The 105,212-nt window shown below is 45.7% G+C and overlaps 1 protein-coding gene across 1 annotated transcript; it reads left to right on the forward strand.

Moving 5' to 3' along the window:
• The first annotated feature begins 36,530 nt into the window (after positions 1–36,530).
• Positions 36,531–94,946, forward strand: LOC138662998 (zinc finger protein 665-like). Its single transcript, XM_069749037.1, has 11 exons — positions 36,531–36,570; positions 45,597–45,746; positions 45,876–46,055; positions 46,138–46,243; positions 48,677–48,789; positions 49,743–49,892; positions 50,022–50,201; positions 50,285–50,408; positions 50,492–50,589; positions 50,788–50,878; positions 93,014–94,946. The coding sequence occupies exons 1-11, from the start codon at positions 36,544–36,546 to the stop codon at positions 94,705–94,707; spliced, it is 2,913 nt and encodes a 970-aa protein (XP_069605138.1). The 5' UTR covers positions 36,531–36,543; the 3' UTR covers positions 94,708–94,946.
• Positions 94,947–105,212: the final 10,266 nt, after the last annotated feature.

The following is a 105,212-nucleotide window of genomic DNA, read 5'->3' on the forward strand; positions in this document are numbered from 1 at the left end:
TTAGAATCGGACCACCATCTAGTATTTTATAATTACCTACATCTTTATATACCTTTGTAAACACTGCCTTAATCTTTTGGAGTAAAATATTTAATACTAGTTTCGTTCTCCTGCTCTAAAACGTACCCTAAGTCTTCTGAAGGGAATTACGCTACTGTTTTGGGTTAGCTTCGGACCTGTTTAATCGAAGCTGGTGGCAGCATTCCTTGTTCTGGGTAGTTGGGAGTCGTTGTAGCGACGGCGGCGTTGATAATTATTGTTCCTGCCTGAGTGGGAGTAGTTATATCGCCTCGCTGCAGCGTGCCCAATAGCCAGTACATAGCAGGCAGCCTTTCTGGTGACTAATTACCCTAAATGCAGTACCTAATCTGACCTGAGGATAAGGCCAGGTTCACATTGCATTAATAGCAGCTCGTTAAACGCAATTGCCGTTATTGCAGCCCGCTAGTGTAGATAGAGCATCTGCTAGCTCTATCTGCGCTAGCGGTGATGGACCCGGAAACGCTGCAGCCCGCATCTCGGGGTCCATCACTCAATGATGGCTCATCGCTAGCGCACGCCCATTGTGGGCGTGCACTAGCGATGCGTCCGACATTGCTTTCAATGGCGGCATTATGCTGCGGTGTAACGTAGTCCATTTAACGGACCACCATAACGCAATGTGAACCTGGCCTAAGGGGGGTGCGAAAGAGCTGAAAGTTCAAGCGGAACTGTAAAGCGGGATATACATCAATATACCAGGAACTGCAGGGATTTAAGAGCAGTGGGATAACTAAAATAAGCCTCTGCTGTAAAATAAGAGGTCAATAGCCTTGTGTATGTTTTTTCATCACATTGTTAGCAGTGGAGGTATAACTAAGATAAGCCCCCCTGCACATGCGATAACCGTCTGTTGGCCTAAAATCACCCCGATCCGTGACGTAGGGGTGATGGTCACGGTGTGAATCGTGACAGATAGTATTTCCAAAGGAGATGATTACCAGTCAAGGGACCCAATTCATGTCTCGTCTAATGGAGGCTCTCTGTAAGAGAATGCAGGTAAAGCGTCTGGTATCAAGTTCGTATCACCCACAGACCAATGGCTTGTGTGAGCGCTTCAACGGTACCCTCAAACATGCTACGTATGCTGGTTGAGACCCAAGGACGCCACTGGGAATGGTATCTCCCACACCTGCTATTCGTTTACCGACAAATTCAGCAGGCCTCAACAGGGTTCTCCCCTTTCGAGCTCCTGTGCGACAGGCACATCCAGGGACCCCTTGGGTTGGTAAAGGAATCCTGGGAAGAGGAGCCAAACCCTTCTGAAGTGTCCATAGTGGAGTATGTCATGTGCTTCCTTGACAAAATGCAGACCTTAACGCAGTTGTTGCATGATAACATGATGCAGGCTCAGGCTAACCAGAAGCACTGGTACGACTAGAACGCCTGGGACCGGACCTACCAGGTGGGTCAAAAGGTGTGGGTTCTGGTCCCCGTACCAAAGGATAAGCTTCGGGCAGCCTGGGTAGGCCTGTACGTCGTCCACCAACAACTCAACCCAGTCACCTACGTGGTCATGCTTAGGGTAGGCAAAAGGCCTTTCACGTCAACATGATGAAGGTTCATCATGAAAGTGAAGCCTATGTCCTACCGGTCTGCAGCATGCCCAAAGATGGGGAGGAAGACCCCCTCCTGGACATGCTGGCCCAAGGCCGGTGGGTCCATAGAGGATGTGGAGTAAGCACCTTGTTAACTGAACCCCAGCGGTTGCAGTTGTGAATCAGGCTGGAATCCTGTCATGGGGTCCTTCACACAATCAACAGAGCTAGAGTATAGTAAACAATGCTATGACCTTTATTTAGGCAAAAATACGAAAGTTCCATATACGATCCACCACACAAAGGATAAAATAGTCCAGAACACGAATGCAGTTTAATAACAGGATAAAAGTCAAACAATCCGGCAGACAGGATAGCATAGTCCATATACTCTTCTTTTTCTCTGAGATGCTGTGAACACATCATCATTCCACACAGGACTCATCTGTGTCTCACCTCCCTGATATTTACAAGTCCCTCTCCTCATTCACAGGTATGGCGGGTGGGTCTCAGGAACTCATTGTTTCAACAAGCTAGGTCAGTCAATATGTCACTAGCATATTTAGCAAACAATACTGTGGGGGCTGATATCAGATGGCAGCAACAGCCATTCATCAATTAGCAAATAACTCCTACAAGAGAACACCATGAAAATAAGTAAAATAGAAATATACACAAAAATGATACCCACATAGCATATCACACCATCACACCTTTGGAGCCATGTTCTCCAACCGACCTGGAAGAACTGAGTTAGCGGTCAATGAGGGGGACACCGGGAATCATGCCCCACTACAGCGAACACCCTATCGGATCACCGGCAAGGTGCAGCAAGTTATGCACCAGGAGATCGATGAGATGTTACAGCTGGGGGTGATTCAATGGTCAAAGAGTGCGTGGGCCTCACCTGTAGTTCTTCCAAAGAATGATCGGACCACCCGGTTCTGTGTGGTCTACAGGGGGCTCAACACCATCACAGCCTCTGCCGCGCATCGAGGAGCTGCTTGAGCAGTTAACTGGTGCCAAATATCTGTCTATAACGGATCTGAATCGGGGATACTGGCAGATTCCCCTGAGCCCCGAGGCGCAGGAGATGTCCGCCTTTATCACCCCCTTCAGACTATATGAGTCCACGGTCATGCCCTTCGGCATGAAGAATGCCCCTGCCACTTTCCAGCGGATGGTCAACCACCTGCCTCAGGGACTGGAGAAGTACGTGGTGGCATACCTGGATGACATTGCATCTTCATTCTCTCCTGGGGGGGGGAACACCTGCAGCATCTCCATGAGGTGCTCAGGGGAATTCACTAAGCAGGTCTGACCATCAAGCCGGGAAAGTGCCAGATGGGCATGAGAGAGGTCCACTACCTGAGGCACCGAGTAGGCAGGGGCTCCATGAAGCCAGAGCCTGGGAAAGTGGACACGATTGCATCCTGGCCCACACCCAGGACCAAGAAACAGGTGATGTCCTTCTTGGGCACTGCAGGCGCTTCGTACAGAACTATAGTAGCCTGGCAAAACCGTTGACGGACCTCACCAGAAAGAAGCTACCCCAGTCGACTGGATGGATGGCTGTGAAGTGGCTTTCTGGGCTTTGAAAAACAGCCCTGTGTAACTCCCATGTTAAAAGCAGTCAACAGCAGTTGACCGTTCCTGGTGCAGACCGATGTCAGCGAGTTTGGCCTCGGTGCTGTGCTCAGCCATGTCAACTCAGGGAACCAAGAGAACCCCGTGTTGTACCTGAGCCGGAAGCTTCTGCCGAGGGAAGTGGCCTATTCCACCATCGAGAAGGAGTGCCTGGTCATGGTCAGGGCCCTGCAACATTTGCAGCCCTATGTGCACAGTCACACCTTCACTGTGGTGACTGACCACAACCCTCTGCGCTGGCTACAATGCATGCCTGGAGCCAACTGAAGGCTGCTACGCCGGAGCCTTGTGTTGTGAATTCCGCTCTTGGGCTCCCTCCGGTGGTTGTAAGAGGCACTTTTGTGAGTTCTGCTCTTGGGCTCCCTCTGGTGGTTTTAAGTGGAATGGCTGCTCATTGGATTTAGTAGTCAGCAGCTGCTTCCACTAATTGTCTTTCTGCTCGGCTTTTATTCCTGGCTCTTCCCTTCAGCCAGTGCCACTTGTCAATGTTTCCTGGCTGGATTCACATCTCTGCTTGGATTTCCCTGGTTTCCTGACTAGTTCAGCAAAGATAAGTCCTGGCTTTGCTCATTTCAGTCCACATGTTGTGGACTTATTGTTCTGTGCATTCTATATTTTGTCCAGCTTGTCAGTATGGATTTTTTCTGTTAGCTGGAAGCTCTGGGAAGCAGATTTACCCTCCACACCTTTAGTCAGGTGTGGAGATTTTTGTAAACTCTGTGGATTTTTTTGTAGTTTTTATACTGACAGAACAGGAAAGGATACTGTGCAATCTATCTAGCTAGTATGGCCTCCTATGCTAAAATCTGATTTCATTTCTGCGTATGTTATTTTCCCTCCTCTCACCGTTAATATTTGTGGGGGGATATCTTTCCTTTGGGGATTTTTTCTGAGGCAAGATAGGTTTCCTGTTTTCATCTTTAGGGGAAGTTAGATCTTAGGCTGTGCCGAGGGGTCTAGGGAGCGTCAGGTACCCCCCACGGCTATTTTTAGTTGCGCTGCTAGGTTCAGGGTTTGCGGTCAGTATAGATACCACCTCCTTCAGAGCTTGTCCCATGTTGTTCCTAAACCACCAGATCATAACAGTACAAGTGGCCCAAAATGAATTAAACGCATCTCAAAAGAAGGAAAAGAAAGTTCTGAACCATTTTTTTTTCTGTGCTCTGTTTTGTCTTTTTTTTCCTCTTGATTTCTGGGTGGATCAGGATATATGCTCTGGCATGGATGTTCAGGGTTTGTTTTCTCGTGTGGATCAACTTGCTGCAAGAGCACATAGTATCCAAGATTATGTTGTCCAGACTCCGGCTTTAGAGCCTGGAATTCCTACTCCTGATTTGCTTTTTGGGGACAGATCCAAGTTTTTGAACTTTAAAAATAACTGCAAATTGTTTTTTACTTTGAAACCCCGTTCTTCTGGTGATCCCATTCAGCAAGTAAAAATCATCATATCCTTGCTGCGTGGTGACCCTCAAGACTGGGCTTTTTCTCTTGAAACAGGGGATCCGGCATTATTGAATGTAGATGCATTTTTTCAAGCGCTCGGATTATTGTATGACGAACCTAATTCTGTGGATCATGCAGAAAAAACCCTGTTGGCCCTGTGTCAAGCTCAGGAAGCGGCAGAATTATACTGCCAGAAATTTAGAAAATGGTCTGTGCTCACTAAACGGAATGAGGAGGCTTTGGCTGCAATTTTCAGAAAATTTCTTTCTGAAGCCCTTAAAGATGTTATGGTGGGCTTCCCTACGCCTGTCAGTTTGAGCGAATCTATGTCTCTAGCCATTCAGATTGATCGGCGTCTGCGCGAGCGCAAAGCTGTGCACCATATGGCAGTGTCCTCTGAGCAAAGTCCTGAACTTATGCAATGTGATAGGATTTTGACTAGAACAGAACGTCAGGAATTCAGACGTCAGAATAAGCTGTGTTTTTACTGTGGTGATTCTGCTCATGTTATCTCTGATTGCCCTAAGCGTACTAAGAGAGTCGCTAGGTCTGTTACCATTAGTACTATACAGCCTAAATTTCTCTTATCTGTGACCCTGATTTGCTCATTGTTGTCCTTTTCTGTCATGGCATTTGTGGATTCAGGCGCTGCCTGAACTTAATGGACTTAGAATTCGCCAGGCGCTGTGGTTTTTCCTTGCAGCCTTTGCAGAGCCCTATTACTTTGAGGGGCATTGATGCTACACCATTGGCCAAGGATAAACCTCAGTACTGGACGCAGATGACTATGTACATGGCTCCAGCACATCAGGAAGATTGCCGTTTTCTGGTGTTGCATTACCTGCATGATGTTGTTGTACTGGGTTTTCCATGGTTACAGGAACATAATCCGGTGCTGGATTGGAAAACTATGTCAGGGGTACATAGTGACGTTCCTTTGATGTCAATTTCCTTTTCCCCCTCTTCTGAGGTCCCTGAGTTTTTGTCGGATTTCCAGGATGTATTTGATGAGCCCAAGTCCAGTTCCCTTCCACCGCACAGGGACTGTGATTGTCCTATTAACTTGATTCCTGGCTGCAAGTTCCCTAAGGGCCGACTTTTCAATCTGTCTGTGCCAGAGCATGCCGCCATGCGGAGTTATGTTAAGGAGTCTTTGGAGAAGGGGCATATTCGGCCCTCTTCGTCACCATTGGGAGCGGGTTTCTTTTTTGTTGCCAAGAAGGATGGCTCCTTGAGACCCTGTATAGATTATCGTCTTCTTAATAAGATCACGGTCAAATTCCAATACCCCTTGCCTTTGCTTTCTGATTTGTTTGCTCGGATTAAGGGGGCTAGTTGGTTTACTAAGATTGACCTTCGAGGGGCATATAATCTTGTTCGTATTAAACAGGGTGACGAATGGAAAACTGCATTTAATACGCCCGAAGGCCATTTTGAATACCTTGTGATGCCATTCAGGCACTCTAATGCTCCATCTGTGTTCCAATCTTTCATGCATGATATTTTCCACAATTATCTTGATAAATTCATGGTTGTATATTTGGATGATATTTTGATTTTTTTCCGAGGATTGGGAGTCTCATGTGAAGCAGGTCAGGATCCTTCGTGATAATGCTTTATTTGTGAAGGGGTCTAAGTGCCTATTCGGAGTTCAGAAGGTCTCTTTTTTGGGTTTTATTTTTTCTCCCTCGTCTATGGAAATGGATCCTGTGAAGGTCCAAGCCATTCATGACTGGATTCAACCCACATCTGTGAAGAGCCTTCAGAAATTTTTGGGCTTTGCTAATTTCTATCGCCGTTTCATTGCCAACTTTTCCAGTGTGGTTTAGCCCCTTACTGATTTGACGAAAAAAGGCGCTGATGTGACGAATTGGTCCTCTGCGGCTGTTGAGGCCTTTCGGGAGCTTAAACACCGATTTACTTCTGCCCCTGTGTTGCATCAGCCGGATGTTTCTCTTCCTTTTCAGGTTGAGGTTGACGCTTCTGAGATTGGGGCAGGGGCCGTTTTGTCTCAGAGGAATTCTGATGGTTCTTTGATGAAACTGTGTGCTTTTTTTTCCAGAAAGTTTTCGCCTGCGGAGCGCAATTATGACGTCGGCAATCGTGAGTTGTTGGCTATGAAGTGGGCATTTGAGGAGTGGCGACATTGGCTTGAGGGAGCCAAACACCGCATCGTGGTCTTGACTGATCATAAAGAATCTGATTTACTTCGAGTCAGCCAAGCGGGACAGGCTAGATGGTCCCTGTTTTTCTCCAGTTTTCATTTTGTGGTCTCGTATCTTCCGGGATCTAAGAATGTTAAGGCTGATGCCCTCTCTAGGAGTTTTTTGCCTGATTCTCCTGGAGTCCTTGAGCCGGTTGGCATTCTTAAGGAAGGGGTGATTCTTTCTGCCATCTCCCCTGATTTGCGGCGGGTGCTTCAGGAATTTCAGGCTGATAAACCTGATCGCTGTCCTGTAGGGAAGCTGTTTGTTCCTGATAGATGGACAAGTAGGGTAATTTCTGAGGTTCATTGTTCAGTGTTGGCTGGTCATCCTGGGATTTTTAGTACCAGAGATTTGGTTGCTAGGTCCTTTTGGTGGCCTTCCTTGTCGCGGGATGTGCGTGCTTTTGTGCAGTCCTGTGGGACTTGCGCCCGGGCCAAGCCTTGCTGTTCCCGCGCTAGTGGGTTGCTTTTGCCTTTGCCGATCCCTGAGAGGCCCTGGACGCATATTTCCATGGATTTTATTTCGGATCTTCCTGTTTCCCAGAAGATGTCTGTTATCTGGGTGGTTTGTGACCGGTTCTCTAAAATGGTCCATTTGGTACCTTTGCCTAAGTTGCCTTCCTCCTCTGATTTGGTTCCATTGTTTTTTCAGCATGTGGTTCGTTTGCATGGCATTCCTGAGAATATTGTGTCTGACAGAGGTTCTCAGTTTGTCTCTAGATTTTGGCGGGCCTTTTGTGCTAGGATGGGCATTGATTTGTCTTTTTCTTCAACATTTCATCCTCAGACTAATGGCCAAACTGAGCAAACTAATCAGACCTTGGAAACCTATTTGAGATGCTTTGTGTCTGCTGCTCAGGATGATTGGGTGGCTTTCTTGCCGTTGCCCGAGTTTACCCTTAATAATAGGGCTAGTTTGGCTACTTTGGTTTCACCTTTCTTTTGTAATTTTGGTTTTCATCCTCGTTTTTCATCGGGGCAGATTGAGCCTTCTGATTGTCCTGGTGTGGATTCTGTGGTGGACAGGCTGCAGCAGATTTGCACTCATGTGGTGGACAATTTGACTTTGTCTCAGGAAAAGGCTCAGCGTTTTGCTAACCGCCGTCGGTGTGTTGGTCCCCGGCTTCGTGTGGGGGATTTGGTTTGGTTGTCTTCTCGTCATGTTCCTATGAAGGTTTCTTCCCCTAAGTTTAAGCCTCGGTTTATTGGTCCTTATAAGATTTCTGAAATTATCAATCCGGTGTCCTTTCGTTTGGCCCTTCCAGCCTCTTTTGCCATTCATAATGTTTTCCATAGATCTTTGTTGCGGAGATATGTGGTGCCCGTTGTTCCTTCGGTTGATCCTCCTAGCCTGGTGTTGGTTGAGGGAGAGTTGGAATATGAGGTTGAGAAAATTTTGGATTCTCGTTTTTCGAGGCGGAGGCTTCAGTATCTTGTCAAGTGGAAGGGTTATGGCCAGGAGGATAATTCTTGGGTTGTTGCCTCCGATGTCCATGCCGCCGATTTGGTTTGTGCTTTTCATTTGGCTCGTCCTGATCAGCCTGGGGGCTCTGGTGAGGGTTCGGTGACCCCTCCTCAAGGGAGGGGGTACTGTTGTGAATTCCGCTCTTGGGCTCCCTCTGGTGGTTGTAAGTGACACTTTTGTGAGTTCTGCTCTTGGGCTCCCTCCGGTGGTTTTAAGTGGAATGGCTGCTCCTTGGATTTAGTAGTCAGCAGCTGCTTCCACTAATTGTCTTTCTGCTCGGCTTTTATTCCTGGCTCTTCCCTTCAGCCAGTGCCACTTGTCAATGTTTCCTGGCTGGATTCACATCTCTGCTTGGATTTCCCTGGTTTCCTGACTAGTTCAGCAAAGATAAGTCCTGGCTTTGCTCATTTCAGTCCACATGTTGTGGACTTATTGTTCTGTGCATTCTATATTTTGTCCAGCTTGTCAGTATGGATTTTTTCTGTTAGCTGGAAGCTCTGGGAAGCAGATTTACCCTCCACACCTTTAGTCAGGTGTGGAGATTTTTGTAAACTCTGGATTTTTTTGTAGTTTTTATACTGACAGAACAGGAAAGGATACTGTGCAATCTATCTAGCTAGTATGGCCTCCTATGCTAAAATCTGATTTCATTTCTGCATATGTTATTTTTCCCTCCTCTCACCGTCAATATTTGTGGGGGGCTATCTTTCCTTTGGGGATTTTCTCTGAAGCAAGATAGGTTTCCTGTTTTCATCTTTAGGGGAAGTTAGATCTTAGGCTGTGCCGAGGGGTCTAGGGAGCGTCAGGTACCCCCCACGGCTATTTTTAGTTGTGCTGCTAGGTTCAGGGTTTGCGGTCAGTATAGATACCACCTCCTTCAGAGCTTGTCCCATGTTGTTCCTAAACCACCAGATCATAACAGCCTTGACCTCCAACAGTATGACTTTACCGTGAAACACAAAATGGGCAGCGAGCATGGCAATGCAGATGGGTTGTCCTGCCAGGGTGAACCTGCCGAGGTATGCATGAAGGAGTACCGAGAGGTCCTGCCTCCGTAGTGCCAGCCAAAAAGGGGAGGTGTCATAATGTAACAATGCCATGTTCTGAGCAATTTTCTAGAAAGTTCCATGGTTCCAGACACGCTGCAGATTCGACCCCCCTCCTTTTTTCCCCCACTGCATTCGCTGATACAAGAGCAAAGCCCTATGGCAGACACACACTGTGGGCTCATCCCCCTCTTACCTGATACCAGCTACAACTGGTATAGCAGCTTCAAGCCACATGGGGACTCCTTTGTTCTTTTAAAGTTACATATAATGACCCTGAGTAGGGATAGAGACCTAAAAGTTACATATTCCGGATGTCCACCTAGAGATCTATACCCCACTTAAATCTCTGTTTAAAACCCGATAAAACTCAAGGAACGGATTTCTCTTGAAGCAGGTCATGTATCCTTTGCATGTTTATACTTAAACGAACCCCCATGTCATGGTGAGCATAATAATAACTTTATCATCTATGAGGTTCATACGCCGAGATATGTGGGATGATGTTTTTTCATATACTCAAGAAAGATGAGTGCATTCCATAGCTCTGCCCACCCCATGAGGTCATCTGGGTGTGGGGGGGGGGGAGGAGACCCTTGATTTTGGGCAAAGGTATAAAATTCAAGAGGCCCAGACAAAGGAGGGTCTTTTGACGGGGGATTCAGCTACGACAGGCTGTGCAATTTGACCTGATGATTTTGGGAAGGTCCTCATCCCATCACCACATGGCGTATTATGAAATGATATGAAAGAACTGCAAGTCTATTTTCTTCCGTTAATCCCTTTTTATTTGCAATCGTTCTATATATATATATATATGACTCATTTTATAATATCTTTTTACACTTTTGTAAACACTGCCTAGCTTTTGGAGTAAAATATATAAAATTACTAGCTCCATTTCTCCTTGCTCTATAACAGTGTCACGTCCTCTGAAGTGAATTACGCTACTAATTGGTTTGGCTCCAGACCCATTATTAATTAAGAAATCGGAGCTGGTGGCAGCGGACTTGTCTTGCGCCTTAGGGAAACCTGGTAGCTACGGATGGCGTTGATAATTATTGTTCCCGCCTGAGTTGGAGTAGTTATATCGCTCTTGCTGCAGTGTGCCCATTAGCCAGTACAAAGTAAGGCAGCCTTTCTGGCGACTTCCCTAGGTGCAGTATGCTGACTGACCTGAGGATAAGTGGGGTGCCAGAGAGCTGCAATTTCAAAACCAGAACTTGGAGATGGGATATGGAGAAATCCCCTTCAGAAAAGAACCAGGGTCAAACACCCCGGGTCATGACATATTGGTGTGAACGGTGGGGATGATAAAAATATCCTCCAGCGATTCGTGAAAGCGATTAATTGGGCCTTGGAGTCCCTACGCTATTTTTTGCTCAAGGGAAGGATCACCACTCAAAGATCATATAATAGGCCAGTGGTGATCCTTCCCTTGTGCTCTGGTTTCTTTTATCTGTGGAGTCCTACAAGTGATCTTTTGAACTTTTTGTATCTAAGCATTTTTTCCTATGTCTTGTTTCCAGCATATTTAGTCTTATATGACCATAATGGTCTGTTTTTCCTTTGTTTGTATATTATTTATTATATATTATTATATATTATAACAGTATCTTATTTCTCTGTTTTTCAGAAAACAGACATAACTTGAAAAAGTGTAGTTACTCACCGATAACGGTGTTTCTCAGAGCCCATGACAGCACTACCAGAGAGAGGGGATCCGCCCTTCAGGGACAGGAAACCTACAGGATAAAAGGGCGGTACCTCTCCCCTGCATCAGTTTTGTTTACAGAGCATCGGAGGTCCTCCAGGTTAGTCACAACAACATAAAAAATATGCAATTTAATCATAATGCTTAACAAGTGAACACCGTGTCTATATGGAAAAACCACTTCACACAAATAATGTGCTCACCGCACACGTGATGAGGGGGGGGGGGGAATAAGCATGTGCCGACATGGGCTCTGAGAAACACCGTTATCGGTGAGTAACTACACTTTTCTCAGTCGCCCATGACAGCACTACCAGAGAGAATTACAGAGATCATTGCTTAGGGAGGGACCACAGCCTGCAGAACCCTTCTCCCCAAGGTTAGGTCAGACGAAGAGGCTAGGTCTAAGCGGTAGTGTCTGAAAAAGGTTGAAGGTGATGACCAGGTGGCCGCCTTACAAATCTGATCTAATGGTACCTCTGACCTTTCGGCCCAGGAGGTCGCCATAGCCCTTGTAGAATGTGCCTTCAGTCCTTGCGGAACGGCGTTCCCGAAGGATGAGTACGCCAAGGCTATTGCGTCTGTGACCCATCGAGCTATAGTGCCCTTAGAAGCTTTGAGTCCTTTTCTGGGCCCCTGGAAGCAGATAAAAAGAGACCCTTCCTTCCTATACTGCTGGGTGATTTTAATGTATTGGACCAGGCACCTTTTAACGTCTAGTGTATGGAATTTCTCTTCCTTCTTATTTTTAGGGTTTTGACAGAAGGAAGGAAGGATTATTTCCTGAGATCTATGGAATGTTGACGCAACTTTTGGTAGATAGGCAGGGTCTGTTTTTAGTATAACCTTATCATCCAGAATTTGTGTAAATGGAGGGTTTGCAGACAGGGCTTGGAGATCACTTATCCTACGGGCCGAAGTCAGGGCTATTAGGAGGGCCGTTTTAAGAGAAAGAATCCTCAGGGGTACCGATTCTATAGGCTCAAACGGGGATTCTGTTAGGGTTGACAAGACTAAGTTCAGATCCCAGGTTGGTAATCTACTTATAGTTACAGGTTTAGACCTTGCGGCTGCTCTGATAAACCGTATAACCCAAGGATTGGCCGCTATGTTTTCACAGTATAACGCTCTTAGAGCTGCTATCTGTACCTTTAATGTACTTACTGAAAGGCCTAAGTCTAAGCCCTTTTGTAGAAATTCTAGTATTTCAGACACTGGAACACCATCTTGCAATCTTACCCCAGAGGAGGACAAATTTTTTTTCCATGTTTTGCCGTACATTTTTGTGGTCACAGGTTTTCTACTTTTCATTAGTGTGGACACTAGTTTGTCAGAAAACCCTCTTTCCCTCAATAGTGACCTCTCAAATGCCACGCTGTCAGATGGAGATTCTCTGACTGAGGGTGGAACACCGGTCCCTGAGACAGGAGGTCCGGAAGATCCGGAAGCACCCAGGGATCGGTGATCGATAGCATCCTCAGCCATGAGAACCAGGCTCTCTTGGGCCAGAAGGGGGCTATTAAGATGAGTCTGGATTTGTCCTGCCTGATCTTTCTCAGAACTGCTGGAATGAGAATAGTAGGGGGAAATGCATATGCTAGGGTCTGTGTCCAGGGTATTGTGAATGCATCCATGGCCTGAGGGTTCCCCTTGGGATCTAGGGAACAGAAAGTTTCCACTTTCTTGTTGTTTATATTGGCAAAGAGGTCTATTACAGGGATTCCCCATAGATCTGTAATTTTGTTGAATATGCCCTGATTTAGAGACCACTCCCCCTGCTTTAGTTGGGTACGACTCAGGAAGTCCGCTTTCTGGTTTTCTACCCCCTTTATATGTAGGGCTGATAGGGACAGGAAGTTGTTTTGTACCAGGCTGAAAATTTCAGAGGTGGTTCCCATTAATGATTGAGACCTGGTTTCCCCCTGGTGGTTTAAGTAAGGTACTACTACTTTGTTGTCCGAGAATACTCGGACATGATGGCCTTGTAGTTGGTCTAGGAATTACAGTAGTGCATGATTTACGGCCCTCAGCTCTTTTTGATTTGAGGAGGATCTGAGCTCCTGAATTGTCCATATCCCTTGAGCGACTTTGTCGTCCAGGAGAGCCCCCCACCCTGTGGGACTTGCGTCTGTGGTGACTATCTGAGATGCCTCTATCACCCAGGGAATCCCTTTTGATAAGTTGCTGGGATTTAACCACCAGACTAGGGAATGAATAGTGGGTAAACTTAGTCATTCGACTTTCTAACCTCCCTCCTAGTATTTTTTGGTTCCTTAAAATATCCCACTGAAGTGTCCTTGTGTGGAGCTGGGCCCACTGAACCGCTGGGAGACAGGCAGAGAGGGACCCCAGTAATGACATTGCCTTCCTTAGAGTCATGGTAGGGTTTGCACGCGCTTCTGACACTAGGTGGATTATGTTTTGTTTTTTCTTGTCTGGTAGGTGACAAACCTGAGAACTTGAGTCCAGGGTGAGACCCAAGAATTCTTGAACCTTGGTTGGTTCCAGTCTTGATTTTTGGAGGTTCACCAGCCAGCCCAATTTTGTTAAGGTGTCTATCACTCTGTCGCATTGTTGACGGCAGAGTTCTGCCGAGTTGCTCACAATCAGAAAGTCGTCTAGATATGGAATAATCAAGACGTCTTCCTCTCTCAGATGTGCCATCATCTCCGCTATCAACTTCGTGAAGATGCGGGGAGCAATTGATATGCCAAAGGGAAGAGCCCTGTATTGGTATTCCCTGGTCTGTCCTTTTATGACTACTGCCAGTCTGAGGAATTTCTGAGAGGTTTTGTGGATGGGGACGTGATAATATGCGTCGCTGAGATCTAGAACTATCATAAAACAGTTGGGAAACAGATTTTTTACCGTTGACTTTATTGAATCCATTTTGAATCTGTAGTTTTTTACATAAGTATTCAACTTCCGTAAGTTTATTATAGTTCGGAAGGTTCCGTCCGGTTTGGGAACCAGGAACAATGGAGAGTAGAAACCCTTCCCTCTCTCCAGAGGGGGGACTTCTTGGATGACAGCCTTGTTTACTAGTTTTACGATTTCTAGTTCTTGAGCTTCTTGTTGATGAGGAGATGATCTCAGCGGTGTTACCACATAATTCCGTGGGGGTAGGGATAAAAATTCTATGCGAAGCCCTTCTCCTATTAATTTCAATATCCAAGGGCTGGACGAAATTTTCTCCCAGGCCGGGAGGAATTGAGACAATCTACCTCCCACCCTGGGGAAGATGTCACTTGGGGGGGGGGGTTCTATCCCGAGGGGGGTTACCAAAAAGGAAACCTCTGTCTTTCCTTATCCCGTCATCCCATCGGTTTTGCTCCCTTGGTGGTCTCCTTCTAAAAAATTTTCTGTTCCGAAAGGGCCGTTTATTATATGTTGGGGCCAGGATGGGAAAACCTTTCTTTTTATCACCTGCTTTTTGCAGGATATCCTCCAAAGTCTCTCCAAAGAGAAATTTACCTTCACAGGGGATTGAACACAGTTTTTGTTTAGTTTGTAAGTCCCCCGGCCAGCTTTTTAACCATAAGGTTCTACATGCCGCATTTGAGAGAGCTGCAGATTTAGATGTTAATTTAATGGAGTCGGACGATGAGTCTGCCAAGAATGCCGCGGCTCCTCTAATCATAGGGATGGACTCTAAAATGTTATTTCTAGGGACCCCATCTCTAAGCTGTTTCTCTAGGTTATAAACCCAGATCATTAAGGATCGTGACGTACAGGCTGCCGCTATAGTTGGCCTTAAGCATCCTCCTGCTGACTCCCAGGCCCCTTTAAGAAAAGTATCTGCTCTTTTATCAAGAGGATCTTTCAAGGTTCCCATGTCCTCGAATGGCAATGCGAACTTTTTCGAGGCCTTAGCTACTGCAACGTCTAGTTTGGGGGCTTTATCCCACGAGACCGAAGCCTCTTCTTCAAAGGGGTATTTCCTTTTAATAGAGGGAACCGATGCATTTTTCCTCTCAGGTTTATCCCACTCCTTTTTTATTAATGTTTGAATGTTTTCGTTAAGGGGAAACACCTTACGCTTTTTTTGGGATAGCCCTCCAAACATAATGTCCTGCACAGTTTTATCAGGACGAGCATCCAACACCCCCATCGTTGATCTCACAGCCTTTACGAGGCCGTCAACCTCATCTAGGGGGAAGCAATGACGACCCCCACTTTCACTGTCTGAAGAGGAGAGGGATGAATCTTGCGTATCCGAGTTTTTACTCTCGGAGCTGGAAGAGTCGGAATTCCTATCAGGAACTGATTGTTTCTTAGTAGATCTCCTTTCGCCTTTAAGGGAGTTAAACACTGTCTCAACCTCCGCTTTAATTACAGAACGTAACTCAGAGGCGAAGTTCGGGGTCTCCTCACAGAGGACTCGCTCAATACAGGAGTCGCATAATTTCTTCTCCCAGGACTGTGGTAATGCTTTCTCGCATAAGGGGCAGGTTCTATTTTTCATCTTCCCCGTTCTCTTCCTTGCCTAAGATAAGGGAGAAGGGGAACCCCAATTACAAAAAAAATGAGCTTTCACGAAGATCACTCACCAATCTGACGCAGCCACAGGTACCGGTTCTGGAGGAGGGGTAGGATCCTGAAGAGTATGATCCGTGGCCGGCCGCAGGTTTACCACACTGGAACTACGTTGTGTGGAATGGCTACTGGATCGAGAACTCCGGTTGCCTGCAGAAGTTCTCTTCCCCTGGGCATCTGGCTTATGGCGCTGACGATGGCGCTGCTGCGGTGGCGGCGGCTGGAGCTGCTGATCGCTGTCTTCCATGGCTCTTGGAACAGCATGCAGCAAGGGTTTTGCTAAGCGCACCTTCTTTTAAAGGATGTCGCTTATCCCCTCCCCCCGTGGCTGCGTTGTTGGGAGGAAGCGCTTTTTTTTTTCTCCTTCAGCCACTGCGCATGCGCACGCAGCTAGTGACCCGGAAATGAAGGATTCCGGTTCCGGGGCAGCGCCATCTTGGTGTAGTCATTCACCTCACTGCCCCCGAACCGGAAGTTCCTCCACTACTTCCGGTGCGGCGCCATCTTGGAATCCCTGGCGTCCTGCGGCAGTGTGCTGGAGCGCTCCAACTCCTATCCGGAGTGGCGGCAGTGCTTCCCCCCGCTCACGCTTCCAGACCTCTCGGTCGAAGTCGTGGCGGCTTCGGATACCGGACCAGCCGTGGCAGGGGCCTCCCCGCTGCCAGAACCCAGACTGGCCGGCTCCGGATCTTCGCCAGGTTAGTCCTTACGTTCCGGTCGGTCATGACAGGTACCGTCCGAGAAGGTTCCCCATCAGGGACAGGAAACCAAACTGATGCAGGGGAGAGGTACCGCCCTTTTATCCTGTAGGTTTCCTGTCCCTGAAGGGCGGATCCCCTCTCTCTGGTAGTGCTGTCATGGGCGACTGAGAAAAGGTATGATTAGCCAAAATGTTGTAAATTAAATAATCTGTAATCATCTTTTTTTTATATAATCACCAAGTGTGGCATTATAAACGAAAATAAAATAAAAAATATATTGCTTGAAGAATATTTTCGAGTGCCGTAGTTTATCTAATTTTATAGGACTATTTTTTTCTCCTGAGCACCGGTCTTTAATTTACTGTGAGCACCCCATAAATTTTCTGACTTTATTTTTTGCTCAGGGGTCAGTTTCGTTTGGTATTGGACCATTCATCCCTCGTCTGGATGAGAAACGCGAAATAGAGGAATGCTTGGGTGACCAGATGGTTCTTGTCCCTGCAAAACTTCAGTTTATCAGTGGAATATCGGGCGGGAAAGTCACAGGGAAATACGGATGCCCTATCCAGGGCCCTCTGTATGGTAACAAATGTTTAACCCCACAAGTTTGAACAGGGGGTATGTGAGGTAGCAACTGGTGTGATTTGCGAGGGTCGCTATGTGTCCCTTACGATGCGCTTAGAAGAGTATTAGATCCGCTGGAGTGCCTTGTGGTCACAGCAGGACGCCTGTGAGTCACAATGAAGAATAAGGGTATGTGCACACATTGCAGATTCCATTGCGGATTTTTCCACGTGGATTCTGCAGAATCCGCAGGTAAAATGACCTGAGTTTTACCTGCGGATTCCCTGCGGGTTTTCTGCAGATTTTGGGCAAATTTTGTGTGGATTTTGCTGCATTTTTACACTTGTGGATTACTATAATGGAATGGATTTCACACAAAGAATTGACATGCTGCGGAAAATAATCCGCTGCGTTTCTACATGGAGTTTTCCGCAGCATGTGTACAGCGGATTTGGTTTTCTATAGGTTTACATTTTACTGTACACCACATGGAAAAATGATGCGGTCCTGCAGGGCCAAATCCGCAACATGGGCACGTACCCTATAAGTAAGCATGAAGCTGGTCAAGATATTTCGCCAAGGAATTGTTAAGGAAAACCTGGTATGGGCTTTTATTTTTGAAACTTACTGCAGGAAAGTAGTGAGGTCAGTACATTTGCTCCACCCCGGATCTTACAAGTGGCCCATGACCACAGAGTCAAGTTGAGGAAAAGAAAACCTGCAGGAAGGGGTTTGGGTGTGTCAGTTTGGAGTTGGCATGGTGTAGAGCAGACAGCTCTGCAAAAGTTCTGCCTGTGTGAGGGAACACAAAGCCCAGTGGGGCAAACTCCTGGGACTCCGCAGCATGATACTGTAGTGCGGTCGGCCCTGGCAGCCAGACGCATTTATGGACTGTGTTGCTTCCTGGCTGCGGTCCGGAGGATACCTTTTCTTTTGTTTGTAAGTTTTTTTGGACATTAAAACCTATGTTTACTTTGAACTTTCTTGGGTCACTGCCTCATCATTGCACAGCATGGACACCGCTGCACTACATGACTTTTAGATATGGGATGGACCCCACTCCATCTTAAAACCACCATAACTACTGTAAAACTAGGTACTAAAATAAATACACAAAACACATTATTTTGGTTGTCAAAATGGCCACAGCTTTTATTGAAATCACAGGATTAAATAATCACAGTAGGAATCAGGTGGAGTGCTAGTACATTGGGATTCACAAGTACTGCGATATCCCCAGCTGTCTGACATACAGCACCAGGACAGACAGCTATAAAGGGGCGGCACGCACTGGCTTGCCATTCAAGCAGAGCCAGTAAACTTTCAGGGCACCAATGACCCTATTATCATCACTCCTGTGCTTAACTACTGTGCCCGCCCCTGATTGATGTTACCATTACAACGTCCTTGAGGCTGGCCACCAAAGCCGAGACTGCTCACCACCATGAGGTTTTACATCCTCTATTTGTTAAAATGAGTCCACGTTAACTTGTCTGCAACTTCCACCTGACTCCTAAACCGCCACCAGCGAGGCCATTTGACACCTTGAATGGACTCGACCCCCATCACCCATGTCTAATAAAGTCATCAACCAGTTCTGCATGCTATGGAAAGACTGTGCATATGAGTAACAAAATTCCAGGGCTACAACAGATTAATTTTAACAATGCAACACTACCAAATTATGATCGATAATACGGTAACTACAGCAAAATAACAGCCTCTAAACATCCTGCAATGAGGATCCTATAATGGGGAATGCAGAAACTAAACCATAATAAAGGGGTAGCCACAGTCTGACTACCTGTATAATAACATCTGTCATGCCACAAAAACTATTATACCGCATGTATTGTAGCCAGCTCTAATAACTCACCAATTCACAGATTTTAGTTCTAGAAACCACCATTACTTACAGTAGCTGGGATGCAGTAACCAATTCTTAAACCCAAAAAGTGATGAGTGTATATAAACAGAAAGATACTATAAACAAGGAGTAATTAAAAGTCATACACAATATAATATCGACAGTATAACCGATCATTAAATAATTTAAATAATTTCTGTAATATTTGGACATAGTAAATGAAATAAGCCTATAGCAGAAAAGTCAACAACGGCATTATTAATAACCTTGCCACGCCATTGTTAATTGCTATACAGGCACTTGATAACATATACCATTAACCCTCTCCAACTGGGACAAAGGCATTGGGAATAGGCACATTGCCCTTCATGTTAATGCGCTTGATTACTTCACCCTTAGTGGCTCCCACTGGCTCAAGGGCATCGGGATGCACTTTATTACTTTTACCTTAGTCACTCCCACTGACTCCAGGGCACCCATATTAGGTACATTGCTCTTCAGTTTAATGCCCCAGATTACTGCATTGCCCAAACGACAACCTTGAAAGAAACAGGAGTTGGTCAATATAAACAGTAAAAATCTGTGCCTCAGCATTCTCAAGTCACATGAAAAAAAGAGAGCGTCCTTGAAGCTACAGATTGTATTGAAATTCATGCCTACTTTTTTTTCTTGTTCCAGCTATTGTTCCTAGCTCATAGGACCCAATTTAATTTGTAGGCATGTAAAATATGATTGCCAAGACCACAGGGACTTTACCCCAACAGGGTCTTGTAAGATATAAATGCTTCTGCAGACCAGGGGGCCATACCGTGATGGTCACTTCTCCACACCAGGGGGCCATACCAAAGATGGTTACCCCTCCATACCAGGGGGTCATACTATGATGTACACCCCTCCAAACAGGGGCCATACCCGAGATGTTTACTCCTCCACACAAGGGGTCATACTATGATAAATACCCCCCTAAACAGAGGGTCCATACCTGAGATGGTTACCCCTACTGACCAAATTATAATTAGCTTCAAGGACCCACTAAAAAAGAAACAAATAAGTGCTTTTTTTTTTTTTTTTTTAAATAATACACACTCTTTTTTTTTTTTAAAAAACAAACATGCAATAACCCAACAAAGCATAAATAACCTTAGCTCGCTGGGAGGAGTCCTTGAAGCTCATAAGATCTGGCGATTACCAAACATAAAGTGAACATAAAATGTACCAGTTACTCCAAGCCGCTACCCCAATGGCTCGGGAGCACCATAACCACAGGGTTCCAATGTTCACTTGAACTTCCTGAGGATCCGACAAACCTTTGTCGAAACTCCCCTCCACATTTTACCAGATCCAGAACCATACTTAATACCAAAAGGAGGAATCCATATCCCAATGGATCCCCAGACCAATTTGTAACCAACTTCAAGGACCCCCCCAACTGCCCGGCTCCAGGTAATCCACTGTCTGCTATCCACCACCTTAGGTAATATAAAATTAAGTACTCGGTGGGTATACACCTTACCTGCAAATATCTGAAGGGGACAATATAAGAATTAAAAGAACATACAATAAAACATCAAAGCATAAAGAACATTAACATGCTGGGAGGAGTCCTTGAAGCTCATAAGATCTGGTGATTACCAAACAAAAAGTGAACATAAAATGTACCAACAATTACTCCCAGCCGTTACCCCACTAGCTCGGGAGCACCACAACCACAGGGTTCCAATGTTCACTTGAACTTCCTGAGGATTCAACAAACCCTTGCTGAAAATCCCCTCCACAATTCACCATATCAAGAACCAAATTAAATTCGAAAAAGAGGAATCCATATCCTAATGGATCCCCCAGACCAATTTATAACCAACTTCAAGGGCCCCCCCCAACTGCACAAGATGTGGGATAAGTGAAGATGAAAACACCATGTAAGTTTACAACCAAGGCATATTACAGGTTGATCCTGGAAAATGTCCCATCATAAGGTCAGATACATTCAATGATGGGCAATGCTGTGTTATATGCTGTAACAATAAAGAAGCCGCCTGCGCCTCTACAGCAGTTACAGACAGGTTCTCTAATCACCAGCTGCACATATATCATAAGAAAATATAATATGTAGGTCTAGTATAAGCTGCCTGCAGCCATAAGTGTATGTGCAGAAAATTGCAAGGTCTGTGTCCCCAGTCAGTCACGCTACCTACATACAATAGACGAGAGACAGGGCTGAAAACTGGGCCCATGATGTGTTCTCCAGAGCAAGGTGCAGCATCACACTAGGAGTGCCCACTCACTGCCCGCCATGTGCTGAGTTATTAGTGCCCACTCACTGCCCACCATGTGCTGAGTTATTAGTGCCCACTCACTGCCCGCCATGTGCTCAGCTATTAGTGCCCACTCACTGCCCGCCATGTGCTGAGTTATTAGTGCCCACTCAGTGCCCCTACCATGTGCTGAGCTATTAGTGCCCACTCAGTGCCCGCCATGTGCTGAGTTATTAGTGCCCACTCACTGCCCGCCATGTGCTGAGCTATTAGTGCCCACTCACTGCCCGCCATGTGCAGAGTTATTAGTGTCCACTCACTGCCCGCCATGTGCTGAGCAATTAGTGCCCACTCACTGCCCGCCATGTGCTGAGCCATTAGTGCCCACTCACTGCCCGCCATGTGCTGAGTTATTAGTGCCCACTCACTGCCCGCCATGTGCTGAGCTATTAGTGCCTACTCACTGCCCGCCATATGCTGCGTTATTAGTGCCCACTCACTGCCCGCCATGTGCTGAGTTATTAGTGCCCACTCACTGCCCGCCATGTGCTGAGCTATCAGTGCCCACTCACTGCCCGCCATGTGCAGTTATTAGTGCCCACTCACTGCCCGCCATGTGCTGAGCTATTAGTGCCCACTCACTGCCCGCCATGTGCTGAGTTATTAGTGCCCACTCACTGCCCGCCATGACTGCGTTAGTAGTGCCCACTCACTGCCTGCCATATGCTGCATTATTAGTGCCCCACTCACCATACCGCCATGTGCCGAATTACTCTCCGAATAATTATTGACACCTGATAAAATATATATAGTAAGGCTCCAGGTAATCCACTCAGGCTAGTGCTATCCACCATCTTAGGTAATATAAAAAAGTGCTCAGTGGGTATAACCCGATCCTGCAAACATTTGAGGGGGACAATATACAGAAAAAGGGGTGGATATATCAGGATGGACAGCATGCAACATAACAGGACTAAAGGCTGCCATATCTCCAGAAATAAAGCATAGATTTGGAAGTCAAGCACAGATTATATGTGCAACAAGGAAAAAAACCTGGAGACCCAGGATCTAGCATGTACTGTTAAAGTCTGCATACATGATAAGCATGCTGCGCAGAGATGGATCCTTTTCTCATAAATCACATATGTCACGGGTTCCTTCTCCGGTCTCACACAATCAACAGAGCAAGAGAATAGTTAACAATTCCAAGACCTTTATTTAGGCAAAACACGAAAGGTCCATATATACGATCCATCACACTGAGGAAAAAAAATGGGCCATATGCTTCCCCTTCTCTCTGATGTGCTCTGTTCACCTTATTCCACACAAGACTGATCTGTGTCTCACCTCAGGGATATTTACAAGTCTCCCTCCTTCAAAGGTCAGGAGGGGGAAGGTCTCAGGGGCTCATTGTTTCAACAAGTTAGGTCAACAGGTCATTAGCATACAATACAATACTGTGGGGGCTGATCAGGTGGCAGCAACAGCCATTCAATTAGCAAATAACTCCTTCTACAAGAGAACACCATGAAAATAAGTAAAATAGAAATATACACAAAATGATACCCACATAGCATATCACAACATATATATAGTGAGACCTGGTTATGCTGGATCTGTACACCCAGCATCATCAGACTGTGCTGTAGCAGAGATGAGGTCACATACAGGTCACCAGACTCCAAAAATGGGAAGGGAGGAATCAGCACACAGCAGCATGCAATGCACAGACATGAAGAGCAGCCTCTTACCATCATATATATATATATATATATATATATATATATATATATATGTATATATATATATATGGTGTATATATACCATCCCGTTACTGCTCCCTCTTACCAGTCCCTGTAACTGCCCAACTCCACGCTAGCAATAGCAGACACAGTATGTGTCAATGCTCTGACCCATCATACATATACCCAAAACTCATGATGAAGACTCTGTATAATATAGCAAAAATGTGATACAACAGCCATGTCTGTAAGGAGGTCACACAGGAGCTGTCTCTGCAGTGTGAGGCAACTTGTAACAGACCCATGAGGGAACATGGCAGCTACATGAATCTGAGGTAATATTACTCCCAAATAAGATATAAGAGCTGAGACTACACTAATACATGATGAATGTGGAGTAGTATGTCAGCTGTTGTGAATTCTGTGGCTGAATTCACTCCTGTGGTCACAAGTGGTACTGCAGCTTCTGAGCTTCCTTCCTCAGGTGTTCTGGTGAGCTCGTTGACTGCTTCGTTACTTAACTCCGCCTGATGCTGCTATCCCTGCTCCTTGTCAATGTTCCAGTGTTGGATCTGAGCTTCTCCTGATTGTTCCTGTGACCTGCTGCTCTGTATAGCTAAGTGCTTTTTTGCTATTTTGTTGCTTTTTTTCTGTCCAGCTTGTCTTTTGTTTTGCTGGTAGCTCTGAGAAGCAAAGGGTGTACCGCCGTGCCGTTAGTTCGGCACGGTGGGTCTTTTTTGCCCCCTTTGCGTGGTTTTTGCTTTAGGGTTTTTTGTAGACTGCAAAGTTCGCTTTTCTATCCTCGCTCTGTCTAAGATTATCGGGCCCCACTTTGCTGAATCTATTTCATCCCTACGTTTTGTCTTTTCATCTTACTCACAGTCATTATATGTGGGGGGCTGCCTTTTCCTTTGGGGTATTTCTCTGGGGGCAAGTCAGGCCTATTTTTCTATCTTCAGGCTAGCTAGTTTCTTAGGCTGTGCCGAGTTGCATAGGTAGTTGCTAGGCGCAATCCACAGCCGCTTTTAGTGTTGTTTAGGATAGGATCAGGTGTGCAGTCTACAGAGTTTCCACGTCTCAGAGCTCGTTCTTTTGTTTTTGGGTATTTGTCAGATCACTGTGTGCGCTCTTATCGCTAGGCACACTGTGTCTCTGGATTGCCTTCATTTCACCTTTCATTAGCAGACATAACAGTACAAGGAGCCAAACTAATGATTCTCAATAGAGGGAAAGAAAAAGTTCTGACATCATTTTTTTTTTTCTGCTCTGTGTTCATTTTTTTTTTTTCCCCTAGACATTTGGGTGATTCTGGACACAGGTGTGGACATGGATATTCAGGGTCTGTGCTCTTCAATGGATAATCTCGTTATAAATGTACAAAAGATTCAAGATGCTATTGATCGGAAATCTATGTTAGAACCAAGAATTCCTATTCCTGATTTGTTTTTTGGAGATAGAACTAAGTTTCTAAGTTTCAAAAATAATTGTAAGCTATTTCTGGCCTTGAAACCTCATTCCTATTCAACAGGTTTTGATTATTATTTCTTTTTTGCGCGGCGACCCTCAAGACTGGGCATTTTCTCTTGCGCCAGGAGACCCTGTATTGAGTAGTGTCGATGCGTTTTTCCTGGCGCTCGGATTACTGTACGATGAGCCTAATTCAGTGGATCAGGCTGAGAAAAATTTGCTGGCTTTGTGCCAGGGTCAGGATGATATAGAAGTATATTGTCAGAAATTTAGGAAATGGTCAGTACTCACTCAGTGGAATGAATCTGCGCTGGCAGCTTTGTTCAGAAAGGGTCTCTCTGAGGCTCTTAAGGATGTCATGGTGGGATTCCCTATGCCTGCTGGTTTGAATGAGTCTTTGTCTTTGGCCATTCAAATCGGTCGACGCTTGCGCGAGCGTAAATCTGTGCACCATTTGGCGGTATTGCCTGAGGTTAAACCTGAGCCTATGCAGTGCGATAGGACTATGACCAGAGTTGAACGGCAGGAATACAGACGTCTGAATGGGCTGTGTTTCTACTGTGGTGATTCCACTCATGCTATTTCTGATTGTCCTAAGCGCACTAAGCGGTCCGCTAGGTCTGCCGTCATTGGTACTGTACAGTCCAAATTCCTTCTGTCCATTACCCTGATATGCTCTTTGTCGTCATTTTCTGTCATGGCGTTTGTGGATTCAGGCGCTGCCCTGAATCTGATGGATTTGGATTATGCTAAACGTTGTGGGTTTTTCTTGGAGCCTTTGCGGTGTCCTATTCCATTGAGAGGAATTGATGCTACACCTTTGGCCAAGAATAAACCTCAGTACTGGGCCCAGCTGACCATGTGCATGGCTCCTGCACATCAGGAAGTTATTCGCTTTCTGGTGCTACATAATCTGCATGATGTGGTCGTGTTGGGGTTGCCATGGCTACAAACCCATAATCCAGTATTGGATTGGAATTCCATGTCGGTATCCAGCTGGGGTTGTCAGGGGGTACATGGTGATGTTCCATTTTTGTCGATTTCGTCATCCACCCCTTCTGAGGTCCCAGAGTTCTTGTCTGATTATCAGGATGTATTTGAGGAGCCCAAGTCCGATGCCCTACCTCCGCATAGGGATTGTGATTGTGCTATCAATTTGATTCCTGGTAGTAAATTCCCTAAAGGTCGATTATTTAATTTATCCGTGCCCGAACACGCCGCTATGCGCAGTTATGTGAAGGAATCCCTGGAGAAGGGACATATTCGCCCATCATCATCACCACTGGGAGCAGGGTTCTTCTTTGTAGCCAAGAAGGATGGTTCGCTGAGACCGTGTATTGATTACCGCCTTCTTAATAAGATCACTGTTAAATTTCAGTATCCCTTGCCATTGTTATCTGACTTGTTTGCTCGGATTAAGGGGGCTAGTTGGTTCACTAAGATAGATCTTCGTGGTGCGTATAATCTGGTGAGAATCAGGCAAGGAGATGAATGGAAAACTGCATTCAATACGCCCGAGGGTCATTTTGAGTATCTAGTGATGCCGTTCGGACTTGCCAATGCTCCATCTGTGTTTCAGTCTTTTATGCATGACATCTTTCGTGAGTATCTGGATAAATTCCTGATTGTTTACTTGGATGACATTTTGATCTTCTCAGATGATTGGGAGTCTCATGTGAAGCAGGTCAGAATGGTTTTTCAGGTCCTGCGTGCTAATTCTTTGTTTGTGAAGGGATCAAAGTGTCTCTTCGGTGTGCAGAAAGTTTCATTTTTGGGGTTCATCTTTACCCCTTCTACTATCGAGATGGATCCAGTTAAGGTCCAAGCCATCCAGGATTGGATTCAGCCGACATCTCTGAAAAGTCTGCAAAAGTTCCTGGGCTTTGCTAATTTTTATCGTCGCTTCATCTGTAATTTTTCTAGCATTGCCAAACCATTGACCGATTTGACCAAGAAGGGTGCTGATTTGGTTAATTGGTCTTCTGCTGCTGTGGAAGCTTTTCAGGAGTTGAAGCGTCGTTTTTGTTCTGCCCCTGTGTTGTGTCAGCCAGATGTTTCTCTTCCGTTCCAGGTCGAGGTTGATGCTTCTGAGATTGGAGCAGGGGCGGTTTTGTCACAGAGAGGTTCTGATTGCTCAGTGATGAAACCATGTGCTTTCTTTTCCAGGAAGTTTTCGCCCGCTGAGCATAATTATGATGTGGGCAACCGAGAGTTGCTGGCCATGAAGTGGGCATTCGAGGAATGGCGCCATTGGCTTGAAGGAGCCAAGCATCGCGTGGTGGTATTGACTGATCATAAGAACTTGACTTATCTCGAGTCTGCCAAGCGCTTGAATCCTAGACAGGCCCGTTGGTCGTTATTTTTTGCCCGCTTCGACTTTGTGATTTCGTACCTTCCGGGCTCTAAAAATGTGAAGGCGGATGCTCTGTCTAGGAGTTTTGTGCCCGACTCTCCGGGTTTATCTGAGCCAGCGGGTATCCTCAAGGAAGGAGTCATTGTGTCTGCCATCTCCCCTGATTTGCGGCGGGTGCTGCAAAAATTTCAGGCGAATAAACCTGATCGTTGTCCAGCGGAGAAACTGTTCGTCCCTGATAGGTGGACTAATAAACTTATCTCTGAACTTCATTGTTCGGTGTTGGCTGGTCATCCTGGAATCTTTGGTACCAGAGAGTTAGTGGCTAGATCCTTCTGGTGGCCATCTCTGTCACGGGATGTACGTACTTTTGTGCAGTCCTGTGGGATTTGTGCTAGGGCTAAGCCCTCCTGTTCTCGTGCCAGTGGGTTGCTTTTGCCCTTGCCGGTCCCAAAGACGCCTTGGACACATATTTCGATGGATTTCATTTCTGACCTTCCCGTTTCTCAAAAGATGTCAGTCATTTGGGTGGTCTGTGATCGCTTTTCTAAAATGGTCCATCTGGTGCCCTTGGCTAAATTGCCTTCCTCCTCTGATTTGGTACCTTTGTTCTTTCAGCATGTGGTTCGGTTGCATGGCATTCCTGAGAATATTGTTTCTGACAGAGGTTCCCAGTTTGTTTCAAGGTTTTGGCGAGCCTTTTGTGGTAGGATGGGCATTGACCTATCCTTTTCCTCGGCTTTCCATCCTCAGACTAATGGCCAGACCGAACGAACCAATCAGACCTTGGAAACATATCTGAGATGTTTTGTTTCTGCTGACCAGGATGATTGGGTGTCCTTTTTGCCGTTGGCTGAGTTCGCCCTTAATAATCGGGCCAGCTCGGCTACCTTGGTTTCTCCATTTTTTTGCAATTCTGGGTTCCATCCTCGTTTCTCTTCAGGACAGGTTGAGTCTTTGGACTGTCCTGGTGTGGATTCTGTGGTGGACAGGTTGCAGCAGATCTGGACTCAGGTAGTGGACAATTTGACCTTGTCCCAGGAAAAGGCTCAACTTTTCGCTAATCGCAGACGCCGTGTGGGTCCCCGACTTCGTGTTGGGGATCTGGTTTGGTTATCTTCTCGTCATATTCCTATGAAGGTTTCCTCTCCTAAATTTAAACCTCGTTTTATTGGTCCGTATAGGATTTCTGAGGTTCTCAATCCTGTGTCTTTTCGTTTGATCCTCCCAGACTCCTTTTCCATACATAATGTATTCCATAGGTCGTTGTTGCGGAGATACGTGGCACCTATGGTTCCATCTGTTGAGCCTCCTGCCCCGGTTTTGGTGGAGGGGGAATTGGAGTATATTGTGGAGAAGATTTTGGATTCTCGTGTTTCTAGACGGAAACTCCAGTATCTGGTTAAATGGAAGGGTTATGCTCAGGAAGATAATTCCTGGGTTTTTGCCTCTGATGTTCATGCTCCCGATCTTGTTCGTGCCTTTCATGCGGCTCATCCTGGTCGGCCTGGGGGCTCTGGTGAGGGTTCGGTGACCCCTCCTCAAGGGGGGGTACTGTTGTGAATTCTGTGGCTGAATTCACTCCTGTGGTCACAAGTGGTACTGCAGCTTCTGAGCTTCCTTCCTCAGGTGTTCTGGTGAGCTCGTTAACTGCTTCGTTACTTAACTCCGCCTGATGCTGCTATCCCTGCTCCTTGTCAATGTTCCAGTGTTGGATCTGAGCTTCTCCTGATTGTTCGTGTGACCTGCTGCTCTGTATAGCTAAGTGCTTTTTTGCTATTTTGTTGCTTTTTTTCTGTCCAGCTTGTCTTTTGTTTTGCTGGTAGCTCTGAGAAGCAAAGGGTGTACCGCCGTGCCGTTAGTTCGGCACGGTGGGTCTTTTTTGCCCCCTTTGCGTGGTTTTTGCTTTAGGGTTTTTTGTAGACTGCAAAGTTCGCTTTACTATCCTCGCTCTGTCTAAGATTATCGGGCCCCACTTTGCTGAATCTATTTCATCCCTACGTTTTGTCTTTTCATCTTACTCACAGTCATTATATGTGGGGGGCTGCCTTTTCCTTTGGGGTATTTCTCTGGGAGCAAGTCAGGCCTATTTTTCTATCTTCAGGCTAGCTAGTTTCTTAGGCTGTGCCGAGTTGCATAGGTAGTTGCTAGGCGCAATCCACAGCCGCTTTTAGTGTTGTTTAGGATAGGATCAGGTGTGCAGTCTACAGAGTTTCCACGTCTCAGAGCTCATTCTTTTGTTTTTGGGTATTTGTCAGATCACTGTGTGCGCTCTTATCGCTAGGCACACTGTGTCTCTGGATTGCCTTCATTTCACCTTTCATTAGCAGACATAACAGTCAGCCATGTCTGCAGGGAGGTACACACGAGGGAACATGGCAGCTACATGAATTTCTGAGGTAAAATTGATCCCATATATGATGTAGGAGCTGATACTACACTAATACATGATGTGTGAGGTGAATGTACTCCTATCAGCTATAATGTGAAGTGATAACCCCAGTGTTATACTCCCTGAAACTGCAGACATGTTTCCTCCAAAGTTTCCTCCTGTCCATCCTGTGAGAGAAAGAGGGAGAGCCAGAGTTGCCTCCCTTATATAAGCCCCACCCTCCTCACAGTAATACACCAGGCACAAACATCTAAACTCCTTCCTCTTAAAGCAACAACTCTCTTGTTTAAAATCTACACTGCAAAACAAACAAAAGCTGCAGGAGTTCTCGGTCCACCCATCCCCAAGTCATGTCCACCTCCTCTGTTATGCAGGCAATCCAGTGACACCGTGTGCCAGCAATCAGAGCACATACAGTGATCTGACAATAACCCAAAAACAATAGAACGAGCTCTGAGATGTGGAATCTCTGTAGACCGCAATACCTGAACCTATCCTAAACACAACTAAAGGCAGCTGTGGATTGCGCCTGACACTACCTATGCAACTCGGCACAGCCTGAGGAGCTGACTAGCCTGAAGATAGAAAAACAAGCCTGACTTGCCTCAGAGAAATACCCCAAAGGAAAAGGCAGCCCCCCACATATAATGACTGTTAGCAAGATGAAAAGACAAACGTAGGGATGAAGTAGATTCAGCAAAGTGAGGCCCGATATTCTAGATAGAGCGAGGAGAACTTTGCAGTCTACAAAAAACCCTAAAGCAAAAAACCACGCAAAGGGGGCAAAAAGACCCACCGTGCCGAACTAACGGCACGGCGGTACACCCTTTGCGTCTCAGAGCTTCCAGCAAAACGAATTGACAAGCTGGACAGAAAAAGTAGCAACAAAAGCAAAGAAGCACTTATCTAAGCAGAGCAGCAGGCCACAGGAAAGATCCAGAAGCTCAGATCCAACACTGGAACATTGACAAGGAGCAAAGAAGACAGAATCAGGCGGAGTTAAATAACAAAGCAGCCAACGAGCTCACCAGAACACCTGAGGGAGGAAGCTCAGAAGCTGCAGTACCACTTGTGACCACAGGAGTGAATTCAGCCACAGAATTCACAACACTCCTCTAGTCTCCGGTGGTTTCTTGCTCATTGCTCTGCAAGTGGACTTTTACAAGTGAACCGCTAACATCTGATAGTGACTGATTTTGAGTACAGTACTATTTCAGCAACCTTATCATTTATTTTGCTTATCTAAATGCTATATTTACTAATAGTTTTGAAGAAAACTGTCAGGTTTTTTTTGTAAGTAGCAAAATGTGTGCACTTTGAAGCATATTACTTTTCTGGTTAGTAAACATTTTTTTTTCCACCTGATTATGTGTATTCTCATTTATTACATTCCTATTAAGGTAACTGATCACTTTTAGAGCATTGAAATGTTTAACCCCTTCCCGACCTTTGACGCCACGTAGGCGTCATGAAAGTCGGTGCCATTCCGACCCATGACGCCTATGCGGCGTCATGGAAAGATCGCGTCCCTGCAGATCGGGTGAAAGGGTTAACTCCCATTTCACCCGATCTGCAGGGACAGGGGGAGTGGTAGTTTAGCCCAGGGGGGGTGGCTTCACCCCCTCGTGGCTACGATCGCTCTGATTGGCTGTTGAAAGTGAAACTGCCAATCAGAGCGATTTGTAATATTTCACCCATTATAACGGGTGAAATATTACAATCCAGCCATGGCCGATGCTGAAATATCATCGGCCATGGCTGGAAATACTAGTGTGCCCCCACCCCACCCCTCCGATCGCCCCCCCACCCCCCCGATCTGGCCGGTACACTGCTCCGGCTCCCCTCCGTCCAGTGCTCCGCTCCCCCCCGTGCTCGTGTCCGCTCCCCCCGTGCTCCAATCACCCCCCCGTGCTCCAATCACCCCCCCTGCACTCCGATCCACCCCCCCCCGTGCTCCGTTCCACCCCCCCGTGCTCCATTCCAGCCCCCCCGTGCTCCGTTCCACGCCCCCCGCGCTCCGTTCCACCCCTCCCGTGCTCCGATTCCCCCCCCCCCGTGCTCCGATCCCCCCCCCCGTGGTCCCCCCCCACCCTATCATACTTACCGATCCAGCCGTGGTCCCGTCCGTCTTCTCCCGGGCGCCGCCATCTTCCAAAATGGCGGGCGCATGCGCAGTGCGCCCGCCGAATCTGCCGGCCGGCAGATTCGTTCCAAAGTGCATTTTGATCACTGAGATATAATCTATCTCAGTGATCAAAATAAAAAAAATAATAAATGACCCCCCCCCCTTTGTCACCCCCATAGGTAGGGACAATAAAAAAATAAAGAAATTTTTTTTTTTCCACTAATGTTAGAATAGGGTTAGGGGTAGGGTTAGGGGTAGGGTTAGGGTTAGGGGTAGGGTTAGGGTTAGGGCTAGGGGTAGGGGTAGGGTTAGGGTTAGGGGTAGGGTTAGGGGTAGGGGTAGGGTTAGGGCTAAGGTTAGGGTTAGGAATGTGCACACGTATTCTGGTCCTCTGCGGATTTTTCCGCTGCGGATTTGATAAATCCGCAGTGCTAAACCGCTGCGGATTTATGGCGGATTTACCGCGTTTTTTTCTGCGCATTTCACTGCGGTTTTACAATTGCGATTTTCTATTGGAGCAGTTGTAAAACCGCTGCGGAATCCGCACAAAGAAGTGACATGCTGCGGAATGTAAACCGCTGCGTTTCCGTGCAGTTTTTCCGCAGCATGTGTACAGCGATTTTTGTTTCCCATAGGTTTACATTGAACTGTACACTCATGGGAAACTGCTGCGGATCCGCAGCGTGTGCACATACCTTTAGAATTAGGCTATGTGCACACGGTGCGGATTTGGCTGCGGATCCGCAGCAGTGTTCCATCAGGTTTACAGTACCATGTAAACATATGAAAAACCAAATCCGCTGTGCCCATGGTGCGGAAAATACCGCGCGGGAACGCTGCGTTGTATTTTCCGCAGCATGTCAATTCTTTGTGCGGATTCCGCAGCGTTTTACACCTGTTCCTCAATAGGAATCCGCAGGTGAAATCCGCACAAAAAACACTGGAAATCCGCGGAAAATCCGCAGGTAAAACACAGTGCCTTTTACCCGCAGATTTTTCAAAAATGGTGCGGAAATATCTCACACGAATCCGCAACGTGGGCACATAGCCTTAGGGTTAGGGTTGGAATTAGGGTTGTGGTTAGGGTTAGGGGTGTGTTGGGGTTAGTGTTGTGGTTAGGGGTGTGTTGGGGTTAGGGTTGTGATTAGGATTATGGCTACAGTTGGGATAAGGGTTAGGGGTGTGTTGGGGTTAGTGTTGGAGTTAGAATTGAGGGGTTACCACTGTTTAGGCACATCAGGGGTCTCCAAACGCAACATGGCGCCACCATTGATTCCAGCCAATCTCGTATTCAAAAAGTCAAATGGTGCTCCCTCACTTCCGAGCCCTGACGTGTGCCCAAACAGTGGTTTACCCCCACATATGGGGTACCAGCATACTCAGGACAAACTGCGCAACAATTACTGGGGTCCAATTTCTCCTGTTACCCTTGTGAATCTAAAAAAATGCTTGCTAAAACATAATTTTTGAGGAAAGAAAAATGATTTTTTATTTTCACGGCTCTGCGTTGTAAACGTCTGTGAAGCACTTGGGGGTTCAAAGTGCTCACCACATATCTAGATAAGTTCCTTGGGGGGTCTAGTTTCTAAAATGGGGTCACTTGTGGGGGGTCTCTACTGTTTAGGCACACCAGGGGCTCTGCAAACGCAACGTGACACCCGCAGACCATTCCATCAAAGTCTGCATTTCAAAAGTCACTACTTCCCTTCTGAGCCCCGACGTGTGCCCAAACAGTGGTTTACCCCCACATATGGGGTATCAGCGTACTCAGGAGAAACTGGACAACAACTTTTGGGGTCCAATTTCTCCTGTAACCCTTGGGAAAATAAAAAATTCTGGGCTAAATAATTATTTTTGAGGAAAGAAAACGTATTTATTATTTTCACGGCTCTGCATTATAAACTTCTATGAAGCACTTGGGGGTTCAAAGTGCTCACCACACATCTAGATAAGTTCCTTTCAGGGTCTAGTTTCCAAAATGGGGTCACTTGTGGGGGGTTTCTACTGTTTAGGCACATCAGGGGCTCTGCAAACGCAACGTGACGCCCGCAGAGCATTCCATCAAAGTCTGCATTTCAAAACGTCACTACTTCAATTCCAAGCCCCGGCATGTGCCCAAACAGTAGTTTACCCCCACATATGGGGTATCACCGTACTCAGGAGAAACTGGACAACAACTTTTGGGGTCAAATTTCTCCTGTTACCCTTGGGAAAATTAAAAAATTCTGGGCTAAATAATTATTTTTGAGGAAAGAAAACGTATTTATTATTTTCACGGCTCTGCATTATAAACTTCTATGAAGCACTTGGGGGTTCAAAGTGCTCACCACACATCTAGATAAGTTCCTTTGGGGGTCTAGTTTCCAAAATGGGGTCACTTGTGGGGGGTTTCTACTGTTAAGCCACATCAGGGGCTCTGCAAACGCAACGTGACGCCCACAGAGCATTCCATCAAAGTCTGCATTTCAAAACGTCACTACTTCACTTCCGAGCCCCGGCATGTGCCCAAACAGTGATTTACCCCCACATATGGGGTATCAGCGTACTCAGGAGAAACTGGACAACAACTTTTGGGGTCAAATTTCTCCTGTTACCCTTGGGAAAATAAAAAATTGCAGGCTAAAAGATCATTTTTGAGAAAATAATTTTTTTTTTTATTTTCATGGCTCTGCGTTATAAACTTCTGTGAAGCACTTGGGGGTTCAAAGTCCTCACCACACATCTAGATTAGTTCCTTTGGGGGTCTAGTTTCCAAAATGGTGTCATTTCTGGGGGATCTCCAATGTTTAAGCACACAGGGGCTCTCCAAACGTGACATGGTGTCCGCTAATGATTGGAGCTAATTTTCCATTTAAAAAGCCAAATGGCGTGCCATCCCTTCCGAGCCCTGCCGTGCGCCCAAACAGTGGTTTACCCCCACATATGGGGTATCAGCGTACTCAGGACAAACTGGACAACAATATTTGGGGTCCAATTTCTCCCATTATCCTTGGCAAAATAGGAAATTCCAGGCTAAAAAATCATTTTTGAGGAAAGAAAAATTATTTTTTATTTTCATGGCTCTGCGTTATAAACTTCTGTGAAGCACCTGGGGGTTTAAAGTGCTCAATATGCATCTAGATAAGTTCCTTGGGGGGTCTAGTTTCCAAAATGGGGTCACTTGTGGGGGAGCTCCAATGTTTAGGCACACAGGGGGCTCTCCAAACGCGACATGGTGTCCGCTAACAATTGGAGCTAATTTTCCATTCAAAAAGTCAAATGGCGCGCCTTCCCTTCCGAGCCTTGCCGTGTGCCCAAACAGTGGTTTACCCCCACATATGAGGTATCGGCGTACTCGGGAGAAATTGCCCAACAAATTTTATGATCCATTTTATCCTACTGCCCATGTGAAAATGAAAAAATTGAGGCGAAAATAATTTTTTTGTGAAAAAAAAGTACTTTTTCATTTTTACAGATCAATTTGTGAAGCACCTGAGGGTTTAAAGTGCTCACTAGGCATCTAAATAAGTTCCTTGGGGGGTCTAGTTTCCAAAATGGGGTCACTTGTGGGGGAGCGCCAATGTTTAGGCACACAGGAGCTATCCAAACGCGACATGGTGTCCGCTAACGATGGAAATAATTTTTCATTCAAAAAGTCAAATGGCGCTCCTTCCCTTCCGAGCCTTACCATGTGCCCAAACAGTGGTTTACCCCCACATGTGAGGTATTGGTGTACTCAGGAGAAATTGCCCAACTCATTTTAGGATCCATTTTATCCTGTTGCCCATGTGAAAATGAAAAAATTGAGGCTAAAAGAATTTTTTTGTGAAAAAAAAGTACTTTTTCATTTTTACGGATCAATTTGTGAAGCACCTGGGGGTTCAAAGTGCTCACTATGCATCTAGATAAGTTCCTTGGGGCGTCTAGTTTCCAAAATGGGGTCATTTGTGGGGGAGCTCCAATTTTTAGGCACACGGGGGCTCTCCAAACGTGACATGGTGTCCGCTAAAGAGTGGAGCCAATTTTTGATTCAAAAAGTCAAATGGCGCTCCTTCCCTTCCAAGCCCTGCCGTGCGCCCAAACAGTGGTTTACCCCCACATATGAGGTATCAGCGTACTCAGGACAAATTGGACAACAACTTTCGTGGTTCAGTTTCTCCTTTTACCATTGGGAAAATAAAAAAATTGTTGCTAAAAGATAATTTTTGTGACTAAAAAGTTAAATGTTCATTTTTTCCTTCCATGTTGCTTCTGCTGCTGTGAAGCACCTGAAGGGTTAATAAACTTCTTGAATGTGGTTTTGAGTACCTTGAGGGGTGCAGTTTTTAGAATGGTGTCACTTTGGGGTATTTTCAGCCATATAGACCCCTCAAACTGACTTCAAATGTGAGGTGGTCCCTAAAAAAAATGGTTTTGTAAATTTCGTTGTAAAAATGACAAATCGCTGGTCAAATTTTAACCCTTATAACTTCCTAACAAAAAAAAATTTTGTTTCCAAAATTGTGCTGATGTAAAGTAAACATGTGGGAAATGTTATTTATTAACTATTTTGTGTCACATATCTCTCTGGTTTAACAGAATAAAAATTCAAAATGTGAAAATTGCGAAATTTTCAAAATTTTCGCCAAATTTCCGTGTTTATCACAAATAAATGCAGAATTTATTGACCTAAATTTACCACTAACATGAAGCCCAATATGTCACGAAAAAACAATCTCAGAACCGCTAGGATCCGTTGAAGCGTTCCTGAGTTATTACCTCATAAAGGGACACTGGTCAGAATTGCAAAAAACGGCAAGGTCTTTAAGGTCAAAATAGGCTGGGTCTTGAAGGGGTTAAGAAAGGAAAATATAGCCAATTTTCTAGTCTGTGCCGGACAGGCGCAATGCCCCTAAACTCGTTATGGAACATATTGCCCCTGATGGAGGGTTAAATACCGGACCCGGTACCGAGTACCCAGCCGTGGGGCGCTCCATGTGCACATACCCTAAAGCATAGGCAAGGTGAGCTGTGATTTTAATACTCTCCCTGAAGTCCAAGCATGGACGCCGCCCTCCATCCTATTAACAAACCCCCACAGCGACTGGAGAGGGGCATGGCCATATATGACCCTTAGCCGGACACTGGAAGGGGGTAAATAAGCGAGATTTCGGCATTTTAGCTCCTGGTGGGGAGGCGATAGCACAATCATATGCCGCCATATACTAGACGTCCGGTAACCGGTAATAATTCCCTCATGTGTGGGGTTTATTTGTCTCCAGAGAAATCACACGTTACATTCCACACATAACATTGTGTAGAAAAGGCGGCGCGAGGTAATTGTGCCAGTAGTGAGGGCGAATAATGGCGGAAATGTCACTGACTGAGGAGAAGTCTCCATGTAGCGTCTTCACTGCGGATCACGTGACCCCTGACTCCTCCCTCCTGTGACCTCATCACAGGTCCTGTGCGCACAGAGCAGCCATATATGTGGAGTGCGGCTCTGCAGGTGGAGGTATGTGGAGATTCCCCATTACTGAGCGCGGGGACATTAACCCCTTCTGCACTAAGACTCTTTTGGGGTTGTTGTTGCCACTTTATAAGAATCATAACGTTGTTGTTCTGTTTCCTGTAATAGATACATACGAGCCAACTATGGAGGACAGGAAGTGAGGGAGCGGATTGTTCTCCTAGTACAGGGCCCCTTTCTTGGCCCCACACAGTGTAATGCCCCCATTATGCCCTGTAAGCAGGGTTCTGCCCCACACCCAGCTGCCTCGGGCACTTTACCATCAGCTGGTACCTCAGATTCTTCCCCGCACCCCTTTCCTTTGCTTGGCACCAAATCTGTTCTGCCTTTGGGGCTCCGGCCTTTATAATATCAGTAACTGTGTCATCAAGGTCTCCTGACCAGGTGCACCCTCTAGACTCTTCCCTCCGGAAACCCTCCCTCTTCCCATTGATGTCACATGGTCCCGTCTGGACGGCAGATAGCAGTCTTTTTGTACAAATGCAGCACAGCCCCGAGGAGTCTTTTTTATGACTCTCCTTTTTACACCCCTTATGTAATATATACGATGGCGCTCACACAGTATAATGTTTCCACAGTACTGGCATCTCTCGTAAAAAAGGTATTTTCACACTACCGCCATACCCCCCCCACAAAGTATAATGTTCTCATAGAACCGCTATACCCCCACACAGTATAATGTTCTCATAGTACCACCATACCCCCACACACAGTATAATGTTCCTACAGTACCGCCATATCCCCACACACAGTATAATTTTCTCATAGTACCGCCATACCCCCACACACAGTATAATCTTCTCATAGTACCGCCATAACCCCACATAGTATTATGTTCTCATAGTACCGCCATACCCCCACACACAGTATGATCTTTTCATAGTACCGCCATACCCCCACACATTATAATGTTTTCATAGTACCCATACACCCACACAGTATAATCTTCTCATAGTACCACCACCACACAGTGTAATGTTCTCATAGTACCGCCATACCCCCCCACACAGTATAATGTTCCTACAGTATTGCCATTCCACCACATACAGTATAATCTTCTCATAGTACCGCCATACCCCCACACACTATAATGTTCCTACAGTACCTCCATACCACCACACACAGTATAATGTTCTCATATTACCGCCATACCCCCACACACAGTATAATGTTCTCATAGTATCGCCATAACCCCACACACAGTATAATGTTCTCATAGTACCGTCATACCCCCACACACAGTATAATCTCATAGTACCACCATACCCCCACACACAGTATAATGTTCCTACAGTACCTCCAACCCACCACACACAGTGTAATCTTCTCATAGTACCGCCATACCCCCACGCACAGTATAATGTTCCTACAGTACCGGCTTACCCCCACACACAGTATAATGTTCTCATAGTACCGCCATACCCCCACACACAGTATAATCTTCTCATAGTACCACCATACCCCCACACACAGTATAATGTTCCTACAGTACCCCAAACCCACCACACACAGTGTAATCTTCTCATAGTACCGCCATACCCCCACGCACAGTATAATGTTCCTACAGTACCGCCATACCCCACATACAGTATTTTGTTCCCACAATAGTGGCTTCCCACAGACACGGGATAATGTTTCCACAGGACTGGCATCCCCCTCACACACAGTGTGTCCCCACAGTACTGCCGTCCCTCCACTTTTTAATGTTCCCACAGTACTGCCCCTACATGCACAATATGGTACCATCCACCTCACTGACTACCTCCGACAATTAATAAATACTCACTTAGCCTCATTCTTGGTGCAAATACTAATGAACCCAGGATCTATGAGATATTTACCATACGTTAGTTGGATAGGCAGGAGTGTATCATCCATAAAGGTAGCCCACTCAGTTGCTATGATGCCTATGAATTGACAGGGCTCGGTGGGGTGTGGTATTGGTCATCCTCTCCTTCCGATGACGGTGATACCGCTGAATAGATTAGTGAATCAGGGAGTGGAAAGCTCTTGATCCACCATTCAGCCTTCACTTCTGAGTCTGAGACTCCGTGCACTGCAGGCACAATGACGTCACTACATCACACCTGTAGTGCGGAGCCTCAGTACTCACACCGCACAAACCAGAGCAGCGCTCCTCAGGAAAAAGTTGGCTGAGCAGAGTGTGTGGGTTTTTTTTTCTAATATCAAGAATTGTGGGGGCATCATATTAAAAGAAGAGATGTTGGGACTCTCATACTGAATGTGTGGCTGGTAGGGGCTATTATACTGGGGTTGTGGTGGACTGTAAATGCCTCCATACTGAGTGGGGTTTTTTATTTTGTGTAGCAGGTTGTCTTGGTCATAATTAGAGATGAGCGAATATGTTTGGAAAACGATCGCCAAACATAAATTCGGCACAAACATGGTACATTCGGATTCATGATCGGTAACACAAGCATTTTTCTTAAGATCAGAAAAAGTCGGTAACATTTGGTAAAAGACATAATAGAGGCCAGCAATACATGTGCCACGTTTAGTAAAAAAACAGCCACCAATGTGGGAGACTGGGTTTCAAATCCTGGCTCTGCCCTGTTGGACATAATATACCAGTAGTGGTCCATAACACTATGGCGCCTACCTCAATAAACGAGAGTGTCAAGAGCAAAGAGAGTTATGGCGGCTCAGACGTCTCCTGGATTAACAAGGTCCACGTCAGATGTCGAGGAACCAGGACAATCTGATGATAAATGGGCTACTGGACCAAACCATACATGGACAAGGCAAGAGAACCTGGATCTGATGAAATGCTATTATAACAGGAGACCAAATGAGAGAGGATATATGAAGCGTATGAGGAAAAGACCTGCATGTTCACTGAGAAACAACTAGTCACCCAACGTTTCAATATCATAAAGAGAAAGCTATTATCACAACTTGAGATGGATCGAGTGCACTGCAGATCCACCCCACATGAAGACCTGGAAGAAACATGTGCAACCCCCTGAAGATCCTGATCCAACCCTGCAACTAGAGAGCACTGCAGCTCATCTGAAACAGAAGATCTTAGATAAACTAAATACCATCAATACCAGAGATCAACTGCCAAGGCTCAGCAAAGAAAGCCCAACAAACAGTATGCTAGAGGATGCCAATAGAACAGCTCTTGCATCAGTACCTACCACCACCATAACTCAGACTAATAACCTGATCTATGCTACTGCCTCAGCAATCATGGAAATGCTTGGCTGTACAACCAGCAAGAACAACAGAAGTATGTGCTCCCCTTGGAAAAGAAGACTGTAGGCAAAGATCAAAGTGACACGAAGGAAAGTCAGCCAACTATCAGAAATACAGAAGTGTGTAAAGATCAAGAATAAGACCAAGCTGGACAAGTACAAAGCCTGACCACAACTGAAGAGACTGCTAAACAAAGGCTCACAGCACTCGCTGCAAGACTAGGGAGAGATACATTTGAGAAGCTGAGGCCAAGAAGATAAATGCCCTGTTCTCCAAAGAACCATCCAAAGTGTACTCCCAACTACAGAGGAACAGCACAAAGGCAGCAACTCCACCAATAGCAGATACTGAACAATACTGGGGGAATATATGGGAGAAGGAAAAAACACAACAACAGGCAATGTGGCTGAAATATCTGAGAAAGAAACACAGCAACCACCTAGAGCAAGAACCAGTCACCATTACAGAAACAGACATCCAACAGTGGATCAAGAACATGAAGAGCTGGACAGCACCTGGCCCAGACATGATCCTCACCTACTAGCTAAAGAAATTCACAGCGGTACATGAACGCATGGCAAAGCAGATGAACCAACTGCTAGAAGCAGGCCACCACCCAGCTTGGCTAACACAAGGAAGAACAGTGCTGATCATGAAGGATCCTCACACAGGAACAGTTCCATCCAACTACTGCCCAATAACCTGCCTTACAACAACAAGGAAAGTTCTACCAGGCATCATATCCACCAAGCTACAGAACCATATAAACCAGTACATAAATCCAGCTCAGAAAGGCATTGGGACTGACACCAGAGGCTCTAAGCACCAGCTCCTAGAGCAGTTGCTTAAGACTCAAGATCCAGACAGACCAATCTCAGCACAGCCTGGATTGACTACAGGAAAGCCTATGACTCAATGCCACACACATGGATCTGTGAATGCTTGGCTCTGTACAATGTCAACAGGAAATTAAGAACCTTCTTCAGAAACTCACTGGGGCTATGGAGAACAACATTGGAAGTCAACTCAAGACAACTAGCACAAGAGACCATCAAATGCGGCATATAGAAAGGTGGTGCACTGTCCCCATTGCTGTTCTGCATAGGCTTGAACCTCCTCAGTCAGATAATTACAGAGTCTGGCTATGGATACAAGTTCAAGAGTGGAAGCCCCATCAGCCACCTCCTCTACATGGATGACATCAAGCTGTATGCGAAAAACGAATGAGACATCAATTCACTGATCCACCTGACAAGGATCTACAGTGAAGACATCGGGATGTCCTTCATACTGGAGAAGTGCGGCTGGTTTGTAATAAAGAGAGACAAGATAGTTAAGACTGATGGAGTGTAATTACCAGTAGGGCATATAGCAGATGTATAGACATGCTACAAGTATCTCGGCATTGCACAGGGATATAGTAACCATGATGAGGACGCAAGGAAAGCAGCAACATCCAAATACCATCAAAGGGTAAGACAGGTCTTGAAGAACCAGCTCAATGGGAAGAATAAAATCCATCAATACAAATGCCCTGCTAGTTATCAGATACCCTGCTGGCATAGTGTGCTGGCCAAAAGAAGAGATGGAAGCTGCAGATGTGAAAACACAAAAGCTCCTCACAATGCAGGGAGGTCTCCACCCTAAGTCTAACACCCAAAGATTGTATACCAACAGAAAGGAGGGTGGTCGAGGCTTGATAAACATCCAAGCCACCATCACGGATGAAACAAGGAGTATCCAGGAAAACATCAGAAAATGTCACCAAAATATGAGATGCTGAGAGAAAGCCTAAGGCAGCAACAACAACAGGTCTAGAAGGAAGAACAGGAACATGAACCGCCATGGCAAGAGAAGCCGCTGCATGGGCTGTACCATCGACTGATAATGGAGGTGGCTGACATAGAGAAATCCTACCAATGGCTGGAGAAAGCTGGACTCCGAGACCGCACAGAGGCACTAATCATAGTAGCACAAGAGCAAATACTAAGTACCACATCCATAGATGCAGGAATCACAAGACCCAAGGTGCAAACTATGCAAAGAAACCTCAGAAACCATCTAACTCATAGTGGCAGGATGCAAAATGCAAGCAGGAACAGCATATACTGAACGCCACAACCAAGTAGTGGGAATTCTATACAGGAACATCTGCACAGCATATGGGCTAATTCCCCCTAAGTCCAGATGGGAGACCCCAGAAAAAGTGGTGGACAATGAAAGGGCTAAAATCCTGTGGGACTTCAAGATCCAGATGGCAGGTGTTGGCTAACCAACCAGACATTGTGATAGTAGACAAGGATCAGAAAACAGCAGTGATAATAGATGTGGTAGTGCTAAGTGACAGCAACATCAGAAAGAAGGAATATGAGAAGCTGGAGAAATACCAAGGCCTCAAAGGAGAACTGGAGAAGATGTGGAAGGTGAAGGCAACAGTGATTCCAGTGGTGATAGGAGCACTTGGAGCAGTGACCGCTAAGTGGGAAGAATGGCTACAAGAGATCCCAGGAGCAACATCTGAGCTCTCTTACCAGAAAAGCGCAATCCTGGGAACAACTAAGATCCTGCGCAAGAACCCTCAGACTCCCAGGTCTCTGGTAGAGGACCCGAGAATGAGAAAGGGCAAAAAATGACCCGAGAATGAGAAAGGGCAAAAAATGCCACCCCCATTGGGGGTGAGAAGGAAGTTTTCTTTATAGATTTCAGTGACAGTGTATAAATATGTTACATAGAAAAAGAAAAGTCTGTAATTCTGAAGCCGTGGTACTGTAAAATCACTACAGGATGCGACAGGATAGAAGACATGGATTACATACAGTAAATACAAACAGAATAGATAGATATATAGATGTCAGTGACAAATACAATTAGTACAGTGTGTGCAGCTTACTGTACATGTATTTAATTAATAAGCGATAATTTTTCTGAAAAAAATGGCGTGGGCTCTGTGAGATCCCCGCTAACACCGTGAGAAAGTCGCACGGTGCAGAGGCGAGTTCACGGGAGAATTTCAATGCGGTGAATTTCAGCTCGCCTCTGCACCGTGCGACTTTCTCATGGTGCTAGCGGGGATCTCACTGAGGTCACCGCAGTTCAGCCCAGCTGGGAACGCAGCCTCAGTGATGTCACCGCTAGTCACTGACGCTGTGTTCCCAGCAGCTCATTCACCAGTGGTTCTCAGCCTGGACGGTCACATCTTGGCACCGTCCAGTTTGAAAACTATTTCTCCCCCAGACATGGATTATGGCGTGGGACAGAACGACAGACAGGTATGGTATATTGTTGTTTTTTTTATTTTAGTTTTAGTACAGTAGATCGAGGGATTTGGTGGAATTAGGCGAGGTCGTAAGTATGGTTTAATTGAGATTATTAAAGGAGTCTGTGTCATTTTTTTCAATTCACTTTATTCTTGCTGTGTCTTTATTTACCATATAACTATAGGATTAGTAATGGATAGGTGTCTTACTCTCCATTATTAAGCCGTGGGCTTGATGTCACCTGACAACACAAAGGTGACATCAACTAGACAAATTTGAACCCCTCTTGCCACCGCTACAGGGCAAATGGGAAGAGCCTGGCAAAGCACCAGAATTGGCGCATCTAATAGATGTGCCTTTTCTGGGCAGCTGCGGTCTGCTATTGTTTGGCTTGGGGGTCAATATCCATGGCCCCTTAGCAGCCTGAGAATACCAGCCCCCAGCTGTCAGCTTTAGAAAGGCTGGTGGTCACAAAATGGGTGGACCCCATGCCATTTTTTAAAATTATTTAAATAATTTAAAAAAGATCGTGGGGACCCCTTTATTCTTGATAACCAACCTTGCTGAAGCTGACAGCTGAGGTTTGCAGACCCCAGCTGTGAGTTTTGCCTGGCTGATTATCAAAAATAGGGGGGAACCCATACCTTTTTTTATTATTTATTTACAGCACAAGAGCAGCTTATGAATACCGCCCATCATCTGCTCCTGCTCTCACGGGTATGTTCACACTGGGCGTTTTTGCTGCATTTTTATATGCTAATTTTCATCTGCTTTTTCCATTACCAGCAAAGTCTATGATATTTCAGAAATCTAATACACACACATTGTTTTTTTTGTCATCAGGATTTTGTGCTTTGCAGCGTGCTTTTGACATAGAGCATGTCACTTCTTTCAGAGTTTTTGCAGCATTTTTCACCCATTGACTTGGATGGATGGTAAAAAAATGCTGAAGATTCACTTTTTTTGCAGCGCATTTCCAGCAGAAAAGTGAAGGACAGCCGGATGTGTCCTCACACTCGGCTCTGCTACCTCTAGATGGCAGGCTGCATGATGCGTCCATGCAGCCTGTCATTGAGCAGAGTGGACCCAAACCCCTTTCACTTGAATGGGGGACTCGGCAATACAGTGTTGGACATTCTGTCATATGCATGACAGCACGGCTAACACTGCTTCTTAACGGCGGTGAAACCATCCCCGCCGGTCAGAGAGCCGCAGTTCCCCCACTGTCAAAAGACAGCGGCAGCGCTCAGCTGTGATCGGAGGTATACAGGTTACCTCCGGTCACTGGTGTCAGCTGATGGGACAACTGCTCCCATCATCCGACACCTGCTAATAACAGTGAGAGCAAGAGTGGATGATAGGAGTACTCATCAGCTGCTTCTGTGCGGTAAATACATAATTTAAAAAAAAACCTGCGTGGGTTCCCCCTATTTCTGATAACAAGCCAGGCAAAACTCACAGCTGGAGGCTCCAACCCTCAACTGTCAGCTTCAGCAAGGCTAGTTATCAAGAATAGAGGGGTCCCCACACTGTATTTTTTAATAATTCTACCGGTGAACTCGCCTCTGCACTGTGCTACTTTCTCACAGTGCAAGTGGGGTTTCTCACTGAGGTCACCGCAGTTCAGCCCGGCTGGGAAAGGAAGGTCAGTGATGTCACCGCTAGACACAGACGCTGCGCTCGCAGCAGCTCATTCACCAGTGGTTCTCAGCCTGTACGGTCACATCTTGGCACCGTCCAGGTTGGAAAATATTTCTCCCCCAGACATGGATTACAGCGTGGGACAGAATGATGGAGAAGAGGAATATTGTTGTTTTTATTGTTTTTGGTTTATTACAGGAGATTGCGGGCTTCGGTGGAATTAGGCGAGGTCGTAAGTATGGTTTAACTGAGATTATTAAAGGAGTCTGTGTCATTCTTTCAATTAAAGGACTTTTTTCTGGGGGTCTTGTGTTTTCTTACAATCTGATTATGGGGTTAGTAATGGGGGCGTCTTATTGATGCCTCTCCATTACTAACCTCTGGGCTTGATGTCATTGGACAATAAAAAGGTGACACAAACCTCCCCAACCTTTGCCCACTTGCCACCGCTAAAGGGTAAGTATGAAGAGAGAGGCTAAGTGCCAGAATTGGTGCATCTTAGACATGTGCCTTTTCCGGGGTGGCTAAGAGCTAATGTTTTTAGCCTGGGGGGCCAATAACCATGGCCCCTTCCGAGGCTATTAATAGCGACCCACAGCTGTCTGCATAGCCTTTGCTGGTTATTAAATATAAGGGGACCCTATATAACGACCCTATAATGAGAATTAGCGTTATGGAAGATGAGTCTATGAGAAACGTATTCAGCTGCCGACTCCGAGGAAGAAACTGCTTGTTGTCTGTGGCCTAAATATATAGGATTTATTAGTAGATGTAAAGAAGGAAACTAAATACTGTAAATAATAAATCTCCTCATATTTTTCCCTTATTATCTCCAGTAATTGTATTATTACACAGGATTCTTATGATGTTACATTAGCTCATCTTCTCATTCAGGTCTCTACAATATCGGATCCTCTCAGTGAAGATCTTCTACAAAAGAAAATTGTCCTGATTTACCCAAAGAAGATGCATATAGAAAGAGCCAAGATGGCGGAGAGGATATTACACCTCACCCTAGAGATCCTCTTCCGGCTTAATGGAGAGGTGAGAGATTCTGATGACGTCACATTACATCATTCTTATCTATGGAAATAACAGATGGACAGAACTGGAGAGGTGAGGACTCTGGAAATGTCTGTAGTGAGATTTATTAATGTGTCTCTCCATTACCAGGATTACACAGTGGTGAAGAAGACCTCTAGCGATCGCTGTCAGGACCCTGTGTCTGAGGAATGGGGAAGACCCCTGAGCCCAATCACGAGGCCTCCACCTCACCCCCTGATCCATGAGGACATCAATGACCAGAAGATCCTAGAACTCATCTATAAGATGATTGAGCTGCTGACTGGAGAGGTGAGACTGCTGGGAATGCTGGGACATTATACAGTAACACTATGAAGGGATCGGGGGATGACGGTATCATCGTATGTGTCAGGTTCTTGTAAGGTGTCAGGATGTCGCGGTCTATTTCTCCATGGACGAGTGGGAGTATCTATACAAGAACGTCATAATGGAGGTTCCCCAGCCCCTCACATCTTCAGGTAATAGGACAGGGCTAAATACACTGCTCAAAAAAATAAAGGGAACATTTAACAGAATATAACTTCAAGTAAATCAAACTTCTGTGAAATCATACTATCCACTTAGGAAGCAACACTGTTTGACAGTCAATTTCACATGCTGTTGTGCAAATGGAATAGACATCAGATGGAAATTATTGGCAATTGGCAAGACACCCCCTATAAAGGAGTGGTTCTGAAGGTGGGGACCACAGACCACGTCTCAGTACCAATGCTTTCTGGTTGATGTTTTGGTCACTTTTGAATGTTGGTTGTGCTTTCACACTCGTGGTAGCATGAGAGGGACTCTACAATCCACACAAGTGTCTCAGGTAGTGCAGCTCATCCAGGATGGCACATCAATGCGAGTTGTGGCAAGAAGGTTTGCTTTGTCTGTAAGTGTAGTGTCCAGAGGCTGGAGGCGCTACCAGAAGACGTGGAGGGGGCCGTAGGAGGGCAACAACCCAGCAGCAGGACCGCTACCTCAGCCTTTGTGCAACGAGGAACAAGGGGAGCACTGCCAGAGCCCTGCAAAATTACCTTCAGGAGGCCACAAATGTGCATGTATCTGCACAAACGGTTAGAAACCGACTCCATGAGGATGGTCTGTGTGCCCGATGTCCACAGATGGAGGTTGTGCTGACAGCCCAACACAGTGCAGGATGCTTGGCATTTGCCACAGAACACCAGGATTGGCAAATTCGCCACTGGCACCCTGTGCTCTTCACAGATGAAAGCAGGTTCACACTGAGCACATGTGAAAGGCGTGACAGAGTCTGGAGGCACCGTGTAGAGTGGTCTGCTACCTGCAACATCCTTCAGCATGACCGGTTTGGCAGTGGGTCAGTAATGGTGTGGGTTGGCATTTCTTTGGAGGGCCACACAGCCCTCCATGTTCTCGCCAGAGGTAGCCTGACTGCCATTAGTGTTATGGACCTGGTGGTTAGGAGCACCCGGAACGACCTGATAGTTAAAATTCACACAGGACAAGCTCTGGGAAGTGAGAGCTCTGCTGACCGCAACCCCTAATCCTATCACACACACTAAAAATAGCCGTGGAGCGTACCTAACTCTGCCTAGACGCCTCTTCACAGCCTAAGAGCTAACTAGCCCTAAAGATAGAAAATAAAGCCTAACTTGCCTCAGAGAAATTCCCCAAAGGAAAAGGCAGCCCCCCACATATATTGACTGTGAGTAAAGATGAAAGTCACAAACACAGAAATGAAATAGGTTTCAGCAAAGGGAGGCCAGACTTACTAAACAGACTGAGGATAGGAAAGGTATCTTTGCGGTCAGCACAAAAAACTACAAAATAACCACGCAGAGTGTGCAAAAAGACCTCCGCACCGACTCACGGTGCGGAGGTGCCACTCTGCATCCCAGAGCTACCAGCTAGCAAGGCAAAATCATGATAGCAAGCTGGACTAAAAACAAAGAACAAATAATTAACTAGCAGGGACTTAGCTTCTGCTGGAGTAGACAGGTCACCAGAAAGATCCAAGAACGAACTGAACCAGTACAAAAACATTGACAGATGGCATGGAGTAACAATCTGAGTGGAGTTAAATAGAGCAGCCAACCAAAGAATAAACTACGTCACCTGTGGAAGGAACCTCAGAAGCAGCAGCTCCACTCACAGCCACCAGAGGGAGTCCATGGACAGAACTCGCCGAAGTACCATTCATGACCACAGGAGGGAGTTCGATAACAGAATTCACAACACATTAGGTACCGAGATGAGATCCTCAGACCCTTTGTGCGACCATATGCTGGTGCAGTTGGCCCTGGGTTCCTCCTAATACAGGACAATGCCAGACCTCATGTGGCCGGAGTGTGTCAGCAGTTCCTGCAAGATGAAGGTATTGAAGCTATGGACTGGCCCGTCGGTTCCTTAGACCTGAATTCGATTGAACATATCTGGGACATCATGTCTCGCACCAAAGTCACGTTGCACCACAGACTGTCCTGGAGTTGGCGGATGCTTTAGTCCAGGTCTGGGAGGAGATCCCTCAGGAGACCATCCGCCGCCTCATTAGGAGCATGCCCAGGCATTGCAGGGAGGTCATACAGGCACGTGGAGGCCACACACTACTGAGCATAATTTCCTTGTTTTGATACATTTACACTGAAGTTGGATCAGCCTGTAATTTGATTTTCCACTTTGATTTTGAGTATCATTCCAAATCCAGGCCTCCATTGGTTAATAAATTGAATTACATTCATGATTTTTATGTGATTTTGTTGTTATCACATTCAACTTTGTACAAAACAAAGTATTCAATGAGAATATATCATTCATTCAGATCTAGGATGTGTTATTTGAGTGTTCCCTTTATTTTTTTGAGCACTGTACATGCAGCCTATAATTATCTGTATGTAAAGAATGAATTCACTCCCTGTATGTGTTTCCTCCAGATCTATCTAGTAAGAGGACAACACCTGAGAGATGTCCCCGTCCTCTTCTTTCACAAGACTGCAAGCAAGAAGATCCCAATTCTCCTCAGGATCATCAGTTAGATGGAGAGAAGGTGTCAGATGTCCCCTGTGTGCCCCAATATATTAATAATGTCCCCTGTGTGCCCCCATATATTAATAATGCCCCCTGTGTGCCCCCATATATTACTACTGGCCCCCGTGTGCCCCCCATATAATACTACTGGCCCCTGTGTGGCCCCATATATTACTACTGGCCCCTGTGTGCCCCCATATATTACTACTGGCCCCATGTGTGCCCCCATATATTACTACTGGCCCATGTGTCACCCCATATATTACTACTGGCCCCTGTGTGCCCCCATATATTAATAATGTCCCCTGTGCCCCCATATATTAATAATGCCCCCTGTGTGCCCCCATATATTACTACTGGCCCATGTGTGACCCCATATATTACTACTGGCCCCTGTGTGCCCCCATATATTACTAATGATCCCTATGTGCCCCCATATATTAGTACTGTCCCCTATGTGCCCCCCATATATTAGTACTGTCCCCTATGTGCCCCCATATATTTGTATATTAGTAATGTCCCCTGTGTTCATATATTAGTAATGTCACCTGTGTGCCCCCATATATTAGTAATGTCACCTGTGTGCCCCCATATATTAGTACTCTCCCCTATGTGTCCTCATATATTAGTAATGTCCCATATGTGCCCCCATGTGTTAGTATATTAGTAATGTCCCCTGTGTACATATTAGTAATTTCACCTGTGTGCCCCCATATATTAGTAATGTCACCTGTGTGCCCCCATATATTAGTACTCTCCCCTATGTGTCCTCATATATTAGTAATGTCCCATATGTGCCCCCATGTGTTAGTACTGTCCCCTATGTGCCCCATATATTGGTAATGTCCACTATGTGCCCCCATATATTAGTACTGTCCCCTATGTGCCCCCGTATATTAGTAATGTCACCTGTGTGCCCCATATATTACCCATGATTTTTATGATGTTATATCGGCTCATCTTCTCATTCAGGTCTCTACAATATCGGATCCTCTCAGTGAAGATCTTCCACAAAAGAGAATTTTCCTGATTTACCCATCAAAGATGGATATGGACAGAGACAAGATGGCGGAGAGGATATTACACCTCACCCTAGAGATCCTCTTCCGGCTTACTGGAGAGGTGAGAGATTCTGATGACGTCACATTACATCATTCTTATCTATGGGAATAACAGATGGACAGAACTGGAGAGGTGAGGACTCTGGAAATGTCTGTAGTGAGATTTATTAATGTGTCTCTCCATTACCAGGATTACACAGTGGTGAAGAAGACCTCTAGTGATCGCTGTCAGGATCCTGTGTCTGAGGGATGGGGAAGACCCCTGAGCCCAGTCACGAGGCCTCCACCTCACCCCCTGATCCATGAGGACATCAATGACCAGAAGATCCTAGAACTCATCTACAAGATGATTGAGCTGCTGACTGGAGAGGTGACAGTGCTGGGAATGCTGGGACATTATACAGTAACACTATGAAGGGATCGGGGGGATGACGGTATCATTGTATGTGTCAGGTTCCTATAAGGTGTCAGGATGTCGCTGTCTTTTTCTCCATGGAGGAGTGGGAGTATTTAGAAGGACACAGACATCTGTACAAGAACGTCATAATGGAGGTTCCCCAGCCTCTCACATCTCCAGGTAATAGACAGGACTAAATACACACGGCCTATAATTATCTGTATGTAAAGAATGAATTCACTCCCTGTATGTGTTTCCTCCAGATCTATCCAGTAAGAGGACAACACCAGAGAGATGTCCCCGTCCTCTTCCTCCACAGGACTGTAACCAAGAAGATCCCAATGCTCCTCAGGATCATCAGGTAGATGGAGAGAAGGTGTCAGGAGATCTCCCCTATGATGTGTAGATGCCGGTGAAGGTCTTGTGCTCAGTGTTGTTTTATCCACCAGTATTATATGTTTTATACTTGTGTAATGAGAACGGTGGAGATGGCAGGATTAGAGCTGGTCATAGATGTGACTTCTCCATCTGTCGGTGACTTTTACAATATTTGTTTCAGGGTGAAGATCTGACCCATATTAATACTACAGAGACATATGTGAGGGGGGATGAGCGGTATGAAGAGGAGATTCCTACATATGGCTACCCAGGTGAGTAGTGACCACTAAATGCAGAGAAGTCACAGATTCTTCTCATCACCGGCTGTGGCTGCTTTATCGGTGGTGTAGTCCGGCCGTATTACCATGATCACCATTTTACCTCTAGACCACAACATTCTCCTCCACCCAAAACTGTTCTAATGACTTTGGGCATTGAAAGCCCTTTTCTATAGATCTTACAACCTGGTAGATCCACCTAACCCCCCTGGATTTAGGAGACGCTGTTACCTGCCCAGATCTGTGAACTATAAAGCCAAATGACAGCGTACGTAGAATGTGCTGACAAGATAGAAAATCACTTGAAGAAAAATATTATGATGGTCCTGTAACAGAAAGCGGAGGGTAATGATGCTGTTGGCTTCCTAGAACCCTGAGATCTTATCGGATGAATCTCCCTTCTCTCCCTTCTGTGCTGCTGAATGTGATCATATGATCCCTACAAGACCAGGTCCCGTCTTTCTGGCCAAACTTCACTTTTAAGATCGACAACATTAAATGTGCAGTGCGGCCAAGTGTGAATTTCTGGACAATAACAGAGTTTCCCTTTATCCTGACTTTTCACTTTGTATTAAAGCTGACTAACTTCCAGGAGGATTGTGATAATCTCCATAAACCCATCACACCAGTGCCATGATATATCTCTGAGCTGTGCGTGGCTGATGGCTGAGATGTGTTGGCTCCAGCCCTGGTTTCATGGATTCACTCCACCTCATAAATTACATAGTTTTTAATCCTTTATGTGGCTTTATGTGGTGCTCTGATTACATATTCGTGCAAAAAGCAGATGTCAGCGCACTACACTGTAATGAATCAATATACACAAGGGGTGCGGAGAAGTGACAAACAACATGAACCAAAGCAAAGTGAAAGGGCCACTCTACAAAAAACCGCACACGACAATGAAATATAAATATATAAGGCCATGTTCACACAGTGCGTTTTTTACTGCGGAACCGCAGCGTTTTTGCCGCTGCGGTTCCGCAGCTGTTTTCCATGCAGGGTACAGTACACTGTACCCTATGGAAAACAGGACCCACTGTGCACATGATGCGGGAATCGTGAAAAAAAGCCGCGCTGAATAGCCGCGGTAAAAAAGAAGTACCATGTCACTTCTTTTTTCGGAGCCGCAGCGGTTTGGCACCCATTGACCTCCATTGTGAGGTCAAACCCGCAGTAAAACCCGCAGATCAAAAATATATCTGCGGGTTTTATTGCGGTTTGTGGTGCCGAACCGCTGCAGCAGGAAGTGCGGAGAAGCGGGCGGAAGTGCGTGGGCGGAGTGTGGCTGCCCCGATCCCACCCCCCCATGCTCCGATGCCCCTCCCCGTGCTCCGATGCTCCCCCCCACCCCCCCGTGCTCCGATGCCCCCCCCCCCCCCGTGCTCTGATGCCCCCCCCCGTGCTCTGATGCCCCCCCCCCGTGCCCTAATCTCCCCCCCTTATACTTACCCGGCGTCCCGGTGTCCGTCCGGCCGTCTTCTCCCTGGGCGCCGCCATCTTGCAAAATCTCAGTGATCAAAATAAAAAAAAAATAGTAAATGACACCCCCCCCCCCTTTGTCACTACCATAGGTAGGAACAATAAAAAAAAAATAAGAAATTTTTTTTTTTCCACTAAGGTTAGAATAGGGTTAGGGTTAGGGGTAGGGTTAGGGTATTTTCAGCCATTTTAACCCTAAAAAACTTCCTAGAAAACACACAGACTCTGCATAGAAAACTGCATAAAAAAAAGGATCAAAAAAAGGATAAAAAAACGCATCAAAAAAGGACCAAAAAAAGGACCGGCGTTTTCTGCCAAGAGCTGCAGTTTTTTAACCCCTTCATGACCAGGGGATTTTTCGTTTTTCCGTGTTCGTTTTTCGCTCCCCTCCTTCCCAGAGCCATAACTTTTTTATTTTTCCGTCAATTTGGCCATGTGAGGGCTTATTTTTTGCGGGACGAGTTGTACTTTTGAACGACATCATTGGTTTTAGCATGTCGTGTACTAGAAAACGGGAAAAAAATTCCAAGTGCGGTGAAATTGCAAAAAAAGTGCAATCCCACATTGGTTTTTTGTTTGGCTTTTTTGCTAGGTTCACTAAATGCTAAAAATGACCTGCCATTATGATTCTCCAGGTCATTACGAGTTCATAGACACCAAACATGACTAGGTTATTTTTTATCTAAGTGGTGAAAAAAAATTCCAAACTTTGCTAAAAAAAAAAAAAAAAAAATTGCGCCATTTTCCGATACTCGTAGCGTCTCCATTTTTCGTGATCTGGGGTCGGTTGAGGGCTTATTTTTTGCGTGCCGAGATGACGTTTTTAATGATAGCATTTCGGTGCAGATACGTTCTTTTGATCGCCCGTTATTGCATTTTAATGCAATGTCGCGGCGACCAAAAAAACGTAATTCTGGCGTTTCGAGTTTTTTTCCCGCTACGCTGTTTAGCGATCAGGTTAATACTTTTTTTTATTTGATAGATCGGGCAATTCTGAGCGCGGCGATACCAAATATGCGTAGATTTGATATTTTTTTTATTGATTTATTTTGATTGGGGCGAAAGGGGGGTGATTTAAACTTTTATGTTTTTTTTATTTTTTTCACATTTTTTTAAACTTTTTTTTTTAACTTTTGCCATGCTTCAATAGCCTCCATGAGAGGCTAGAAGCAGGCACAAGCCGATCGGCTCTGCTACATAGCAGCGATCTGCTGATCGCTGCTATGTAGCAGAATTGCACGTGTGCTGTGAGCGCCGACCACAGGGTGGCGCTCACAGCGACGGGCAATCAGTAACCATAGAGGTCTCAAGGACCTCTATGGCTACAATGGAGACGCATCGCCGACCCCCGGACATGTGACGGGGGTCGGCGATGACGTCATTTCCGGCCGCCCGGCCGGAAGCGGTAGTTAAATGCCGCTGTCTGCGTTTGACAGCGGCATTTAACTAGTTAATAGGTGCGGGCAGATCGCGATTCTGCCCGCGCCTATTACGGGCACATGTCAGCTGTTCAAAACAGCTGACATGTCCCGGCTTTGGTGCGGGCTCACCGCGGAGCCCTGCATCAAAGCAGGGGAGCCGGCATCGGACGGTATAGTACGTCCGATGCCGGTAAGGGGTTAAAAAACAGTCCTGAAAAAAAAGGATGGAAATCAGGAATGTGTGAACATACCCTAAAAGGTAAACTTTTATTGATACATAGTGTTAAAACATCTAAAACATCCCCACAAAAACCCAAAGATCCTGCCAGACATATATTGAAGCCAAACACTGTATGATAACAGTAAATATAGCATAACTCCCAACCAAAAGTAACATGTGTAGCATAACCTGCTTTGGTGACCTGAATCACTAGCTATACACCAGAGGTAATATATGAGTAATGGTGGATATAAGCCCATACGTCAGAGCCTAGTAACATACCCTCTGTCTAAGAAAAAGTTACAACCTGTATGCCAGATAAAGATGAGCGGACCAGGAAACGTGCAGAGCTGGTATAGGATCGTATGAAGTCCAGATGGCAAAAAAAGAGTTAAATCACCTAATGGCAGCGGTAATAGCAGAGGTATAGGCTCGTATGAAGTCCAGATGGCAGAAAAAGGGGTTAAATGACCTAGTGGCAACGGTAATAGCAGAGGTCCCAGTACGGAGATAAATTACCACTGGTGCCAATTTGAAGTATAGCGCCTGGGCCAGATATAAGACCCAAAAGATATCCAGGTGGTCACCGGGGAGAACAAAGGCGGCAGAGATCAGCGTGGGGAAAGACCCTACGCGTGTCGCCGTTACAAGGACGGCTTCATCACGTAACGGCGACACGCGTAGGGTCTTTCCCCACGCTGATCTCTGCCGCCTTTGTTCTCCCCGGTGACCACCTGGATATCTTTTGGGTCTTATATCTGGCCCAGGCGCTATACTTCAGATTGGCACCAGTGGTAATTTATCTCCGTACTGGGACCTCTGCTATTACCGTTGCCACTAGGTCATTTAACCCCTTTTTCTGCCATCTGGACTTCATACGAGCCTATACCTCTGCTATTACCGCTGCCATTAGGTGATTTAACTCTTTTTTTGCCATCTGGACTTCATACGATCCTATACCAGCTCTGCACGTTTCCTGGTCCGCTCATCTTTATCTGGCATACAGGTTGTAACTTTTTCTTAGACAGAGGGTATGTTACTAGGCTCTGACGTATGGGCTTATATCCACTATTACTCATATATTACCTCTGGTGTATAGCTAGTGATTCAGTCACCAAAGCAGGTTATGCTACACATGTTACTTTTGGTTGGGAGTTATGCTATATTTACTGTTATCATACAGTGTTTGGCTTCAATATATGTCTGGCAGGATCTTTGGGTTTTTGTGGGGATGTTTTAGATGTTTTTAACACTATGTATCAATAAAAGTTTACCTTTTATATATTTATATTTCATTGTGGTGTGCGGTTTTTTGTAGAGTGGCCCTTTCTCTTTGCTTTGGTTCTGATTACATATTCATCTTATTGGCTTATGGCAGGTCACTGATCCCTCACTGACCTGCCCCCCATTTTTACATAATGCATATACTGTAATAGCATTGATATTATTGTTGATAACTCCTATAACATTGTGGCTATTGGGAGGCTTAAAAAAAAGGTGCATCAAAGATATAAAAGGGCTTATATCATAGCACACTGTCCTTTCCAAGGGATATTAAGTCTAGGCCCTATTTTCATGTCCCCACATAGCCAATATACATCAGGCAATTGGTAGATTTGACCTACCAACAGAGTCATTGTATAGACTGCCCTCCTGGACCGGGATTATCTGGTCATCACAGTATTTAGATGGCAAGTTATTTACCTGTCGTTTGGGACCTTTCCTTTCAAAACAGGTGTAGTTCCCTGGATAAGGGGTGATCCCATGGCCAGTTGGTTCGTTACTTTGGTGAGGTGGGTGTAAGTGAAATACAGTTTGGCATTTATGTGAGTTACCTGGTTGGTTATCCATGTACATGGACAGGACACACAAGAATCCCTTTTCATCTACCCTTGGGTCTATTGGGAAAGGTACTGTGCCTAAACGAGGTCTGGCAGCGGTACAGGCTATACATGAGGAGTGATTCGCATTAGTAACAGTGTATCTTACCCACTCGAGCCAGACATTGGAGTCAGAGAATCCTGTTTCTATGGCAAGTTTATCCTCATAGGTCAATTCTAATAGGAATTTGGCTCCTGGTATTGTTTCTCCTTCGCCTCATTGGGGGACACAGGATAGTGGGTGTATGCTTCTGCCGCCAGGAGGCTGACACTAAGTAAACTTGAAAAAAAGTTAGCTCCTCCTCCATCGTATACACCCTGACACTGGCTACCAGAGACTCCAGTTTATGCTTAGTGTCTCAAGGAGGCACATCTCTGGATCCTGGATCGTTGGACCCGATTTTTCAACATCTTTGGATTGAAGGGGCGACGGACCTTTTTGAGGGTCCGATCTCCCCAAACCATCAACGGCCAAGTACGTGCGATATTTCTCCACGTATCCTTCCCCGCTACGTGGGATTATTCACCGGACTTAGCCCTGACCACCCTGAGGTAGCTAGACTCCAGGCTGTACAGGTGCCCGTAAGATGTCCGTGTGTTCCCCCCTGATTTCTACACCTCTGCGGGTGTTAGCTGGGGTGGTGGACGGTCCCTCTCCTTATCCTGGGGATAATGGAGATAGGGTTCCTGCACCGTCATTGGTTCTACCCCTCGATGAGTGCAGTATGACAAGGGGGGCTCCTGGCATTACCTGCTGCTGCGTCCTCCGGGAGTACTGTGCCTTTTTTCAGCGCTGCTGAGGCCGGCGTCTTGGTGAGTCGGCGCTGCGGCGTGATCCGGCGCTGCTGCGTTGGGTCTGCGGCGCTGCAGCGTTGTCCGGCGCTGTGGCGTTATGACGGTGGCGCTGCAGCGCAGCTACGCTGCAGCGTGCTCCGGCGGCGTTAGGAGCGGCGCTGCGGGTATGATCGGCGCCGCTGTCCCCCCATAGGCTTCGGCCCTGCCTGGCTGCTTCGGGCGTGGGGCAGCTTCCTGGAGCCGGCACTTCCGGCCATCGGACCGCGCTGTGAGGCTCCGCCCCCTCCGGCGCGTCACTTCCGGTTCCGGCTCTCCTCGCTCTAAGGGGGGAAAAATTGAGGCCCCGGCTTCGGGCCTGCTCCAGGCCGCAGCATCGTTTGGCGGTCCCTCCCCCCTAAGGCCTGCTGTGCATATAAGACAGCGCTTTTGGGCTCCGCATCGTGCTTTCAGGATCTATCACGGTACTCGTGGGGACACAGGACTGGGGTAAGTGCTTCTTCCTCCATCTGGCTGAAGCATTATTTTTGCCCCAGTCTCTGGCCCTGGGTATAGCTTTACGGATCGTTATGTCTAGAAGGGTTAAGACTCACACGGTTCTTTTTACTGGTTGTGTATCTTGTCGTGCCCCTTTCCCACACGCCCAAAGTAATCGCCTCTGCGAGGCCTGTGACTCTGAACGCGCCCAGGAGCCCCCCCTGCCAGTTCTCCAGTAGTCTCTCCGGCTCCGGTTCCTCAAGCAGATGCTGGGGTAGCTCCGCCAGAATGGGTCACGTCCTTGTCTCAATCCATGGCGTCCCTTACTGAAGCAATCAAATCTCTGCAGACCCCGGCAGTCAGGGCCGGTAGTCCACCTGTCTCGGAGAGGGCCTCGGGGTCTCAGGAGCCTTCGGCCTGCAGGGGCCGCGCTCACTCTAGACAGACGCATGGAAAGCGGATTCGCAAAGCGTCGTCCAGGCACTCAGGTGCTTCCGCATCCTGGAGTTCCGTATCTCGTTCTCCTTCCCCTGCAGAAAGCGGGGAAGTTGAGACTGATTACGAGTCAGAAGGGTCTCTTAATTTTGAGAAACCTGGTTTTCAGGAGTCGGTAGATAGCCTTATTGAGGCTGTCAATCAGTCTTTAGGGATAGAGGACGAGCTTGCCTCTTCCTCTGATCATAAGGTCTCATTTAAGCGGGCTAAACGGGCCCATAGGGTTTTTTCCTCTCACCCTGAGTTTGAGGATCTGATTCAACGCAATCGGGAGCACCCGGAAAAGTGTTTTTCAGGGCAAAGAGCTCTGAAGGCCAGGTATCCCTTTGCTGCGGAACTTTGTAGTAACTGGGCAGGAAACCCTTCTGTAGATCCTCCAGTGTCCCGTTTAGCCTCTAACACGTTGCTATCTCTCCCTAATGGCTCATCGATTAAGGATCCTACGGATCGTCTTATAGAGAGCTTGGCTCGTTCCGTCTTTGAGGCTTCAAGTTCAGCACTTTTTCCTTCCTTTGCAGCAACTTGGGTTGCCAGGGCTATGATTTCTTGGTCAGAGTCGTTATCTAAGGCTCTCCAAGAAGGTAATTTGTCACCAGAATTGGCAGAAGTGTCATCTCAGGTAGCAATGGCTGGTAGTTATCTGATTAACGCATCCTTAGATGCGGCAGATTGTGCTTCTTCGGCTGCATCTAATGCTATTGCCATCAGAAGGGCCCTTTGGTTAAGGTCCTGGCGGGCTGATTCTACCTCTAAAAAATCTCTTATATCCCTACCGTATCAGAGTGGTCGTTTGTTCGGAGAGAGGCTGGATCAGCTTATTTCTGACTCCACAGGAGGGAAGAGTAAGTTTCTTCCTCAGCAGAGGTCTAGACAGCCTTTTCGTCGCCAATTTCAGGCCCGTTTTAAAACCTTTCGCTACGTTAGATGGGCCCCAGCATCAGGCTCTCCTGCGCAGGGTCGACCCAATCAGGACCGAGACGGTCGGACCCCTTATACGGCCAGCCAGGGGGGAAGAATGCGTCCCCAGTCTACAAGATCCAGAGGATCTAGGACTCAAAGATTTTCGGCTAAGTGACTGGAGGCCCCCTCTGGGTGTCTCCAACAGAGTAGGCGGACGTCTACTTTTATTTCGCCAGGTCTGGCTTCAGGTAACCAACGACCAGTGGGTTGGAGAGCTCGTATCATCAGGGTACAAAATAGAACTGGTTCAGCTGCCTCCTCCCCGGTTCTTTCCATCCCGTCTTCCCAGGTCCAAGTCTCTTCGTCAAAGCCTGTTCAATTCCGTAGAGTCCCTTCGTATCAGCGGTGTCATTTCTCCTGTTCCAAGGGAGGAAAGGTTTCAGGGCTTTTATTCCAATCTTTTTGTAGTGCCCAAAAAGGACGGAGCAGTAAGGCCTATTCTAGATCTCAAATTCTTAAACAGGTTTGTCCGCGTTCGTCACTTTCGGATGGAGTCTCTCCGGTCAGTCTTCGCCTCTTTGGAAAAGGGAGAGTTTTTGGCCTCATTAGACATTCAGGATGCTTATCTACATATTCCCATCTTTCCACCTCATCAAAGATTTCTCCGGTTTGCCGTAAACAATCTACACTTTCAATTCACGGCATTACCCTTCGGGCTGGCCTCCGCTCCCAGGGTGTTCACAAAAGTCATGTCTACTGTGGTTTCCATTCTGCACTCCCGAGGTATAGTTGTCTTGCCATACCTGGACGATCTGCTGATCAAGGGACCGACTTTTCAATCTTGCAGGGAAAATGTCGGCTTCACTCTGGACACCCTTTCTCGTCTAGGTTGGCTGGTGAATTTAAGGAAGTCATCCCTACAGCCGTCCCGGAAGATCTCATTTTTAGGCATGATCTTCGACACCTCTCAAGCCCTATCAATCCTTCCCCAGGACAAGGTCCTAGCCCTTCGGCGGAAAGTGAGGAATCTTCAACAACCAGGCCCTCATACGATTCGGTCTGGCATGAGGGTGTTAGGAAAGATGGTTGCGACTATAGAGGCGGTTCCGTTTGCGCAGCTTCATCTTTGACCCCTCCAACAAGCAATCCTATCAGTGTGGAACAGAAATCCTCTCTCTCTCAACCGCAGATTTTGGTTGTCTCTCCAGGCCAGGATGGCCCTCTCTTGGTGGCTAAACAGCTCATCTCTACTCAGGGGGAAGCCCTTCCCCCCCCAACCAATTGGCTAGTGGTCACAACAGATGCAAGTCTCCTGGGTTGGGGAGCAGTATTCTTTCATCACACTGCTCAGGGGCTCTGGTCTCCTCTGGAATCAGCCCTCCCCATCAATATCTTAGAGATTCGAGCAGTTCGACTAGCCTTGTTACATTTCCACCATCTTCTGGCAGGTCGCCCTGTCCGAATTCAATCGGACAACGCCACAGCGGTAGCCTACATAAATCACCAGGGGGGCACCCGCAGCAAGGCAGCCATGCGGGAGGTAAAGCAAATCCTACTCTGAGCAGAGAGGAATCACTCTGTAATTTCAGCGGAAGAAAACTGGGCGGCAGATTTCCTAAGCCGTCAGGGTTTGGCCTCCGGGGAGTGGTCTCTCCATCCCGAGGTATTTTTGCAGATTTGCCATCTTTGGGGGACTCTGGACGTGGATCTAATGGCGTCCAAGATGAATGCCAAGGTGCCCAGTTTTGTCTCTCGGTACCGAGACCCCCGCGCGATCGCCGTGGATGCGCTGGTATTGTCTTGGAACCAGTTCCATCTCTCTTATCTGTTCCCTCCTCTGGCACTGCTCCCGAGGGTAATCAAGAAAATCAAATCAGAGAGAGCACCGGCCATCCTGATCGCCCCGGATTGGCCACGACGGACCTGGTATGCAGACCTGGTACAACTTCTTGCCGGGTTTCCTTGGCGGCTCCCCGATCGGCCGGATCTTCTATCTCAAGGGCTGATCTACCACCAGAACTCAGAGGTCCTACGTTTGACGGCCTGGCTGTTGAATCTTGGGTTTTAACCCAGGCAGGGTTTTCTCAAGAAGTGGCGGATACCATGATCAGTGCACGTAAGCCCGTCTCGGCCAAGATTTATTATCACACTTGGAAGGTGTTCCTTTCCTGGTGTAGAGAGTGCGGGCTGCCTCCTCTGCATTTTTCCATTCCGAACATTCTAGCCTTCCTTCAAGCAGGCCTGGATTCTGGGCTTGCTCCAAGTACTCTTAAAAGGCAGATTTCAGCTTTATCAGTCCTTTTTCAGCGCAAGATTGCTACGAATCGTCAGGTCAGGACTTTTTTCCAGGGAGTCGCTCATAAGGTCCCTCCTTATAGGACTCCTTTGGAAGCTTGGGACCTTAATCTGGTTTTAAGGGCTTTACAGAACGCTCCTTTTGAGCCTCTTCAAGATATTTCTTTGATGTTTCTTTCTTGGAAAGTCGTGTTTTTAGTGGCCATAACGTCCATAAGACGGGTATCGGAGCTGGCAGCCCTTTCTTGTCGTTCCCCTTTTCTGCAGTTTCATCAGGACAAGGTAGTTCTCAGACCAGCACCGTCCTTTTTGCCGAAGGTTGTTTCGTCATTCCACATCAATGAAGATATTGAGGAGGTACGTTTCCCGAACAGCTCCTTTTCGCCAGACAGATGCTCTGTTTGTCCTTCCGCAGGGTCGCAGGAAGGGATGCGCTGCTTCAAAATCTACCCTGGCCAGGTGGATAAGGGCGACCATTCAGGAGGCTTATCACACCATGGGCATGACGGTTCCGGCCAGAATCAAGGCTCATTCAACAAGAGCGGTGGGGGCTTCCTGGGCCGTTCGGCACCAGGCCTCAGCAGAACAGGTTTGCAAAGCTGTGACCTGGTCTAGTCTGCATACGTTTGTCAAACATTATAATGTCCACTCCCAGACCTCTGCAGATGCAAGTCTGGGTAGAAGGATTCTTCAAGCGGCAGTGGCGCATTTATAGACAACCATCATCTGGATGTCTTTGACTGGTGAGTTATTTTTCCCACCCAGGGACTGCTTTAGGACATCCCACTGTCCTGTGTCCCCCAATGAGGCGAAGGAGAAATAGGGATTTTTGTGTTACTCACCGTAAAATCCTTTTCTCTGAGACGCTCATTGGGGGACACAGCTCCCTCCCTGGTAGCCTTATGGCTGCTTTGGTTATATCTGATTACATTAGTCAGTAGGATCTTTTCTAGACATAAAGTTTCTGTATTTATGCTGTTATATTATTTTGTGTGTTTTTTGTTCTCCTACTGCTTTTTGCACCAAACTGGAGTCTCTGGTAGCCAGTGTCAGGGTGTATACGATGGAGGAGGAGCTAACTTTTTTTCAAGTTTACTTAGTGTCAGCCTCCTGGCGGCAGAAGCATACACCCACTGTCCTGTGTCCCCCAATGAGCGTCTCGGAGAAAAGGATTTTACGGTGAGTAACACAAAAATCCCTATTTCATCTATCTCTTCAGTTTCAGAAATGCGTCTGGAATCAAGATTTCTCAATCGAAATTTCCCCATTTTGTCACCTTCTTCCCCCTCTACCAAGTTTTGTACTTGAGCCTAGTACATATAACCCTTGGTCATCTTCTGAAGGCTTGTCAATAGTAAGGTAGAGAACTATGCATCCCTCTTTGGGACAGTGGGTGTCAGGGATGGGGAGCACTGAACCCCGAAAGGCTCTCTGGCCTTTGAAAGGGGCGTTGGTCAGGGTCATACGGGTGATTAGGCTGGCTCCCCATTTGTCCCTTCATTGCAGGGCTGGGACTGGCTGATATCCCCAACTTCTTTCACTGGCGTGCCATCCAACAAGTGTCCAGTCCTCACAGTTTGACCCTTCCCCCTTCCAGCTGTGGTGACACCGATTAATTGAGTGCCTAGCCAGATATCAAACTGTGCCATGGGGCCTGGGCATTCAACTATGAGACAATAATCAAATTGATATGTGACCCTGGGGGTGGAGACATTATACCAGAAAGTTACTATACCCTCTTCATGGGTGATAGCCCTTGGCTACTGGCTACTGCTGGAGCTAGATAAAGGACAAGTATCAGATAGATGAAGAGTGGCAGTCGCCACTGGCCTCTGGATCTGGCACCTTCTTGCAGTGGGAAGTGTGGATCCATGTGGGCTTCCCTACAAGCTTGACTGCTGTGGCAGTGGTCAACATGACTTGGTACGGGCCGTCGTATCTGGGCTCGAGGGTAGGTCTGTTGAACCTCTTGGTTAGGACCCAATCACCGGGCTGGATCTGGTGGGTTCCCTCTAGGTCCTCAGGAGCTGAGATGGATGAAAACACTCGAGAATGTATTTTAGTTGGGTGCTTTGTTAATTCAATCACAAACTTAGTCAAAGTGTCATACTGAATGGACAACTGCTGTGGGAAGTACAATCCTAGCCTGGGAGCACATCCAAACACAGTCTCATATGGGCTAAGTTTGGTAGAACCAGATGTTGTGTTTCTGACACTAAATAGTGCAAGAGGGAGACTCTCATGCCATGGTTTCCGTTTCCTGTGCTGCTTTCAGCATTTTACATTTCAGCATCCCATGTAACCTCTCAACCTTGCAACTTCTCTGTGGGTGATATGGAGTGTGAAGGGCCAACTCTGTCCCGAGTGCATCCCATATCTCTTTTGTGAGGTTGGCAGTGAATGCAGGCCCTTGGTTACTCTCTATGGTTTCCGGGAGACCATATCTGCACACTATCTCAGAGAGGAGCTTCTTTGCAGTGGTCTTTGCTGACTGATTTTTGACTGGAAAGGCTTCTGGCCACCCTGAGAATATGTCTATCACCAATCAGTCATACTCAAACCCCCCTGAGTGTGGCATTTGTATGTGATCTATCTGTATGCGCTGGAAAGGGTAGAGGGGTCTAGGTGTGCATTTCTGGGGTATCTTTCCTGTTTTCCCTAGATTGCATCGGGCACAGACAAGACATCCCTTTGTGATGTTGGCGGCTGTTGTCGAGAAGCCTGAGGCATGGTAGTACTGGCGGACAAGATTGTGCATCTTAATCTTATACTGGTGAGTGGTGCCATTCTCCCATTTGGCCACCATAGGGTAGAGGACTCTGGGTAGACAGGGTTTTCCCTTGTTCATCATCAGGTGTCTTTCATCTTGTGTGGCTCCATCTTGGGTCCATTGGTCCCTTTCTTCCTTGGATGCCTGCTTCTGGACTGTGAAGAGCATCTTTTCCCAGGATTGCTTCTTTTCTTCTACTCCAGAGTCCACAAGAGAGTACAGATGCGATGTTTCTGCATCCAGTGGTAGTAAGGCCGCTTCTTTTACTGTGAAATCAGCCAGTCTGTTGCCCACCGCTTCCTTTGAAGTGCCTCCAATGTGCGCCTTAATTTTTACCACCGCAACTCTTTCTGGCATCAATAAGGACTCCATCAGTTCCTGTATGGCTTTGTGGTGTCTGACAGGCGTTCCATTCGCCGTGATGAAGTCTCTTGCCCTCCAGATTGGTCCATAGTAGTGGCATACGCCATGGGTGTAGCGTGAGTCAGAGTATATTGTAGCTTTGCGTTGGGCAGACATTTTGCATGCTTCTGTCAAGGCCCTCAGTTCTGCCTCCTGTGCAGAGACGGATGGAGGCAGTGGTTGTGCCAGCAGCACAGTATCTTCTGTGACCACCGCTATACCAGTGTGAAAGCGGCCTTCTTGGTCTGCGTTCCTTGATCCATCCACGAAGAGTGTCAGGTCAGGATCTTCCAAAGGTACATCAGTGACTGAGTCAAATCCGGAGGTTTCCTGTCTCATCAGAGCGAGACTATCATGCTGAGCCATTTCAGAGTCGACTACCTCTTCCATCATTGTGTCAGAGATGTGGGCTTCATCCTCCTCCCCCCCCTTGGCAGAGGTAGGAGAGTAGCTGGGTTAAGAACAGCACATCTGGAGATGGTGACGTTGTCTGGAAGCAGAAGAGAGCATTGTAGGTGTAAATGGCAGGCGACAGACAGATGCTTTGGCTGTGTGCGGACCAGAATAGATGTAATGTCATGAGGTGCCATTAGCTTCAGTTCGTGGCCTAGAATTATGTGAGAAGTCTTATTCAGCAACAGGTGGGTTGCAAACACAGCTCTCATGCAGGTTGGGGCTCCAAGGGCCACTGGGACAAGTCTATCCGAGTAGAACCCAAGAGGGCGTTGTCTGCCTCCGTGGAGTTGAGTGAGGACTCCAGTTGCATGGCCTTGCTTCTCCATGACGAATAGGCAGAATAGTTTGCTGTAGTCTGGGAGTCCCAGGGCAGGAGAGGATGTGATAGCAGCCTTTAGCATGTAGAACCCATCAATGGCTTCCTTGGTCAGACTGAAAAGAGTGTCCTTGAGGCAGTCATACAGGGGTTGCATATGGAGAGAGGCATCTAGGATTCAGTGCCCCAGAAACACAACTATTTCCTTGCAGAACTGTAGCTTGTCTTCAGATGCTTTGCATCCATTGTTGGCCAGGAACTGTAGTAAAGAAATGGACTTGGTCTGTGCTTCTGGCAGGGTGTCAGCACAGAGGAGGAGGTCATCCATGTACTGTAGGAGGGTTGTAGTGGGATGTGTCATCTTCCAGGGTTCCAGAACCATTGTCTTGGCTTGGGTGAACATGGAGGGGCTATTTTGTGCCCCTTGAGGCATCACAGTCCAAGTGTATTGCCGACCCTCGTGTGTGAAAGCAAACAGGTACTGGCTGTCAGGATGTAGAGGTACACTGAAGAAGGCATTGGCCAGGTCAATCACCGTGAACCATGGGGAGGTGGGTGGGATTGATGAAAGCAGTGTGTGGGTTGGGCACAATGGATGCGTCCAACACTGTGGCTTCATTGACAGTGCGCAAGTCATGTATCATGCGGAACTTTGTAGGCTGTCCTTTAGGTGTTTTCTTCTTTACCAGAAACAAAGGGGTGTTGCATGGTGACTTGGTGGGGATGATTGCTCCATTTTCCAGGTAGATTTTCAGTTGTTGTGTGATGGCGACAGATTGTGACGGGGAGAGTGGGTATTGCGGTTTCTGTGGCAACAGAGCTTCTGGTTTCAGCTCCCCCTTCACAGGCTGGACTTTGAGCCTGCCAATATCTTCCGGTCCTCGTGCCCACAGCGAGTCTGGAATCAGTGCCATCAGTTCAGTGTCCAAAGAATCCACAGGTGTGTCCTGTAAAGAGAAGAGACCGTACACTTCTGCAGACTGCTCCGGTGAGAGTGGGGTTGTAAGAGTGACAATTCCATCCTCGTGAAACAGAATACTGGCTTGGAGTTTTGATAGTAGGTCTGATCCTAGTAGGTTGACGGGGCAGGTGGATGAGACTACTAGTTGAGACAGCATACTCTGTGTGGGTTGTAGACCAATATGAAGGTGTCTGGTCATTGGAGTGTACCGTGTGTTACCATCCACCCCTACACAAGGCACTACTTCATCCGTGAGACAGTCCGGGTCGGGTAAGTCAGTGTTCTTGATTACACTTCTGGCTGCATCGGTATCCACCAGGAAATTAAGGGGTTTACCCTCAACCTGGATCTGGATGGTAGGCGTTGGTCCACTCAGCTGTTTTGTGGAGTGTAAGAGTATGAATGGTGTGTGCAGTGGATCCGACTTGCCAATGTCCTATTGTGGATGGAGCCGAGGTGGTCCCTGGGTGGGCTGCGGCTGCCATGGCCCCCTCCTGAGGAGCTGATCTGCAGTTCCTTTTAAGGTGCCCTACTTTGCCACAGTTGTAGCAGATGCCCCTAGGCCTTTGTGGTTTTGCGGTGTCAGAATGGTCCTGAGAGAACAGGAGAGTGGTACAGGGCCTGGCTGGTTGGTTCAACTCTACCCCTTTTGCTACTGTGTTGAGCACTTTTGAATCTAGCCTTTGGTACTCTGACCTTGTGGTCTGCAACTGCTTGCGTATTGGCTCTCGGAGGCCCTGCACAAAGGCCTGCACCCAGACTTGGCGATAGGCTTTGTCAAGGAGATCAAATCCTAGATCAGTAAACATTTGATTAAGTCTGTGGTAAGATTTTTCCACAGACTCCCCTTTCTCCTGCAAGGTGTCCTGCAGGGAGGTGACTTGGTCTGCCAGGCGGTCCTTAGCCCAAAGTCGGAGGTTGTCGAGGAAGTCCTGCCCTGATAAGGACTGATAGTATTCGGGTAGCTCACTTATGGGCCTCAAGGCTGGTTCCATTACGGGCCAGAAGGAGTCACCTGCTTTAATTTCTGCTAGTCCAATTAAGTCTATCCATGAGGCAGCATGTGTCTTGTGTATCTGACTCATCTTCCTGTAGAAAGGCATAGGGTGCCCTTCCGGGTCTGGAAAACTGTTTACTAGAGTAGCAGCTTCCTGACGCTTCCACTGTCACGGATGGGAGCTATACGCCTAATACGGAGGTATCGCGCAGAGAGGGGGCTCCCTGCGGGCTTCCCTGAGACCCCCGGAGCAACGCGATGTGATCGCGTTGCTTCGAGGGTCTCTTACCTCCTCCTCCCTACAGCAGGCTGGATCCAAAATGGCCGCGGCATCCGGGTCCTGCAGGGAGGTGGCTTCACAGCGCCTGCTCAGAGCAGGCACCGGGAAGACTCACTGCTCTGTGCATGTCAGATCGCCGATCTGACACAGTGCACAGCAAAGTGTCAGATCGGCGATCTTACACTATAACATGATGCCCCCCCCCTGGGGCAATGTTATAGTGTAAAAAAAAAAAATATTCACATGTGTAAGAAAAATTAAAAAATAAAACTTCCCCCCCCCCAAAAAAAAAATATTATTCCTATAAATACATTTCTTTATCTAAATAAATTTTAAAAAAAACAATAAAAGTACACATATTTAGTATCGCCGCGTCCGTAACGACCCCACCTATAAAACTTTCCCACTAGTTAACCCCTTAAGTAAACGTGGTAAAAAAAAACGAGGCAAAACACAACGCTTTATTATCATACCACCAAACAAAAAGTGGAATAACACGTGATCAAAAAGAGGGAAATAAATAAACATGGTACCGCTGAAAACGTCATCTTGTCCCGCAAAAAACGAGCCGCCATACAGCATAATCAGCAAAAAAATAAAAAAGTTATAGTCCTCAGAATAAAGCGATGCAAAAATAATTATTTTTTCTATAAAATAGTTTTTATTGTATAAAAGCGCCAAAACATAAACAAAATGATATAAATGAGGTATCGCTGTAATCGTACTGACCCGAAGAATAAAACTGCTTTATCCACTTTACCAAACGCGGAACGGTATAAACGCCCCCCCAAAAAAGAAATTCATGAATAGCTGGTTTTTGGTCATTCTGCCTCACAAAAATCGGAATAAAAAGCGATAAAAAATTGTCATGTGCCCGAAAATGTTACCAATTAAAACGTCAACTCGTCCCACAAAAAATAGGACCTCACATGACTCTGTGGACCAAAATATGGAAAAATTATAGCTCTCAAAATGTCGTAACGCAAAAAATATTTTTTGCAATAAAAAGCGTCTTTCAGTGTGTGATGGCTGCCAATCATAAAAATATGCTAAAAAACCCACTATAAAAGTAAATCAAACCCCCCTTCATCACCCCCTTAGTTAGGGAAAAATTAAAAAAATGTATTTTTATTCGGACTCCCATGACAGCACTACGAGAGAGGGGATCCGCCCTTCAGGAACAGGAAACCTACAGATACAAAAGGGCGTCACCTCTCCCCATGCATCAGTTGGTTTCCTGTTCCTGGAGGAATAGGATCATACAGATGAATCCTATGGATCCCAGGCCGGCCGGCCGAATCTGGTAGCGGGGGGGTCTCCTACCTCGGCCAGTGCGGATGTCCCTGGAGATGCCACGGTGGTCCTGGCTGGACTGCACATCGGTGGAGTGTTGCAGCAGGGAGCAGGGTCCGGAGGATTCCTGATCTCCATTGTGTGCCGGCGTCGGTAAGTATAGCCGCCCCCCTCGGTCCATGCGGTGGTGCAGCGATGTGGTGGCGGCGTCGGGAGATGGACGCCGTCCGGAGCGCTGCTGTACGTCTCCGGCGTCCTGCACCGCTCTCAGGAGCGTTTCCGGGCTGCTGTGACACCGGGGGCGGAGTCAGCGGGCGCTTCTGGGTCACTGGATGGCTGGTGTCGGATTTAGAGCCCTGCTTTTGGCCACATCTTCATCATGGAGAGTGATGGTGAGCAGCAGCCTCAGCTGCTGGATGAAGTGCGACAGAAGCCCATGGAGAAGGAGCATGTCAGAAGTGACCAGTCTAGTTGTAAGAGCTCATCCAAGCTGGGATCAAGAGCATCGACTGGGAAAGAACCCCCTCGTGTTCCGGTACCTTTTTTTGGCGTATGCTGGTAAGTGATCTACGTGAATGTTCACTCAGTGACGCGGGCCCCTTATACTTTGTCATTCTAGGGAAAGAAAAGTACAAAGACGAAACATAAGGAGTGCGCCCTATGTGGAATCCCTTTACCAGATTCTTATTCCAAAAAATTATGCGCCCCCTGTATACAGCAGACAGTGAGGTCTACAGGAGTGGTAGGGGTTCAGTGACATCAGGTTAGATAGAAGGTTATCACCCTTATTGTCCTCCCCGAGGTAGCGGAAGAATCTGCGACTACGACTAATCTAAAGGAGATGATCCGTATGGAAGTAAAGGAATCCCTGCGGTCTCTATCCCAGGCGGGAAGTTCAAAGCATAAAGCGCCCTTGATCTCTGAATCTTCGGAGGAAGAAAGAGAGGAAGGTTCCTATGGCTCTATTCCCTCTTCCTCGTCATCAGAAGAGGACTCTGGCCGATTCTGTTTACCTCTGGACCGGGTTCATAAGTTAGTTAAATCGGTCAGGGGTACGATGGGCCTAGAAGAGTCTAAAACGCAACTTTCCAGACAAGAAATAATGTTCAGCGGGTTAGATCATAAAAAACGTATATCCTTTCCGGTGAATGATAAAATTCAGGATTTAATCCTTCGAGAGTGGAAGAAACCAGAAAAGAAAGGTTCGTTGCCACCAGCATTAAAACGCAGGTATCCCTTTGAGGATGCGACTGTTGATACCTGGGACAAGGCCCCTAAGTTAGATGCTGCGGTGGCAAAAGCATCAAAGAAAGCCTCATTACCATTTGAGGACATGGGGACCCTTAAAGATCCTCTTGATAGGAAGGCAGACACCTTCCTTAAAGGTACCTGGGAAATGGCGGCCGGATCTTTGAGACCGGCAGTGGCCGCAACATGTACAGCCAGATCTTTAATGGTCTGGCTGGATCAGTTGGAGTCACAACTTAAAGAAGGCGCGTCCAGGAATACAATCCTAAATGCGCTCCCAGTAATTCAAGATGCTGCAGCCTTCCTGTCAGACGCTTCTGTAGATTCAGTCAGAATGGCGGCCAGAGCAGCAGGACTTTCCAACGTGGCTCGTAGAGCTTTATGGTTGAAGTGTTGGTCTGGGGACATTCAATCAAGATCCAAGCTCTGCGCTATCCCATGCAAGGGGGAATATCTCTTCGGGCCAACACTTGATGAGTTGCTTGAGAAAGCAGGGGATGACAAGAAAAAGTTCCCTAATTTGGCATCAGCATCTTACCGTCACCCTTTCAACAGAAGGAGATTTGGTCGCAGAAGAAAACGCGTATCCTCACCCTCTAGAGATAATTTTAGATGGGAGGATAGACGCAGGAGAGGTACGGGCTACATGTTTCACCGTTCCTCAAAAGAACGTAAAAAGCCAGACCAATGACTAGCAATCCCTGTGGGAGGGAGATTGGCAGCCTTCTCTTCCGCATGGTCTGACATCACAAATAGTGACTGGGTCCGAGGCATTATATCAGAGGGTCTGAGACTGGAGTTTAATCACTGGCCTCGTGATAAGTTTAAACTAACCCCCTTACGTTCCTCCACTGTTGAACAGACGGCTTTGGAAACAGAGGTCATGAATTTATGTCTTAAAAAAGTGCTGATTGAAATCCCGGAATCGGAAAGAGAAAGAGGGTTCTACTCTCCTCTATTTCTGATTCAAGAACCAGATAAATCATTTAGAACTATCATTAATATTAAGTCCCTTAATGAGTTCCTGGTTAATAAAACCTTTAAAATGGAGTCAATCAGTTCTACAATAAAGATGTTGTTCAAACACTGCTTCATGGTAGTTGTAGATTTAAAGGATGCATACTATCATATACCTATACATGAGAACTTCCAAAGGTTCCTAAAAGTTGCGGTGTCTATAGGGGGAATTGTTCGCCATTTTCAATTTAGAGCCCTTCCCTTCGGCATTTCAGCAGCACCTAGGGTGTTTACTAAAGTAGTCGCTGAGGTCATGGCGCATTTACGAGAATTCAATATCCTCATTATTCCTTATCTGGATGATTTCCTTATTGTGTGGAATTCAGCAGACCATTGCCTTTCTCAAGTAAAGACAGCTACGACCAAACTAGAACGTCTGGGCTGGATTATAAATGATGAGAAATCCCGTTTACAGCCCCTAAAAATTCAGAGATTCCTAGGGCTGTTATTAAATTCAGAGACCCAACAATACTGTCTTCCACCTGATAAATTACTCCATATTCAACAACAGGTGTTAAAGGCGATTAATAAACCGTCCATGACCCTTAGGCAGGCTATGTCACTGTTAGGATCCCTGACTTCACGTATTCCCGCCGTCCGTTGGGCCCAATTCCACACCAGACCTTTACAGTTTGAGGTTCTGGATAATGATAGAGCCTTACAAGAGTCCTTGCAGGGTCAGGTGACGTTAAGTCCTGTAGTTCTTACATCTCTCAGATGGTGGCTAGAAGAAGACAAACTGTCAGCAGGAGTTCCCTGGGTGACACATGTGACTCGTGTAATAACAACAGATGCCAGACCTACGGGGTGGGGGGCACACATGGGTGACATTGTAGTTCAGGGTCTATGGGACCCCCAAACATCAGCCTCTTCTAATCAGAGAGAGTTAATGGCAATTGAATTTTCAGTTAAGGAACTCCTCATTTCTACAGGGTCACCATGTCAAGATCCTCTCCGACAACCAGGTGGCGGTAGCCTACGTAAATCACCAGGGTGGAACACATTCCGAATCTCTAATGGAAGTAGTGGACCGCCTGCTCCAGACAGCAGAGAGACATTTACTATCTTTAACTGCTCTGCATATAAGAGGGAAAGAAAATATAGAAGCAGACTTTCTAAGCCGCAACACCTTAAAACAAGGGGAATGGTCTCTGAACAGAGACATCTTCAGTCAGATTGTCCACATGTGGGGTCATCCAGAGGTGGACTTATTTGCCACCAGGGACAACAGAAAAACAAAAAAGTTCTGTTCCCTGAATCCCAGGGAGAATCCGTTGGCAGTGGATGCTTTCCTGATCAGATGGAATTTCCAATTGGCTTATGCATTCCCCCCACTGGGCCTATTGCCTCTTGTGGCCAGAAAGATAAGGGAGGATTGAGCAAGAGTCATACTGATCGCCCCATTCTGGCCCAGAAGGGCTTGGTTTGCCTGGCTCAGGACCATGTCGGTGGAAGATCCCTGGGTTCTCCCGGACATTCCGAATTTACTCCATCAAGGTCCGATCAGCCATCCGCAAGTGAAGGGGCTCCATTTGACGGCATGGAGTTTGAGAGGCCATTGTTAAAAAACAGAGGTTTTTCCCCAAATTTAATTGATACCCTTATGAAGAGTAGAAAACATATAACAACAAAGATCTACTCTAGAACCTGGAGGAAGTTCCTGGCCTCTTCAGATTTTAAAATCGAAGAAGGAATAGCAATTAACCAGATTTTAGAATTCCTGCAGAAAGGGTTAGAGCTAAATCTATCTACAAGTACGTTGAAAGTACAAGTCTCAGTCCTAGGGGCCCTGTTTTCTTGTAACATTGCTAATAATTATTGGGTATCAAGGTTTATTAAAGCTTCTAGTAGAGCTAGACCTATACACAAGAACAGGTCGGTGCCTTGGGATCTCAACCTAGTCCTTTCAGCCTTGACTAGAGAGCCGTTTGAGCCCTTACATTCAGCCTCAGTTAAATTATTGTCCCTCAAAACAGCATTTTTAGTAGCAATGACATCTGCTCGTAGGGTAGGGGACATACAGGCGCTCTCTAGACTCTCCCCTTAAACAGAGTTTCTACAGGACAGAGAAGTCCTCAAACCGGACCCAGCCTATTTGCCAAAAGTGGCCTCACATTTTCACAGATCACAGGAGATAGTGTTACCATCATTTCTCCCTAATCCTTCTAATACTAAGGAAGAGCTACTCCATACATTAGATGTTAGGAGATGCCTGTTAGAATATATCGCAGTCACTGACGCTTGGAAGAGAGATAATGCGTTATTTTTATCCTTCCAAGGTCCTAGGAAAGGGCTTAGAGCAGAGGTCCCCAACTCCAGTCCTCAAGGCCCACCAACAGGTCATGTTTTCAGGATTTCCTTAGTCTTGCCCAGGTAATAATTGCATCACCTGTGCAATGCAAAGGAAATCCTGAAAACATGACCTGTTGGTGGGCTTTGAGGACTGGAGTTGGGGACCTCTGGCTTAGAGTGTCAAAGTACACGCTAGCGAAGTGGATTAGGGAGGCTATCTCTCTGGCTTATACTGCAGGTGGAGGTCCGGCTCCGCAGAATCTGAGGGCGTATTCCATCCGGGCCATGCTGGGCGGAAAGATCTGGAGTATCAATCGACCAGATATGTAAGGCAGCTAAGTGGTCGTCCCCTTCCACCTTTTTCAAGCACTATCGGTTGGACTTGGGGTTCTCCTCTGATCTCACCTTCGGGTTAAGGGTGCTACAAGCTATAGTCCCTCCCTAAGGTAGTTTATGTCTCTGTAATTCTCTCGTAGTGCTGTCATGGAAGTCCGAATAAAGCATTAAGCTACTTACTGGTAGCGGCATTTTTCGGAGGCCCATGACAGCACCCTTAGTTCCCTCCCTATTCACGTGGGGGTTGCACTTCCTATAATGTATATAATGAGATATATAGATCTCACGTGTGGTATCTAGTTATAATGCAATGGATTAATTTTGTATATAAACTGTATATAATGTATATAATGTATATTTGTGTGCTACTAACCGCGGTAGTCCTCTCAGACGCTAAAATACAACTGATGCATGGGGAGACGTGCCGCCCTTTTGTATCTGTAGGTTTCCTGTTCCTGAAGGGCGGATCCACTCTCTCGTAGTGCTGTTATGGGCCTCCGAAAAATGCCGCGACCAGTAAGTAGCTTAATGCTATTTCCATTTTCCCATTAGGGCTAGGGTTAGGGCTAGTGTTAGGCCTAGGGATAGGGTTGGGGCTAGGGTTAAGGCTACAGTTAGGGTTGGGGCTAAAGTTAGGGTTGGGGCTAAAGTTAGGGTTAGGGTTTGGATTACATTTACGGTTGGGATTAGGGTTAGGGGTGTGTCAGGGTTAGGGGTGTGGTTAGGGTTACTGTTGGGATTAGGGTTAGGGGTGTGTTTGGATTAGGGTTTCAGTTATAATTGGGGTGTTTCCACTGTTTGGGCACATCAGGGGCTCTCCAAACGCGACATGGCGTCCGATCTCAATTCCAGCTAATTCGAAGTTGAAAAAGTAAAACAGTGCTCCTTCCCTTTCGAGCTCTCCTGTGCACCCAAACAGGGGTTTACCCCAACATATGGGGTATCAGCGTACTCAGGACACATTGGACAACAACTTTTGGGGTCCAACTTCTCCTGTTCCCCTTGGGAAAATACAATACTGGGGGCTAAAATATAATTTTGTGGAAAAAAAAAAGATTTTTTATTTTCACGGCTCTGCGTTATAAACTGTAGTGAAACACTTGGGGGTTCAAAGTTGTCACAACACATCTAGATAAGTTCCTTGGGGGGTCTAGTTTCCAATATGGGGTCATTTGTGGGGGGGTTTCTACTGTTTAGGTACGTTAGGGGCTCTGCAAACGCAATGTGACGCCTGCAGACCAATTCATCTGTCTGCATTCCAAAACGGCACTCCTTTCCTTCCGAGCTCTGCCATGCGCCCAAATGGTGGTTCCCCCCCACATATGTGGTATCAGCGTACTCAGGACAAATTGGACAACAACTTTTGGGGTCTAATTTCAACTGTTACCCTTAGAAAAATGCAAAACTGAGGGCTAAATAATTATTTTTGTGGGAAAAAAAGAATTTTTTAGTTTTACAGCTTTGCGTTATAAACTGTAGTGAAACACTTGGGGGTTCAAAGCTCTCACAACACACCTAGATGAGTTCCTTAGGGGGTCTACTTTCCAAAATGGTGTCACTTGTGGGGGGTTTCAATGTTTAAGCACATCAGTGGCTCTCTAAACGCAACATGGTGTCCCATCTCAATTCCAGTCAATTTTGCATTGAAAAGTCAAATGGCACTCCTTCGCTTCCGAGCTCTGCCATGCGCCCAAACAATGGTTTACCCCCACATATAGGGTATCAGCATACTCAGGACAAATTGTACAACAACTTTTGGGGTCCAATTTCTTCTCTTACCCTTGGGAAAATAAAAAAAATGGGGGCGAAAAGATCATTTTTGTGAAAAAATATGATTTTTTATTTTTACGGCTCTGCATTATAAACTTCTGTGAAGCACTTGGTGGGTCAAAGTGCTCACCACACATCTAGATAAGTTCGTTAGGGGGTCTACTTTCCAAAATGGTGTGACTTGTGGGGGGTTTCAATGTTTAGGCACATCAGGGGCTCTCCAAATGCAACATGGTGTCCCATCTCAATTCCAGTCAATTTTGCATTGAAAAGTCAAATGGCGCTCCTTCGCTTCCGAGCTCTCCCATGCGCCCAAACAGTGGTTTACCCCCACATATGGGGTATTGGCGTACTCAGGACAAATTTTACAACAACTTTTGGGGTCCATTTTCTCCTGTTACTCTTGGAAAAATGGTTGATACCTTTTTTAATGGCTAACTGAAAAGATGGTAACAAATTGCAAGCTTTCGAGACTACATACGTCTCTTCATCAGGCAAAGACTAAAACAAATTCTGAAGAATCACATATTTATGCACAACATAGTATAGAAAAAGAAAAAAAAAGAGGGGAAAGAAAAAACCATGGATAAGCCAGGTGACATGAAGCAGAATTACCATGGGTGATAAACAGTTACGTCCATAAATATTGGGCCAGCTCTTAGATAAGGATTGTTTTATTGTCCTGTGATTTGGGTCTCTGTTGTGATGACCCCTCATAGTCTGAGGGGCAAGCTCCTTAGTTGATGTAAAAAGACATAAATCCATGCGACACATTCATTCCGTCAGTGAGAGTGTCAAAGGTCATCATCAGTTTATATTCCCAAACTTTTCTGTCTTTCTGCGATTTGAAATTACCTTTAAGCACAAGTAATTTCATGTCCATAATGTTATGATTTGGGAGACAGAAATGTGTCTCACTTGGTTATTTTCTATCATGTAGACCCCTCAAAATGACTTCAAATGAGATGTGGTCCCTAAATAAAAAATGGTGTTGTAAAAATGAGAAATTGTTGGTCAACTTTTAACCCTTATAACTCCCTAACAAAAAAAAAAATTTGGTTCCAAAATTGTGCTGATGTAAAGTAGACATGTGGGAAATGTTACTTATTAAGTATTTTGTGTGACATATCTCTGTGATTTAATTGCATAAAAATTCAAAGTTGGAAAATTTTGAAATATTCAAAATTTTCGCCAAATTTCCCTTTTTTTCATAAATAAACGCAGGTAATATCAAAGAAATTTTACCACTATCATGAAGTACAATATGTCCCGAGAAAACAATGTCAGAATCACCGGGATCCGTTGAAGCGTTCCAGAGTTATAACCTCATAAAGGGACAGTAGTCAGAATTGTAAAAATTGGCCCGGTCATTAACGTGCAAACCACCCTTGGGGGTAAAGGGGTTAAGGACTGGGTACAAGGAAGTAGGATTGCGTGGGCGTGGTGCCCCACACACAGCACACGTGTCCCTCCAGTCTGGATTCTGATTTTGGCAGACTGCACATGTCCATCCCTCTGGAGAGTATGGGGGTGATCTGTGTGGTGCGGGTGCAGCTGCTAGAGCCAGAGCCATTTTATCGGGAGGTGGTCGGTACATATATTCACCAGTGGCAGAATTACATTCTCCAACCCACATTTGTCTCTTAATCTCTTTTGCTGTTCTATACCATTCTTCAGCATCCCTTAAAACATTATTATCTCGTGAGAGTCCTTTCTTGCTAGACAACATACTTTTCCATTCTGTCTCATCAAGCCTTCCCCCTGGGGTTGTAGATCCCGTAAGTTTCAGGAGGAGCTTTGCATTTTTAACATACTGTTTGCCTTCTCTTGTGCAGAGCTGACTGGTTTTAGACTCGCTGGTAGCCATGTTACAGTTCCAACCACCGTACTTCCTGTTTTGCCAAAACTTCATATACCTCTGGACTGCCGTACTTGTGGACACACCTGAAGGGTGTGGTGTGTGTAGGATGATACAACCTATTAGACTCGATATGGTATAGTAGTGCACCCTCTGGACTAGGAACAGATATCTTAGCGTGAATGTTCAGTCTAAGCACATTGAGTTCAGGAAATTTAGCTGAAAAGGCAGTATAACTAGTGTTGAATCTGCGGACGGGTGTTTCTAGTACTTTAATAATGCGCCAACCCTCTTGTGAGATACTGAGTATTAGAGTTTGTACACAGTGAGAGCAAAGACATGAGACTACTGTGAGTTGTAATGCAATAGTTAAGGCTTTCCCGTTGCCTTCACTGGTCTTGTCGCCAAGACAACTAGGGCTGAACTTTGTCACTTCAGCTGCGATGAGCGGTAATATGGTTAATAATCAACTTTGGTTAATGCAGTTTGATATTACAGTGGAGGGGTATAGCAATGCCACAATCCTTTGTTCTAGTGTCACGTATGTGTGTATGCCGTGTCAGTCACGTCACCAGACCCCAGATTCGTACTATGGGGCGAATGGCCGGACGTGAGCACCTGTATAAGTTTAACTCATTGACCGTCTAAGGTCGGAACTAGGGTAATTGCACGGTGGTAATATAACACCCCTCTGCACTGTACTATTCTAGCAGCCCTTGCACAGTGTGGGATGGCTTATGTATGCCTAGACACCAGACACACCCTTAATTGGACTGGACAATACACACCGATACAGACAATTAAGGAAGTATATATCAGACCAGGTTCGTAGACTCAGGACTTTCAAATGTGGTCTATTGTCCTAGAGACGACAGCCAAATATCTCGACCCAGGCCCGGACGTGAATACAGAGGTCAGGTAAGATGATATATTTTCTTACCTTGTTCAGAGCTGCAGAGTCTTCCCACCGATGACGGGGGGAGACTTGGTGCGGATGTAGTCGTCTGGGTATCGTCCTGAGCCCCTCGTTGGTAGCGCCAGCTGTGAATTCTGTCACACAAGGGTGTGACCCCTCTTACTTTTCTGTGGCCAAATTGGGTCTCTGAAAGAGATGATACATGCACGGAGGAAAGAACACACAAGACACAGTGGATCATGTATCAAATTATTCTTCCCTGCTTTAATGCTTCGCAGAATACCTCCTTTTATAGGAGAAATCAGGCAGTCTCAACACATTACATCATGGATTTTTCCAACATAACAATTATCACGAGTCACTTTTGATTGATTATTGCTTGTTGATTATTCTGTACCGTTATCACCCTAACGGCCTGCTCTAGGTCAGGCGGACATCTGTCTGTGCACATATTCTACTGATCTTTGGTTTATTGGGAATTGATCTCCCTACGTGCCGGTGCGTTTACTCTTGATTAGACTAGGGGAATTACAAAAGTCCATCTAGACATTGGCACATCCTGGTATAGATTAATAAACAGAATTTAGTCTTAGAACAGTGAATCAGAAAACCTTAAAGTTACACGAATCTAATATTAAGCAAAGCGTCCATATAGTTTGATTTCAGTATATCTTCATATGCCATTCATTCCTTAACACCATATCCCAAGGATTGCCTTGCTCATCGCCCTTTAACACCATTACATGGATCTAGACTTACACTGGGACTCCTAGGCTTGGACCATGGTGTTACCTGCTATTCTATCGTATTAGATGGCAAGAACAATAGGTAGCTGGGTTAGTACCGGAAGGACAGAATCAGAAGACACGAGTAGTCAGTAAACAGGCCACGGTCACAACAGGAAACAAATACACAAGCCGCAAGCTGAGCACAGAGGACTGAACCAGAGGGGAACAATGCTGTTTCTAGCAGATTCCGGCCATGTGCTTTGAGCTTTAGTAGGGTGTGGTACTTTTCAATTGGCTGAAGTAGGGAGCAGATTACTCCAGCTGGACAGGAAGGAGATAGCAAAAGCCGGTAATTGAATTACCGGCTTTAAAGCTATCTAGCGCTGTATGAAGTAATAATATATATACATATATGTGTCTACTGACATATACATATATATATATACCTATTCTATGTGTACACATTTATTATACCTATTCTAGTGTAAGCTGTCAGTGTGATTTTACTGTACACCGCACTGAATTGCCGGCTTTTCTCTCTAACAGCGCTGCGTATTTCTCGCAAGTCACACTGCTGGTCCGTGTGTAATCCGTATTTTTGGGGCTTCCATAGACTTTCATTGGCGATTTTTTTTGCGCAATACGGTGACAAACGCAGCATGCTGCGATTTTCTACGGCCGTAGAAAGCTGTATAATACTGATCAGTAAAATACGGCAGATAGGAGCAGGGGCATAGAGAATAATTGGGACGTTTGTTAGGCGAGTTTTATGGATGTATTTTATGCGCTCATATGTCCGTAAAACTCTCTAGTGTGAGGCCGGCCTTAAGCTGACACTTTTTCTACAATATTCTCCCCCCAGGCGAAAAGGAAACAAAAATTCAAACATAAACAATGTGCGTTATGTGATCAACCTCTCCCAGATTCCTACCCTAAAAAACTCTGCAAGCAATGTATTCATGAAACCATGCAGGGTCCATCTATGTCTGTTACGGATATACGGGCCATAATCAGGGAAGAGTTACAAGCCATCACCCGAGACGCACCCCTTAAGAAAACTAGTAAAGGAAAAATTGCGTCCAGCTCTGAGTCCGATGAGGATCACGTAATCAACTCAGACTCCTCACACGCATCATCCTCATCTTCATTACCATCAGATATTGAAGGTCGGTCTTGTTTGTAGGTGGACAACCTAGTAAAATCAATCAGAAGCACAATAGGTTGTGAAGATACAAAGGATGACCAGACGGCGTAAGGTATCATGTTTGCAGGATTAGCGGAGAGGAAAAAGAGAGCTTTCACAGTAATCCCTGCAGTTAAAGCATTGATAAGGAGGGAATGGGAAAACAGGACCAGAGAGGTTTTCTCCCGTCAGCCTCCAGAAGGAAGTATCCCTTTAGTGATGATGAACTTATATCATGGACTAAGATCCCTAAAGTGGACGCAGCAGTCGCCTCCACTTCAAAACAATCCACCTTAGCATTTGAGGATGCAGGCCTACTTTCAGATCCTCTAGACCGGAAAGTGGAATCATCACTAAAAAGATCATGGGAAGCTTCCACAAGCATATTTAAGCCGGCAATTGCCAGTACATGTACCTAGATCCATGCTGGTCTGGATTCATCAATTGGATCAACAGATTGAACAAAGGGTCTCTAGGCAGAAATTGTGGGATGCTATACCTTTGAATAGAGGGGCGGCAGCCTTCATGGCTGACGTATCAGCTGACTCTCTACGCCTTGCAGCAAGATCAGCAGGCTTAGTTAATAATGCCAGACAAGCCTTGTGGATGAAGAGTTGGAAGGGGGATACGCAATTGAAGACCAAAATCTGCGATCCCGTGTGAGGGTGAGTTTCTCTTTGGAAAAGCTCTGGATGATATCCTTAAAAAAGTGAAAGAAAGGAAAAAAGCCTTCCCTGACCCCTCAATTCCTTTCTACAGGAATACTTTCAGGAAAAGACCATTCGGTAAAAGGAGACAAAATGAAAGACCAACGCGGTGGGCCACAAAGCAAGAAAAACAAAGGGGTACTATGTTTAAAGGACCCCCCTTCCGCAGAGACAAAAATTAATAAAACACAGGTCACCCCAGTAGGTGGTAGGCTAAAATTATTCCTCCCTCAATGAGAAAAAATAACATCAAATCCGTGGATTCTAAATATCATTAAAAAAGGAATTAAGATAGAATTCCTCCAAATTCCCCACGATTCATTCATTATAACAGCCCTTAGCTCACTGATACAACAAAGAACCCTTGAACTTGAGATTCAAAGCCTGATGGATAAAAATGTTTTAGTAAAAGTACCAAAGGGACTAGAGGGTAGTGGGTTCTACTCTCCATTATTTCTAATCCCTAAGCCGGATGGTTCATTCAGAACAATTATAAATCTTAAACTCAATACATTTATAAAAACTATAAATTCAAAATGGAATCCATTAGATCCACCATTAAGCTCCTTTTTCCAAACTGTAAAATGGGGGGCAATGGTTTAAAAGATGCTTATTACCATCTCCCTATCCATAAGAGATATCAAAGATACTTCGCAGTCGCAATGTATGTAAGGTATTAGTTTATATTGGGGCCTCAATACGTAAGCTGGCAACCCACGTCAAGGGTGAATTTTTTGGAGGATTTTTAAATCCTCTTTTTGTGTCGGTGAGCTTTTACTCAATGTTTAGCGTTAGGACTGGCAAATTGTAAGGACCCTTGACGTGGGTTGCCAGCTTACATATTGAGGCCCCAATATAAACTAATACCTTACATATATTGATATGTGGCTTTCTTTTTGCACTTTATCTTGCAGGGCGCAGTCGGACCAAGATGGCTCTGTAAACCATTGGCCTCTGTTCGCACACCATGCATTTTGTAGCACTGGGCAGCCCGCCTGTATGTGCGTTACTAATAGGCTGTAAACCAGATGCTCTGCATTGCTTGTGTGAATTATGCCATATACAGACTAGTATCTTTTATCTTTTTGTGCACTAATGCCAAACAGCCAACACTGGATTGAAAGTGGTTGTTTCATCGGTATTTTTTGCACCTGTGTGTTTGCCATCATTTATCGGGTCCGCTGCGCCCTGCTGGTGCATTTGGTTGGAGGCTTCTGCAGGTAAACACGACAGTGGCTTACTTAAACAAACAAGGGGGTACTCGGTCAGACGCTCTGTCTTCCGCAGAGAACATCTTGAACCTGGCCGGAAAACATATGTTGTCTCTCTCTGCCTTCCACATCAGGGGAGAGAACAATCAACAGGCGGACTTCCTAAGTCGACACACTCTACATCAGGGAGAATGGTGCCTAAATCCTTGCATTTTCTACAAGACAACATTATTATGGGGCCATCCTCGGATAGACCTGTTTGCTACGAGACAAAACAGACAAGTAGGCAAATTTGCATCTCGGTCCCGTGCAGATCACCCGGACATTCTATATGCTCTTCAAATACCCTGGCAATTCAATCTACTTCCTCAAATCATACGGAAAATCAGAGCGGAGCGGGCCATGATTATATTAATAGCACCATTTTGGCCCAAGAGAACATGGTTCTCGTGCCTACAATCAATGTCGGTGACAGACCCATGGGTCCTTCCCTCAATCCCAGACCTACTCTCTCAGGGACCTTTCTTCCACCCCAAGTGGACAGCCTCCACTTGACGGCCTGGAATTTGAAAGGCAGATACTAATTTCTAGAGGTTTTTCAAAAGGTCTAATTGCTTAGCAGGAAACCATCTACTACAAAAATCTATACCAAAATATGGAAAAAATTTCTTTAGTTCCATACAGGTTCCGACCCCTCAGAAATTCCAATAAGACCTATCTTAGAATTCTTACAAAAAGGGAAAGAGTTAGGTCTTTCTCTTAATACACTAAAAGTCCCAAATATCCGCTCTAGGCGCCCTCTATGGCCATAATGTTGCAGGGAATAAATGGGTATCCCGTTTCATCACGGCCTGTGAACGAGTTACTCCTGTCCACATCCCTAGAGTATCTCCTTGGGATTTAAACCTAGTTCTAGACTCTCTAACAGAACCTCCGTTTGAGCCTATAGATACAGCGTCTCTAAAACACTTATCATTAAAAACGGCCTTCTTAGTAGCATTAACATCGGATAGAAGAGTCAGCGACATTCAGGCTCTATCAATAGATCCACCTTTCCTTCTAACTTTTCAGGACAGACTAATTTTAAAACCAGACCCCTTATACCTCCCTAAGGTAGCGGGAAAATGTCATAGATCACAAGAGATACATCTTCCCACTTTCTTTAAAGACCCCTCCACTCCTGAAGAACAAAAGTTTCACACTCTAGATGTCAGGAGAGTAGTTTTACAATATATGGAAAGAACTAGTAGTTGAAGGCAGTGTAGGGCTCTTTTCATATCCTTCAAGGGCAAAAAGAAGGGGTATGGAGTCACAAAAGCCACATTATCCCGGTGGGTTAGAGACGCTATCCGGCTGGCCTACTCCATGAAAAATAAGCAACCTCCGGATGGCATTAAAGCACATTCCACCAGAGCTATGGCATCTTCTTGGGCCGAAAGGGGAAACGTTCCAATTGAGGACACATGTAAGGCGGCAACGTGGTTGGCTCCTTCTACCTTCTATAACCACTATAGGCTTGATCTTTCATCAACTTTTGACCTACACTTTGGCAGGACTGTCCTCAGCACGGTGGTCCCCTCCTAGGTGTTGGTTTCTGGAAATCTCTCCAGTGGGTGCTGTAGTGGCGAAGGGTAAATACCGGATTACTTACCGGTAATGCTCTTTTAATGAGTCCACGACAGCACCCAGTCACATCCCTCCCTAATAATTAATAAATACTAATTGAATTACTTCCTTTGTAAGAGTAAGTAAGTTTAAATATAAGTGTAAATATTTGCCTAATACTGGTGGTCCTCCGGGTACTCTGAAAATTAAACTGAGGAGGAGAGGCGGACCACCCCTTTTATTCTTCTGTAGGTTTCCTGTTCCTTGGGGCACATCCCTATCTCTCCAGTGGGTGCTGTCATGGACTCATTAAAAGAGCATTACCGGTAAGTAATCCGGCTATTTTATGCCCTCAGTGTGAATGTATGATTTTCTTAGTCATGAAAATACAGAAAAATCTTTGAATGAGAAGGTGTCCAAACTTTTGGTCCGTAATATATATATATATATATATATATATATATATATATATATCTCCAGACACACATACATGTGTATATATTACATACCATATATACTAGAGTATAGGCCAACCCGAGTATAAGCCGAGGCATCTAATTTTGCTACGGAAAACTGGATAGGCTTATTGACTCGAGTATAAGCCGGGTATGCATTGTCCCTTCATTCCTATCCCAGTATGTGTGGTTCCCCCATCCTGTCTGTGTCTCCCCATGTTGTCTGCGTCTCCCCATGTTGTCTGCATTGCTCCCCATCCCATCTTGTATGCATGGATCCCCCAGTCCCATCTTGTATGCATGGCTCGACTCCCCCCTCCCATCCTTGTATGCATGGCTCGGCTCTCCCTCCTCCCATCCTTGTATGCATGGCTCCCCTGTCCCATCTTGTATGCATGGCTTCCCTGTCCCATCTTGTATGCATGGCTCCCCCTCCCATTCTTGTATGCATGGCTTTCCTGTCCCATCTTGTATGCATGGCTCCCCCTCACATTCTTGTATGCATGGCTCCCCCCTCACATCATTGTATGCATGGCTCCCCCCTCACATCCTTGTATGCATGGCTCCCCCCTCACATCCTTGTATGCATTGCTCCCCCCTCACATCCTTGTATGCATGGCTCCTCCCCTCACATCCTTGTATGCATGGCTCGGCTTCCCCCTCCCATCTTGTATGCGTGGCTCCCCGTCGTCCACCTTAATGAGTGGTACCACGTGACCGCTGTGAGCACAGGATGAGCTGCCGCTGCTGAAACCAACGGAGCTGCAGGCACCGCTGGAGGAGGGGGAGTATGTCATCTTCAGGGAGGGGTGGGCGGGCGTTTGAACCCAGACTTCGAGAAAAAAAAGCCTTGCTCAGGTGCCGCCCCCCTGCATCCTGGCGCCTGAGGCACGTGTTCTCACGTGCCTAGTGGCAAATACGGCCCTGTATAAGACTATCTCCAAGTAGCTTGATGTTCCTGTGACTACAGTTGCATATATTCAAAAATTTAAGATCCATGGGTCTGTAGCCAACCACCCTGGATGTGGCCGCAGGAGGAAAATTGATGACAAATCAAAGAGACTTATAATAAGAATGGTAACAAGAGCCCAGAAAAACTTTCGAAACAGATTAAAGGTGAACTTCAAACTCCAGGAACATCAGTGTCAGATCACACCATCTGCCGTATGAGCCAAAGTGGACTTCATGGGAGAAGACCAAGGAGGACGACATTGTTGAAAAAAATCATAAAAAAAGCCAGACTGGAATTTGCCAAACTACATGTTGACAAGCCACAAAGCTTCTGGGAGAATGTCCTATGGACAGATGAGACAAAAAATAATAATAATCTTAATTTTTTATATAGCGCTAACATATTCCGCAGCGCTTTACAGGTTGCACACATTATCGTCGCTGTCCCCGTTGGGGCTCACAATCTAAATTCCCTATCAGTATGTCTTTGGAATGTGGGAGGAAACTGGAGAACCCGGAGGAAACATACAAACTCTTTGCAGATGATGTCCTTAGTGGGGCTTGAACCCAGGACTCCAGCACTGCAAGGCTGCTGTGCTATCCACTGCGCCACCGTGCTGCCCAAAAAAGAACACTGTCCCTAGTGTGAAACATTGAGGGAGGCTCTGTTATGTTCTGTTCTGGGGCTGCTTTGCTGCATCTGGCACAGGGTGTCTAGAATCTGTGCAGTGTACAATGAAATCTCAAGACTATCAAGGGATTCTAGACGGAAATGTGCTGCCCAGTGTCCGAAAGCTTGGTCTCAGTCGCAGGTCATGGGTCTTGCAACAGGTTAGTGACCCAAAACACACAGTTAAAATCACCCAAGAATGGCTAAGAGAAAAACATTGGACTATTCTGAAGTGGCCTTCTATGAGCCCTGACCTAAATCCTATTGAGCATCTTTGGAAAGAGCTGAAACATGCCGCCTGGAAAAGGCAACCTTCAACCACGAGATAACTGGAGCAGTTTGCTCTTGAGGAGTGGCCAAAATACCTGTCGAGCGGTGCAGAAGCCGCATTGACAGTTACAGGAATCGTTTGATTGCAGTGATTGCCTCAAGAGGTTGTGCAACAAAATATTAACCCTTTCGCGCCAGAGCCTGTTTTTGCCTTCGTGACCGGGCCAATTTTTTCAGTTCTGACCAGTGTCAATTTGAGGTCATAACTCTAATGCTTCAATGATGCTTTATGATGGTGGTAGAATTTCTTTGATATAACTTGCATTTATTTGTTATAACAATGGAAATTTGGCGAAAATCTTACAATTTTCTAAATTTTTATGCTCTTAAATCAGTCATATCGCACAAAATAGTTAATTAATAACATTTCCCACATGTTTACTTTACATCAGCACAATTTTGGAAACAATTTTTTTTTTGTTAGGAAGTTATAAGGGTTAAAAGTTGACCAGCGATTTCTCATTTTACAACAAAATTTAGAAAATCATTTTTCTTAGAGACCACATCACATTTGAAGTGAGTTTGGGGGGTCAATATGACAGAAAATACCCAAAAGTGACACCATTCTAAAAACTGCACCCCTCATGGTCCTCATAACCACATTCAAGAAGTTTATTAACTCTTCACATGCTTCACAGGAATGAATGGAATGCGGTTGGAAAAAATAAGCATTTTTTTTCTCAAAAATTTTCCTTTAGACCTTATTTTTTTTACTTTCGCAAGGGTAACAGGAGAAAATGGACTATACATTTTCTTGTGCAATTTCTCCTGAGCATGCTGATACCCCATATGTGGGGGAAATCTACTGTTGTGGGGCATGGCAGGGTTCGGAAGGTAAGGAGCGCCATTTGATTTTTTGAATGTAAAATACCGTATATACTCGAGTATAAGCCGAGATTTTCAGCCCATTTTTTTGGGCTGAAAGTCCCCCTCTCGGCTTATACTCGAATCATATACCCGGGTGTCAGCAGGGGAGGGAGAGCGGGGGCTGTGTAGTCATACTTACCTGCTGCGGCGCGGTCCCTGCAGTCCCTGGCTTCACCGGCGCTGCAGATTCTTCCTGTACTGAGCGGTCACATGGCACCGCTCATTACAGAAATGAATAGGCGGCTCCACCCCCATAGGGGAGGAGCCGCATATTCATTGCTGTAAATGATCGGTGCCATGTGACCGCTCAATTACAGGAAGAAGCTGCAGCGCCGGAGAAGCCAGGGACTGCAGGGACCGCGCCGCAGCAGGTAAGGGGAGCGCAGCGCTATAATTACCTGCTCCTCGCTCCGGTGCGGCTCCGTCTGCAGCGTCCTCTAGCAGTGACGCTCAGGTTAGAGGGCGCTGTGACGTAGTCAGTGCGCGCCCTCTGCTGAGCGTCAGTGCTGGAGACGGAGCCGCACGAGGAGCAGGTAATTATTGAAAGCGCCGGCGTCCTGAGAAAAGAGGTGAGTATGTGATTTTTTTTTTTATGGCAGCACCAGCAGCATTCTAAGGAGCACCTATGGGGCCATAATGAAAGGTGCAGAGCATATATGGGGCAGCATTCTAAGGAGCACCTATGGGGCCATAATGAAAGGTGCAGAGCATATATGGGGCACAGCATTCTAAGGAGCACCTATGGGGCCATAATCAAAGGTGCAGAGCATATATGGGGCACAGCATTCTAAGGAGCACCTATGGGGCCATAATCAAAGGTGCAGAGCATATATGGGGCACAGCATTCTAAGGAGCACCTATGGGGCCATAATCAAAGGTGCAGAGCATATATGGGGCACAGCATTCTAAGGAGCACCTATGGGGCCATAATCAAAGGTGCAGAGCATATATGGGGCACAGCATTCTAAGGAGCATTTATGGGGCCATAATCAAAGGTGCAGAGCATATATGGCACAACATTATAAGGAGCATTTATGGGGCCATAATCAAAGGTGCAGAGCATATATGGCACAGCATTATAAGGAGCATCTATGGGGCCATAATCAACGGTGCAGAGCATTCTATATAGCACAGTTGTATATGGAGCATCTATGGGGCAATAATGAACGGTATGGAGCATCTATTTTTATTTTTGAAATTCACCGGTAGCTGCTGCATTTTCTACCCTAGGCTTATACTCGAGTCAATAAGTTTTCCCAGTTTTTTGTGGCAAAATTAGGGGGGTCGGCTTATACTCGGGTTGGCTTATACTCGAGTATATACGGTATGCTGGAATAATTAGCGGTTGCCATGTAGCGTTTGGAGAGCCACTGATGTGCCTAAACAGTGGAAACCCCCCACAAGTGACACCATTTTAGAAACTAGACCCACCAAGGATGTGTGGTGGGCACTTTCAACCCCCAAGTGCTACACAGAAGTTAATTACATAGAGCCCTGAAAAAAAAATATTTTTTTCCAGAAGAAATTAGCTTTTTGCCCTCAATTTTTTATTTTCAAAAGGGTAACAGGAGACCCCAAAAGTAGTTGTGCAATTTGTCCTGAGTATGCTGACATCCCATATGTGGGGGTAAATCACTGTTTGGGCGCATGGCAGAGCTCAGAAGGGAAGGAGTGCCATATTGGAAAGCAGATTTTGCTTGAATTGTTTGTGGGCGACATGTCACATTGCCAGAGCCCCTGAGGTGCCAGAACAGCATAAGCCCCCAAAAGGGACTGCATTTTACAAAATACTTCCCTGAATGAAATCTTCTAGTGGTGCAGTGAGCATACTGACACCACAGCTGTTCCATAGAAAATTATACCATTGGGCAGTGAAGAAAAATTAATAACATTTTTACCACTAAAATGTTGTTTAACCCCAGATTTTACATTGGAAAATAGGTAGATGGGTAAATGGTCACTACACCCATACATGAATTTGCAGAAGGGTGTCATTTCCGATTCCCAGAGGGGTGTCATTTCCAAAATGGGGTCACTTCAGGGAGGATGGCACTTTGGAGAGCCGCTACGTGCCAGAACAACAGAATTCCCCCCTGAAGTGATCCCATTTGGGAAATTACACCGCTCTGGGAATTCATCTATGGATATAATGATCATTTCCACTACATGGATGATTTCCAGAAACACGTATTGGAAGTTTTAGAGCAAAAATGTCATTGTAGTGCCCAATATATTGTGACCAGCTTGTGTCTCTGGAGATATCCCCCCACCTACCCCCGGAAATTGTTAAGTCAGCTCTACTCAGATGTGTCTGTCACTAAATAAACCAAATGCTTGAATGTCAAAACAGTTTAAAAATGTGGATCTGTGTGGAAGATTATAAACCAGTCATGGAGGCATAAAGGTACCTTCACATTAAGCGACGCTGCAGCGATACCGACAACGATCCGGATCGCTGCAGCGTCGCTGTTTGGTCGCTGGAGAGCTGTCACACAGACCGCTCTCCAGCGACCAACGATGCCGGTAACCAGGGTAAACATCGGGTAACTAAGCGCAGGGCCGCGCTTAGTAACCCGATGTTTACACTGGTTACCATCCTAAAAGTAAAAAAAACAAACGCTACATACTTACCTACAGCCGTCTGTCCTCCAGCGCTGCGCTCTGCACTCCTCCTGCTCTGGCTGTGAGCACAGCGGCCGGAAAGCAGAGCGGTGACGTCACCGCTCTGCTTTCCGGCTGACCGACGCTCACAGCCAGTGCAGGAGGAGTGCAGAGCACAGCGCTGGAGGACAGACGGCTGTAGGTAAGTATGTAGCGTTTGTTTTTTTTTACTTTTAGGATGGTAACCAGGGTAAACATCGGGTTACTAAGCGCGGCCCTGCGCTTAGTAACCCGATGTTTACCCTGGTTACCAGCAAAGACATTGCTGAATCGGTGTCACACACGCCGATTCAGCGATGTCAGCAGGAGAGCCAGCGACCAAAGAAAGGTCTGGCCCTCTAGCCCCGACCAGCGACATCACAGCAGGATTCTGATCGCTGCTGTGTGTCAAACTAAACGATATCGCTAGCGAGGATGCTGCAACGTCACGGATTGCTAGCGATATCGTTTAGTGTGAAGGTACCTTTAGACCGGCAATGATGGGCATTGTAGGCAATAATACCGGGTATCATACCTCATTCCTCTCTTGGAACATACACGATATCTTCTCTGGGGCTCTTTCCTGTTTCAATTGCTGGAATGAGTGCAATAAAATGTCCCTCAGTGAGTCTTCTAACATCTTCAGATTATAAAGGATTGGCGTGGACAAAATTTAAAAAAAAAAACAAGAATTTCAATAAGCTTTTCCTGATAATCAAGGAAATTATCTGCGTTTACGGCTTTTTTGTATAACGCAAAATAATTATATGTGGCCACCTGAAACAAATAAATGACTAACTTTCTATACCAGGTACATGGTTTTCTTGATACCTGGTATGGCTGTAGATCCTGATCTGCAAGACATATATTTGTTGTAGTCAATGACAGACACAGGTTTTGGAGTAGTGGATCCCTGTTGCTCTGCAGTGGCCCTTGTGGCATCTGTGTGGATCGAGCTCTGGATAAAAATATCTTTTTTATCCTTATACTTAAGGGCAAGCAGCTCTCCATTGCGTAAACCCCTGACTGCCCCTTTCGGAACTTTTCATTGACCAATTATTGTGGAAACCCCTGATGATTTTTGTGAATGATCCCACAAGCCCCCATCTTATGTTCAACCAGACTTTTAAATAGGGGTGTGCTGGTGTAGTAGTTGTCAACATACAGATTGTAGCCTTTTTGTAAAAATGGAGTTATCAGCTCCCAAACGGTTTTTCCAGATGTCCCCAGATAAGTAGGGCATCCTGGTGGGCTCAATTGGCTATCTTTCCCCTCATAAATGTGAAAAGCTGATGGGTATCCAGTTGAACTCTCGCACATTTTATAGAGCTTTATTCCGAACCTTCCCCTCTTAGAAGGAATAAATTGCTTGAGGTGCTGTCTTCCTTTGAATTTTACAAGGGACTCATCAATGGAAATGTTTTCTGTTGGGGTGTAAAGCTTTAAGAACTTTTCTGTCAAATCTTTGATGATGGGTCTGATTTTGAATAGTCTGTCATGTTCTGGGGCATTTCTGGTCAGGCATCAACTATTGTCGTTAAAATGGCAAAAAACCTCATGAGCATTTCATAACAGATCCTAGGAAGAATGGCAGAAAACATTGGGGTGGCTTGAACAGGGCGGTTGGACCAATAGGACCGAATGCTCGTTTTTTTAACAAGCCCCATAGCAAATGTAAGTCTTAAATTTTTTTATTTCTAGGACATTAGTTGGTGTCCATAAATTTGACTTAGCATAATAGGATCGTGGATTCTGGGTGATGAATTGGGACACATATAAATTTGTAGGATAATATGCTCTAGCACGCTAACTGTCAGAAGCAAATTAAAAAAAATGAACTGGTCCAAAATTTTCCACCTCCACATTTGTACCAGGAATGGCATTAAAATTAGGGATGAATGGAGTAGCCAAATCTGAAGCTTCCCATCTGGAAAATGCTACATCAAGAGGCAAAGCCCCTTGCAAATTGATGTGCACCAATAAACGAGCACTAAGGACAGCGCTAGTACTGGGCATTGTTCCCTGAGTTGAAGACATTTCTCCCGAAGCGCAATTTCTCCTTCTTTTTGTACTGATCCTTGTGTGTGAGGATGGACCAGAATCACTGCTCATTTCTGAGCTATCACTGTCGCTGCTATTAAAGCCCTCGAAATCCACATCGCCATCTGGCACTGCACTCGAAATCCACATCGCCATCTGGCACTGCACTCGAAATCCACATCGCCATCTGGCACTGCACTTTCTTTGCTGTCAGAACATAAAAGTGCATAAGTCTCCTCTGTACTATAATACTGATTGGCCATTTTACTTGTTTTTTTTTTTTTTTTTTCGGAAATAGAAAATTCTGACGTGACTGAGGTGACCAAATTATTGGGGAGACAATTGAGAAAATTGTTATTTTATAAAAAATTATTTTATCTTATAAAAAAAGCTAATTCTTTAGCTTAAGCCTAACTTTAGAATAAACTCTAACTTTAGCCTAACAGCTATCCTAACCGTAACCCTAACTTTAGCCTAACAGTAACCCTAACTTTAGCCTAAAAGTATCCCTAACCCTAACAATAACCCTAACTTTAGCCTAACATTATCCCTAACCCTAATAGTAACCCTAACTTTAGCCTAATAATATCCCCAACACTAACCCTAACTTTAGCCCCAACACTAACCCTAACTATGGCACTAACCCTAACCTGCCTTATCTGTTTTTTATAGCAAAATCGCTGACTGACACAGCTGTTGCCAGCAGCACTTGTAACACTGTTTCTCCTCTAATCTCTGACAGGAGATCTGAGGAGAAACAACGTTTTTATGACGCAGATCGCCCTGGAAAGTTCGTTGCTACAACAAACTTTCCTAGTGATTTGTCTCATTGGCTGGTGTGATGCTGATGTCATCAGGACCTGAACCAATCTGGTCTCGATGAGGTTGGGGTCACAGGAAGTGTTGTGCGCTGGAATCCCCTCGTTATAAGGTACGTGGGGGTCCTGATGAGCACAAAACTGCTGACTGTAGACAAATGTCGGCGCTGTACAAAGCCCTGCTAGCGCCGATGTTCATCTACCATTGGCGGTCATGAAGCAGGTAAGTTAAGGGTATCATCATTTCTGTCCAGGCCTATTTTATAAGTCTTATTTTTTTTTAAATTCTGTGGAAGCATGGTTGAAAAGCAATGTCTGACTTTCATTTGTTCATTTTCATACATTTTTGATTTATTATTACTTTTGTCAGATTTAAGTTATTTCTGTGACCATTGTGGGTTTTTCTGTCATTAAACGAGGGGTAACAACAATTTTGACCACGGATGTAGGTGGAATTATTATTTTGACTCCACAGCCACTTTCTGGAAGTAGATGTTGTAGAGTGATAATTACATATTTGCCATTTTATTACCCAGCACATAATGCCCAGATTGTGCTCCAGGAGACACACGCCGCAGATTAAGTGGATTCTTCTCACTATAATATTTGTAAATACAGGGATCCTATATGTTTGAGCACACTGCAAGACTCAGAAGTGAGAGCAGATTTTGCTGGATTGGTTTATATAAACTGTTGCTTTTCAACAGCCTTTGAGCCACTAATAGTGTGGGAACCTCTGTTTTTCCATTCACAGATGATGGACCTAAGTGAGGACTTGTTTTTTTTGTGAGATAATTAGTATTATTTTCGCCTACATAACATTGATTGGTGTCTTTTTATTCGATATTTGGGAGGCAGAATGAACAAACAGTTGAACACCACGCACAACTGGCTCATCCAACAAGGTCTTCTATTAGACTTTGAACTGTCATTGTCTTGGTAAATAAAGCTTTTTTACATAGCTTTCCATTTTTATGGACAGTTTAAGTAGAAATGTTCAAAAATATAAAGCTCAAGGATATTTTATTACATTTTTTTTTATCTTAGCAGATGACTGTACCAGGAGATCAGAGGGACAGCTGACATCTTCAATTTTTAAATCTGATGATCTTGAGATCCTACAAGATACAACTGAAGTGATTGCTGTTACTCCAGATATATCATCATCCATTCACAGCAAAGATCTGTCATCTGATCCTATGAAACAGGTCCCATTTTCTGATTCATTACTGACTACTAAGGAAAATCAAAGTCACAAAAGAGGTGTTAAAAAACAAACTGCTGCTAAAGCAAATAAGTCATTTTCATGTTCAGAATGTGGGAAATGTTTTACTTACAAAAGGAATCTTGATGAACACCATAGAACTCACACAGGAGAGAAGCCTTTTTCATGTTCAGAATGTGGGAAAAGTTTTAAATGGAAATCAGTTTTGGTTAAGCACCATAGAACTCACACAGGGGAGAAGCCTTTTTTATGTTCAGAATGTGGGAAATGTTTTAAATGGAAATCAGATTTGGTTAAGCACCATAGAACTCACACAGGGAAGAAGCCTTTTTCCTGTTCAGAATGTGGGAAATGTTTTAACCAGAAAGGGAATCTTGGTGAACACCAAAGAACTCACACAGGAGAGAAGCCTTTTTCTTGTTCAGAATGTGGGAAATGTTTTACCTACAAAGGGAATCTTGTTGAACACCAAAGAACTCACACAGGAGAGAAGCCTTTTTCATGTTCAGAATGTGGGAAATGTTTTACCTACAAAGGGAATCTTGTTGAACACCAAAGAACTCACACAGGAGAGAAGCCTTTTTCATGTTCAGAATGTGGGAAATGTTATACCAACAGAGAGAGTCTTGTTAGACACCAAATAACTCACACAGGAGTGAAGCCTTTTTCATGTTCAGAATGTGGGAAATGTTTTAACCATAAATCAGATTTGGTTGATCACCATAGAACTCACACAGGGGAGAAGCCTTTTTTATGTTCAGAATGTGGGAAATGTTTTAAATGGAAATCAGATTTGGTTAATCACCATAGAACTCACACAGGGAAGAAGCCTTTTTCCTGTTCAGAATGTGGGAAATGTTTTAACCAGAAAGGGAATCTTGGTGAACACCAAAGAACTCACACAGGAGAGAAGCCTTTTTCTTGTTCAGAATGTGGGAAATGTTTTACCTACAAAGGGAATCTTGTTGAACACCAAAGAACTCACACAGGAGAGAAGCCTTTTTCATGTTCAGAATGTGGGAAATGTTTTACCAACAAATCACAATGTATTAGACACCAAAGAACTCACACAGAAGAGAAGCCTTTTTCATGTTCAGAATGTGGGAAATGTTTTAACGACAAATCACAATGTATTAGACACCAAAGAACTCACAGAGGAGAGAAGCCTTTTTCATGTTCAGAATGTGGGAAATGTTTTACTTACAAAAGGAATCTTGATGAACACCAAAGAACTCACACAGGAGAGAAGCCTTTTTCATGTTCAGAATGTGGGAAATGTTTTACCAACAAATCACGATGTATTAGACACCAAAGAACTCACACAGAAGAGAAGCCTTTTTCATGTTCAGAATGTGGGAAATGTTTTAACCGAAATGGGAATCTTGTTAGTCACATGAGAACTCACACAGGGGAGAAGCCTTTTTCATGTTCTGAATGTGGGAAATGTTTTAACCGGAAAACGCTTCTTGTTAGACATCAGAGCAGCCACACAGAGGAGAAGCCTTTTACATTTTCTTAATTTGGGAAATATTTTACTTGGAAATCAACTGTTAATAGACATCAGAGACGTCACATAGGGGAGAATTCTTTATGTTCATAATGTTGGAATAGTTTTTGTGTAAATCAAGTTTATTAAAATAAGTTGCATATAAAAGTACATTGCAAATTAGTATAATAACAAACAGAAATAAATCAAGTACCTTTTGACACTTTCAAGCACTGTCATTCAAGAAAAATAAAATAAAGTTTTCAGTATCAACCTGTAAAATGATTTCTTTGTCTCCTTTAAATATGAGGAATGCTATTCTAGTAACTTTTCAAAAGAGAGTCTGGAAACATTAACTAAGTTCCAGAGATCGGACCTATGGACACCCTCTCTCGTTGACTATAAAACAGATTATTACTATTAGCAGTGGGATTCATGGTTATTGCAAGTCCGATTCTCCAAGACCCATTCTGTTAACTAAAGATAAACAATACTGGAGTAAGAGTATCTAGATTGTTTCATTATGCAAAACTTTAATGTAATTTAAACCAGCTTTATGATTAAAGGTACCTTCACACTCAGCAACTTTACAACGAGAACGACAACGATCCGTGACGTTGCAGCATCCTGGATAGCGATCTCGTTGTGTTTGACACGCAGCAGTGATCTGGATCCTGCTGTGATATCGCTGGTCGGAGCTAGAAGGCCAGAACTTTATTTGGTCGTCAGATCGGCGTGTATCGTCGTGTTTGACAGCAAAAGCAACGATGCCAGCAATGTTTTACACTTGTAACAAGGGTAAATATCGGGTTACTAAGCGCAGGGCCATGCTTAGTAACCCCATATTTACCCTGGTTACCAGTGTAAAAGTAAAAAAAAAAAAAAACAGTACATACATTCTGATGTCTGTCACGTCCCCCGCCGGCGTCCACAGGGTTAAAACTGCTTTCGGCAGGAGCGCTTGCTAATGCACGCGCTGGCTGCTGCCGAGAGCTTCTCTGCACTGACTGTGTCAGCGCCGGCCGTAAAGCAGAGCACAGCGGTGACGTCTCCGCTGTTACTGCCGGCGCTGAGACACATTCAGTGCAGGGAAGCTCTCAGCAGCAGCGCGTGCATTAGCAAGCGCTTCTGCCGAAAGCAGTTTTAACCCTGTGGACGCCGGTGGGGGACATGACAGACATCAGAATGTGAGTATGTAGTGGTTTTTTTTTTTTTTTTACTTTTACGATGGTAACCAGGGTAAATATCGGGTTACTAAGCTCTGCCCTGCACTTAGTAACCCGATGTTTACCCTGGTTACCCAGGAGCTGTAGGGGGACTTCAGCATCGTTAAAGACAGTTTCAACGATGCCGAAGTCGTTCCCCTGATCGTTGGTCGCTGGAGAGAGTTGTCTTTGTGACAGCTCCCCAGCAACCACACAACGACTTACCAACGATCACGGCCAGGTCGTATCGCTGGTCGTGATCGTTGGTAAGTCATTTAATGTAACGGTTCCTTAACAAAGAAAAATAGAAAGAAAAGAGAAAGGGGAAATGAGATAGGATGGGGAAGAAGGGTATGGTTTCCGGTATCTCGTCCAACTCAGCTGTTAATTAATATTAGAGTATAATTGTTCCACCTCCTTGAATATAAATGCGTGAGGGTATCAATAGTATATTCAGTAAGTTAACTCAGCCAAGCAACCAGTTCCTCAGTCTCTCTAAACACGATCCAAGGAGTCCATGTGTTTAAGACTTTATCTGAAGTTCCCGTATCCTGGCCAACCAATTGTTCCATACGAAGGAGATGGTTCAACTCTGCTACTAATTCAGATCTTGAATGGAATGTTGGAATAGTTTTAACCAAAATTGAATCTTAAATGGGTTGTCTCTTGTCATTCCTCATGTTTGCTGACAAAAGGATAAAACTAAACTTAATTAATTCCAAGTGTAAAACTATACCTATCATTCACCCCCTGAAGGTTAGTCAGTAGGTGACTAATAGAAAAAACATGTACCCCACATCTCAGAATATAGGGTGAGGTGACGTATACACACTCACTCTCCAAGCCTCTCATTTCTTCGGGTTTCATCGCCCTCACCAAAGGCGACTCATCAGGAGACTATTTAATATTGAACTATATTCAAGCGAGACTAGACAAAAAAAAAACTAAAATCATGTGTCATGTTACCCGAAAGTCAGAAAAACAGCCACATATTGGCAGACCCAGACCTTAAACTATATACTTCATAAGTGTATAAGCCACTCCAGTGTCAGGAATAGATAGTATGTGAAAATACAGTATAATTCTTGTGTTTTTTCTCCTATAGGGACTGCCCTAGTTTGGTATTGTAACAGCTGTTAATTAGTAGTGCAGACAAATTGTCCTAGACCCCGCTCAGGGTAGGTAAGTGTAATGGTTGGTTTTTTGTGTTTTTTTTAATTTTCTAATGGGGCCATGTATACCAGAATGGTGGTGGGGACCAATTATAATGATTGGGCCCTGCATACCAGGATTGGGATGGGGGGCCAATCACACCAGAATAGAGATGGGGCCCTGCATACTAGGATATGGATGAGGGGGCCATGTTTATCAGGGTTCGGATGAGGGGGCCATCTTTACTAGGATAGGGGATATTAAGTACAGAATTGACCACATTTTTTGCTTCTATTTTTTTTGCCTAATTTCCTCCTCTAAAACCTAGGTGCATCTTATAGTCCAAAAAATACGGTATGTGTATATATACATATATATATATATATATATATATATATATATATATCTTTTTTTTTTCTCTCACTGAACTCATTTCTCCTGTTTGGCTTCATTAAAATAAAAACGTTCATACACCGCTGGCGTGCCGGCTCCACTTCAGCGGTGTTGAGACTCACTGTCCCGGGGCTTATGTGAGGTTGTTACATCACACGAGCCCTGCACCCTATCGGCGGCAGCTTCACTGTTCTTTCCTTCGGATGTATTGACCATGAACAGGAAGCCAGGGCCGCGGCTGCTCTCTGCCTCATGATGCTTGATTTGTCCGAAGGTGGGGACAGTGACGTCAGCACTGATTGGGCACAAGGATCACATGACGTAAAAACCTCAAAAGAGCCCCAAGAACACCAGCACCACTAAAACGATGCCACCATGGGAGGTTTGACGGAGGATTTTTATTTTAACAGGACCAAACATGAGGAATGAGAAGAGCTTGTCCAACTAGTGGACAACTTTTTTAAATATGAAAAATCCCACACAGGAAAAAGTCAGTACTATACCTAGAGTGTGAGAAATTAATTACAGGAAAATCGTATTTTGTTAACCTTCAAAAATAACTCAGACGGGGAGAACCTATATATATTATTGACAAATTGTACAAAAACATGATGCACGCGGCGTGTGTTCAAGGTGAGAATATTATATGGGAGTTTTATACGATAAACCAAATACCACCAAAAAATAAATGACCCAAAACAAACATCAGTAAAAATAACTCCTCTTTATTAGGTAAAGCATAAAAGAATTGCGCCATTTTCCGATACCCGTCGCATCTCCATTTTTCACGATCTTGGGTTTGGGTGAGGGCTTATTTTTTCCGTGCCGAGCTGACTTTTTAATGATAACCTTTTGGTGCAGATATATTCTTTTGATCGCCCGTTATTGCATTTTAATGCAATGTTGCAGTGACCAAAAAAAGTAATTGGCGTTTTGACTTTTTTTTCGCGATACGCGATTGGGTTAATTCTTTTTTTATATTGATACATCAAGCAATTCTGAACATGGCGATACCAAATATGTGGATGTTTGATTTTTTTTTTATTGTTTTATTTTGATTGGGGTGAAAGAGGGTGATGTCATCTTCCTCCACTTGTTGTTGCCTCCTCTCTGTGTGCATGCCACAGGTGGAGTAAACAACCCTGAAATATGAAGCCAGGTTGTGATCCTCGGATCAACTGACTTCTATGGACTGGCATCTTCCTACACTTGTCATTACCTCCTCTCTGTGTGTGTGCCACAGGTGATGTAACGACCCTGGAAGATCTGTAGTCACGGCTACTATCCCGGCGAGTCAGCGGAAGGGTGAGACTCTGTAATGTGCACCATCTTGGGTACTGTGCTGGAACTGTTCTATATGTTATCTGCTTGTTTTGTGGTTCAATAAAGCTTTGCCATACTGTTTTACCCTCACCCTGTGTTGCCTGATTAGTGTTTTGCCCATGTTAAAAGGAGAGCGGGAGTTCGGCGAGACGATCCCTGGTCTATGCGTTTTTGGCTAATGGGTGGCGCTCATAGCAATCTGGCAGTGGCAACCATAGACTTCTGCTGGAGACCTCTGGTTGTCCTGCCAACCCAACGGGGTCACTGATGGGCGGGATTTCTGATGCGCTTGCTGACATGTGCCAGAAAAGATGTGGCTCAACGCTGGAGCCCACATCAAAAGGAAGAAGTCCGACATCGGCGTACATTTACGCCTGATGTTGGAAAGGGGTTAAAGTGGATTGTTTTAACAGAGACAGAAGTGGTAATCAATCATGTATACATACATATATGTATATATGTGTGTGTGTGTGTGAAGCCACACCCACTCCACATAGCCCCACCCGCTCCACATAGTCACACTCACTCCACACATAAATATATATATATTTTTATATACCGTATATACTCGAGTATAAGCTGAGATTTTCAGACTAAATTTTTGGGCTGAAAGTGCCCCTCTCGGCTTATACTCGAGTCACGGTGTGTGGCAGGGTCGGCGGGTGAGGGGGACAGAGGGCTGAGACATACTTACTGTCACGATTCACACCGTGACCGTCACCCCTATGTCACGGGTCGGGGTGACGTTAGGCCAACAGACGGCTATCACATGTGCAGGAGGGCTTATCTTAGTCATCCCTCCACTTCACAATGTGATGAAAAAACACACACAAGGCTATTGACCTCTTAGTTTACAGCAGGGGCTTATTCTAGGTATCCCACTGCTCTTCAATATACCACGAACTGCAGGGATTTATGTATATCCCGCTTACAGTTCCACTTAAAACTTGCAGCTCTCTGGCGCCCCCCTTACTCTCAGGTCAGATTAGGTACTGCACCTGGGGTAATTAGTCGCCAGACAGGCTGCCTGCTATGTACTGGCTATTGGGCACGCTGCAGCGACGCGATAAACTACTCCCACTCAGGCAGGAACAATAATTATCAACGCCGCAGTCGCTGCAACATCACCCAAAAGTCTGCACACGGTATCGCTGCCACTAGCTTCGATTAAACGGGTCCGGAGCTAACCCAACACAACAGTAGCGTAATTCCCTTCAGGAGACTTAGGGTACGGCTTAGAACAGGAGAACGAACTAGTATTAAATAATATACCCCATCAAAAGTTTCAGGCAGTGTTTTATCAAAATATTTTACAAATGAGTTACAAATTAGACAATTGCAAATATGTACAAGGTAATTATAACATAAAGGGATTACAGGATTAAAGATAACACTCACATGTTCTTAGAGCATTGCAGGCAACCAGGCTAGTGGGGGGGTTTCCATCTGTCCCAGTGCATGAGGACTGGGTCAGGGCTCTCCAGGAAAAAGACAAGAAGAAACTGCTGGGGAGCCTGCCACAAACTTAAAACCTGCAGCTAGTGACATCACAGAAAGGCTGGCTTATCCAGACCCTCCTCTCTCTACCTTCTGAGTACTTCAACCTTAAATTTATCTACTTTCTATAACTTCGCTACAAAACATGTCATAGTCATAACAAACCCAGCATTCATCTCGAATTAACGTGGGCATTCTAATGAGATCAAATATGTCCTATCTGGGATACATATTTACAGAGAAATCCCTACTTCTTTACCAGATGGAGTTAAAAGCTCAGGTTTACCGTGGTGGAAAGATCCACCGAGGGAGATTAAGAATATATATTTTCCTGTTCCTATCTTAAATGGTTTTCCTAATATCTTACAAAAACAGAACAAAGAACTTCCATGGATTTTAGAGATTTCTAATCCAGTTTAGGCTGGAGAAGAGTTGGAGCCTTCCAAAGCGATCGTAAATTCCTTTCTTCAATAAAACTCCCCCCAGTACACTGGCAAGGCAGCTCTTGGCTGAGTGAAAGGGAAGGGGGGCTTTTTAGCCCGCAGCATGCTAGCAAGAGAAACTACTTATATGATATTTCATACCGTATCGTGACACTTACCTAGTGCCGGCAGTCCTGACGCTCCCCCTGCCTGTCACACTGTCTTCGGGTGCCACAGCTCTTCCCCTGTACAGCGGTCACGTGGGACCGCTCATTAAACTTAATATGGACTCCACTCCGATAGGGGTGCAGCCGCATATTCATTTCTCTAATCAGCGGTAACGGTGACCGCTGATAGAGGAAGAAGCTGCGGCACCCGAAGACGTGACAGGTAGGGAGAGCGTCAGGACCGTGGGGACTAGGTAAGTATGTCATATTTACCTGTCCATGATCCACACTCTGGGCGTCGCTCCATCTTCCCGGTGCTGCTCCATCTTCCCGGCGTCTCTCCGCTCTGACTGTGCAGGTCAGAGGGCGCGATGGCGCATATAGTGTGCGCGCCACCCTCTGCCTGATCAGTCAGTGCGGAGAGACGCCGGGACCAGACTCTGGGGAGCTGCAAGCAAGAAAGGTGAGTATGTGGTTTTTTTTTTATTGCAGCAGCAGCAGCGTTATATATGGCACAGATTTATGTGGAGCATCTATGGGGCCAAACTGAACGGTGCAGAGCATATAGGGCACGGCTTTATGAGCATCTATGGGGCCAAACTGAACGGTGCAGAGCATATAGGGCACAGCTTTATGAGCATCTATGGGGCCAAACTGAACGGTGCAGAGCATATAGGGCACAGCTTTATAATGAGCATCTATGGGGCCAAACTGAACGGTGCAGAGCATTATATATGGAACAGCTTTATGAGCATCTATGTGGCCAAACTGAACGGTGCAGAGCATATATGGCACAGATTTATGTGGAGCATCTATGGGGCCAAACTGAACGGTGCAGAGCATATAGGGCACAGCTTTATAAGGAGCATCTATGGGGCCAAACTGAACGATGCAGAGCATATAGGGCACAGCTTTATAAGGAGCATCTATTGGGCCATAATGAACGGTGCAGAGCATATAGGGCACAGCTTTATGAGCATCTATGGGGCCAAACTGAACGGTGCAGAGCATATAGGGCACAGCTTTATAATGAGCATCTATGGGGCCAAACTGAACGGTGCAGAGCATATATGGCACAGATTTATGTGGAGCATCTATGAGGCCAAACTGAACGGTGCAGAGTATTATATGGCACAGCTTTATAAGGGCCATAATGAACGGTGCAGAGCATTGTATATGGGGCACAGCTTTATATGGAGCATCTATGGGGCCATAATTTTTATTTATTTATTTTTTTTTTTATATATAGCGCTAACATATTCCGCAGCGCTTTACAGTTTTTCACACATTATCATCACTGTCCCCCAATGGGGCTCACAATCTAGAATCCCTATCAGTATGTCTTTGGAATGTGGGAGGAAACCGGAGTGCCCGGAGGAAACCCACGCAAACACGGAGAGAACATACAAACTCTTTGCAGATGTTGTCCTGGGTGGTATTAGAACCCAGGACCCCAGCGCTGCAAGGCTGCTGTGCTAACCACTGTGCCACCGTGCCGCCCCCATAATGACCCATAATGAACGGTGCAGAGCATTCTATATGGCACAGCTATATATGGAGCATCTATGGGGCAATAATGAATGGTATAGAGCATCTATTTTTATTTTTGAAATTCACCGGTAGCTGCTGCATTTTCCACCCTAGGCTTATACTCGAGTCAATAAGTTTTCCCAGTTTTTTGTGGCAAAATTAGGGGGGTCGGCTTATACTCGGGTCGGCTTATACTCGAGTATATACGGTACATATATATATATATATATATATATATATATATATACACTAGATTGTGGCCCGATTCTAACGCATCGGGTATTCTAGAATATGCATGTCCCCGTAGTATATGGACAATGATGATTCCAGAATTCGCGGCAGACTGTGCCCGTCGCTGATTGGTCGAGGCAACCTTTCTGACATCATCATCGCCATGGCAACCATTATGACATCTACGTCGATACTGTGCCCATCGCTGAATCAGAAACGTGGGATTTCTACGTCCTTTATGACATCATCGTCGCTGTGCCCGTCGCTGATTGGTCGAGGCCTGGCGGCCTCGACCAATCAGAGATGCGGGATTTCCAGGACAGACAGACAGACAGACGGAAAAACCCTTAGAAAATTATATATATAGATATACACTGCTCAAAAAAATAAAGGGAACACTAAAATCCCACATTATAGATATCAATGAATGAAATATTCCAGTTGTAAATCTTTATTCATTATATAGTGAAATACGTTGAGAACAGTAAAACCTAAAAATGATCAATTTAAATCACAACTAATATCCCATGTAGGTCTGGAGTTGGAATGACGCTCAAAATCAAAATGGAAAATCAAATTGCAGGCTGATCCAACTTCAGTGGAAATGCCTCAAGACAAGGAAATGATGCTCAGTAGTGTGTGTTGCCTCCACATGCCTGTATGACCTCCCTACAATGCCTAGGCATGCTCCTGATGAGGTGGAGAATGGTCTCCTGAGGGGTCTCCTCCCAGACCTGGACTAAAGCAATCGCCAACTCATGGCCAGCCTGTAGTGCAACGTGACGGTGGATGGAGCAAGACATGATGTCCCAGATGTGTTCAATCAGATTCAGGTCTGGGGAAGGGGCAGGCCAGTCCATAGCTTCAATGCCTTCATCTTGCGGAACTGCTGACACGCTCCAGCCACAAGAGGTCTGGCATTGTTCTGCATTAGGCGGACCCCAGGGCCAACCGCACCAGCATATGGTCTCACAAGGGGTCTGAGGATCTAATCTTGGTACCTAATGGCGGTCAGGCTACCTCTGGCGAGCAAATGGAGGGCTGTGTGGCCCTCCAAAGAAATGCCACCCCACACTATTACCGACCCACTGCCAAACCGGTCATGCTGAAAGATATTGCAGGCAGATCTCTGTCCATGGTGTCTCCAGACTGTCACGTCTGTCACATGTGCTCAGTGTGAACCTGCTTTCATCTGTGAAGTTGCAAATTTGTCAATCCTGGTGTTCTGTGGCAAATGCCAAGCGTCCTGCACGGTGTTGGGCTGTGAGCACAACGCCCATCTGTGGACGTTGGGCACTCAGACCATCCTCATGGAGTCGGTTTCTAACCGTTTGTGCAGACACATGCACATTTGTGGCCTGCTGGAGGTTATTTTGCAGGGCTTTGGCAGTGCTCCTCCTGTTCCTCCTTGCACAAAGGCTGAGGTAGCAGTCCTGCTTCAGGGTTGTTGCCCTCCTACGGGCCCCCTCCACATCTCCTGGTGTACTGGCATGTCTCCTGGTAGTGCCTGCAGCCTCTGGGCACTACGCTGACAGACACCGCAAACCTTCTTTCCACAGCTCGGATTGATGTGCCATCCTGGATGAGCTGCACTATCTGAGACACTTGTGTGGGTTGTAGAGTCTGTCTCATGCTACCATGAGTGTGAAAGCACAACCAACATTCAAAAGTGACCAAAACATCAGCCAGATGTGTGGTCCCCACCTGCAGAACCACTCCTTTATTGAGTGTGTCTTGATAATTGCCAATAATTTCCATCTATTGTCTATTCCATTTGCACAACAGCATGTGAAATTAATTGTCAATCAGTGTTGCTTCTTAAGTGGACAGTTTGATTTCACAGAAGTTTGATTTACTTGGAGTTACATTCTGTTGTTTGTGTTCCATTTGTTTTATTGAGCAGTGTATATAATATCTAATGTATATATTTCATAGGGACATCTTCTTGACTACAACAGATTACACTGCCTGTGTTGCCCATAGCAACCAATCACTAAGCATCTTTCATTTCACCAGAGCTGTTTAGAAAATGAAAGCTGAGCTGTGATTGGCTGCTGTGAGCAACAGTTTTCCTTGTAGACCGTTGTGGTAACTGAGGCCTATTATTATTATCATTTCTATAGTGTTATCGTCCTTCTGTGAAGCTGGAAATAACACAATTTATTACCGTGCCGACACAGACCACCCTCTGCCACAGACTGCAGGGGTCCCAGAATCAGGAACTTCTCTTTGTCTGGCATGAAGCATCTCATTAACTTGAACCACAGATTAAAGAAAGAAACACAAGACGGATTTCTCCAACCCAGGAATCATTTTACTCGGTGTAAAGGGCATGTTAGTTTAGGCTATGGGTTGAACTAGATGGACTTAAAGTCTTCCTTCAACCTTAATAACTATGTAACAGCGTCACCCTGACAATGCCGGGTTCACTGTCTACCTATTTATACAGCTACAACTAATGCTGCTCTAAATTAGAAGAAAAATCTGGCACTCCTTAATGCATCAAAATGAAAAAATATGTATTAAGATTACCGTTAATTATGTTTCCAGGAGTCCATACTGACAGCACCCTGGAGAACGTCCTCCTCCCCTTGCTGGGACAGGAAACACGAGAGTTC

The sequence above is a fragment of the Ranitomeya imitator genome, chromosome 2 (genome assembly GCF_032444005.1).
Source record: "Ranitomeya imitator isolate aRanImi1 chromosome 2, aRanImi1.pri, whole genome shotgun sequence".
In the NCBI taxonomy this organism is placed as follows: Eukaryota; Metazoa; Chordata; class Amphibia; order Anura; family Dendrobatidae; genus Ranitomeya; species Ranitomeya imitator.

Bases quoted from the DNA above. Each gene is read 5' to 3' on its own strand.
- LOC138662998 (XM_069749037.1), top strand. From the start codon at position 36,544: ATGTGGAGTGCGGCTCTGCAGGTGGAG. The intron at 46,056-46,137 runs GTGAGACTGCTG...CGTATGTGTCAG, and splicing joins TTGAGCTGCTGACTGGAGAG to GTTCTTGTAAGGTGTCAGGA. The intron at 50,409-50,491 runs GTAATAGACAGG...TGTTTCCTCCAG, and splicing joins CCAGCCTCTCACATCTCCAG to ATCTATCCAGTAAGAGGACA.